We start from the raw sequence: 144,179 nt of genomic DNA, 5'->3' as shown, positions 1-144,179 counted from the left end.
CCCAGTTGACTGACGGCTAGCCAATGTGACGCCCATCTATAAGAAGGGCCGGAGGGCAGACCCGGGGAACTATAGGCCTGTCAGTTTGACCTCAGTGCCAGGAAAGCTCATGGAGCAGATTATCTTGAGGGTCATCATGCGGCACTTGCAGGGCAAGCAGGCGATCAGGCCCAGTCAGCATGGGTTTATGAAAGGCAGGTCCTGCTTGACGAACCTGATCTCCTTCTATGACAAAGTGACGCGCTTGGTGGATGAGGGAAGGGCTGTGGATGTGGTTTACCTTGACCTCAGTAAGGCTTTTGACACCGTTCCGCACAACATTCTCCTCAAGAAACTGGCTGCTCGGGGCTTGGACTGGCGTACGCTTCGCTGGGTTAGAAACTGGCTGGATAGCCGGGCCCAGAGAGTTGTGGTGAATGGAGTCAAATCTGGTTGGAGGCTGGTCACAAGTGGTGTCCCCCAGGGCTCGGTACTGGGGCCGGTCCTCTTTAATATCTTTATCGACGATCTGGATGAGGGCGTCCAGTGCACCCTCAGTAAGTTTGCAGATGACACCAAGCTAAGTGCGTGTGTCGATCTGCTCGAGGGCAGGAAGGCTCTGCAGGAGGATCTGGATAGGCTGGAGCGATGGGCTGAGGTCAACTGTATGAAGTTCAACAAGGCCAAGTGCCGGGTCCTGCACCTGGGGCGCAACAACCCCAAGCAGCGCTACAGGCTGGGAGATGAGTGGTTGGAAAGCTGCCTGGCCGAGAAGGACCTGGGAGTATTGGTTGATAGTCGGCTGAATATGAGCCAGCAGTGTGCTCAGGTGGCCAAGAAGGCCAACAGCATCCTGGCCTGTATAAGAAGCAGTGTGGCCAGCAGGTCTAGGGAAGTGATTGTCCCCCTGTACTCGGCTCTGGTGAGGCCGCACCTTGAGTACTGTGTTCAGTTTTGGGCCCCTCGCTACAGGAAGGACATGGACGTGCTCGAGCGAGTCCAGAGAAGGGCGACCAAGCTGGTGAGGGGTCTGGAGAACAAGTCTTACGAGGAGCGGCTGAGGGAGCTGGGCTTGTTCAGCCTGGAGAAGAGGAGGCTTAGGGGCAACCTTATCGCTCTCTACAGTTACCTTAAAGGAGGCTGTAGTGAGGTGGGCGTTGGTCTGTTCTCCCACGTGCCTGGTGACAGGATGAGGGGGAATGGGCGAAAGTTGCGACAGGGGAGTTTTAGGTTGGATATTAGGAAGTACTTCTTTACCGAAAGGGTTATTAAGCATTGGAACGGGCTGCCCAGGGAGGTGGTGGAGTCACCATCCCTGGAGGTCTTTAAAAGACGTTTAGATGTAGAGCTTAGCGATATGGTTTAGTGGAGTACTTAGTGTTAGGTCGGAGGTTGGACTCGATGATCTTGAGGTCTCTTCCAACCTAGAAATCTGTGTCTGTGTCTGTGTCTGACATTGAGGGATCTAATTAAACATAATATTGAGAATGGGTAACTTTACCTCCAGTGCACAAGGCAAATCCTGTTGTATGACAATATACGTTTCCATCTATCATGTATTTATTAAAAGATCAGTTCTAATAGTTTTAAGTCGTTTTTATAATGTGGTGCCTGATAGCAAAGCCTGTGAAGAGTGATAGCAAATGTTAAATCCCAAAGAAAAGCTGAGAAATTCAGTCTGGACAACTTTATTTTCTGCCATTACATCCTTGCAAAGGTTTTTAATCCATTAAATAGTCAACTGGGAAAACTCTTTTTGGGTTGTTCTTGGTTACTTCTTGATGGATGCTGTCACAGAGCAGTGTATCTATCCCACAACTAATCAAACCACACACAAATGTCTGACAAATGACCTGAGAAAAGCCTGACACGTGATCAACAGGTAACAGTTGCTGAGCAACTCTGAACAAGTAGACAAAACACTGCATCTGTTAGCTGGTTACCTACTTGGTCAGGAAAAAAATAAATAAAAGGTTAAATTCACGGGAGAATTTTCAAAATGATGTTTTGCCAACAGAAAGCAGTATACTATGTAGCTGTTACTTTGTCATTGAATTATGTTGATGTCATCAAGATCAAAAGAAAATGTTAAATTAATTCAAAACATAGCATACTGCTGTTTTCTTCTCATTAAATTTGCATTTCCTGTTTTATTCCAGAGTTCTGGTTTAATCTCTTATTAAACTGTATCACCAATGTTTCGTATTAAAGTGACTTAACAAAGCCAAAAATGTATAAAACAAGATATGTCATTGAAAACGTCTATTCCAATCTTTTTGAAATTTCTGTCCTGTTCCCTAATTTGCATTTGCCTTTTAGACCAAATGGATAATGATAATAATTTCTGAAATGCTAGAATTTACCACCGTGGTGAAGCTTGATTTCCACACCAGTTCTAATGAATTGAATCATTCAGTTCCTCTAGAATTATTATTATTTGTTGTTTTTTTTTAATTAACGTTGTCCAGAAGGGCCTCTAACTTCTCAGAATTCAAAAGTCAAGATGAGTTAGTTTTCATTGGTCAGAAATAATATGTAGTGGACATTTTGCTCCCTGATTTTGAAGGATATATATCTTACAATTATGCCCACAGATTCAAAATTATACCCTCATAAATGCTTCCTAAAATTTCTTCATTATTTTTGTTTTAAATCCTGTCATTTATGTCTTAAATGAATATCCACGACAAAATTAATATCCATCTAATAAAAAGAATGAAGAATTTTTTGAAAAATATTGTATTTTTTTCTCACTCTTTCTTCATATTTGTTGTAAGGGCAGTGCTCATTACAACTGTTTCTAATTATCTTAATACAAATGATTAATTAGAATGTAAAATTTAGAAAATATTCTGCTCCATGGAAAGCAACATTTTAAAACTAAGTATAAAAGTCCCCTCTATATTCTCCAGTTCAGCTCCAAAACTAGTTGTAAATTGTCTTTGGTGGGGATACTCTTCACATGGCCAGTGGGAGCAGAAGCCACCTGTTCCAGCTCTCCTGGCCCACTGAAAGTCTGTTCAGCTGCAGTGATTTATCCCAATCCATTGCTGTGGTGGTTTTCTACTTCCAGTAGAACATCCATCAAAAGAAGAGACATAATTTGCAAGCCTGTGTTTTACAGGATTTCCAATTTTTTTTCTTAAAGTTATCAATTTCACAGGGCAATCCTTTTCATCTATTCTGTGTTCTACAATAAAGAAAGAAAACTCACCCGGAGCAAAACACCACAGAACAAAGCAGAGTATGCCTCATCTCTCAATCTTTCCATAACTGGCAAGACAGGATTACTAGGCAGTTTCACCAAAGCAGACTACAAAGTCCCAAGTTTTAAAATTCTTACAATTTGCTTTACCTCAGAAGAGCCATGTCACCCCAGCCAGTTTGTTCTGCAGCAGGTCCTGGAAAGGAGAGAGCTTCATCCTCCAAGCACGCAGGTTCTAGTCATCACAGACTGCTCTATAGTTCTGCCCATCATTGTAATGGTAACAAAGGACAGAACGTTAGTGTCCAAAAAATGTATATAACATACACACTTTGTTCTTTCTCATTGTGCCCCTCCTCTGTTATATGAGAAGTTATGTCTGCAACTATGAAAGTAAATACAGAAACATATAGGGTTATGTCTAGACATAGCACTATGTCCAGTAAATGTAAGAACTTTCTGTCTTGTATATCCTCCTCGAATTTGTTTTCCAGTGTGTTCAAGTCTTTGTAAGCTTCAATGACAAGTGATTGATTTGATTCAAGGTGCTTAATTTGAGGCCAGAATGAGTCATCTGTCTCTCCCCATCCTACTCCTTTTGTTTTTTTATTTTTTAAGCCTTGCTGGGAAGAAAAAGAACATGGTTTAATTCTTCTCTGATCTAAGTAAAATGTTCAGAGATCTCTGGCAAACAATAAGTCATAAAGCAGGCACAGTAATTCAAACAGTAATCTATGGGCATATATATCATCCTGCAGCAGTACATTAATCATTACTCTTAAAGACAGCACAAGAGTGATGAAGTTTTTTCAATTGTGTCTGTTGCAACTCAGCTATACTTGTGTTTTTAATCTGTGCCATTACATCAAAAGGTAATAACTCTATTTTAATCTGGAAATCTTTCCTATCCCCTTCCCAAGTATGATTGGAAAGAATGATAAGCAAGGAGAGGTGACTTCTGAATTCAGCGAGTATGTGAAGGCACAAACACTGGCATGCACACAGGAAAGTTATCTACGGAATGTAATATTAACATTGCCTCTAAAAGAGAAATTCATTCGGGTCACTGAAGATAAAACTTTCTATAAAGAGAGAGAGAGAGAACAGACAGGTAAGGGGTGTTTTAGGCCAGTTGCAATCCTGAAATCGATTGCATCTTCTGTCACTGCACTGTACCTGGTTCAATATACTTCAGTAAGAAAAGGTTCAACTGTTAGGGAGGGATGTTAAAAAAGGAATAAAGAAAAAAGGAAAAAAAAAAAAAAGGATAGTAGCTGGGCTGATGAAACACCCTTCATATTCAGAGACATCCAAAAATGATTCAAAAATAATAATATTGTATTAATGCAAGCAAATATAAAACATGCCAGCCTTTCCATATTTATGGCAACTTATATATTGCTTTGAAAGCAGGATTCATCTCAAGAAAAAGTGTCAGCCCTGACAAAAAGATCTTCCCCAAATTTCTTTAAGAAGTTTATTTCAGAAAGTAGAACCTGTATTAAGGTTTTATTAGAAGGACACCATGTCTAATTAGAGTTACTTGTGGATATTTGATGCATTTTATGTACCGTCTTATTAGTTGCAGTCATGCCTCAGCCCAAGTCTGCAAGACACACAGATAGATATTTTTCTAGACCAAAGAAAGACAAAAATGTAATCCCTAAAGAATGTATGGAAGGACCAAGAGATACTTTAGTGTTTTTTGTTTGTTTGTTTGTTTGTTTGTTTGTTTTTCAGTGCAAACCTGGCTGAGCTTGAAGGAAAGAGAGAAAAATGGTACTTAGTATGATCAAGGAGATGCTTACTAATGCAAACAAGCCAGGAGAACCTGGTCCACATTAAGCACAAGTATGGACAGACTGCATACTACCCATCACACTATCCATCCCTAATACCCTCTGTGTAAGCCAGGATCTACACAGTGGTTCTAGATACAGATAATCCATCTTGCCACATGTAAAATTCCCCATACAGGTAAGTTCAACAAAGGCTCTTGGATATATTCCTCAAGAGATTTCCATCATGAGAGACTTGAGATGTTTGACAGTGCCACGTCCACAAGAGCAGCAACCACAGCGCGAGACCAGGCTGAAAGGCCAGCACATCTTTAGCCCAGGCTAAGGGGAAGATGAAGGTGCCCACCCAGCCACTCATTCTCTCTGGGGGACAAAACAGGATGAGAAATGTCATTAGTCAAAATTAGAGACAGTAGGATTGCTTACCAATTACCACCAAAGCAGGCATGACTTTTGGAAAAATAATTTAACTTACTGTCAATTAAATTAGGTTTGGGTAGTGAGAACCAAATATTGAAACACCTTTCCACCTCCCTCTCCCAGGCTCAATTTCTCTCCTTCAATTCCGACTCCTCTGCCCACCCTGAGCACGGGGTGGAGGCGGGGGGGATGGTCAGTACCTAGCAGCCTCTCTCTGCATCTCTTTTCCTCTTACGTTTTTGCTCTGCTTCAGCACTGGCTCTCCACAGGCTGCAGTGAATACCTGCTCTGGCACCTGGAGCACATCCTCATGTCTTCTTCGTCCTCCTCCTCCTCCATTTACAACTCCTCCTTCACCCTCTCATACTTTCATTTCCCCTTCTTTTTCCCCTTCCTCTTCCTCTTCTTCCCCTTCCCCCTCCCTTCTCTGACCTAGGGGTTCCCTCTGCTGTTTCTCACTATTTTAATTCCCTCCTCTGCCTCAGTGGCATTTTTTGCCATTTCTTAAATTCATTTTCACAGAGGCACCACCAGCCTTGCTGATGGGCTCACCTCTGACCTGAGCTGGAGCTAAAGCTGGCATGGGACAGCCATGGGTCTCTGCCCACAGGTCGCCCCCGTAGTCACCCCATTGCCAAAACCCTGCCACTAACATCCAATACAAAATTCCCCTCAGATCTCAGAAGACCTAATCTTTACCCTGAAGACTCTCTTTTGAAATAGGGTAAATATCTCTGAAGGGTTTGGAGGGTTTTGTTTGTTTGCCCGATTGTTTTAAAAGGGAGGAAGGAAATAGACAAGGTAAATGCAGAAGTCCCATTAAATCACAGGAAATCTCTCCTTTGTGGTTTACACTAGGGGCAGATATGGCTTGCCAAGGAATTTACCAATTACTGATGACAACCATCATCTTCTTATCACATCCTTCACAGTGGTTGGTGTCACCTCTTAGACTTCTTTGTTCCTCACAAGTACAGTTTTAGGGTTCAGAAGTTGCTCTCTCATCTCAACTGTATGGAGGTAAAGATTTACAGGCCTTAGTTGCAAAAGGTGTGGACAAACATAACTCCTTTGTTGTAAGCCAGTATTTGGTACAATCAAACACAACAAAATGTTGACCCTGGGGAATGCTGAGCTGGTTTTTACACCCTCCCAAGGCTTTTGTGGCAGGATAGAAACGAGGCCCATGTTGCAAGCACAGTCAGTATAGCAAATCACTTAGAGGTGTGCCGTGCTTCTAACTTACCGTGCAAACCCTTATACCCTGGCAGGTTTCACCTAAGCCACCTGCTATAGGTGACAAGCCAAGCCATTGCTCCTCAGCCCTCTGTTTCTGAAGAAAACATCCACAATGGAAAGCATAACAGGGAAATAGGCCAAAAGCTGTGGTGAGGGTATAACCAACACAGAAGGATTTTTTTTTCACTTTTTTTTAGGGAGGGGGTGCAAGACTAACAGGTCCTCACTCTTTGAAGGGCCTACAATCAAGCTAATCTTTTGGATTAGCACTACAACGTTGGAACTCTTGTTACTTGATTATATTTCTAAAATAAAATCTGAACTAGGGTTTAACTTGTTCTTAACAGTTCTTGCAGGTCTTTTCCAGTTCTAATGCTCATGAATCTAGAAGGGTAGTTAATCTTTAATTAAAAGAAATAATACTTTTAAAACTGTCAATAATGTGCTCTGCACTAGTGCAAGCTCAGCAGTCTCACAATAATTTAGAGTATGCTAAAGCTCACAGCTGTTAACTGACATCCACACCCAAAAAAAAAAAAAAATCATCTGCGTTTCATGTTCTCTATCAGTAAAATATTACAAGTATATAACTAGTACACTTCCTCTCCAGACTAGTAGCTAGGGGAACATAGCCAATTTTTCTATCACTCTTAGCTATGATCTCTGGCATTTCAGGGGGGTGATACTTTGCTGATTTGAGCAGCTGCTGTGCAGAGTACCTTGAGGCCATCAGTTGTCAATGGCCTGCACAGTGCAGCATCAATTCCTGCAAAGTGCATTGTCAGGAATCTACTTCATTACATGATCTCTTTGCAGGAAGGACTATGCTTCCCTAAATGAGTCAAGGCAGACTCTGTGATAAAAGGTAGATGGCTAATTATCCATAGAAATATTCCAGCTGGAGTCTGGAGTTTACTGGCATGCAGGACAGTTTCATGGGGACTTTATGTTGTGTATTTCTAACCAAAGTTTTTGTTTCTTGGTGGGGAATTTCCCGTCTGGAAGGAAATGCTTGTCTCCACTGCAGCCAGAAGTGTGACTGCCATGTAGAAATAGCTGTGACAGCAAAAGACAAGGTGAGGTACACAACACCAATGGCATAGACCTTGACAAAAGGCAGTCTCTTGAGTACTCATCCACATTCCCATCAGTTTTGTGATCATCCTGTGCTTCAAAGCTGTTCTGCAAGACTGATACTACAGGAAACAGATGAGCTGACAAGAAATCGCATCCCTCAGGCCATGTGAATGTGCACACTCCTGTTTCCTCAACCCCATGAAAAGGCAGGGCCCACAGAGATGGTAAGCATGGCAAAACACCATAGGGAAAAGACACTCTCTGAAGTAGGGAAGACCCAGGCTCTTTGTAAAGCACAGCTTTTTGGTGTCCATGGAAGAAATCCTGTACATTAATTAGCTAGCCAACAAATTCTGCACAAGCTGAAGCTTCTGAACAGATGCAGCTCCATACAGTGTTCAGTGCTGTTGGCGGATCTCAAGGTGACACTGCCAGATCCTGACAGTGAAATATCTCCACCAAATATCTCCACCAAATATCTGCACCAAATTTTCAGCTTTTTAATTATGCCACTTACTATTTTGAACCCTTCTTTAGTCAACTTTTTCCAATCCCCAGCAATATTCACACGCTTGCTGAGGTCACTGGAGAGTGTTGCAATTTCAAGTCAGGAGAAAAAAAGTATATATTTCTATAACCTCTCTTCAGAGCGAAGTCTCTTACAACCTAGGTTGTGCACCTCAGAGCTTTCTTCACAGTCTCTTCAACCTAAAACCATCTTCCCTCTGACGAGACAGCCTAAGCTTCATTTGGCACACTAGATTAGTTGTTCTGGTGGTACAGGGACAGAATACTAAAAAGCCTGAAATGTGTGCACTCCAGAGGCATTAAAAGGTATGTGCCACAAAACCAGCAATGATACAAAACTCGTGGGGTTTGGGGTTTTGTCGTAGGCACTGAGTTCCTACAGAAGCTTTGATCCTTCAAAAAGCTTGCTAAGGTGAAAATATCTTCTGGGCTACCTCTCATTTTATCTCAATAGAAAAATTCCCAGCTGTCTTTTGAAACTGGCAGAAATTCATTTACACGGGGGAAATAGTAGGTTTCTCACTGCTTTGATATTTGAAGTAAAAAAGCTGCCATTTTAGGGATAATTCAGGTAGCTTAAACTACAGAGAACACCAACACTGTCTACAATGCTTAACCTAGCATCATTCCAGTGGAAAATTCCCAGAGCCATACAGCCACTGGAGCAGGACAAAATGCATTTGAGTCTTTTACTGGCACGGAAATCAATTCTATTGTGAACCAGAAGTCTGTTCTAGAAAAGTTCAATTTAAGAAAAGCCTTTTAGGGTTTACTTCCTTTTTAACTGCAATAACAAGAAAAGACAGTTCAAAGATGTTTCATGTTCAGAAAGAACTAGCACTCTTTGGGTCATCAATAGCAGGTGATGGGAAAGTCAAAATTAAAAAAAAAAAAAAAAGAAACAAAAGAAACAATCAAGAAAAAAATTGGAATCAAGAAAAAAATTATAAAAATATTTGATGAGATCAGTTTCATAACATTTCTCAGAAATTAGAAAGCCTCAATGAGGCTTTATCAATTTCAGCTGGTAATTTCCGGGACAATTTCTATGTTCGAGTCATGTAAGCTTTATTCACTAATAAAACTACTGATAGTGATCTATCTTCTCACTTGAATAATCACTCAGATAATCACTCCTGCTAGCGCAAAACAAATGTAAAAATGCACCCAAACCAAAACAGCAGCAGAGAAATCTGAAGTTGCACTAGTGAGTATTGCTATAATTGGCAGTCTAAGAAAGGGAAAAATCAAGTTTTGCCTAGAGTCCTTACTGACACAAGTAGACCCTCAAAGCATCCTTATTTTCTCACATATAGAAGAGGTGTAATACATAGCTGGTTACAAATACATTATAACTCTCAGGAAATTCCTCTACTCTTGTTATTTATGCAAATGGCATTCAAATTTCTCTGTAAGCTCTTTTTTCTTTATTTGTTACAATGGAATTTCAAAAATTCTTTTTCCAATCACCTGCACATATCTGAACTAGATTAGAGACATTCGCTAAAATTTTGTCAATCAGATCTGCTTCATTGAAGCCCATAGAGCTAACCCATATTCCAGCAACATCCATCATACATGGAACTGCAACAAACTACTTTGCTGTCACATACAAATTATTTTTACGTGTTCTCCCTGAATAGGAAAATAGCACAAAAATGCAAAATAGCACAATATCACAAAGAAGAAAAGTGGAACACCACCACCCAGATTAGGTCAAGTCATTTATCCTCCCATTTTACTTCAGCAAATGTTTTCACATAAAGGAAAGAGGGTCAGATAAAATGTTATTCTAATTTCCCACCTGAGTCATTCCATCAGTAGTGTCCACAAACTCCCCTTGCCCCTATTCTTCTGCTTCATAATTTATAGTCTTGCAGTAAAACCCCAGATGGAACGATTTTATTGTAATCAATCATCTTCTACAATTACATCCTTAAACACTCTCCTTTAGTTCTGTTATTTTTGGTCTCCTCTGAATTATTGGCTAACAAGTCTGTAAGAATTATACTTTGTGAAGTTTAGATATGGAAATTATTTACACATGAATATAACAAATATATTACCAATTCTGTTGTCCCTTGAATGCTTAGTCATGCAGCCAAATGGAAATTTCACAGAAGTCTATCTGCTACCCCTTTACTATAGGGAAGAGGTCCTCAGGATATTAGCATTTATTGGTTAGAACCTCCTTTCAAGCACCTAGTCCCCCTTTGCAGAGCAGTCTGCTGCTTCCTGCCATCCACCCAAACACAAGAAAATTTTAGGTATACAGGTATATATATATATATATTTATTTATTTATTTATTTATAAGATTCCATTTGTAGGGCTAGATTAAATTTCACCCTCACAAGGCTGGCAGACAAGTGGACAGACTTGCTCAGGAGTGCAGTGTCTTTCCACCTTTTCCCTCCAAAGAGAATCCATTCTCTCATCTCAAGTACATGAAGCTAGAGACACCTTCTGCCTAGCCCAGCATTTATCCAAATCTTGGCCAACTGATGCCTTCACAGCCTGCTGAGCACAATGCGGTTTGCTGATGGAGAAGTACCCAATGCAAGTAACATCCTAAATTCTCCAGTAGCACGGGTGGGCATGGCGCATGGGCATGGGCTACAAAGTTTTGAGCTCAATGGACTCAAGAGCAGCTTGAAAGTGGTTTATTCCAGCAGATAGTATAGTTCAGTGCCTAGCAGGTACTGAGGATGCTCACCCTTAACCTTGAACATGTGCATGGGAATTCAGAGGCCCCTGGTGTCAGCTTGCTAGGAAGTGTCCAGGCAGAGAAAAGGGCCCTGCAGATCCTGTAGGGAGAACGCATGTACTTTGTCCACCCAGAGCCAAAAGATGGATACTGGTTTTCCTCTTGTTCCTTTTGCCTGTAGTCATTCACTGAACAAACTGGATGTTGTCTCTCTGTCTCTCTCCGATACTTCATTTAAATCAGTCTTTCAGCCTATCCAGCAGGAAAGAAGAGCAAAGGTGGATTAGAGTTAGAATCACATTCACAGTACTAATAATGAAAAAAACAAATATCTTTTTTTTCCCGGAGTAAAATTCATATAATTCAGAAAGCGTCCCCACTCACCACACCATGTTCACCATGTTGCAAAGCCTGTTTTAAAAAAATATAACAAAAATAAGGAAGTAAGCAAGCTAGCCAAAATTTTACTGATCTAGATTTATTACCTGATAACAAATCTAAGAATGTGCTTCTAGTAAACACCAAAACATGTGTCTAATTAAACCTGAACTAATTTATTTGAAACTTACTGCTGATCGAAGAATCTTGAAATATGAAAATTTTACCCCATTCAAACAAGAAAGGAATGCTGTATTCCCACAACAACGTGGCTAGTCCAGAAACTGGCCACATACATGCAAAATTAATCCAGGGAGTAATTCTGAAACTAAATCCTGCCAGGTGAATCTGATGTCAGAACTAGTATTTGTTTCAGCTTTTGTTTTGGTTTGTTTTGGTTTTTTTTTGAATACAATAACTTCTGCTAATAAGGTGAGTTATCATTCAAGCAAAATAAAAAATTTCTGGCGAACTATTTCTCAAGTGGGAAAAAAATCAACTACTAATCAATGTGGAAAACAGGTTTCTTGGAAAAAGTCTGGAATAAGGTTTTTGCTATGTCTGAGCTGTAAAATCTCAGTTCATTTTCTGAAGCTACTTTTTGTATTTATTTAAGAATACAAAATCTGATATGAAGAATGCTTTTGTTCCATAGAAAAGGAAACTTTTGACTGACTGAAATAAATAACAACAATAACACCAAACAAATGCTCAGCATCTTCAGTGGTGTGAAATTTTCATGTGTGATTACTCTGTTCTGAACCAGAATACTGTTCTGGGTTTTGCACAGAGGAAATACAGCATAACTTTATCCCATACCACATAATTTTAGATCAGTATTTTCCCTATGAGTTTGGCCAGCAGCTGAAGACGAAGTATGGAAGTTATATCAGGGCAAACACAATACTGGTGCCTCACTGATGTACACTCCCAGCAGCATAGATATGTGACCAAGGAGAACTCTGTAGGATAAACATTTCATGAATACATCCATTTTCAACAACTTGATATAAGAAGAGATATTTTCCTAACAAGGGTTAGATATACAGATACACCTCACATGCTTTGATTCACAGAGATGCATTTCACATCCAGAGCAACACAAAACAGTCAAAGGATATTGGTCCCGCTTATTTGAGTTATGGTCCCTGACGGTTGTGTAATATTTTTCACAGATAACTTGCTGCAAAACCATCAAAATGTTTTGGAACTACAACCATTTTCACCCATAGAAATAAATACTTTCTACTTTTTTCAAACACTGCCAAGTAGCAACCCAGAATTGAGATAGTAACCTGTCATATCCGTGCCAGTCCAACAGAGATTTTAGAGAAGCAACCTAAAGATCTAAAAAGAATGTGAAGTTTCATTTGCCATAGCAAATGAACAGAGCCTCTAAATGCAGCATAGGAAATGGAGATGGACTTCAGTCCTAACAGATTGTAGCGGTATGGAAACTATAGATGTGGGAGGCACCTTTTGTCCAGTGGCCAAATTCCTGGCTCACACCGGAGTGATGCCTGATGCTTGTGATGGATTGATGGCTTAATTTAGCTGCACCTAGCTAGGAGCATGCCCCTTCTCACAGCATAGGCTTTCCTTTTTTTCTGCACCAAATTATGCCTGGGGGGTTTCCCTCATTGTTTGCAAATTTGAGGGATACACTGCAGGGCATAATGATCACTCATATCACTAAATCACTCATGTCCACTTCACGATTTCCAGTCCAGGTTATCCAGACTCCATCTGATCCTTAGCTATAGTAAACCCTGGATTTTCACATAGTCTAATGTAATTAGACCAAATTTAAAACACGGTAATTACAGTAGAGGTCTGGCACAGACTTTGAGAAGATTGTTTAAAGATAGCTTTACATCTCCCTTGTCTCTTTTTAATCAAAGCTCCGCTGGAGCAGAAAATCTGTATTCCTAGCTGTAAGAAAGGCTGTGAAGGACCATGCTCCTTATCTTGCAAATGTCATTACTTAGGTGGCAAAGAAGGATGCCTGTTAAATCTCACAGGCTACAAGGGAACCAGGGAAGAAGTGTTTGGAATGACAAGCACATCCACCATTTCCTAGAGGCACAGCACTGTCATCAGAGACTGATTAGCTCCTATTCATAATATATTCCATCAGGACTTGAGGGAAAGTGTGCTTTCCAAGAGAGTACAGCACAGGAATACCACTATTTTAGTCTGCCACTAAAGACAGCTCAACACGCACCCCACCATTTCAGAAAACAAGCTGAACAAAAGGCTGAAGAAAGAAACACACCAGTAATTCTTTCTGGATGAATACATTGCTATTTTGCCTGGAAGAGGTACATGTATTCACAACACAGACTCTTCCTCTGCTGGGGTCACCCAGATCAAAGGGCCCGCAGGCTATACCAAGTGCTCTGTAGCTGGAGCTACAGGTCATCTGGCATGGTCACAGGAGGTGAGAACAGTCCAAGACACCGTGCAGTCCTCTTTCCCCAAAGCATGACCCAAGTGATTTGTTAATCCAGAGGCTGGGTAACAGTTTGTGACTTACAGGTTTACTATTCTTTAATAATAAGAAGGAAAGACCACAGATTAAAAAACTCCTTGGTCTCCACACTTACATTCCTGTGCTGAAGCTGCCAAATGCAGTGATGACTTCTGCAGTTTAGGAATTGGGTTTGCTGGGGGAGCAGAGTGGGATTACTTGCTTCAGTCCGTGAATCATAGCAAACACAGCACTGTCCTCAGGAACTGTGACCGAGCAGGGACAGAAATGTACCTGTGAGCCAGAAGATTCAATCCCAGTCTCACAGAAGTCAGCAGAGGGTTGGCAGTGACTTCAGCACAGCCAGGATTTCACCCAGGAGGAGCAGGAGTTTGTATCACAACTCCCTCCTGCCAAACCAGCCACACTCCCTGTGCACACCAACAGCCACCGATTTCTTGTACTGATCCAAGACAAAGTTGTTGTTCTCCTGAGCACAATCAGCACCATGTGGTAAAATGGCCCTGTGCCACAAAGCCAGTGCTGAACAGATACACGTCCCACTTGGTGGGGAGTGACACAACCTCACATTTCAATCGTAAGAACAGAGCCTTGTCAGCATAACAACAGCAATGCACAAGGTACAGAGGAGAGCAGAATAAGGAAGAAAGCTCAGAGATTAAAAGAATGGAGATGAGAACAGCCTCACAGTTAAACAGTTTACTTTTCAAAGGCAACACAAGGACAAAACGCTTTGTGCGAGGAGAAAATTAGTTTCCAAGGTGTGTGCTCTCCACAAAGAGTCAAGTTAATTATTCAGAGCAGAAGCCCATGAATTCTCACAATTTAGTCATTCTGTTCTGACACATTCAGGCCCAGTGAACCACTTCTTATCACCAAGACTTTGATAATTAGCTTAGACATTTCAAATAAACTTTCTGGAGAATTCAGTAGTAAGCAGGTATGACATCCTAATAGGGGTTTTATTAGGCATTTCTCTGCATGGTAATGTATTAGCAATCACTGTGACATTTTCTGCTCTGAGGGGTTTTGGCCTTGCTCATTTTTTACACTTGCCGGGAAATAAATTTATTCACGGCAAAGATCTAATCCACTACAAGACTCTGTTTACCCTGGTTTCTAAAGTAGCCGGTCTCTCAGAATTAATGAGAAGTGACATATACATCATAGAAGAAAACACAGTGTCTTCAGCCTGGCATGGCTGAATAGCAATGATCTCTGCTAGGTCTGCAAACAGAGGAAAAGCATTCCTTACTGTCTTGGTCCTCACATCACAGCTGACATCAGCACATGAGAGCAGAAGAGATTTCTGCTTCCTCCTTTCCAACCAAGACAAAACTCCAAAAGATGGAAGAACCATCTACTAACCTTTACAGATAGTGCATAGTGCTCCCTAACTTCAGAATAACACCCAACACACCTCCCCCCCACCAAAAAAAAAAAAAAAAGTAAAATGTTAGCTGTATGATGTGACTTTCAGGGCTTTACTTACTCTTCTGTCTGTGAATTACAGCAAAGTTAATTTTGTACTGGTTACAGAGCAACTTATGAAGAACCCAGAGGGTTTTTTTAGATGACCACAATCTGGAAGTGCACTGATGCAGAGTTTTTGCTTAGCATTTTGCAAAGTCTTTCTTACAACTGGACATAAAAAGAGTGAATGTGCCCCACAATTTTTGAAAAGACAGCTTTCTCTGGAATAGGAATTTCTCTTTGGAATTTGGAATGTCCTGAACAATACATCTTTATCTTCTCACTTCATGAAGGAGAGATTTTCTTCAAAAGATATAGTTGACTTGGCAGAATGACAATGCCCAAATATTATTGTCTAACACTTGTACATTGCCAGTGGGCAATCAGGAAGGTCTCGAGCATTTTTGTCCCTCGTTGTTCCTTCACTGTAGTTCATATGAAATGAAGCAAACTCATAGCCCTAATACCATTTTGCCATTCAAATAATACTGCTCACATGGAAGATTTTCAGATGTTCTTTTCTGAGGTTTTGACTGAAATTTCACTCATAAACTTGTACCTTGCAGAAAGATAATCCTAACAAAGTCATTATAAAGTCATTATAATGTTTTTGTCATTATAATGACAAACAACAATCAAAGTCATAATGGTTTTGGTATTCATTGCAATGACACCTTTTCCTAAATTTACAACACTAATGGTGTCTCTCAAGGCACTTCCATGTTAACTTTACAGAAGCTGTCCAAACTGGATGCCATATGTGTTCAACTGTGTTTTCATGAATGGTAAGGATTGAGTTAGTCTTATTGTACTCACCCTTCATGATAACCTTAATTGCTGTTGTGAACAGACCTGTTCTAGGAAACTTTAGATCACATTATTGTCAACCCCTACCATCTCATGTGCAAATTAATTTATTTCATCTTCTACTATTCATTTTGTCTTTCCCAGCTTCTTTCCTTGTTGCTCTGTTTGTTTAGAAACTGTCCCTTCCAGGTGAAGGGCAAGAAATGCACACTGTCAAGAGATTGCAACAAAAAGTGATCCAGAATTAACAACTGGAAAGTATTTGGAAATCTCACTGTGGAGAGAGACTGTCACAGAAAATATTCTTTCTCCTGTGCCTTGCAAAATGGAGGATACAGGTACAGCTTCTAGTTTTGGAGTATTTGCATTGAATAATGCCCTCAAAAACTTTTGACTTTTTTCCTCCAGTATTCTGGTCCCATACCATATATGAAGAATATTTAGAATGCAATTAATTTTATTAATTAGCTACTTTTGTTAAGGTGTTGTTGCACCTCCACTAAAAAAAAAAAAAAAAGCAGCTGTTAGTTCACACAAATACTTTGGAAGTTAAGCCATGGTTGTTCTAACTAGATATACTGCAACTCTGAACTCCTCGAAATTGCAAGACCCTTACTCATTTCTTTCTTATTCAAGCCAGATCCATAAACAAATTACTAGCAATGAATCTGCAGAAAAATATACTCTGGAAATTGTGGTGCAAGGAGAAATAGATCATGCTGATGTCTTAAATGTCTAAAATAAGTAACAGAAGATAAGTAATAAAATAAGTAAGAGAAGTACAGACTTGGAAATCAAAAAAAAAAAATGCTAAATTGCAATATATGAGAGAGAACACTGCATTTGCTTTACTAGTACTAAAGAAAGGCCATATTTTCCAACTTTTATGACAGGGAACAGTAGATTTCTCATGTTTTCTTCAAGAACTAGGGATGAAACTTCATTTTAATAATGGTCTTGATAGAACAATAGCTGACAACAATTAGGCTACGGAGGCCCTGAAAGTGGCAACTCTCTGCTATGCGAACTGATACAGCATTGTTTCCTTGGAAACTAGCAGTCAGGGAATACATCTGTCTTGGTTCTGCCTTTCTGTCTTGTCTGAAAGTTCCCTAGGAAAAGGGCCATCCTTTTAGTGTTAGTATATTCAGCAGCTCAGGAATAATGGGCACACAATTACAATTGTGATAGCAAAATAAATAACAGCAGCACTGTTAATCAGGTGCACAGTGCACTATTTCCATTTGTTAATGGCTGAAAATATTTAGTTCTATAGGTATTCTTACATGACCAAATACAAGGCTATCTCATCTTTTCTTTTTATGATTGCCTTTGTAGGATCACCTGCTCAGTACTCCTAGGTTACTAAGTGTCAGTTATTCTAAAATTCCAATACAAATAAATGTGGATCATTTCGGGTCAGATTGTGTTAATCTGTTGACCAGAATCATGCTGTGATCAAGATTTTCTTCCTTTAAAACAGGACTACCTATGATCTCTGTAATATAATCTGAATATCGGGCACTGAGGTCACCTTGATGCTTAGAGTTATCTTACTTTAAGTGAGCAGTCCCATATTGTATAGGTTCAACAGGGCAAAGTTAAAGCAATAATCCTGTATTTGAAAAGTGAGTGACAGAAAGTATAAAATGCTAATTAACTTGTCTATCTCTGCTGCTGACATGGCTTTGTTTAGCACTCAGTCTTAAGAAAAATATCAGACATCAGTGGGTACCCATCCAGGTGCTCTGCACTTAGAGAAAAAAATATAATATTTTTATAAATAATGATACTTTCAAGACAAAAAAAAAGCTTTCAAGTAGGTTGTACTGTGTGGGAACAGTCAAATTTATACATAAAACTCAAATTTCTAGTGGTTAGCACCAAATAATATTTATTAGATAACCTCATGTTAAAACTGGCAGTGGCAGTGCGTTTTGGCAGAGTGTGAGGCTAATGTCTGTAATTAGGGCTTAACAAGGCTCTGTGAAGTACTTAGTTTGACAATTTTCATGAAAGTAGATGTACTGGCTTGATTATTTGTTCCTGTTTGTTTATGTACTTACTTATTGCCATGTATTAAAGGTTATGGAGTGCCTTTCCCTCTCTTCTACTTGTATGGCATTTAAGAATGGGATGCAAGGCCATTTTTAACACAAAGCACTGCTTCACTTTGTGGAAGGTTTGTCAGGTCTTTGCTATGAAGGTTCTGACATTGATACAATTTAGTACATCTATTTTTACATAAATACCATTAAAAGTTTGTAAAGAGGCAAAAGGAGCAAGCTCTGTCTCATAAGGAACAAGGCAAGGTATATTGGCGACATTGAACTATGGCATGTCCAGAAAGTAAGTCCCCAGTCCTTCTCTGTCCTCCCTAAAATACAAAGTCTGGCTCCTCATTTCAAGTGCTCTGAGTCTCACCTCATTAAGTGTGTTATAGACTATACGTTTGTATGGCGTGCAGTACAGGACACCCTCCAGCAGTCTGATCCTGCAGTGCACCTAGAAGTGCCCTTGGAAAGAAGGCAGTCCATAGCTAGGCCATTTACCCTAGGAGGGCAATAAAAATACCTTTCATTTCAACCTGCCTGGCCTTATACTTATATGCTAAAAGAGATATTCAGTTCCTTTGCTCCTTGCTGCTATGTCCAACAAAAGCATGTGTTAAGGCATGATGCCAGGGAATATCTGCCAGTCTAAAGAAAAAAGGGTTATCTGGGATAATGAACAATACTTGTGGACGTACAACATATGGAGGTTGAGAAGAAAAGTGAAGGATCAGATCCATGCAGGTAGTGAAATAATAGATATCTTCAGAAATCTCACCGTACGTGATTTTCCCAAGGTAACACAGGAAGTTCGTAACACAGCAAGAACTGAATTTTGATTTCCCAAGTCCTGAATTATCACTCAGCCACTGAATTTTAATGATTTTTAAATGATCCTTACATAGACTAGATTCAAACCACTGACTCAAAAGTGAAAATTTCTTAATCACATTACTCTAGGGTTACCTCATGAGTGGTCTCCTGAGTCATCCAGTATATACAAAGCTATTTAGGAAAAGCAAATTACCTGTGGATATTGCTGTACAATAAAAGCCTTCTCATCTGCACCTACAAAATTGCATAGTAAAATCTATGTACTGTAACCTGGCAGGGTTTCTCTTGACCAATATATTTTCTGCTGCGGATGATAAAAGGAAGCTTTCTCAACAGAATAATTCTTCCTCTGGCACTGCAGTACTTGATAATGGAAGTGAGAGAATCTGTAAAAACACTCTGATCTTGGAGAGTCCAAAGTAAAAGCAGAAGCTTCTCTGAAACTGAAAAAAAATAAAAAATAAAAATAAAAATTGAAAGAGCAGAAGAGTATGAAAGGACAAATAAACAAAAAGAAAAAAAAAGTTCTTATTTGAGCATTTACTGTTCAAAGTAAATTACCCTGACTTATTCATAGCACAGCGAGACTGTAATATTATAAAACACTTGACTGTAATCAAAGGGCAACAGGATTAGCAGTTGTTTGTAATAATTTTATTTTACACTATAATAGTCATGACAAGTCTAGGATGTTTTTTATTCTGAGCATAAAATGAAATCTTATTACATTCTGCTACATACTGCAAACACAGAAGAATATATTATGGATCTTGAAAAGTGCTAATAAAAATGTTCTTTATTCTACAGAACTGATAAAAACAAAATAGGGAATCTAATCCTGTGTAATGAGTACACACACAAAATCTCTGTTAACATTGATTGGGGTTTTGCCTGAGTAAAGACAGAAAGTTAGAGTCACAATTTGCACTTTTCAAGCAGCTGACAGATCTATGGTTATAGAAGATATCCACTTTTCACCTAGAAAAGACTAAGATGTATTTTCTTCTGATGTGGTGACCAAACATCTGCTTAAAGCTCTACGTGCACCCTTTCTGTCTGTCAGCAGGTGAACTGATGAAATAAGACTTAGAATTTTCAGATATCTTGATGAGTGCTTACTTGCCATTATGTTTTTAGGAAATAATTAATCTCTTCTTGGGTTCAAGTACTGCTTCAAACAGTTCAAGGAAGCTCAAAAGCACAATCACCTTGGGAAAATAGTAGAAAACAGATATTCTGCACTATCCTTGCACAAGTTCAGCAGAAGACCTCTGTCTCCATCTTGGGGACTGCTGTCTTCAGCTAGGTTCTGGAATGTGCAATTTGTTTTATTAACAATCGCCACTTATTAGACTCATTAGAAATCACATAAATAATGGTGTCAACTTTCACTGCACTCCTTTACTCTGAGTAATCGCTGAGCAGCACCTGGTAGCAGGCATAAGGCAAATTTAAAAGACCACAATCAAAACAAAGCTAAAAGTCTTCCACAGCTGAAACTCTTGGGGAATGTGGAGTAAAATAATTTATAAGACAAGAAGGACTTTGTGAACGCATGCCACATGAGCAAGTGCAATTCAGACTAACTGTAAAGTAATCATAGAATCATAGAATGGTTTGGGTTGGAAGGGACCTTAAAGATCATCTAGTTCCAACCCCCCTGCCATGGGCAGGGACCCCTCCCACTAAATAAGGTTGGCCAAGGCCCCATCCAACCCGGCCTTGAACACCTCCAGGGAAGGGGCATCCACAGCTTCTCTTGGAAACATTTTCCAGGTCCTCACTACCCTTACTGTGAAGAATTTCTTTCTAATGTCTAATATAAATCCATCCTCTTTTAGTTTAAGACCATTCCCCCTTGTCCTATCACTATCTACCTGAGTAAAGACTCCCTCCCTTTTTATAAAACTCCTTTAGGTATTGAAAGCTCACAGTGAGGTCTCCCCAGAACCTTCTTTTCTCCAGGCCAAACATCCCTGGCTCTCTCAGTCTATCTTCATAGGAGAGGTGCTCCAGCCCTTTGATCATCTTTGTAGCCCTCCTCTGGACCATCTCTAACAGCCCCACATCTTTCTTGTGCTGGGGGCATCAAACCTGGACGCAGTACTCCAAATGGAGCCTCACAAGGGCACAGTAGAAGGGGACAATCACTTCTCTTGACCTTCTGGCCACCCCTCTGTTGATGCAGCCTAGGGCACAGTTGGCCTTCTGGGCTGCAGGCACCCACTTCTGGCTCATGTTAAGCCTTTTGTCCACCAGAACCCACAAGTCCTTCTCTGCAGGGCTTCTCTCAATGAGTTCTTCTCCCACTCTGTGCTCATGTCTGGGATTGCCCTGACCCAGGTGCAGCACCTTGCACTTGGATCTGTTGAACCTCATGCAGTTCACACAGGCCCATTTCTCCAGCCTGTCCAGGTCCTTTTGGATGGCATCTTTGCCTTCTTTGGTATCAACTGCACCACTCAGCTTGGTGTTGTCTGCAAACTTGCTGAGGGTGCACTCAATACCATCATCTATGTCATTGATGTATTGTAAAGCACCAGTCCCAAGACAGACCTGTGAGGGACACTGCTCGTCACCAGTCTCCTCCTGGACATAGAGCCATTGACCACAACTCTCTGGGTGCAGCCATCGAGCCAATTCCTTATCCACCAGATGGTCCACCCTTCAAATATATATGTTTCCAATTTAGAGATTAGGATGTCATGTGGAACTGTGTCAAAGGCCTTACAGAAGTCAAAGTAGATGACATCAGTCAGTCTTCACTTGTCAACTAATGTAGTCACTCCATCACAGAAGGCCACCAGATTGGTCAAGCATGATTTACCCTTGGGGAAGCCATGTTGGCTGTCTCGGATCACTGGCTTGTCTTGCCTTAACATTGCCTCCTGGAGGATCTGTTCCATGATCTTGCCAGGCACAAAGGTGAGGCTCACCAGTCTGTAGTTCCCTGGGTCCTCCTTTCTGCCCCTTTTAAAAATGGGAGTGATGTTTCCCTTTTTCCAGTCACCAGGGACTTCACCTGACTTTCATGATTTTTCAAATATGATGGAGAGTGGCTTGGCGACTACATCAGCCAGCTCCCTCAGGACCCTGGGATGCATGTCATCAGGGCCCTTGTAGTTGTTAGGTTGCATCAGGAGGTCCCAAACTTGCTCTTTGCTTACAGTGGGAGGGACTCTGCTCCCCCAGCCCCCACCTAGGGGTTTGGGGACTTGAGGGATATGGGAAGCCTGACCATTAGTGAAGACCAAGGAACGAAGTTGTTAAGTACCTCTGCCTTCTCCACATCTGTCATAACCAGTTCTCCGTCTTCATTTGTCAGAGGCACTACACTTTCCCTAGATTTTCTTTTGCAGCCAATGTACCTGTTGAACCCCTTCTTGTTATTCTTTGCATCCGTTGTCAACTTTAGTTCTGTCAGTGTCTTGGCTTTCCTGATTCCATCCCTGCATGTCCAGGTAGCATTTCTGTACTATTCCCAGGACACATGGCCCCATTTCCAATGTCTGTGCATTTTCTTCTTTTGTCTAAGTTTGACCAGCAGGTCCTTGTTCAGCCATGGAGTTTTCCTACCTTCCCTGCTTGATATTTTTATATATGGGGATAGAGAGCTCTTGTGCTTTAAGAAAAAATCTCCAACAAAAACAAATCTCCAAGAAAATGACTTTGACCACTGCATTCATGCATTCACACACAAAGACACTATCCAGCATTTGCAAAAGACATAGGAAAAAAGATAGAATGGATTGCATCCCAGTTGAGAAGGCGTTCAATCCCCAGTCGAACTGCATGCGTCATGGATGAGGCAAACAAGAACAACCAAATTCAGGTGAACATCTCAGAGAAAAAATGGACAGTGATGAAGCAGAAGAATTATGTAAATTAAGTGTTTATTTACTTGAAAATGGATAAAAGTACACTGGCCAGTGAGGTGCCAGAAGTGGGTGGTATCAGCACTGAAAGGAAAGCTACAACCCGTGGACAGTAAAATTGATGAAACTGAGGCTCCATGGTAGATCTATCGTGTTTACTAAAGGACTTAATTTATCTATCTTCAGATCGCATAATTATAGCATCAAGGTAGAAGGCACCTATCCTTCTTTCTACACTAAACATTAAAATACTAGCAATAGGGACTTTTTGGCCTTAAGAGGAGCAGAATCTTATTAGCATGTGACAAAAACAACTGATGATGACTTTGCCCAGTCTCAAAAGAGTACTGAAATGCACAAAAATAGACCTGGTCTGTTATCATTCACAATACGCAACACCATGAAGACTTCCCTTACTGTAAGGAAACTTTACATTAACTAACCAACATTTAATTAATTAATTTTATATTAATTGTATTTATAATATTAATTAAGAGATTAATTAATAAAAAGTGAGTTTGATTTGTTACACCTAGCAAGTAAAAAAGGCAACTAGCTCAGTGGGGGGAAAAAGTGAACTCTTTCCTCTGTACAGACACAACAGGAGCAAAATTAAGAGCACAATGAAGTTTTCCACTATCTACAGCAGAGAAGCCTGGGACAAGGTATCCAGTACAGGATGAGACACCCCAAGATCAGCACACAATAATGCAAGAATGAGTGTAGTTACAGATATCTGACAGCAAAAATGCTGGAGCCTCACAAGAGATCAGTGGTTTATATTTTAAGGATCTGGATTTCTGTTTTAGGTTCATTGCGTTCCCTATAGAGGATTTAAAGAAAAACAGATGCCACTTCCTTACAACTAGATGCTTCCCTATTTTAATATCAGGGCTAAAACTGTGAACTGGGTAAGAGTAAAATGAGCCCATTGTTTCACTAAGCAGAGCCTATCTGTGTTGTGAATCAGAGTCATTGGTCCATGTACTTTTATAGCGTGGCAGAAAAATAAAATCTGGAGGCAATACTTTCTTGTAGTGTAGTGTCAATAATGCAAATACAGAGAAAGTGTGCTGTGCTACTTATGTGCATAACACATGCCTAACCATCACAATCACTGGAGGAAACACTCCATGGAACAAATAAGCTGTGCAGTCTGCATGAAGGTTTTCTTTCTTACAGGAATATGTGCATGCTGGTATACTTGTTGCTCTGTCAATGACACTCTTCACATGTAATTTCTCACCCAGAAGAATATACTATATTTATGGAAAAGTAATAAGAAATGTGCAATACATTTGTGGATTATGTTATGAGGTCCATAAATACTTTTTTTCTTCTAACATTCTTTAGACCAATTTCTTTAATTTTAGAAGATTTTGGAAATATGAAAAAGACTGACTACAGTGCAGGAAAATATGGAGAACAGGTGCATTACCAAAACTAATTCCAATAGCACACAAGTAGTATTTTTGCAGTTTTTCCACCTGATGTAGTTAAAGTAGTGACGGCAATCACAAAGGTACAAATTAGCAGGTAAAGTCCATTAAAGAACACTTCAGTTGGTCTAGAGGTTGTAATAGTGCACAAAACCTCTAAGGATTAAAATCCAGTCTGATGGATGAAAATTTTGACAATACCACAGGATATCTGGGAGGGAGAACTGGTTAGGTAACAAGAAACTTTTTTTTTTTTTCACTAAAATAAACAGGTTTTTTTAGTCAGCAATAATCAAAATTACATTATGCAGCAAATATATTGTTGATCACTACCACCAACATTTTTCAGTGTTCAGGTATGGAATAAAGGTTAAATTCCTTATATTTTGAGTTGCAGTTTTGTTGCCAAATGTAAAATATTTAACTATTAAACCTGTCATTATTCTCCTGCTGTTCTGGTCTGATTAGTTCTTATAATATTAAACAGCAATTCATTTTATCCCTCCACATCACAAATCCAGCTGAAGGAGATAAGTGGCTGATAAAAGATCTCTGAGAACAGTTATAAATGATTCACTTTACAAGAATAATAAAGCAGATATGCAGAGCTGAGTAAACCCTCCATACATTGCATGTAACTAATTTAGTTAGAAACCTTCAGCAAATTACATTCAATAATCTTCACTGTCAACCTGCTGTTCCCCAAACTTTTAAGCAGAAACTTAACTCTGAAATGCAAATGTTTAATTAGTTTTTAATACTGAGGTTTATTTTTACTAAACTTGGTCATCTGTCTCTATTATTTTCTCCATTTTTTATAGTTAACAAGTAATTGCCATTTCAGGAGATCTCTTTCTCCTTCTTTCTGCTTTGCATTTATGCAGACTTCAGTAGAATTGATGTTCCTCTATTGTAAGCTTAGCCCTATGCCATGCTGATGTCCTCCCAGAGTCAGCACACTCCTCCTCTAGCAGGACCCACTACAGGGACACTTTTTAGGGACTCACCAACAGTCTTTTTCTCTTGGGACAGATGTGGAAAGCTTGAGGGCTGAGGTGTGAGGGAGGAAGCTGGTACTAAGCCGAATCTACAGGACATCATTTACATACGTATGTAAGTGAAAGGCAATGTATCATGCTTTGTTTTGATGTAAATAACTGATTGCAGGGAATAGGAACCATTGACGTAAGAATTTAGACATTTTACAGCTCTTATATCTCAGTTGTGATGCACATTCTGTCCTGGAGGGGAAAAAAAAATAGCAACACACAACTTTGGTAACTGAACAGCAACAGTCTCTGTGTTTGGTTCTTATGCCACGCTGAAAATAGGGCTCAAATTTAATAATAATATTAGAAACACTTTTCCATACTATATGTATTTTGCCTCCTTTCTGTATCTAAGGAATGTGATACATCTGAAAAGTTCAGAAAAAAAAATTGTTTCTTTTTCCCTAGGCCAGCAAGTAAATGAAAACATTTGAAGTAATTTCTTTCTTCCATTAAATTTGGTCTAAATAGTAAAAATATCACAGCATTACTTACTGAATTGTTTTATAACACAGTGTAGCTTATCATCAGGCAGATGATGTCATGGCCTGTGTCCAAGTAATTACACTTAGAAGATTTGATTTTTAATGATGCAAACATTATGCATGGTACATGGGACTTCACCTCCTAAACCTGGAGTCTGAGATCAGACAGCCACAAAGTTTTCTCTCATCTCTCCCTTGCCTTCTTGTTCTGTGACTGTCAGAGTGGATTTGTCTAAAACCCACTGGCTTCAGTAGCCTGGGCAGGCTAGTAGAAGAGCTCTCCATGCTATGAGATCACCCAAATGCTCCCGGGGCAATTTGGAGGACCGTAATTCAGTTATTTTGGATGAATGCAAGCAAAATCCTCCAGCAGCCCTTTCCACCTGCTTCTGACAACCAGAAGAAAGACCTTACAGTCTTTAAAACACATAAATCCTCCTCTTCAAATGCTCAGACACCACAGCAACCAGGACAGACAGGTAGACTCAGACAGTTGCGTATTGTTAGAGGGGAAATGTGGGAGATGGACAGGCTATGTCCCACCAAAGCTCTTGGCCCCACAATAGCCTTGTTCTGTTGCCATCAGATGTAGCTATTGCTGTGGTCACAGGAGCTGACCCAATTAAGAGAGCAAAGGATTTGCAGAGAGTGAATGGAATACAAAGCACTGGACTCCGCTGTCTCTGTCTTTAAGGGAATGTTATTACAGTGTCACAAGCAGCACCTGTTTTGGCTTAGCCCCTCAGTACACAATTGGAATATGTTGAAAGTAAAAGAAAAGTAACCATTAATAGGGAAATGCATCATAATGAGTAATTGTTTGCCAAGTGTGTAATTTAGATACCAAGTTGGAGCCATGAAAAATCTGTAGTAGAGTGATGATCTGACAGAGTTTAGCATAGGAATAGGTCATATGCTTTTTTTTTTCCATTAGGAAGGAAGAATTACTACCCCCTTTGTTCTGAACGTGCACCAAATATAAGATCACCTCCCTTTCAAACCAAGCTTGGTTAAGAGATGAAAAAGATTTATCTTCCACCATGTAAAAGTGATCCTCAGCACAGTAGCCAGTTGCCACAGGGATGGCATAGAAAAGAAACTGTATGCAAAAATGAGTTGGTGGCCTGAGTCCAGTTGCATTAGAAAGATGTCCTTCTGAGAACCAGGTGTGTTTGGCACTTGCTGTCAATCTCACTGGACAAGTTGACAAGGCCAGGGAGGGTGAATAACTGCACCACTCCCAGTAGCAATCCCTTCAGGTCTAAACAGAGCTTGCCCCACACTGACCACTCACCTTGTGTTGCGGTTCAATCAGTAACTTCAGCTTCAAATCATGTCAATTCAGCAGTGTCTCCAATAACAGCAATATGCACATGCTGGGCAGGGGAGCTTTATCATGCTTGATTTCAAGAAGTCAAACCCCTGTCATGTCTTAAAGGCAGCAAAGTCCACAGGCAAGTCCCCAGATGGGGGCTAAGGAAGGGACAGACCCCTCCCATTTCCTTGGGTGACAGAGCAACCACGTCTGTTCCCCAGCATCTCTTCCACAGGACCTGCAGAGGCAGAACTGAAAGGTGAGTTTTGAGATTTGTCATTCTTAAACAGAACAAATTAAATCACCTCTCAAGTGGTCATTTCTGGAGTCCTACACTCTGTTGAGTGACAAGCCCTCCTGCACTATAGTCATAATTATTAACCTTGAGGATCACGTACTCAAAAAGGAATTTTTAACTGATAGTATTTTTTGCAAAGAATGAGTGGGTGATGAAGCTGGATTTGCTGCTCTGAATACTGATTGTTTAAGAAGAAAATTGGAAGTTCACTCTTAGTACTGCTTATGAGAAACTGACTTAAAATGATATTTTTACAAAGAAGTTCTGTAATTTCTAGATTCCTGAACTGGTGGCACTTTTAAGCAGCCCTACTACCACAGGGTTGTTTCCCAGCTCCAACACTTTCAGCTTTCTCAGACTGTGCACTCCAAAAACAAAGATAGGAGGCAAATTCAATCCAAACTCAAGGCCATTATAATAGCAAAAGAAGCTGGCTTTTAAACACTTATCTTATACAAGGATGTCTGAGAAGACATTTGTTGTCCTTATAGTCATATAGTGCTGAATGGATTGAAGAAGAAACTTTCGCTCTTTGCCCTTTCAATCACTTCTCTTTTAATGCAACAATCATCATAAACACAGGGAACATTTTAAGGGGGTTCCTGATATATGACATTTAATATCCCACAAACATGTTATCACAAAGGAGTTTATGGAGCAATGCATTATGTTCCTGAACTGCACTGACTTGCAAGTATACATACCAGCCCTGTTGTGAAAAGAGCAAGGCTATCATGAATTTTTGTACTACTGGCATTTAATCTGCAGTGATTTACTGAGTGAAGGTATATTTGTCAGGACACTGAGCCCACGCTCCGTTCCTTTGTTGAGTTGCCTCATGGGACCTTTCAAATCCTTTGCTCGCACATGTCAATAAGAAAGGAGCAAGAAGATTAAACATCTGTCTTTACGCTTTTTCCTTTCAGGTATTCAGTTTTTCAGAAAAGGACAAGAAAAAAAGTCTCATACAGTACATATCTTGCAAAGGAAAGGTAAGATAATGGAATTCATTTGTCACAAGAGAAAAAAATATATATATAGATATATATATATTTTTTAACTGCTAAATATCCCTAGATGGCATTGAATTAATTTTTTTAGCAAGGATCCTCAGTGCTTTGCAGGAATTGGATCCTTGTTAGTGTCACACTAAAGTAGCACCACATAGAAACAAGATTATTTTATTATTATTATTATTGTTATTGTTATTGTTATTAGTATTAGTATTTTATTTTATTTTTTCCCAATGCAAAGGATGAAGCAGACAAAGTACGACCCTTTATGGAACATTAGGCCTCAATTTCTACCATGATCTCTGGTGTTGTAATTCAACTTTAGGCTATGAGTTTGCAGCTAGCCTTTATCTTTGCATACACTCATAGACACAAAAGATAAAAAGATTTCTAAAAATCTCCCAGAGATAGAGAACATTAAGGAACATTAACTATATGAATTTTGCACTACAGAACAGGCACTCTAAGAATAGCCCCACCCACCTGCCTACATTTCCTGCAAATACTCTACCAGACTAGTACTCATTCCCAGAAGTTAACTTACGTGATGTTGACTGTGTGTAGAGGGATACTGAAAGAAAGGTGGATAGGAGTCATGTAAAGAAGTTCAGATAAGCTGGCAAGATTTCCAACAATGATTTGAGGTCTCAAGGATTAGGCTTGGGTTGCTAAGCTAACTTTATAGACCTAACAGTAAAATTATTAGCTAAACTCACTGAAGTTCAACAGCAACTAGCAATGTAAGTTGATGGAGGAAAATTAACTTTGCTTTCGTGTTTAGACACAAATCTAACAACAGAGCTGCAACCAGATCCCTTGGTTGCAAGGAACAAATTCCAAGTACCAGATGGACACAAACCTCAGTGACCCAGGGGGATTTCCATATTCCCAGTTAATGCCCATATTTTTTGACCTGGGCCTGCCTCTGTTGTTGAATAGCCAACATGGTGAAGATGTGAAATGGAGAAGTGCTAAATTTGACCTTTTATGATAACGACTTCTGGTGATAAGAACCCTGCTTCTCTTCTCAGATTATTTCCAAAGGAAATGAACAGGTTCAAAGCCTTACATTATTGAACTTTAATTAGGAGACTAGTTTGCATACATTTTAAATGTTAATCACTGTTCAGTGAGCTGGTGAACTTTGATGGGTCACAACATGCTCACCACTGGAATAGTTTGTAGCTCTCACTGCCTATTGGCACTGATGCCAGAAGCCAAATAGGATAGGACATGCGTGGACAGCATAGCATCCTCTTCAGAAGTACGGAATCATTACAGAGGTAGAGGTATGAAGCAGATTTGAATTGAGCTGATTTGAAAATGACTTCTTTCTGAACTGTGCTCTGCTGTCTAGGTTTATTCACAGGTATTATCTGCTGGCTATAATTTCAGGCACTAGTTTTAAAATGGTAAATTGCAGCAGATAAACAGCACAGAAAATATATTTGCTATGTTATGCAAACAATGAGTAGAAATACAGATAATGCAACTCAAATTATGGAGTAAAAACTGAAGAAAATCTGTATCAGAATAATAATTTATAGACAGCTTCCATTGTTCTCACCTGTTTTTATTTTTAAAAAGCAAAATAGCATTTCAAGGGATATGTTTCTACATTCTAATTCAGCCAGGCTGATGAGGAAGGACAAACACTTGAAAAGTGCTGTTACACAAAGTGCTTGAAGATAGAAATTATTTCCTTAAAGTGTTTAATCATGCTTTCCAAAACCACTTCCTCTGGTGACCTAATCACATAAATCATAGTAAAAGGTTAAAGACGAAGTTCGATTGCACCAAATTATGTGTGATGGTTTCTCTGAAATTGATTACTTTCTATTAAAGAGTGAACTCATTCCAAATAACCATGTTCTTTCTACGGCCTCTGGACTGAAAGTTCATACTTTGTCACACACTTGTATGGATGGACTTTTTACCTCCTCAAAACTATGCTATGTGGGAAAATAACAACCACTCACATACCAACTTTGTTCTAGAAAGGAATTGCTTTACTACTGCCTTAGTCCATGCAGTGAAAATGTTAAGTGCGACTGATTTCTCCAGAATTTCCTTTAAACTCCACAAGTTTGGTAGCAAGGGAAAGTAAAGCATAGAGAGAAAACAGGAGAGCATGTAGATGGGAAATGACCGCACCCCTAGACCTGAGTGTTATTTTCTTCCTCTCATCCCCCAGAGATGTTTCTATTTAAACTTCTTATTCTGATGTATTATTTGGGTGACATCATGGTTTTTACTGGGTTCAAGTTTGAAAAGCCAAGGCCGCCATGTTTCCAAGAACTGGTGAAAGCCACCAAATTGTGCTGGCTGTATGTGGTACTGAAGAAATGTCAGTCCAACTGCCCTCTCTGAAAACTAATGAATTGCTCTGTCCGGGGAGCAAACATGGAAAAGATGCCATTCACTTTGATTTTGCCAACACAGTAAAAAACAAATGGCACAGTAAGACAGAGCTGTCAAAGGAGTTACACTGCCCCTACATTTAATGGCAGCAGCAACACAAGCTTGAAGAGTCTTTCATTGAAAACATCTTAAAAGATACTGAGTATGAGCCAAAGGTTTTGGCCACTGCAGAGTAGGTGGCAGGCAGTCAAAAATGTGGCAGAAATTGTGTGATACAATGGCAGAAATACATCATATACATGCATCTTCTATAAGATCACCCCTAAGAATGACTTAATAATCTTACTATTCAAAATATAATCTCTTGATTACAGGTCCATTCGGTCCAAGAACACTGGATAGGATTCAAATCTGTGAAAAAATCTCTAATTTCAGATTCTCCTCTCATCAGCTAATCAGCAGTTTATCAATTCAGATAATGGTGTACACTTTAAAAAAGGGTACCCCTTATATGTACTCTTTAAAGAAGTCCACATATCTTAATGTACACTTTAAACAACCAAGGCCAGTTTAAAACATTAAGTAGTACTTTTTGATAGCAAATTTCCCTGAATTTTGGGAAAATCAGTATCAGATATTTGCAATATATAGGAAAAGAAATACAGAATAACAAAATTGTCAGGCCCAATTTTAGCTGAAATTTTCTCCATTCAAACAACACAGAGGAGCTCCAGTACATGTGAAAATCAAGCCAACACACTGGCAGGCAACCAGATCTTTTCTGGTAGCCTCCTAATTACAAAGTAGTTTCAGTAGAACACTGTAATTATTAACAGTTAATTAGGACTTTATAATGTAGCTTTGATAGCACTACTTGAACTTAATTATGAAAGAGGTAACAGGCTTGTTCCCACAATAAAGAAAGTAAATACATCATTACAGAGGAAATCATATTAAGAAATACAATAAATCTAATTGTCATTCAGATGGTAAAATTAATACCAAAGGTAACAAAGGTCATACCAGATTAATAGTATTTTTAAAATCTATCACATCTAATACAATACTTGAACTGAAAAGGTGGTCACAAAATATGCCACTATTCCAGTTCTGCAACTCCAACCATGGTTTTGCTAATTCCTCAGAGGAAGCTATGGAGGTTGATTTGAATTGTTCAAGACAACCATGGCTACTCAACATTTCCTAGAAGTCTAAGTACTTTATGGTGACATACTTATTTGGACCTGTCTTTTCCCATGCAGAGGAAGAAATGTTGGCAGTATGACAGGCAGATGCATAATTCTACATTTCTACATTACTTTTACTTTTCTTTGGAGACATATGGGACGAAAACAACAACAAATACTCAGCTCCAAAGCAGGGAGAGCAATGATTTGAATCAGGTCTCCAAGGCAGTTCTTAGCCTTGAGCTGGCAGGTTCAAGTGCTGGAAAACAGACATTTTGATAAAATTCTATGCATTCAAAAGCTTTTAAGTCCTGTGTTTTGATTAATGCAGAAAGAAAACAAATGTAAAGATGCCTGCAATAGAGTTTTGCTGATGACCACTGTCATCATTTTAAAATTGAGTATCTCTTATCTGCTTTAAGAGATAATTAATTTACCAGACTTTTTAATCTAGCAAAAAGTAAAAGTCAGGATTTAATTCATCTTTGATGCACACCATGTCAAAGAAATGCTGGTGTAAGCATGCCTATGAGTGGTGTGGCAAATACGCCTTCGCCTTCTGTAGCCAATGACTTCCAGTGTAACTACAACAGGCAGAGTTAATGAATTACAAGTCCCATTTTCCTTTGATAGAGATCTTTTCTCTGAGATCTCTTGGCATTTTTGGTGTCATTTTCATGTTGTGTTACTTAAACACATGCACATCTTTTGCAAGACGAAGAAGTCAACATTCATTGTAAGCAGTTCTGCTGTTGTGGCTGGCAGGGCAGCTATCGTTGCATATTATGCTAGCTGCCTATAAACAGACCAACCTTCTAACATGTACTTTTATACCTTCAGTGATCCACATCATTTTCCAAGATGGTTCCTGACTATAACAAGCACTTCCGACATAAGTTCTACATGGACCTCTTTCAGTTATAGAGGTATTACACTGAGTGTCAAGAGATGTACTGAAGCATAAGAATGCATGTGGAAATTGGTAGTAGCATTGCTACAAAGCTTATTTCTGGAGATGAGGTTCTTAGAGCACTAGAAAAACTGCACACATAAGCCATGTTTCCTTGTTAGTTATGCCTTATGGCATGAATTTGACCTACCTGGAAGACAACATGCCATTCAAACAGATATCTGCAAAGGTGGGTAGCCAAGAGCTCACGACCAAGTAAAGTAGATGCTCCATAGGAAGTTAAAAGTAAAATTTATGTCCATCAATAGCCCAGCATTGGTCCCTAATTAAAAGATGTCCTCCTCACAAATACTGAAACTAGGTTGCATAGGCTTAAAAAACAAAGAACCTTTTCTATGCCCATTTGAGGAAATGTATATCCAACTTCAGTGAGGAAGGGTGACTTGAATACAGGCTTCTGTAGTAATATTCCTTCCAACATTTGTGTACATAGTAACCAAATCAAACCACTGTACCCTCTTTTCAGTTTGGCTGAGAAGGTGGCAGAATACCAAATTCAGTTTTGGCTTAGCACATGGAAAAAAGTGGGCAACATTTGTTCAGAGAGCACTCTTGTCTCATTGTTGGCATTAAAATTAAACATAGTGGCAACATTAATCAAGGTATGACAGTGAACGTTTCCAGTCCTCCTTGCCAAGAGTCTTGGACCTCAACTATTGAGTTTCAGGCCTCTGCAACAGAATAAGGAAGGTATGTCACTGACAGATGCACCAAATGCTAGATGTACTAAAACAATATAACACTGCGATCACCCAGTGAGCACTGGATTTCTCAGCTAAACTTAGGAATTCTAAAGTTAGGTTTGAATCTGGAATTTCACATTTTCACAGCCATTCCAGGTGCAGCTGAGCAGAGCAGAGATAACTTTTCAGAGAGAGACCTTTTCCTTCCTGGTTGATGACACAGCTTTATTTAGTGGCAGTATGACAGTGAAGAACCTTGGACAATAGGTCACTGATCAGATTGACAACTAATTCTGTAAAACAAGAAATAATACAGAAATCTTTAAATATTGCATTTGATCCAACACTAGCTACCTTCACATATGGGTTATGGTCCTGAATTTGCCCTGCATTTCAAGTAGAAAAATTGAAAGTATCTGTGCATACTGAGCAGCTAGGCTTTCCTATTGATGTGGTACATCTGATATGTTCATATAGACTATGCAGAGAAACCTGCGCTCATGTTTCTTTTTGCAAACAAATATGTGCTTGTTATGCTCCAGAATTGTTAGGCCCTGAAAACACTGTGCTTAAGGTAATGCAGCAAACCTTGCCAAGAACACCATGTCAGCCTAATGAAGTGACATTGCTTTCGAACTGGTGTTTTTTCCTGTTAGTTGGCTGTGAATGTAATCACAGAGAGTGCAAGAGAGACTGCAAATTCTGGTCAGGGAGGTTGCCAACAGCTCACAGTCAGCGTGACGAACAGGCACACCCCTCGCTATTGAAACAGGCCTTGAACAAGCTGATGGGACCAGCACTGGCCTTCCACACAGTATAAGCTCCCGTGACTACCACCAAGAATCAACTCATTGCATTCACAGCCTCCCTTCACAACCAAAAGCTTCTGAGTTTCCAGAACATTAAAGGAGACAAAATTTGGCTAAACATTCTTTCCAAACAGCCTCAGGTCGCTCTATTCCTAATCCAAAGTGAGGCAAGCAGACGGCAACAAGCACAATATGCAGTCTGTGCGCTTCTCTTAAGGCAATTATAATGCCAAGAAGGCATAAAACAAATGAAAGAATCTCATGAAAGAGGACTCAGAGATTAATGGACCGTGGATAGCTACCTACACTCTGTGCTACATTATACTGGCCTTTTTACGCTTTCAGTATAGGTTTCCTGCAGGTGTGGCTCAGGCAATAGCTTAAAGATGAGGGAATTTAAACTTTCTGTTCCTGCTGCTGGAAACCTTTTCATTGCAATTTCTTCTACTCCACTGACACATAAGTAAGTCTCTCTGAGTATTTGGAAAGTACTTCACCGCCTCACAAGATCCAAAGGAACAGCTCAAGGGTGCAGAACTCACAAGTGTTCAGGCTGAGGGATGCACTCAAATATCTCAGTCATGCAAAAGAAGAATGTGATTGCTCCATCTGTACACATCTATTCCTATATCATCGGGTCCTTCATTCTTACCTTCTAGTACAAATACAGGTTTCAGACATTCCAGTGACATCATATCCATGAGGAGCAGGACAGTTGGCTCAAAGTGGTTCATGTTCCCTTCAAACTGAAAAGAAGAAGAGGTTTTTCCTTTGCTCATCTCCTTGTTAAGTTCCTGCTTATCATTTTGGTCTGGAGGGGTATTTCTCCAGGCCCACTAGCTTTACTAGCACTGGCAGCAGGGTACCTTTTTGGTCATTTGGTCATTGTTTTGTTGCCACTTTAGTGGGGGGGGTGGACAGTAGAAGTGTTTTGCATGTCAGGTAGAGTGCCCAGAAATGGCCACAGCATGCATAAAGAGATCTTCTCTACACACAATACTATGCCTTAGCCTACTGCTGCTCCCTGCACATAACTGTATTCCCACAGAAGGGACAAGGTGCTCTGGGTGATCTGACCGAAAAAAAATGATTCTTAAAGGGACTGACTTGCACTGAAACTGATCTATCAGTCATATATGTGGGTATTTGGGAAGTCCAGTGATAGGAATATATGAAGCTTATTGCTTTCAAATTGGCTAGCTGGAAGTAACCTTTACACTTTCTGTACAAAATTGCGATGCACTAAAAACCTAAAAACACAAAGTCTACAAAAGTAGTATACAAAATCTGATGCAACAGAGAAGGGAGTTCTGGGGAGAACTGTTTGTGGTAAGAACTGCTTAAGGAGGCTTATTATATAACACTCCCAATGTTCTGTCAATCCCACTTTTCTAACCCAATGAGCATTTTTGTACTCCATCCTTTCTGCTGTTGTCTTATCTTATGCTTATCTGGCAAACCCTTCACCATAGAATTTCTTTGTTTTTTAGTTTTGAGTCAGTACAACACCTAATACAATGAGCACAGCAGTTGACTATGCTGGCAAGACACTAGTAGTTGTGATGATTTGTTATTCATTCTAATACATGCTCAGCCTCAAAACAAAGTCCATGCCTTTGTGATACTCTGGTTCTCCACCAGTTTATAGTAGCAAAAATCTAGACTGAACTTAAAAACACTGGACCCTTTTGTATCACCTCAGGATCTAGCTCAGGAGATCATAGAATCATAGAATCATTTAGGTCAGAAAATACCTTAAAGATCATCAAGTCCAACCAACAACCATCCCACCTCTAAATCATGTCCCTTAGTGCCGTTTCCATATATCTCTTGAATACCTCCAGGTACATGGACTCCACCACTTCCCTGGGCAGTCTGATCCAATGTTTGACTACTCTTTCCACGAAGAAATTCTTCCTAATGTCCAATCTAAACCTCTTCTGGTGCATCTTGAGGCTGTTTCCTCATGTCGTATCACTTGCCACCTGAGAAAAGAGACTGATACCTTCCTCGCTGCAACCTCCTTTCAGTTAGCTTTAGAGAGCAATGATGTTTCTCCTCTACTCCAGAATAAACAACCCCAGTTCCCTCAGCCATTCTTCATATGTCATGTTTTCTAGTCCCTTCACCACCTCCATTGCTCTTCTCTGCACATGCTTGAGAAACTACACATCTTTCTTGTAGTGAGGGGTCCAAAAGTGAATACAGTACTTGAGGTGCGATCTCACCAGTGCCACATACAAGGGGGCAATCACTTCTTCAGTCCTGCTGGCCACACCATTTCTGATACAGGCCAGGATGCCATTGGCCTTCTTGGCCACCTGGGCACACTGCTAGCTCACTGCTGGCTCATGAGGTCCAAGACAGTGTTTCATACCTCTCCCAGTGCTGTCCGGCTTGGCTGATCACCATATTTTGTAAGCTTTTTATTCCCATGCTTTTGCAGTGGTTACATCTGAAACATTTTTTTCTTCCTTATAGGTGTCTGTGAGCTCTACCTCTCATGCTACAATACAACTGAGAGGATATTCACTTCCATGCAGGGGAGCAGAAAAATGGTTATATGTCTTTTAAAACACTACAATAGGTCTTAATTATGTCACTATTACATTGAGCAAACACTCATCTTTAACTCTGATTGATTTTAATGGAGGCTAAGGCCACTTAGCAGTACTTTGAAGCACTCGATAGAAGGACTGGACCCTACAGACTTCATCCTGCTACGCAGGAGTCGAGGAGAGTTTATGTCATTAAATAAAGGGGGAGCTGAAGCAAACTCCAAACAACCCCCTGGGTTTATCAGGAACTGGAAATTAATTCTTCACATGTTCACCTCAAACTGTAACCAACCAACCAAGAAAAAAAAAAAAAAGTAGTGTGCAATCTATTGAAAGGAACCTTACATAACTGAATTCAAATCAAAGGTCTGTAACCACTGAAATCGATGGGGTCATTTCATAATGGTGGGTCAAAATATAACCCAGATAACACATCTTTCTTCCAGACTGTCCAGAGTATTTTTACAAAATGTTTGTCTTTTAGAAATACGTAGTTTTTAATAACTGAGTGGGTGTAATGTAAGTACCAACATCACTTTTAAAATCACTATGTGCTACTTCAGAAACAAGTACTTTCTACTCAGCTGAGGGTAACAATTTTATTACAAAAGAGGTGTGTGTGTTTCTGATTCCAAAATGTTACATTCTACTACATTTTTAAAAGAAGAAAAGTAAGAGATTACCCTATAGGTATACTCCAATTTTGGAAGAAAAATGTCATGCCAACTCAGTCTTCCTGGTGTTATTAGATTAGCAGATAGCTTCCAGGTGAAAGACATCCACCTGTAATGATCACATTAAGGCAGAGCTCATTAATTAAAAATGGAGTATGTTTTTATTCATTTGTGGTGTCTGTTGAATAACCCATGGCATTTCTTTAACATAGAAACACAAACAAATAAACAAAAAGATAATTCTGACCTATTCTAATGAAAGAAAAAATGTATGTGCTATATTCCTATATAAGTGTAAGTCAGAATAGCTCCACTGATATCCTATGGAGGGTAGCCATTCCTACCTAAGAAAAATCTGTTCCAAGATTTAGAATAGCCTTGTTTATCACAGAGTTTCTACTTTCTGCATAGAAAACTTAAGTAGTTCTTTTTCCAGATAAAACATAACTAATTTTCAACACATGATATTGGAAAAGATTTTCCCTAAACTATTTGTTTTTAAATGGAGGGACCAAATTGCAGATTTTCACAGGAACTGAGACTTTCAATTCTAGCAGACAAAGGGTTTTTACATGTTGACAGATAGATAATATTAATGGTCAAAATCAAAGCCAATTTCATGTTTAGTTTACTACGCTAAAGAGAAGAAGGACTTTTAATAAGAAATACTTTTAATAGACTTTTCAGGTGAGATCCCACTCTTATCAATGTAAATTCAACATAAAGCAATGAAAGCAATGGCATTTTTTGAATTTATAGCAGCATCCAAGGAATCAATATGTGACCCAAAGAGTTTTACTGCTGCACTTTGAATAAGACTAACTATGAATTTAAAACTAGATCAAAAATCCCACTGACTGTCTTCTAACCCAATTAAATAAGTCCACCTCCACAATATAAATTCTGTACCTTGAATTCTAGAGAAGTTTCATAATTTTGGTTTGATATCTGTGGCTTAACCTCATCTCTCATTTTAAATACAGACTGTATAACAGTCTCTCATTTTGCCACAGACAGTGGGCTCATTACTAAATCTGCTCACCATCTACTCACTTTATTTACAACAGCACACTGCTCCCTAGCTGCCTCCTCCAGTAGCAGTCAACTCAAGTACAGACAGATATAACCAATATTGCAGTGAGATGCATAAATTGAGCATTATCTTTTGCTGGCTTTGGTAAAATATGTTTCAGAACCAAATGCAAGGGACTTTTCTTGACTGCCTTCCCAGTCCTGCAATGGGATTACCCCAGTGAGGGTTTTCATTTCTTAATACTTAGTCATAGTGTCACTAACACATCATCAGTTTAAAAAATAAAAAATCCTTCAAATATTTGAAAAAAAATCCCATAGCAAAGTCCATTAACATCATTCCACCATTTGGTATACCAATAACAGCCATGTTAAGTGGATTTTTTCATATCTGTAGGTGATTAGGAAGGTAGATATATAGATAGACTGATAGACAGGTAAATATATATATATATTCATTCAACATTTTTATTTTGTATCAGATCAGCTGGGAATTGTCTGCATTTAACAGTTTAATGCAGCTTGTCATCATTCATGTAGGCAAATTAATGTAAATGAAAATAAATTACATATTATACCCAACAGAAAGAGCACCCCAGATGTAATTCACTAGTCCAAGGAAAGTGCAATGTTAGCAGTGTTCAAATCTCATAAAAACTTCGGAGAGGGGAAATGAGCTTTCCCCTCTGGTGCCTCCCAACTGGTGTCCACTGAATATGTTTGGAGTAGGACACCATTGCCTTAGAGAGTTACAGAAGAAAATATTTTAAGAAACTGCATGCTACTTTGTAATATTCAAGACATCATTTCCCATTAGCTTTCAGTCAGGCCCTGCACATCTTTCCTTTCTCTGCTGTTTTAGTGTGCTGAAAAGCTGATGCTAGTAGGGGGGAGGGTAACTGCCATTGTTCACTAGAGGAGAATATGAAGTTTTCTAACCTTGAAATTGGGATGCAGCTAAAATGGACTTCACTTTTACTTTCTCCCTTTTTTTTTAAACCCATTGTGCTCTCCCATCTAAAAGGACAAGTTCAATTTCCCTTCAATTCAGCACTGTTAGTATGGCCCTGAGCAGAATTAATAAATCCGCCTCTAATTTATTAACGTCTTTCACAGTTCTCCATTCAACCAGCTTGCATGGCACACTTTTAAAAAATGATTCTGTCATCTGGAATGAGAGGATACAAATAATGGACAAAACAGGATCAGAGTGACTGCATTTAATGACTGAACTCCCAAGAAGCTTTATGGCAGGCATCACAAATACCCTCATGTTTCACCACAGCTGAAATAAACCACTGACTTGCATGTGACAGCTGATCCTCACCTTAATTAGCAACACATTTAAATCAGAAAAGCTTCATCAAATGAGGGGTCTGCACTTCATTGGATTAAAATGTATATCTCTTGAGAGAAATCCATGGATCAGTATGAACTCAGATCTTTTACAGGGGTCAGAAGAGGGGCAGAAGCACAAACTATATCCTTTTACTATCTAATTTTGTATGACAGTCTATTATTGAGACTATTCCCAAGCCACACCTTTTTTCTTTGGCACTTTGCAGCAGCCGTGGTCTTCTCCGTGAAATTAGTCACTTGTCCATATAAGAAGTAAGAATCTGGCCTCCAGTTTACTCAGCTATTACACTGCCAAGAAGAAAGAGAGCTCAGGATGGAGTGAATGAAAAGATAAATATTAGTAAAATACCATGACATATGATTTTTATCCAGGATCAGATGTTTTTCCCATACAGTTTCATTCCCATTAAAGACGTGATAGCAAGCAACGACAGAAGGAAGAAGATTTTTGGAGAGCAATACAAGTCATAAATGAGCAGAATTACCTTGTATTCTAGCTAATTCACAGTGATGGTAAGGTTAATATATTGCTGGTTCAGCAGCTGCATTTTACGTTCTACATAATGGAACTGACTCCCTTTTTTCTGCATGCCCTAAAAACAAAAAGCCAGAGAGAAAGGTGTTACACTAAGTGTTTGAAAAGGTACAATACCCCTGTGGATAGAGCATGGAGTGGGCACTGTGTCTGCTAGAAGCATTTACTGAGAGATTCAGTAGCAAGAACATAAAACCCAAAGTCACTTTTTACATACAGATTGTCCACTCAGTCTACAAAACATAAGAAAATGATAGAGGTGCCCACTGTGTCTCTGCAGCCAAAGTGTATTGAAAACAGATCTCAGTGTTCAATTGGCTTTCAAAAGAACAGTATAGGTCCATTAGTCCTGCAATAAAAGCAGGGCATCAGTGTTAAATAGTGAACTTTTAAGTTTTCTTCTTAAATAACAAAATGAAATGACAAAATGACATGACGGCTACATCATGCCATTTGCTTATGATACCTAGAATGAAAGTCAAAATCATCTTTAACTTTGGGCTGTCTCTGAAATTTCTAGTTAAAGTAAATACAAGCCTCTTGCATTTTGTTAAAAATAGATGCTGTTCTGAACCTGTTCATTAAAGTGATTTATTTGCATATGTGCTTGATCTTTATTTATCTGGAAATTTCAGGATTAAATATATACATCACTTTTTATCACTTTTTTTTTTCTGTCAAAAGATTACTCTTCAGTTCTGAAACAACTTCTACTATTAGGATTTTTATAGTTCTTTAGACTATGAAGATTTGTGGAGTTTTGTTGTAGATGATTTCTTTTAATTTAAAAAAAAAAAAAATCAAGGTCCAATCATGTTTTTCTTTTCCTATTCAAGTAATGGATGGTACTATCCAAAATCACAGAATCACGGCAGGGCTGAGGTTGGAGGCACCTCTGGAGATCATCCAGTCCAAATCCTCCAGCTCAGAGCAGTGTCAGCTAGAGCACATCACCCAAGACGATGCGCAGTTGAGTTATGAATATTTCCAGGGGTGGAGAATCCACAGCCACTCTGAGAAATCCACTCCAGTATTTGAACACTCTCACAGTGAGAAAGTTTTCTATTAAGTTTACATGGATTTTCCTGTATTTCAGTCTTGACATCACAATATACATCTTGCTTAAGGAGTATTCAAGAGAAAAAAAAAATTGAGGAAGTTCTAAATTTCTAACCTTGATCTGAACCTCAGGTTCAGATCTCAATTTTTCTCAACCTTTCAAACTTTCTCAAACTTTCCTCAACCTCAGGTTCAGATCAAAAAGAGAATTAAAGAAACTTAGGTTTATGGTCCTGCAACAGAGTGCTTGGATTTAGTTCAGCATTCTTTATAGAGAAAAACTAGGGAATTATTTTGGAAGTTGATTCCATTGTCCTCTAGGGTTTAGAAGACAGAGAACAGAAAATTAAGATATAGTGCTTTGACTTCGACCCATGTCTTCTCTCTTTCTGCATCATGCTCTCTCCTGCATCATCCCAAACAAGGTTTACAGGTTTATAAACCCAAGTACTAATTTATACTACTCTCTGCTGCATGCTCAGCTGTGCCTATCAGACTATTAAGAAATTAATAGGGTCTCTGTATATGTCATTACTACTTTTAAACAGGAACAAGGACATGCCAAGCCATAATATTGATGCATTTGAAAATATGTTAATTGTCCTTCTCATCATTCAGCCTACATAGCTACTTTCCAATACTACTTCCCTAAATACAAATCATGAGATTTCAACAAAATTTTAACATTTTAAAAACCATATCTGAGCTCCTTTGAAATGCCAGTTTTCCCACTAATCGAAAAATAGGTCTTCTAAGGATATTTATAGAGAAATCAACAGAGATAGAAGTTAATGTACATTTGGTACACATTATCAGCTGCTTTTCAGCTTCAATTACTAATGAAAATTAGCTATCCGAGCTCAGCAGAAGTGCTAACTAGCTTTCAATACCAGTAGTTCTCATCCTGGGTCCAGAAGAGCTGCAAACAGCTCAGTCACACTTCTGCAAAATCTCTGGGGTAGATGTGAAATGGGAGGTAAGCAAGGGACTATTTTTCTCCCCAGCAAACCTGAGTAATTTTTGCTCATGCTAATATGGTCATGCCAGTGCAATAATGACTGTGTATTCCTCTCAGACTGCAAACAGACAGTCTTACAGCATATCAGTGTGTATAAGGAAGCACAGTGAATATTCACAGTGATTTAATGCATCATTTTCTCTATGGAAACCTGGAATACTGAATGGTCCAACTACATTTTAGCTTTGGGAGGGGCACTGAGTGGAATTTTGTAGATGTGTATGGAATAGTGACTCTTTTGACATTTAGATGTCAAGTTCCCTATGCTGATATTTGATTTGTAGGCTGAAATATCTTTTGGGCTGCCTGAGAAAATATTTTTCTTGAAGAGAGATGGCAGCCCTTCAAGTAATAAATCAGGAAATGTCCCCCAGTAGTGAATGCAAGCAAAGGAGGAGCACAGGTCGGGGCTGGGGAGGGGGAAATCTCTTTAAAATGAGTGATAATCATCACGGAGTCTATTACTCCTTTGTCTCTTCTCAAAACTTCTGTACCATTCTGTTCTCTGACACTGGAGGAGGTGATTCATCCAAGCTGCACAGACAAACCTCATTTCCTAGCATACCGAACCACATTAATTTTTCACGTATTCATATACATAATACTCCAGAAATTCTAGAAATTCTCCATGACCTAAGTATTTGAGCTGCAATTTTCAAAGAAACTTCAGGGGATCTGACACTCAGGCCACACCAAATTTCATGGAAGTTCAACCTCAGGTCAAGACAGATAGAGTTAATGAACTGATTGATACTTGCAGGGCAGCAGCGTTTTCAGGGGCACTTCCAAACCCAGCTGGCCAGTGCTTGTTACTTGTATCTGAAAAACTGCTGTATGATTATGTTGATTACTAGTTGCTGTGCTTTGTATTAGAAAAGATAATATTCTAGAGGTTCTCCCTCGATTCCCTTTCTATCCTTTAGGCAAAATATAGAGTGCAAGCCAGAACTCCTCAACTGTTAGAGATCAAAATATTTCCCTCCTCTCCCCCCATCTGAATGCAGGCATGAAGGTAAACCAAGAGGCAGGGTTGCAGGGACGGTCCTTGGACCACCTTTCTAAAGATATGGCACACTGACAGACAACGTTTTCCATAAAGCCTTGTCTCCAATGAAAAAGTGAAAGATTTGCCATTTGTCAGGGCTTCACAATCTTAATTTTGACAGCTTCTTGCAAACACATTTAGTGTTCTGGCTGCTATGTTCCTTAGTCAATTTTTGTGCAGCAACAGCACATACTCATGGCAAAGAACAGCACTGGTGTTATATTGGGTCCACCAAAACTGATTCAACTACCATCCAAGCCAGCTGTAATGTCATAATGAAGGCTGATGTGTGGAAGACAAAGTCATTGCAGCAGAACACTGCAGACTGAAGGAGCTGAATAGAGCCATGAAACGGGAATCACAAGCACTGAGAGGCGGAAGAAAAAAGAACAGGTCATATCTCATCTCTCTCTGTGCCACACATCTTGCTAATATGAAGAACTCATGACAAATCATCCCTCATTTATTTTCTTTGTACACGGTGAATGCCAAATATGTTTGGTTGCTGACCTCCAGCAGTAATGAAGCCATACAAGAAGATACACTAATAAGAAAGAAAACAATGGCAGGAGCACTTTCAGTCTCCTTTTTCTAGATTTAAGAACTCTTTTGCATTTTAAAAAGAAGAAAAAAAAATATAAATCCGTGTGCGTATGTTTCATAAAGTTTAAAAGTGTGACAGGAAGCAAGACTTGCATTTTAACGTTTTTAATTTGTTCTGCTCTTGGTTTGCTGTAACATTTTGGTCATGCCTTCCATGCCTTTATTTGCTTTCTTCCTTGGATGCTGCATGAATTTAGCTATAGTAAAAAGCTTTCTGGTGCTACAGTAAGTACAAGATATTGTGATGTAAAAATAAATAAATAAAAAGACAAAAAGACTTGGGTAACAACTAGTTCAAGAGTAAGCAGGCAGCTCCAAATATACTCTGGAGACGCAGTGTTTCAATTTGCAACACACAAAGTCCAAATGCAATCTCAGTAATCAGGAGCTAATGAACTCCCCACACCCAAGATGTTAGGTAAGGGGTATGTTTTCCATGAACAACATGACTTGGGACACCAAATCAGAAATTAGAGCAGCTCCTCGCCACCGATGCTTGCATTCACCAAGCTGCGCAAGGGAGAACTTGCAACAATATGCCACACAATCAGCACCCCTATCAGGAACAGAAGAGTTTGTCCAAATGAGAGGAGAATATGCCATAAAGAGGTCAGGGAGAAGGCAAGAGAGAGGGAAGGAGAGAGGAACACTCTCCTAACATCATTTTTGGGTGCTAATCCAGCACCTGCATTAACAGCCAAGCCTTGCTGTTGACATAGAAGTAACTAGAGAATGGGTGATGTCCCACCTACAGTTGTACAGTGGCATTGCTTGATTATTATAGCTTGTGCTACAGTAAGGCCAGGACACCCCAAAGGAGACGAGGGTCCTGTTGCATTCAGTAGCATGCATGCATGAAGTCTTCCATGTCCCAGTGACCCAGGGGCTGCCAGACACACACACAAAGGATTTCATATTTCCCCAGTTTTCCATTAACCAGGAGAGACACTGAAGCCCTGGCAGCAGCTGCAGAGCAGAGGATGCAGGCTGCTGCACAACTGCATGCCCTGCAAAAGAGCTGCCCGATGCAGTTCACTGCAACATCTGCGGGGAGCAGGGCTCGCTCCTCCGTGACGCAGCTCATCGTTGCCTGCTCACTGCGGGAGAAAGGGGGAGAAAAGCTAGTGCTTTTTCACTGAAACAGGCACAGCAACAGAAGAGTTAAAATAAGAAAGCCTGAATGTTTAATCTGCCAGAAACATATCAGAAGAGCAATCAAATCTGGGATAAGTAGCTCCGAATGAGGTATGCTTGATTGCTTTAGGCCATGCTGTTTGTCAGTCTTTTAAAATTCAAGTCATTACCAGATGCTGATCTGCTATAATATTGTGATATTTTATCTGATTACACTTATCTGATTGTGCTGTATCTGCTATTTGCCTTCCTATTTTTCCATGTATATTAAATGCAGGTGGTTTTATTATTCAGAGAGCTAGAAAGTGTTGACTGTTCTGAATATAAATGGGGATATTATATCATTACCTTGCTCTGAAAGCAGAGCCATTCAGTGTGTAAATCATATGCAAGGTACCTAGTGGAGACACAATAAACCATAATGTCTTGAGAGAGAAAGCAATGAGGAAGGGATAAGGAGATAAAAATTTAAGGCATTGTTAAAGAAGGATAATCTTCATAATCCTATTTAGTTCTTGCAAACCACCATTTGTTGATAGTATAACCTTTATATTCAAAACTTTTTTTAAGTTCATTAAGTGTCTCTTGGTGAAGTTATTGCCACATGGAACATCATCAATAATGGGACTGAATAAAATACAAGATCAGCAGCCAACCAAGCATTTTAGCAGCTTTCTAAAGGATGCAGAAGGGGCACACACATTGCTGCAAAAGCTCTGCAGACCCTTGCTCTCCCCACCACAGTGCTTACTCTGGGTACAGGGCTTCAGGTCTGCCTGGAGAAATATGCAGAATTCACTTACAGCAGGTCAGGGTGGCAGGGCAAAGGGACTTCCTCTTAGATCAGTATGCAGATATAATAAAGATAATCTGGGATCGCCTTTTACTTGCTAGCAGAATTTCTTGTGATAAATTTCACAGTGATAAGTTGAGAACATGATCTGCAAGGAGTCATAGAAATGTTACAAAATTACAGACTGTCTGAGGTTGGATGCACCTCTGGAGATCAGTCAGTCCATCTCCCTTGCTAGAGCACGTTGCTCAGGACAGTGTGCAGTTGGGTTCTGAGTATCTCCAAGGATGGAGACTCCACAGCCTATCTGGCAACATGTTTCTGTGTTCAAAAACCCGCACAGTAGAAATGTGTTTTCTTATGTTTAAATGGCCCTTCCTGTGTTCTAGTTTGTGCCCATTGGCCCTTGTACTGGCACTGTGCACCACTGAAAAGAGCCTGGCTCTGTCCTCTTTGCACCCTCCCTTCAGTTATTTACAGACATTGACAAGATCCCCCCTTAGCCTCCTCTTGTCCAGGCTGAAGAGTCCCAGCTCTCCCAGCCTCTACCATAGGAGAGGTGTTCCAGTCCCTTGATCACATTGGTGGCCTTGCTCTGGACTCTCTCCAGTGCATCCATATATCTCTTGTACTGGGAAGCACAGCACTGGACCTGACACCACAGATGTGGTCATCTCCAAATGTTATTCCTCCCCTTTGGCAGAAGTGATGTCAAGAACTCAAACAGGCTGCAGCAGAAAGCAGCCCAGCAGACCTGTCCACAGTTTAAAGAAAGAATGAAAGCTGCAATCCTCAGCCTGTGAGGAAGGACTCACCCTGAAAAAATCATCACTTACACGCTTTGCAGATGGCTGCCATTCTCTCACAGGGGAACAAGACTGCCACCCAAGGACAGCCAACAAAAAATACAAAGCAATCGCTAAATTCAAGATGTTCTGTGTTACTGAAAGGAGCATGTGGCCTCCCAGCTGGATGGATGCCCCTTGCATTCGTGGTGCAAGTGCCTCTGCCTTGTTGACCATCAGCTGGAGGTGTTCAGGGACAAAAGTTAAAAGTTCCTGCGCCAGCACCTTGTTTGCTGGATGCTATAAGAAAGCATGGGAGTGTGGCATCTGCACACAGTGTGGCACTGCTGCACCCAGAGACTGTTCTTCAGGAAATTAGAACAGCAGGTGCTGCAGAAGGCAGCTGGGAAAAGCCTACCAGGCCCTATAATTAAAACACAGCAGACTCCAGCTTCTTTGAAAAAGAAGAATGCAAAAGGAAACAACAACAACAACAAAAAGGTTCACAGAGAATTGGGTCTCAACATAACAGCTATGGATGAGATGCACAGACACCCGGAAAGTCAAGAGGAAAAAAAAGCTGAGCATGGGGAAAGAGCCACAGCTATTGAAGGTTAGTTTAAGCTTGCAAGGAAAAGCATAAGGGCAACAAAACAAATGCAGGGATTTAGTGTAAGGTGATAGATTTAATAAGAATAAAGATGGTTTGAAACTGAACTGAGAGAATGGTACACTATTATTCTAGGGCCATTACACACAGTGTGAAGCTCATAGGGGTGTCTGTTTTACGAGTAAGTGCACAGGCAGTCCGGCTCCACCAGAGGCAGAAGTAGCAGAAGTACTCCTTCTCTTTGTAAAATTGACCTTTAGAAAGCAGGAGCAAAGAAGGCTGTTGAGAAGGAGAAAGAAGATAGACATAGAAGATAGACATTATCCTCAGTGCATGGATAAGAGCTAGAGGGACAAACTACCATCTTAAATGCCACTTTCCCAAATACTCACTGATTTATCTGCCCATATGATTTTCAGCGTAGTGATATTGATAAACAAGTCTGGGCATCAAAGGAATGAACAGCCAGTTTGCTGGAATAAATGTGATTTTCTCATGAACGAGAAAAATCTTCTCATCATTAGTTTCTTCAATGAACTAAATATGTTCATGCAATTTCTGTGCCTGGAGCCATTTGACACAGGGAAATTCTTGTTTTGTGTTCATATTCCAAAAGCAAGCCTTTATCCTTCCCGTCTGTGGAGAAAAGTTTGAAGATGTTAGCCCAAAGTTAAAAGAACAGAAAGCAAATGAAAAGAACGTCATGTGTAAAACATATTTTTTAAAATCTTAGAGTGTCATTTTCTTGGAGATTTTTGTAGATCTTGACACACACATTTGAGCTCAGTTGCACTCCTTTTTAAAAGTACCTGGACAGAGAAGCTAACAAGCATCATACTGCTTTTCCAGGATACAAATCAGATTTCCCAGTCGCTAGCTGTATGTATACCTGTATTGGTTTTACACAGCACGGGTTTAGTAGCAGGGGGCTGCAGGGGTGACCTCTGTGAGCAGAGCCCAGCAGCTGCCCCATGTCAGAGCAGAGCCAGCTCCAGCTGCTCCAAAAGGGAGCCACTGCTGGCCAGAGCTGAGCCATGAGCAATGCTGGGTGGGCCTCTCATTAAAAAATAACTCTCAGGGTATCCAGGGCAGTAGGCAAGTCCATGGGGATGGGGATGGGGATGGACAGGGCCAGGACGGGCAGTCAGCTTGTGGGTAGGGGTCAGGAGCAGGTGGTGGGATCCAGAGTCAGACACAGCCCCAGCACCAGTTTGTAATTACTGGATTTGAAGAAATGTCATTAGAAGAACAACAGCTTGTGCTGGTTTTGTCTTTCTCGTCTTTCTTCTGTATTTGTTTATATGCTAATTACTGTAATATGTCTGCTAAAGATACAGCTTTGCTTTGATTGTTGGTGTTTCCGGAACATCACTCCGAACAGTGCCTGCAAAGCCACTCCATTTGCAAAAGCAGCCACAGAATGGGAAGCCCTTACCAAGCAGGCAGGCTCCCAGACAGGCTGCTCACAAGTTTGTCAGCTACAAGCTGAGAATTGCCTGAGCCTGGTGTCCCATTGCCGGTGCCAGGTCCATGTCACTCCAAGCATCCGTGTCCCACCAGCGCAGCTCTGCAGTGGGGGTCCCATGGCTGCCAGGCCCCTGAGTCCCAGTGATGGCAAACACCTGCTCATCGGCTGCGTTTTCCTCTTCTCTTGGCCTGTTAATGCTATGGCCAGGACTATCATTTTTCCAAAAACCTCAGCGGTTTCACCAAACATGACTTTGTGGCTTTATTGCTCAGGTCACCTTAGTAAGGAATAATTTCAAGAGCATTAGCCATAATTTAGCAACTTGATCTGTTAAAGAAAGTATACATTAAAAAAAAATAATAAATAAATAAATAAATAAAATAGGCTAACAGTTCCTCTATTAAAAGCTTTCATCTGGAAACTGGGCTTATATGGTAAATATTTGTTGGCATGGGGGCTGCAGGGGTGGTCTCTGTGAGCAAAGCCCAGCAGCTGCCCCATGTCAGAGCAGAGCCAGCTCCAGCTGCTCCAAAAGGGATCTGCTGCTGGCCAGAGCCAAGCCAACAAGCGATGGATGTCGTTTGTGCCTCTGGGAGAGTGGAGTTAAGGAAGGGAAAGAAGTGCTGCTCAACAGCAGCTGGGAGAGAGGGGTGAGAGCCAGCCCCGCAGCCCCCAAGGGCAGCGCAGCAGGAGGGCAGGAGGTGCTGCAGGCACCCAACAGCAGTTCCCCTGCAGCCCGTGGAGAGGCCCCTGGTGGAGCAGGCTGTCCCCCTGCAGCCCATGGGTCCCACATGGAGCAGATCTCCACGCTGCTGCCCGTGGAGGAGCCCCCGGTGGAGCAGGTGGATGTGGCCTGGAGGAGGCTGCGGCCCATGGAGAGCCCCTGCAGGAGCAGGCACCAGGCCAGAGCTGCAGCCTGTTAAGATAACTGTTGAGTGATCTCCCTGTCCTTATCTCAACCCTTGAGCCCATTCCCATTGTATTTTCTCCCCCACACACACTCCCACCCTGTTCCTCTGAAGAGGGGGAATAAGAGCACAGTGTGTGTAGTTTAGCTTTCCATCAGCGTGAAACCACCACAGACAGCTGCAAGTACATGTTCCACGTTAATAGTGCTTACGGACATTAGGACACAGTGTTACAGGCTTTTTCTCAGAGGGAAAAGCTGAAGGAGCTCCTGACCAAAATGTCTGTTCTCATTCTTCCCACATGCTGCCCCTCAGATATGCTGACACAACTGTTCGGTCAGGCTGTACAGCAAGCAGCTCTAGGTTAATGGCAACCCTGTCAAAGGGAAAATCTGGTATACTCTCAAAGCCCCCTTAGTTCACTGACCAGTTTAACACATGGGGATGCTTTAGGACAACAGCAGAACCTCAGCCACTGCTGTACCCAGGCTTTGTGGAGCTACCCAGGCTACATGGAGCACTGCTGCAGGAATATAGTGACCTAGGTCCCTATTCCCAAGGAGAAATTCATCTTCTCAGAAAGGCTTTGGCACTGTTCTGATCTTTCATTAACTCTTAAAAAGTTAAGCGTGAATTTGTGTGGTATAAAGCTGTTGCTAAAGAAGTACATTGTGCTTGATCATCTCCTCCTATCAAACACATATGAGCAGACTTCGTTCCTGTCCTTACGCTGAATTTTTCCACTCACAATCTGAGAAATAGAAGTGCCCACCAAGGTGTTTGTAATACCCTATTCTTCTCTCTCACCTCACTATTACAGTTATAGAAAGACTCACTTTTAAGCATACAGGGGAAAATTATCATCATGAAGTTCCAGCAATAGTTTTGTCCCCTACCCCATTATGCAACATCCACCTACGCTTTGATCAAAAGACAATGATTCAGAAATACTTCAGAGAACCCTTTTTTCCAAAGAGCCTTTAGCTCAGGCACTTCATTCTTTTGTCTTTTCTCAGTCTATTTAGTCTTCACATGCACAGTATTATATCATGGAATAATTTTGTTGAAGAAAATGTTGACAATCACTGGCTTTATCAATACTTACCACAATTTATCTGTCACTCCTCTTTCAAGAATTCCCATCCAGAGACCTCATCAATCCAGCCTCCTCTATTGTTTTCTAGTCATTCCTTTCCCAAGGAGGCCTTTGTTATCTCCATCTGCTGGTAAAAGTAAGAAACAGAGGCTTCTTATTTATGCACATAATAACATGCTTGTGCATATAAGCACGCACAGGAAACAATCATAGGGTGTTTTCATTTCTCTGTATTCACCTGTAAACACCCTATTATACTTGGCAAAACTTTCACAGCAAGCAAACAGTTTGCCGCATTTTTGAGTTACAGAAACTTGCAACCCTGCAATAACAGCAGGCCTAAACCTTGACAGAAGAAACTACCCCTCAGTCAAATTCTGCAGTGTGACTAGCATACAAATTTAGGCAGTCTAGTAAATTATTTAGAGAGCTGCTCCTCATTCTTTGCAGATGGATCCTGCAAATTTTATCCAGACATGACAACAGCACATTCATTAGCAGTGTTAGCAAAATAAATATTTTCAATAACAAAAACGCATCAAATGAAAAAGAAATATTGAGGCAGAACATTATATGGCATAAACAGGCACAACATTGTTCAGGCAAATTTTCTAGTTTTATTTAATAATATATAAATACAAGGTAACTTGCAAATCTACTTGTTAAACATACAGAATGAAGAGTGATATGCTAGTCATTTAGAAACATTTCATCTCCTGTGGAATAACAGATTATGCTACGGGCCCCAAAAAGTTATGAAAGTATATTTTTCCAAATGTAGTTGCATATTGGATTTTCTTAGTTTTGTTTTAAGGACAATATTATGTCAAAACACCAAGAAAATGCATTACGATCCTCACTGGATTTAATAACCCAGGTCAACAAATTCTCTGTATAAAATAACATAAAATAATATAACCTCCCTCTTTCTTTTTGTAATATATATAAAGCACCTGTTCAGTACTTTTTTCCCCACAGACCAAAAAGCATGTTAACAACCTCTAGTTGCTGCCAATAAAGTACATGTTGACTGTGAACAACACAAATCCTTTCTGTTCTCATTAACTGAGGAAAAGATTGGACTCATTAAAACTAGGCTGTGCTTCACAACCCGAGAAAGAAGAGAGAAAGGGTCTGAAAGGGACAGGGTCAGGAAAAGTAGCAGGTAAGGAGGTTATTTGTTGTTGTTTTCCTCCACATGAGCCTCAGGATTACCCCAAGAACTGTCAGCACTGCCAAAGACAAAAGAGAAACTTCTAGTTGTCTGGAAAGGTACATTGGGCAGACCAAGAGAAGAAAACACTGCTAGCAGAAGCCTTCATAGAGAGATGAACACATAACCTAAAACCAAAGAGATGGGAGCAAGGAGTCTGGATAAAGAAGTGCAGGAAAAGTAAAAAAGAAAAACTAATTTGAACTCGAGGGTGGAGACATCCACCCTGTGAAGATGCATGAACTCTGTCCTTAAGAAAACCTCATTAGTATTTCCTGTAACTGTTCTAGCCTTGGAGGCAAGTCTGTAGGATCAAAATCAATGCGCTGGACTAAGAAGCTTTATAGATTGTCAGTAGCCCAAAAGAGAGAACCATTTTTCTCCCATAGATGCAGAAGAGTTATGTCTATCACTACCAAACACTAGTCCGAGAGCAGAGCAAGAGATCACAGAAAGGATATCTGATGCCCATTTTGTTGGGAAAATAAAGAGTAAGATTGGGACCTTAGACATAACCCAGAGTAGCAGCTGAAAAAGCTAGTCTCTCTAATATTCAGCATCACATGCCCAACCAGCCTTGTGGATCAATTTCCAAATCTGTGTGCATCAGTTACTCACCTCAGTAACCTGCTCCAAAAGGCAGTTCATTAAGATTCTTGTTCATTCTAAAAGAAGAGGATGAAATGAGAAAAAAAAAAGGAAGATTTTCATCATAAATCGAGTTGATACATGGGCAAAGCAGAAGTAAAAACCTTTGTATCTCAGTGCACCCAAAAGTAAATTCAAAGCACTAATTAAAAGTGCTGGGAATCCCACATCCAAAATAACTGTAATTCAGAATGTGGGATGCTGCTGCAGCACATGCCTGAGTAGTAAAACCTAAAAATTATAAAGGAATGGAGAAAGATGTCCTGATGTCCCAGACAGAAGGACCATGTCTGACAGGAGGAAGGGGTCAAAGAGACCCCCACGCAATTCAGGCAGGATCAATGCGAAGACGTGCCCAGGGCAGGCAGAGCCCCAGTAGCGATGCCGGTGGGGCTGGGAACAGCCCTGGAGAGAAGGCCGTGGGCCTTGTGCAGCGAGTGAGCAGGGCCAGAGAGGCTGGAGAGAAGGGAAAGCTTTTTCTCCCTGTGGGGAGTAGGACACAGGGAGGTGGTGTCATCTCTCTGCTTGGAGGGTCTCCAGCCCCTGTGGGTTGAAGGCCTGACCCCATGGATGAGACTGCCCTGGGCAGGGGTCGAACTGGAGACCGCCTGAGGTCCCTCCTGGCCTGATGTATGATGATCCAATGTTCATAAGTCAAGGGGGCCAGTGGATGCATTGGTCACAGTCCTTAAGTACCACTGTGGAAGCACAAACCTGATACAGGGGACTCTTCAGTCTACTGAGAGAAGTTATGAGAGGATCCAATGGCAGAGACAAAGAAAGTCTCAGACAGAAAAAAAAAAAAAAAAAAAAGTCATTTTGCAGATTGAACATAAGTATTTAATTTGTGGAAATCCTGTAATTTCAACAGAGTGTAAGCAGGTTCGATCTAGTTGGCATTTGGGCTTTTTAATCTGGGAACATCAAGCAGTGAATAACTTTTTTTTTTTTTTTAAAGAATGAAAATAGGAAAAAATTTCTTCTGACCAAAAAAAAATGAAAGATGGATATTAGTCTTTGAATAAGATGTAAAAATAGAGAGTAGGAAGAAAATCTATGGAGCAAAAGAAACCTAAGTCAAAAGGAAACAAAAGTATGGAGGTTGCAAATAAAAGTTGACATGATACTAAAGATTTAAAGACAGAGAGATTGCATTAATGCAATTCTTTCTGGTTTCCTTCCAATAGCTCTGCAGAGTTAACAAAAACACAGACCATCAGCAAAGCAGGCCTTGGGTCTATAAGTTTGCAGCACATAACAAGAAATAAACTTATGCTGTTCAGAAACCATCTTCTGTGTTGGGAAGGTGCTCTGCCATTTCGACTGCAACTGGTCAGTGCCATTACAGGAATGCAATTTGTGTTTGTTGCCAACGCAGTGGTGCTGCATATCTGACTGAGTACACACACAGAGCAGTCCCTTATTGTGTCCCTGGCTTAAACCAACACTTTGCAGGGCAGAATTGCACTTCACAGCTCTGTGACAATTTGATAGAAAGGTGAATCAGAAGGTTAGATAAATGACAGAGTTAGATAACAGCATTTATACATTTAATGTTTAAGTGTTTCTAAGCACTACAAACACAACAGAAGAGAGCAATAATTAGCTGAAAATATGGTAACAATACCTTTAGGTATGACGTACAGTCATCTGAGAGTAACAGCATGATAAATGAGGAATTTCAATACTGCATGCTGTTCTGATGCTGCGCTAGAATCATAGAATCATAGAATGTCCCGAGTTGGAAGGGACCTATAAGTATCATCAAGTCCAACTCCTGGCTCCACACAGGTCTACCCAAAAATTCAGACCATATGACTAAGAGCACTGTCCAAATGCTTCTTGAACTCTGACAGGCTTGGTGCAGTGACTACTTCCCTGCAGAGCCTGTTCCAGTGTGTTACAACCCTCTCAGTGAAGAACCTCTTCCTGATATCCAGCCTGAACCTCCCCTGCCACAGCTTGACACCATTCCCACAGGTCCTATATCTTGCCACTAAAGAGAATAGGTCAGCACCTGCCCCTCCACTCCCCCTCGTGAGGAAGCTGTAGACTGTGGTGAGGTCTCCCCTCAGCCTCCTCTTTTCCAGGTTGAACAGGCCCAGTGACCTCAGCCGCTCCTCATACGTCTTCCCCTATAGGCCCTTCACCATCTTAGTAGCCCTTCTCTGGACACTCTCCAACAGTTTAATGTCCTTCTTGTACTGTGGTGCCCAGAACTGCACACAGTACTCAAGGTGAGGCTACAGCAGCGTAAAGCGGGACAATCACTTCCCTCGACCGACTAGCGATGTCATGCTTGATGCACCCCAGGATATGGCTGACCCTCCTGGCTGCCAGGGCACACTGCTGGCTCATATTCAACTTGCTGTCAACCACAACCCCCAGATCCCTCTCTGCAGGGCTGCTCTCCAGTGTCTTGTCACCCAGTCTGTTGCCCCGTCCCAGGTGCAGGACCCGGCACTTGCTCTTGTTAAACTTCATGCGGTTGGTGATTGCCCAGCTCTCCAGTATGTCCAAATCTCTCTGCAGGGCCTTTCCACCCTCAGCTGAGTCTACAACTCCTCCAAGTTTGGTGTCATCGGCAAATTTGCTCAGAACACCTTCTAGTCCTACATCCAAATCGTTTATAAAAACATTGAAGAGGACTAGCCCTAAAATGGAGCCTTGAGGGACCCCACTAGTGACCATCTGCCAGCCTGATGCAGACCCATTTACCACAACCCTTTGAGTCCTGCCGTCAGCCAATTGCTCACCCGTCATATGATGTTTCTGTTTAGCTGTATGCTGGACATTTTGTCCAGTAGGATCCTATGGGAAACCGTGTCAAAAGCTTTACTGAAATCCAAAAACATCACATCAGCTGGTTTCCCTTGATCAACTAGATGGGTGATCTTATCATAAAAGGAAATCAAGTTAGTCAAACAGGACCTACCCCTCATGAACCCATGCTGGCTGGGACCAGGGACTGCATTGTCCCTCAGGTGCACTTCCGTAACTTCAAGGATAATCTTCTCCATAATTTTATCAGGCACTGATGTGAGACTGACAGGCCTGTAGTTGCCAGGGTCTTCTTTTGCCCTTCTTGAAAATTGGCACAACATTTGCCAGCTTCCAGTCAAATGGGACCTCTCCAGATGTCCAAGACTGTTGAAAAATAATTGAGAGAGGTCCCACGATGATGTCAGCCAGCTCTCTAAGCACCCTGGGATGAATCCCATCCGGACCCATGGACTTGTATGGATCCAGGTGGAGCAGCAAATCCCACACACGGTCAGGGTCGGTTGGGAGTTTATCATTCCCACCATCATGGTCCTCCAGCTCAGGGCACTCTGGGTCCCAAAGCCCATCATCAGTGTTGAAGACAGAGGCGAAGAAGGCATTAAATGTCTCTGCTTTGCCTAAATCCTTGTCTGTGAGGTGACCTTCCCCATCAATTAGCAGACCTATGTTTTTTCTGATCCTCCTTTTTCTATTCACATATTTAAAAAATCACTTTTTATTGTTTCCCACAGACCTGGCCAGCTTCAACTCTAATTGGGCTTTGGCCACACGAATTTTCTCCCTATTTTTTTTTTCAGCAGATTTAATGTTCGCTTTAGTAAACTGAACACTTCGTTCATCCTGAACACTTCAGGAGGTCAGAGGGGGAAAGGTTAATTGCTGTGTTTTCAGGTGAAAAGTAATCACAACTGCCTTTTGCAAGGAGTTTGACCTCTCCCTGCAGGAGAGGCAGATACCATTCTGCCCCGGTTTTGGATCCCAGAGCACCCAGCGGAACGTGCTGGTCTATCGTTTGGGGTTTAGGCACCATGTGTATCCTTTTTCTGGAGATGGCCTGGTACACGCTTTGCTGACTCCAAATGATACTGTTAAAATAATGAACGAAGCTGACATTCTGATTCCCCCACCCTTTGTCTCAGGCAGTTGGAAGCTTTTCTCATAAAAAAGGATATTTTCCTGTCACCTCGGCTACATTCATTAGCAAGAGCACAAGCAACCAGTGTCTTTCCAGTTCCTGGTGAACCACAAAACAAACAGCCTCTTGGGGCTGAATATTGAATCTCTCAAAGACTTCTGGATAAAGCAGTGGAAAAATGACCATCTCTTTTAAAGCAGCAATGTGTTCAGAAAGACCACCCATGTTATCAAATCGTACCAGCCAGCATTGACAACCGCAGACACTCCACTCCCTTTCAGAGCCCCACAGCTGCCTCCATTACACGCCTTATCCAAGTAGTTGCCGATCTCCAGTGCTGCACATCATTGCTGCCACTGCTGCTCATGGCCCCACCACCATTTTGCATCTCCCTGAGTTGTGTGATCCCGGCGGGGTGGGCGATGAGCCACCAAATCCCAGCGCCACCAGCCGCCAGGGCCCTCGCCTCACCACCCACGGTGCCCATTCGCATTCTGGCACTTTTCAGCCCCCTGGGATGGTTGAGCGGGGAGGGCCAGGCAGCAGTGGCCACGGTGCCTCAGCCTCCCCTCGCAGAAGTAGACGCTACAGGCAGCACCAGTCCTAACACCAAAGAGGCATTAAGATTCAATCTTTTAAAATTCATGGAAAATAAGTAGCAAACATCTTTCTTCATAGCGTAGCCTATGTTGGATGTTGCTGTATTTACAGTGGAGGTGTTAGCATGGTGGAGAAAAGATCTCTGGCATAGGAAACTGTAGAGTTATTCTTATGGCAAAGAATCACAGAATCATAGAATATCCCAAGTTGGAGGGGACCCACAAGGATCACCAAGTTCCTGGCTCCACACAGAACCACCCAAAAATAAAGCTATATGTCTGAGCGCACTATCCAAATGTTTCTTGAGCTCCAGGCAGGCTCAGTGCCATGACCACTGCCCTGGGGAGCCTTTCCCAGTGCCCGACCACCCTCTGGGTGCAGAACCTTTCCCTCACACCCAGCCTGACCCTCCCCTGTCCCAGCTCCATGCCGTTCCCTCGGGTCCTGTCGCTGTCCCCAGAGAGCAGAGCTCAGCGCCTGCCCCTCCGCTCCCCTCATGAGGGAGCTTCAGGCCGCCATGAGGCCTCCCCTTGGCCTGCTCTGCTCTGGGCTCAACAAACCCAGGGACCTCAGCCACTCCTCATATGTCTTCCTCTCTAGACTCTTCACCATCTTTGTAGCCCTAAAAAATGAATTCCTCATAGGTATGGTGTCTGGTGCAAAAAATTCTGAGGATGCCTTCTGGGCATTTAAAATGTCTTTCATAACATTTATGCATCCAGCTGGCAAGATTGGTTGTATCTTTTAAAAAAATTTGAGCACCCTCCTTTTCATTAATGGTTCTTGTTTCCTAAGTGCCACTTGGATCTCTAACGGGTATGAGGCTGAGCTGCAGGGGCAGCCATGGGAGAGGTCAATTCATAGCTTTGGAAATGGTCAGGGTAAGCAAAGCCTTATGCAAGAAGGCTCCGGACACAAGGGCAACTCGTGAGCTGCCACCATCTCCTCTGCAAATGTACTACCGCAGCTGCTCGAATTATTTTTGATGAAAAAGTCTTTTGACCAGATAGGCTCTTCAGACCCAAAATCCTGAAATGAATCCACTTAAAGAAATGGGCAGAATATCAGCACAGTGAATGCAATAAATATTTCAGTCTGAATAACGTGCAAGTTACAGAAGCCCTATATAAATTTCATTCTGGCTCTATCCATTTAAAGCTGGTCTATTATTCTGCTATTGGACTATACGATGGAAAGTTCAGAAAAGCTGAGTTTTAGTTTTCCTGTTCAGTTTCTTGCTTGCCAGTCTCTGTGGCAATGACCCCCATTTAAAGTTGGTAAAGTACAAGATATATTAAGCTATTATGAAAACATTCTAAATGGTGCACTCAAAGAACTGACCAATTTATTTCATAAGTGGTTATAAGTCTGACAGAAAAGAATTTTAGTGAGAACTTGGTCTGTATTCATCCTGTTCTTGAATGATGAGTGCTAAGTAGAAGCCTACTAAAATCATGATTCAGTATTAACAATCTCTTTTTCTGAAAAAGTAAAAGAACCTTGCCTATCAGCAGTGTTTTCTTCCTATGAAGCACACTGAATCATGGTGAGATGCATTTTTGATAACTGATTCTGCAGGGATTTATTTATTTATTTATTTATTTATTTTTGTAAGCAAAGAGGAAGCTCAAGTTTTAATTGCTGCATTTTTATTTATATTAATTCCATGCATTTAAAAGGTTGCTGTGGCTGGAGTAGAAAAGGTTATTACACTATCAAGCATTTCTCCTGTAGGCTGACAAAAAGAAGCTGTCTCTTAACCTGATGGCAATGAAAGACAGCGAATGAATCATTGCTTGAGGAAACCAATTTATTTAGTCACTCTGTGTCACTGTTATTTATTACTTGTCAGCACATGCTGTTAGTTCAATTAAATATAAAAACCTGAAGTTCTCTTCCAGTCCTTCCCCCACCCCAATTTTTAAAAACACACAACAAACAAGAAAAATGACATGAATCTTTAGTGCTAAAGCAGAACCCTTTGGGTTTATTGTGCTTCTCTTGTTTTAATTAAGCTTTGTTTATTAAACTTCTGCAGCTAAGGTATGGGGATTATTAATCTTCTTCAGTAGCTAAAGATAAAAGTTAGCAGAGAGAGGACATTGTAAAAATACAGTTTAGAGTTCCCTACTGAGATATACATAAAAAATGAAATGAAGTAGTGAGACAAAGTGTAGATTGCAACATTTTGTCAATAAAAATAAAGGTAGCTGCAAACAGTAATTATTTTCTATCCTTTGCATATAAAGGAATAAGGAATGAAAACTCCTAATTTGTATATGTGGGCATATATGTCATTTATAAATAAGTAGTAAACATGCATGACATCTCACAATATAATCACCTCATGCATCTGCTGCCTTTAAGACATGATGGGGGTAGATCACATAACTTTGTTCCTGAGAGCATTGACTGTTCTTTGCTTAACTGCACATTTAACATGGAAAGCCTTCCTTAGGAAATACAAATATAAAACAAAATAAAATATAAAACTTATTGGTCCATAGAAAATTTGGCATTTGGAGATTTTCTTAATCTGTTTTCATTGCTAACAGTAAATTAAAGGTATTACGCCCTTACCAACATTAAAGTGAAAGTCTCAATTGCAATTCTGATCAGGTTGATATGTTTACTCTGTCTAGCACTGCCTACTGATTACTGACCCTGGTTACAGTTTTTGATGATAGGCATATATCATACCCCAACAGCTTTAGGAGCTGCCTTTCTTCATTGACCCCACTCTCATTTTTAAGTTTGTTTCCTTTGACCTACTGATATTTCATGAAAAATATTGACATCACCTTCCTCTGCAGCAAAAGGAGTGTGTACATATATATATACATACACATGTATATGCGTATGTACAAATATACATATATATATATATTCAGCCCAGAAAGCCAACTGTATCAGACTTACCTAAAAGCCAACAGTATCCTGGGCTGCATCAGAAGCAGTATGGCCAGCAGGTCGAGGGAGGTGATTCTGCCCTACTGCTCTGCTCTCGTCAGACCCCACCTGGAGTGCTGCATTCAGCTCTGGGACCCCCAGCACAAGAAAGACATGTATGTATTAGAACAAGTCCAGGGAAGGGCCACAAGATGGACCAAGGGCTGGAGCACCTCTCCTGTGAAGACAGGCTGAGGTAGTTTGGGTTGTTTAGTCTAAAGAAGAGAAGAGCAGATTCTGAGGAGACCTCAGTGTGGCATTCCAGTCCCTAAAAGGGGGCCTGCAAGAAAGCTGGGAAGGGACTCTTTGTCAGGGAATGTAGTGATAGGACAAGGAGTAATGGTTTTAAACTAAAAAAGGGCAGGTTTGGATTAGACATTAGGAGGAAGTTCTTTACTCTGAGGGTCATGAGGCCCTTGAACAGGTTGCCCAGAGAAGCTGTGGATGCCCCATCCCTGGAATTTTTTAATGCCAGGCTGGATGGGTCATTGAGCAACCTGGTCTATTGGGAGGTGTCCCTGCCCATGGCAGGGGGTTAGAATTAGATGATCTTTAAAGTCCCCTCCAACCCAAACCATTCTGTGATTCTATAACTAGTTGCCCAATAGCTGTTCTCCTCCTCTGTTGTTTATGGCTTGCCTTCCTGATAAGACTTTCAGTATTAATTTAGGCGTAACGCAATAAAGTCACATATTTTCAAAAATAGGTCCACTAAAAAGTATTTCAACCAGTATCATTTTTGACATGCTATACTGTCATGAAATAACAAAAATCTTAGGAAATTTCATTTCTTAGTTCATGTGCAGCCAGTGTTTTTATTAAGCATCCCAACATGGCAAGGATTAAAAGAACAGGATTCACCACACTAGAATGATCTGAGCTTGTGGACAGACATGGATGCATACACAGCTTCACTATTTTTGCTACAGGACCAAGATTCAGCAACTGAAGATTGTCTGTTATCTACCAACTTCTCTATTAGTTTATTTTGAAAAATGAACATCATCATGCCAATACATATATAAAGGCATACCCTTAAACGCTGAAAATGCAGAATTGCTGCAATGTTTACTAAACTTCTCCTGCAAAGCAGATACAATCACTGCATTTCTGAAAGGCATGTGCAGATTAGTTAATGAAACAACTGATTAAACTCTTGTATTGTGTTACCAGACACCAATATTTAGCAAGACGAGACTAATTTGAATGGCCTAAATACCTAATTTTAAATGGCCTAAAGGTGGAAAAGATATTACCTGCCTTTACAATGCTAAGTGGCCCATTCTGTTCATTTTTCCAATACTGCACCCTCCCTAGTTTCAGTATCTCTATACATCAACATCCTGATGAGGTCTGGCAAATAAATTGGAGAACATATTTAATCAAACAACTAATCTTAATTTTGGTTGGGAGATAAAGCAGACAGCTTCCTAAAAATATAGTTTAGGGAGTGCCTGTATTTGTAAGAGAGTAATCTCACTACACTGCAGCGATTCAGAAACTGGTGCAGGCCAGCCAAAGATGTAGGACACTACACCAGAAACAGTGGGACATGCAGTATGTAGAAATTCCCCTTTACGGAAGAGAAAATGCTAATGTCACTAAATGTTGACAAAGAGCAACCTACCTGTTCCCACTTCCACCAAACTGAGTTGTTTGTCCTTAGTCTCAAGTGCCACTTAAAGGTCTGAAGTAACCAGGATTCGCTCGTATCAAGTCAGGACAAAAAGTACACCTCTTCATCCTTAAATTTCAACATCTTATCTAAATATAAACATTACAAAATGTCCTTGCTCCTACCTTATATTTGTCTAAATTGCAAGTCATTCCCCTTTACTATTCTGTTCCCATCCCTTTTTATGCAGGGAAAAAATGTGCTTAGAACTTGTTTATACAGCTCTAGTTGTGCTCTTGGTATACAGCTCTCTGACACTGACATTGTTAAAGCAACACAGCCCCCTAGCGTGGACACGATTAAAAAGTTTTACTTCCATACCATTATGAGATGCTAGCTTTGTGCAGACTACATATGGTGCCAATTACAATGCCTCTACTTAAAAAAAATATCAATTATGAGTAGTACATAGACGGGAAATTTAATAACTAAAGTAGTTTTATTTTGGAGCAGTTTAACTAGCATTTTTGGGTGAAGATCTGTATTACCTCAACAAGCCAGAATTTAATTGCAGACATTAATTCTGATGCCTCAGATTTCAAGTGGAAGATGCCGGACTGGCTATTACATTTCTGTCATACAATCAGCGCCATTTTCAGCAGATGTATTTTCACCTAAGTAGAGCACTGTTGAATCCCCAAATACCAAGTCCGTATTTAATAAAAGTTTTTCAGCAGCAGGACCCATTATGCAGCCTCAACTCTCCTTCCACTTTCAAGCCACTTTTTCCCAAGTGTCAACATAGCAAACTGTATTAGCATGCTGATCTAGGTGGGGAGGAGCAAAAACCATGGGATATCCTGGTTCAATCAGCTTTCTGTGTACACATGCCAACACTAGTGGCATGTAGTGGTGTGGAAGTGAGGAGACATAAGGAGACAGCCAGAGAACAAGTAACTAAAATGCCTTCCTAGCCACCTCATAAGCATTCGTTCTTCACCAACATTCATATTCATTGTCTTTCCCAGTATTCTACTTCGGCCTGTCTTTATAGGCAGAAAAGATATTCCCTCAAAGCTTTAATATTTTTTGACTAAACTAACTTTTCTATTAATGTCTCTTGTCTTCTGTTCCTTTGATGACCTTTGAACTCTGCAGTTGTTCCACTTCCAGTAGATGTCTTCAAAGCAGACACGCAGAACTGCACACAGTATTCCAGGGAAATAAAGCTGGAATTTTGTAAATAAAATTAGATTGAGTGGAGTGAGAAAATGGAAGGTGGGAAACAAGATCAGAGATTCAACTGTTAAAATTCAAGAACAACATTCAGAACCATGAGACAAAAGACAAAAAATCACCTTTGAGCCTGACAGTGAAGACAGATCTCATGAAAAATGACATTTTTTCCATGTGTTTAAGAAAGCAATGGTGTACTTACTGTATGAGCATGCATTTTTAACAGAGATCATAACTTGTGCTCCACAATTTAACAACAGTGCAGTATTAACAGCTATGGTTTTGAGTCTTTTCCTCTCTAACTAGAGTCAGTGTGATTAACTGGTATATGGCTAAAACATTTTACAAGCTTCAAGTTTTTCTTAATCTTTTATCTATCCTGTTTGCATATTTTAATATTAATGACAAGAAAGGACCATAAAACAGGAGACAACAACAACAAAAAAAAACTGCAGCATTTTAACTTTTAAATTTTGTTGTAAAGAAGGTATACATTTTTTCTCTCCACAGATTGCAGACTGACTTAGCAATAAACATGAAGCTTTGTATTACTGAGAATAAATTGCAGGACTTCATAATCAGCTTCTGATCTGGCACTTTTGTTCCTAAAGTTGCGTTGTTCTTTATGTCAGTGCATGAATTAACCACCTCATCTCCCTGCCTTATTAAAGAATCTATATCACAATTCTTCTTTAACTGCCTTCTGTGAAAAGGGCATGTCTACCTACTTCAATGATCCCATAAAGCTAAATCAGTGCTTATAAATTTAAGATGGGCACATAAATTCCATATAACTTATTCACATGCACAAAGCCTTTCTTCATTTACTGTTTTACAGAAAACCCTTGATATGTTGTATCCACAGATGAAAATGAAGTAATTTAGTTAAGACAACCACTTTTTAAAAACTAATAGCAATAACCAAGCAAACACATATGGAACTTTGTAGATCTGAACGTGCAAGGATTCAGCTGGCAGAGATGTGTTGTCACATTAGAGGGTTCTTAAGTGGTGACTGCTTTTTCTAAAAACATCCATCCAGGATGTTTTCTAAAACATCCATCCAGGAATAATAGATACTTTGGGTTTTCTGGGGAGTCATGTGTTTTTATTTACCTAATACAATCAGCCCTCCTCCCCCAAAACACACAGTGTTTCATCTATTAGGACAGCCAAAACTAATTAGAAGATATTTATATTTGAAGCTGGAATATAATAAGGATCTTTCTCCTTATGCTGACCAATATCCAGTGTACAATATTTTTTGCCAACCAATTGATTTATCAAAATCCAGTAAAATTAATATTTCATTAATAATTAACGGCTACCTTTTACATACAAATTGCCTCTTCCTCCAAGTGGAGTAGATTTCTTTTTAAAGGAAAAAGAATCAGAGATATTTAGAAGAGAACAAAACAGCTGTGTTAAGATGTATCTTAAATATACTGTTGTGTTTTAACTGTGCATTGATGTTTGCTGTGTACATAATTAGTGCAGAAACCCACATAATTTAGCTGATCTGTTTTTAATCTAAGCAACAATAGTACAATATCCTAAAAATTAATTAGCACTTGTGCAATCACATGAAGTCTGTCTGAATATACACACACACACACATAATTTGTAAACAGCTTAATTTAATTTTCTTGGAATCCTTCTCTTTTAATTTCAAATTTAACTGAGCTGTAATTACACACCTCCATCATGTGCATAGCAAACCTGTTTCATCTTTGTCACACTACATATTAAAAAATTTAGCATATGCAATTTCTTGATACAGATCACATGTTGAAATAATAACCTTTGACAGTTCAACACACTACAAAGTGATCTTTTAAGATACCCTGGAAAAAAAAAAAAAGGCATGAAAAGGAAGCTCAATTCAGAAACAGTCACCTCCAACAAGTAGCCAGGAGAACTGTGTTCTAATTTATCATTACTTAAAAATTACAGCAGTACTTCCTTGCTTCCAAACAACTGCAAACGCATCATTCTGCAGCATCACTGTATGAAAGCCATACATTTGACTGCCTCAGCCCTTCTGGTGATGTGTGAAACCTAGTTCGACTTAAACTTGATCTACATTTCGCCTTCAAAAGAATTCTGCATGAAGTAAGCTTTAGCTGTTCGGTGATTGCCAGAAATACATTGGAGCCACGGGAGTTTGCAGGCAGCAAGGAATCAACTCTGCAGGTGAAAGGGTAAATTACTGATGAAGCCATAGGTGTTAAAGAGTTCCAATAAAAAGGGAAGGAAAGATATAAGTCTATAAACATTTGTTCTGTCAATCAACTGTATTGTCCATTTTTCTTCAATATTAAAAATTGATTTTTGTTTATCCACATAGCTTGGGATTTTATAAGCCTCATCAATGCAATGGCAGGTTGCAGAACTGGCAAATGAACCTTGAAATGAAAGAAGAGAGGCTAAAAATAAGTATCAAGTTTTGCTACTGATTGACATGTACAGGGTTGCATAGTGCAACTAGGATTCAAATGCCCTTGCAGGCGAGATTTTTCCGTTTCCACAGGAGGCAAACGGAGGAATTCAGTGCCTTAAGGACAGGGGTTATCTACATATAGCAGCAGTAAAACGTCTTGCCACAGTCTAACACAGTTCCATAAGCCTCTGTCTTTACAGTCAAAGAACAAGACAGCACACAGTCTTCCCAAATATCTTTCTCCCATTATCTGCTTTTGTTTCTCTGTCCTCAAATAAATCACAGGTTTCCCAAACAGCTAGATGACATCGTCTGAAGACAACGCACACATATTCTGAGCCAGTTATCTGTTGAACTGGGCATATATATATATATATTCTATATATATATATTCTAACTTACATCTTCTGATTGCTAAAAAAAAATAATAGAAAAATGTTGCTGTGAATCAGTGATTAGTCAGGTATAACTTACTCAGGTTACTGCCATCATTTACTGAATGCAACCATACTTCTCTCAGCTGTATTTAATAAGAGTTTTAGTTCATAATGAAATTTATGCTGCATTATGTTACTACCATTTTACTCTCTATACTGTTGATGCTAGAGGAAATCATTGTACTTTAAGAAATATATAAGAAACTTGCTAGTAAAGACAGTGTACTTGACCATCAACAAAAATGAGAAAAGAGTGGAAAAAGGGTAAAACAAAAGGGCGAAAGGAAAGGGGAAAAGGCAAAAATGAAAGGGGGGAGGGGAAAAAGGAAAAGAATTATAAACCTTGCAGGATAGTTAAGAACATACTCATTAGAACAACCTATGCTGTAATAATTTCCACAAACTACTCTTAAATATCTATGGCACTATTACAAAGTATCTACTTTGCTTTCCAAGTTACAATCAAAGGAAAATCACGTTACAACATCATTTTACTTACAAAGGACCACAACCACAAACCTCATACTGTAATAAAAATTGATTTGTGTTTATATGTAAACACACGCACATTGTAATAAGAATTTGATTAGCAGTCAAGTAGGAAAATAGCACTACTCAACAGAATCAGAATTTTTGTAATTATTTCAGGAAATGATAAGAGGAAAAGTTTTCATTCTATAATACAAATTACTTAAAAATAAATACCTTCAAAATGAAAAAATGTAGAATTATGATTTTGAAACTGTATATAAAATTATACATAAGTGCCTTTTCTAACAAGCATTTACTCTGAAATTAGGTCGATAATACTATTTACAGGGGACATGAAATGACAAGCAGTTACATACTAAACATTCAGGGACTTCTAAGTAATCTAATCTACCACATTGTACTAAATGTTATACCAAATATTCAACAAAAAAAAAGCTTCACAATCAAGAAAAAACTCCATTTTCTTTATTTCAGTTGTGACACAGAAGACAAACAGTGGAGGAGAGTAACAATTAGACAACCAGCAATATAAAAACCCTGGTATTTGTCACTTTCAGGCACTTTCTCTGAAAATAACAGCTTAACTGTTTATTAAAACAAAAAAAACACTCTAACAAATTAGCTTTTTTAAAATTAACCATGCCTTTAACTTTCTCAAAATAAATCATCATTCAACTTAACTAGAACATTTACATTGCTATGAGCTGGGCCTCAAGGAGAAATAAGCATCTCAGAGCACCTTGCAGAATGCTGAAGGCTGTCACACCACAAAAAATTCTTCAAAATGGCATTTTTAAAGAAGCGTATATAAATCAAGTTTCTCAAGTAGTTAAGAAGTTGCTAATAAATAAAATAACTGGTTAATTTCTAACCATGGGGTTATAACGAGCTTGATTTTTCTAACCTGTCCTGAAGGCACCAGGTTCACAGCATAGCTCTGTACATTGTACCTCCTCGAGGAGATAACACAGCAAAGACACTGCTCAGTGCAGCATCGAACCAGCCCATCTGTGCCAGCGATGGAAGCAGCACACCAAAGGCAATGAAAACAATCACTGGCTTAAGCTGCAGGTCGGGATACACGGTAGGAGTCTGAATGAGGAATGTCATACCCAACCCAAACATACTTTAGCACTGAAGAGAAAAGATATAACGTTCTTCAAAACATACTGAAGCTTTAATCTAAGCAACCTTAGGGTTGTTTTTTTACATCACCAGCTTTCATCAGAGCCTTAATAGCTCTGGCCCTCATCTCGAGCTCCAGGAGCTCCAGCTGCTGTGCTGATGGCTGAACACCTTCCGATGGAGGAACAGCTACGCTTGCCGTTTTGGACTCCTTTGGGCTAGATTCTGCCAACCCCAGTATCTCATTCACGCTTTTCTCAATGTCCTTCTGAAGGTCATCTATCTGACCGGTTCCACTTCTGATGGTGTTTTCTTGCACATCTGAGCCGTCCTCTTCATTGCACGGGCCTTCTATATCACTATCATATGCATCTGCATTTATGCTGAGGACATCGCTATCTTCTCCTTTGCCTGTAACACAAATGTAACAATCATATAGCGACCTAACAGAACAATTTTTCTTTCAACTTACAAATTCGCTTCTGCTTAAAGCACTTCTCTGTAGATTAAGGGTGGCAAAAAGATCTGTGAATTTGAGACAACTAATTCCTCCTCTTTTTCTTCTCCATCTTTTAAGGCTGATCTAATTTAGACAAGTGTTAATGCATTTTTATGCCAATTTAGAAGAACATATAGTATTGCAAAGCTGTAGTACCAGGAAAATTTATTCCATCATATGGAGTTACATGATCTATTTTCCCCAATTAAAAAGCCATAAGGTTTTATATCACAAGGAAGTTTCTGCAGTACAGAATTGATTACTGTTATCTTTAAAGTAAGCTTAGTTTTCAAAATGCAATTTTAAAAACACTTTAAAACTATTTTACTTATTTTAAAAGAAGTGGGACACTATGTCAAGCAGAATACTGAAGATTAATAGAAAATCCTACTACAGTATAACTATTCAGAATCTATCACACAACTATTTCAGACATCTTTTAACTCATGTCAGTAAAAACAGCGAAAGTTACGGTATTGGCTTTTAATGCTGGCAAAAAGTTGGGAGTTTATGAAGAAGAACAATTAAATAAGGCAGTGCTATAAGATAAAAGCCAAACTCTGTCAGAGCTCAAGTAACCAATCTTATATTTTGGCTATAGGGAGACTATTGCTTTTGACACCTTGGCCTCGGAAATTATTAGTGCATTCCCAACCTTTGTACCTTTGGAAACTTACCATTCATTGCTTCAAATGAAGAATTTATAACCAAATGATGATAAAGTTACTGACTTTAAAGGCTTTATAATTGCTTTTGGTTGCACCACTGTGCAGAAGTACCGCTATGTTCCTTGTTAATTAACATTGAGAGCTTACCGTTAAAGACCTGTATTTTTGAAATAAGTATAATTACCATAAGTATTTGAAGAAAGTTTCCATTCCTATGTAAGCTACTGTAAGCCATAATGATCCTCTATATACAAAAAAAATATTTAATAAATATCAAGACAGTACTGCAAACCTGTTTTTTGTTTTTAATTTATCTAATTCCCCTTTAACACTATGGAAAACCATGAAGACAAACAAGCCAGGCTCAGCAGTGCACTCTGTTACCAACAATGGAAAAAAATTAAAACATGAAATTCCATCTGAAAATAGGAAAATACTTTTTTTTAAAAAAAAAAAAAAAAAACACACCATGAGGGTTGTCAAACACTGGCACAGATTGTCCAGAAAGGTAGTGGAGTCTCGATCCTTGGAGACGCTCAAGATGCAGCTGCATAGGATCCTTAGCAGCCTGCTCTTGCTGCCCCTGCTTGAGTATGGGGATTGGGTTAGATGACATCAAAGGTCCTTTCTAACTTAAACCATTCTGCAACTCTGTGATTATCAAAATTAATATTTTCATGTCTGGCTTTAAAAGGTTCTCTTTCACTGAACTGTATTTTGTTGTTTTTTGTTTGTTTGTTTGTTTCGGGGGGTGGGGGTGCAATTGCTAGTTTCATCTATTGACAGTTTTAGTTCCTGAATCACTGATCTGCAGGGCTAGAAGCATCACTGATTTGCAAGTACTGCTTTCAACAACTAAACACCTGATATACTGGAAACCTAAGCACTTCCTCTGTGACTGCTGTCTTTGAACATCAGGCACTGCGAAGCCTACTAAGGTTCAGATTATTAAAAAGCACGGATAATGTAGTCTAACAAAGCACGGACCTGTGACTTTAGCTATCTTTAATTAATTATCTTCCTGTCATTGGCTTTTTTACTCAAGATGCTCACATTTACTGTTTTATTGTTACAAAAATTCTGGAAATAACTTTGTTGATAGTTCTCCATGCTCCTTTGAGGACTTGGGTTTTAATTCCAATATGAACAATTATCTCCTCTTTCAAAAAAGGGTAAAGAATCTTTGAAAGGATATTTTTAGAAGTCTTTGTTTTGTGCTGTTAATGTTTCAGTGTCTTTTACTGTATAGAAAATATTTTAAAATACAGCAAAGAAAACATGAGACTGTTCTTGAAAACACAGGGATGAAGCAGAGAAGAAAAACCTTAGGAAAAGCTATTTTTCTTGGCTTTTATGACATTCCTGCTATCCTGAGGGCATGAAAAAAAATCAATACTGAACACTAAGGAAGGAATAAATGCATTTTCCATGCTTTAAAAAAAATGGGGGGGAAAGAAGCAGAGAAACCTTTTTTTCATGTAACTTGAAAGGTTTTATTTATTCAGTACTGAAGATTTTTTTTTAAATATCTGTATATTTTAAAAAATATACTCAGTTCTTTACTCCTGATAGACTATGACTTAGGATAACGTTTAAGTCCCTGTTTTGGAATATAGCATATTACCCTGCCTGAGAATTCACTCCTGATTCAGGGTGTTGCACCATCATCAGCCACGACCCTCCAGCACCTCATAACGCTGTTTACAGTACACAACTGCAAAAACTGCCCACCATGTTTCTGAATACATCAGATGTGGGAAATACACAGCTAATGTATGCAGCATCTCCAACATCCTCATCAAAGCTGTTAAGAAAGTATCCAGCTCTGGAAAATGCAGGAGTAGCCACATAAATAAAGTTTACATAGAATTTTTGGTCTTCAATTTTTGTAAAATAAACTACAATTTAGAAGCCTAAAGCACAAATGATTCTGAAGCTATACAAAATCCTCACAGCAGTGTGTAAAAAGTACTCATATGAGATGTGCGTACCACAGCCTTCTTCAATCCTAAGTGGTTTTGCCATGTTTCTACTGTAACAGTAGCTTCAAGGTTAGTATTTCAATTTCAGATGCAGTCTGCCCCGTTTCTTATACTAAAAAATCAACTTTGTACACTATCTTCTCAACTCTACCCTGCAAGATACAAAATACGTGAAAGATCAGAAGTAATGAGAATCAACAGGATAAGGAAATGGAAATTCTTCTGTCTTGCATCAGTCAGTATTTACCTGACATGCTGCTCAACTGAACAGCATTTCCATGGATCAAAAACCAGCTGCATCATGGATCCTAATTCAATACCTGAAAGTTACCTCCTGAATATATTCATATTACCTAATTCACTGCCAAACGTAAACTGACTATGTACTGGGCCTGGCTGAACAGGTATCAATTTTCTTCACAGATGCCCCAATGGTGTTATGTTCTGGATTTGATATCAGAAGTATGTTGATAACACACCGTTGTCTTGACTACTGCTGAAAAGTGCTTGCTAAGCCTTGAGGCTTTCTCTGCTTCTCACTCCGACCCCACAGCAAGTAGGTTAGGGATAGGCAAGAGGCTGGGAGATAAATAGAGCCAAGGCAGCTGACCCAAATTGACCAAAGGGATATTCCGTATTATATGACGTCATGCTCAGCAATAGAAGTTGGAGAAAAGAAGGAGGAAAGGGTGATCTGCACGGTTATAGACAAATGGTTTTGTTTTCTCCAGTAGCTGAGGCTCTGCTTTCTAGTACTTGGCTAAAAATCCACCTGCCAATGGGAAGTAGTGAATAAATTCCTTATTTTGCATTCCTTGAGCATGCAGCTTTCCTTTACATATTAAAATGTCTTTATCTTGACCCAAGAGTTTTTCTTGCTTTTGCTCTTCCAATTCTGTCCCCTGCGCCACTGGGGGAGGAGTAATTGAGCTGCTCTGCGGTGTTTAGCTGATAGCTGGAATCAACCCATCGCAAAACTCTGTGAGGTCAGATATTAAACAAATAAGTCATTTAAAGCAGCCTTGGGTTCCATTCAGAATTTGGGCCTTCCAAAAGTGCATAATACACAATATTCATACATGCCTATTTGCCTACGAATGTTGTTTAACTAACTGGTGGGCTACATTTCCCTCTTTTTTTTACTTTTGATTTTACCCAGTAATAAAGCTCATGTTTGGCATTTCTCATTACCTTTTTTGATTTGATAACTTTTACTTTTTCCTTCAGCTATATTTGTGAAATTCATTCTAACATGTTTTATTTGTTTGTTTTTTTTTTTTAGGCCCTTTTGTTTAACCCCTCAATCTGTTTTTTCCCACAGCATCATAAGCTGAAGAAGAAGAATGATTAGAATTACATTTTATGATTTATATTGATATTCTCATAAACTCTTTAAAGCTAATATCTGGAGTGAAGTCACTGTTGTAGCCCTAAGCCATCATGATACTCTGGTTGATAAAGTCATAAAAAACAACAGTGAAGGAATCACCTGCAACAGTCATCAATTCCCATTGATGATACAAAAGTGGAAGAGATCTGCAGGAAATCTGTCTGGTCTACGGTTACTCTATATAGTACAGCAGGGAACACTTACAGCATTCCTCACAAGTCACAGCAATCTGCTCCTAAAAGTTATCATGTTATCATAATTCCCTTCTCCGTTTAATTCCCTTCACTAATTACCCCTAAAAAAAAAAAAAAAAAAACACCCTTCACAGAGTTCTTACAGGGGATATCTTTAAAGACAGCATTCTGAATTGTAAAACAGGAGCTGCAGGAAGCCCATAATGCTAGATCTTCACAGAAGAGAAATACAGCTTATAAGAAACTGTAACATTCTCTGATTGGAAAAGCTATTTCTGATGTTACTAAATAGACATAGTCCAAATGAAAATAAACAGACAGACAGAAACACCTACAATTTGGTGCTTCATCTACAAAATAATACTGACAGTCATTATATGGTGTTGTTTTAATGACTGGAATAAAACAAATAGTGCTGCTGGTAAAGCAGCACAACAGTTACTCCCTTACACAACAGTTACTCAAATGAGTACCATTAACTTGCCAACTTTTGTATTTTCTATTCTTCCAGTCATTTTAGTACCTGAATATCTCACCTATTGCACTTTGCATTTAAAACAAAAAAATACACAAGACAAAACTTTCCCTCTCAGAGATCCAAAGAGTTGAGTACTTCTACTCTACTTTTACACTGTAAAATGCACCAGTCATCAGGAGTAGTGGGTGTTAAGCACCATTTCCAGAGACCTCAGCTCTGCACAATCAAAACAACCTATCATATATCAAGACTGAATACAAAGATTAAATTACAAGCAGTTCTTTGGCAAACAGTTATTATAGTGGATTTCCATGAATGTCAAAACAGAGTACTCTTATGATCATTTCAACACAAAGACTCTCAGAGCAAACGGCAATGGCAGTTCTAGCAATCACCTACAGATCAAGATACTGAAATAACTGAAGTTCCTCTTCAGCTGATAAACTAGAAGAGAAAAGCCAAATGAACCTTGCAAGATCATTCGGTCATGTTCTGGAAGCTAAATTACCAAACTCTGAAGAGCTACAGTTTGCTTCTAGCCACAAAAGCCTCCAGACTTAAAGTGCTGAGAAGCAAAATTTCCTACAATGTCTTCTTCAGTGTTCCTTTCTGCTTTTGTGGAATTAGGCCCAAGGGAGCGGTTGAAACCGTTCACCAAGTGATTTCTCTGAGGATGTATCTCTGTGATTACAGATACGGCTCAAGAGTTAGTAGTTATCTTGAACGAGTCACTGTTCAATATCACTCTAGTGGGAGGTGTCCTTGCTCATGGCAAGGGGGTCAGAATTAGATGATCTTTAAGGTCCTTTCCAACCCAAACCATTCCATGTTTCTATGATCAAGAGAGCAAAGTTTCAGCTTTCTCCACTTACATACCTTGTTTTGATTCCTGACCTTCCAGTTTGTTGTCATCTCTTAAGGAAGAAGTAGAGTCTATACTGTTGTCCTGCCTGGAAACAAATGACACCACATTTTAATCTACATCTTTTACAACTTAAGAGGATTTTTCAAAGAAACATTAACTAAAAAGAAACCATGTGGTGGTAGGGCAATAGGAACGTGCTATCTCTTAGCATTTGAGAACAAGCTTTTCTTTGCTTTCCCTCGTAACCTGCAAGGATGAAGTAATTATTTCAATACACCCCTCAGAATACCAGTACTCACTGATATGCTCCCCCTTGAAGTGCTCCCTAGAAGCTTGTCTCTAAAGCTCAGAATAAATTGTCACAGAGTTAAATATTTTAAAAAACTACTGTTTCGGTTGCATTCAAATACTATTTACTCTTTCCTTTTGAAATTAAGAAGCTATTTTCATGAAGTTATTGTCACCCTACCACCATTCACCTTTTCTACATCACAATCATTTTCACTAAGGGCTGCTTTTTAAAAGGAAATGTAACTTAACCTTTAAGTTGTATTCAATATCCATGTTTATTTCTTCAATTTAAAGATTTCTACCCTTGACCTCTAAGGTTTCACCTGCTTTATGCAAGGGATAAGGAAAAGATACTTCTGTGAAATGTTCATGTCCTTCACACATTTTCTGCACACTACTTGGACAAATTGTGAAAATACTGTGAAATATACAAGGCAAATAAAGGATAGCCCTCACAGAAGGACCTAGAATCACAGAAAAACTTCAATTACCATGTTTAGCAAGCATTTTGACAGTAGAATAGCCAATTTCCTACCCAGAATGTTATTGTGGCATTGATTTCTTACGAGTTAACATGCAACCACCCTGCCCATTGGAGCTAAACAGAACTATAAAAACGATAGCAAGATTCTGGTATCACAGATTTAAATGTAATCATTTTAACAACTTGTTTTTCAGTAATGGCCTGAAGGGCTTTTCTGTAATTGAATACAGATCTGTTTTCTCTAGGCTCTCAAAGATGTTTGGTGTGTGTTTTTTTTCCAGGTGTCCAATGATCATGTCAGGAGAGAGAACACCATAATACTTCTTGACAACTTGGTCTGAGAGATGGAGTTATTTTGATGCCTATTTCCTTTCCTATGGTAGTAGAGGTTACAAATCAATTGACTCTGTGTTTCTCCCATGTTTGCATCCAATGCAACATAAATGTGTATGGAATAGTGCAATAATTGAGGAGAATGTGCCCACAGAAAACAGTTATACAACACATGAAAGATTTTAAGTGTTCACTTTAAGTAAGGAACCCCCAAAATAAATTTACTGCTCAACATTATTATACTAAAATATGAATAGATTATTTACCGTGATGCATTTTTCTCAAAACATCTCAGTAGTGTGTATCCTTAAAGTTTGCTTTCCTGCTTAGTCAACTCAAGAAGTATTTTCCCAATCCTTTCATTTCTGATAGACTTTCCATTCCCAGGCAGGACTGAATGCAAACTAGATGTTCACATAGGTATGCTGAACAGGAAGTTGTGTATACTCGCTAACCCCTTCACAAAATCATTTAAACTTTGCCTCTTCACAAATAGTTGCTCATTTATTTTCTATTTGAGTCATCAATCTTGTACCACAAAGGCCACAGGTGTTGCAAGATTGATTACAGCCCTCACATGCTAGATGTAAAATAAGCCGAGGAATTCTACAATAAATTAGTTTTGCTCTATGTGACAGTTTAGACATGTTAACCAGAGTCTCAAACTTCTCAGTGTAACAACATGACATTACCATTTATTAAGTGGAGCAGCAAAGGGTAGGCAGCAAGGAAAAGTTTTGCACACACGCACACATACAGTTAGAGATAACTGAGACCCATCACAATTACCAGTTCCGTGAGCCTGTGGAGCCTAGTGTGGGGGAAATCACAGAATGGTTTGGGTTGGAAGGGACCTGAAAGATCATCTAGCCCCAACCATCCTCCCTGTCACCACCCAGTGTCAGGTCCAGGCAGCAGCTCAGAACCAAAGCTTGTATGGTCCTACACTTCGAAGCAGTGTCACAACTCCTGGCGAGAAGCATTTCCCCTCCCATCTTCACTCCATTGTTGAGAGGGGTTAGGCCTGACGTCAGCACAGAACACCAGTTAAACCTGCCCACAATGCTATCACAGCAGACTTTCCCAGAAATTTCAGGTTTTGTTCTCCTGTCACCTGCTGAGCCGAAGTTGAGGCTCACCATACTCAGTTGTTGGTTGTGTTCTCCTGTCTGTACTTTTAAAGATCTGGGGAAGAGAAGGAAGTTATTAACCGGATCAGCACAGGGGGATCACCCTGCCCAAGTTGCTCCAAGGGCTGTCAAAGGAAAGCAGCAGCCTGTTTGCCTGGAGAGAAACTGACTAAGGGCAGTCAGCTAGAGAAGTCACCTTACAGACTGAAGGAAGTTACTGACAACAACAGCACAGGGCTCCTTATGGGATGCTGGGGAAGAACACTTCAGGATTGTGTATAACTTACTTGGGGATATGTTTAAGGGGACTGTGGGACTATGCAGGGCATTATCAGATGTTTAGAGGAAGGACCAAGGATGGTAAAAGGCATAGACCTACGCAGATTGGTGAAGAACAAGCATAGGGAAAATAGAGAGAAAATAAGATAAAATCAGTCAGATGAACATAAACAGGTTGCTGGTCAGTACACTTGCCTTGCAAAGCCCTGCACCTGGTCACCAGTCTGCCCTGCCTTCTTGTGGAACTCCATAGCTAACCATTCTTCCAAATGAGAGGTCTGCGTGTGTCTAAGAGCCAGCAGCTGCAGAGAGGACCACGGGTGACAGGGGCCTGCAATACTGTGCTGCCAGAAAATAAACAGAATGGGAAATGTGCACACCTCCTCAGGAAAGTTCAGTGTCATGCATCAGTTCTACAGCAAACATCAGGCGAGTCTAGCTATTAAGTAGGATGAGATGTTTGAGAGTCAGGTACCAAAGAGACTGCAAAATTAGAGGCCAAATTCCAGAGAGACCAGGGTCTACAAGTACTTGAATCAAGGGACCACGGCTCTGCTAGTTCCCCAGCAGATAAGGAGTCTAGGAGTCAGCTACTGGGGACACCACAGGTCTGGACCAGCTACTGGAAAGGTCTGTGTGTACACAAGGAGGTCAGAGCAAGCAGCTGGAGTGGGGCTGCAAACCTTGCAGACTTGCACACCTTAGCGTCTCCAGCTACAGAGACATGGGGACCATGGACCAGCTACTGGCCAAACAACTGCCACAGGCCAGCCACTGGAGGCATCTTTTTTTTTCAGCATTTTTTCTTTTATTTAGTCACTGAACTCTTGACCAAAATAAGGTTGTGACACCCCCATATCACCTGCTTATCACCAAGCGCAAAAGCTGCTTAGGCTCCTCACACCCCATCCTCCCCCCACACAAATTCTTCATCCTTTTCAACTGAGTAGTCACCTCTGCACTGGACAGCAACATGTCTTTCAGCAACATGTTACTGTCTGACCTTGCACAAGAATTTTCATGAGGAAAGAAGACAAGAAGTTTCACATCCTCGATACCACAAGGAGCTCTGAAGCCATATTTCATCAAGGATTAAAATCACTCATTTGACAGAAAACTCATCCACTTCTGTGGTTCAAAGAAATGGCTGTGAAGTTACATATATCCGTTTTAACAGCTACATAAAAATAAACTCTGAATGGGAATTCACACATCAAAAGTTATTGTAAAGTTTCTTCATGTTGTCTTGACAGTATCACTGATTATGGTAGAAACATTCTTATAAAGACTACCTACTGTCAAAAAAAAAAATTTATTGGATCCCTGAAGTACTTTTACATCACATTTTATATTTTGCTGTTGCTTTTTTCAGAATTGGCTGGATTGGACTGTATTACCGGTGACCTATCACCATTTCATTTAACAGGCAGGCTTTCTGCACCATCTTGTGGCCAAGCAGATGCAGTTCAGTTCACAATTCAATTTCATTCTCAGTTTGTTAACCTTCATTTTTTTACAGGAAATATTTTTACAAATTATCTATACTGAGGTACAGGTTTAAGAAAGGGCAGCACAAAATCATGTCTCCAAATAATGGGAGCAGAAGATATGTTAATCTAAAAGTAAGGCAATTTAAATGTAAATATAAATTTAAAATCCCTTTCTTTCATGCATATTAAATTTTCAAAGCAAGAAGTCATTTGCTCGCGTTATACATGCGAATATATGATCACTGTAAATTATAACAGCATGTTTCTTCTTTTAATATATGTTTTATTACTACTGCAGGGAACATGAAAGAAATAGCTTAAGAACCTGTTGATAGCTTATCAATGAGATGAGAATGCCCACCTGTTTTTTCAGGACATTAATTGGCTAAATCCTTTCAATTAAATGTCTACCATTTAGTTGGAAAACTTAATATACATCAATTTTCTTATTTTAATGGTATTCCATTGCAGACTAACACAAACAGGTATCTGAAAATTGCAGTAAAATATCTATACAGAGCTCACAAATAATCAAGCCCATCTATTATAGAAGCCTTTTCCAGTTTTTGTTGAACATAGGCCCTGATCCTGCATGCTTATTTCAGAATTTATAGCATTTAACTCTGAAGAAGCTGGCGACAAAATAAAGGAGCACATTAAGTGGTAATGGAAACAGCTGAAAATTTTTCAGAGCTGAACTTTTAGAAAAAAAAACTCAGGACTTCTGTTTTCAGTTAAAAAACATGTATAAACTGTAGCTCTTAAACACCCTGAACTCATAGAATTGCCTTCCTGAAATCTAGCAGCATTGAAACTCCCATACCTCTTTAAGATGTGAAATATTACATGTATTTTGCAATAGTACATATCTTTTGAATTAGATCTTCAAAAAAATCATAAAATTCCTCTAGACAAAGTCCTGGGACATTTTTGATGGTTTCCTTAGCAAACAAGGCTTTCTTCTCATTTAATTCAGAAGTTCACTTGCAAACCATCAATCATCAAAGGGACTCATTTATATGAAGAGTATTTTATATTGTTATTTTATATTTTAAATAGCCAGCAGAGGGTAAAGATCAAAAGATAAAATTAGTTTACATAAAGGTGTGTACTGACACCATTCACAGACCATGAAAAGAAAGCAAAGGGGGGAATACAGTCACAAACCAGTTCCAAATAGAACCCAAGAAAAAAAAGTGTCACAGGGCATCAAACCTGTATCACGTGAGAAAAACTGAAACAGAATCACAGAATCATCTAGGTTGGAAGAGACCTCCACGATCATGAGTCCAACCTCTGACCTAACACTAACAAGTCCTCCACTAAACCATATCACTAAGCCCTACATCTAAACGTCTTTTAAAGACCTCCAGGGATGGTGCCTGAACCATTTCCCTGGGCAGTCCATTCCAATGCCTCACAACCCTTTCAGTAAAGTTCTTCCTAATATCCAACCTAAACCTCCCCTGGCGCAACTTGAGCCCATTCCCCCTCATCCTGTCACCAGGCACGTGGGAGAACAGACCAACCACCACCTCTCTACAGCCTCCTTTAAGGTACCTGTAGAGAGCAATGAGGTCTCCCCTGAGCCTCCTCTTCTCCAGGCTGAACAACCCCAGCTCCCTCAGCCGCTCCTTGTAAGACTTGTTCTCCAGACCCCTCACCAGCTTCGTTGTGACCTCAGCCGCTCCTCATAGGTCTTCCCCTATAGGCCTTTCACCATCTTAGTAGCCCTTCTCTGGACACTCTCCCACAGTTTAATGTCCTTCTTGTAGTGAGGGGCCCAAAACTGAACACAGTACTTAAGGTGCAGCCTCACCAGAGCCGAGTACAGGGGGACAATCACTTCCCTAGCCCTGCTGGCCACACTGTTTCTGATACAAGCCAGGATGCTGTTGGCCTTCTTGGCCACCTGAGCACACTGCTGGCTCATAGTCAGCCAACTATCAACCAGTATTCCCAGGTCCTTCTCAGCCAGGCAGCTTTCCAACCACTCATCTCCCAGCCTGTAGCGCTGCTTGGGATTGTTGTGCCCCAGGTGCAGGACCTGGCACTTGGTCTTGTTGAACTTCATACAGTTGGCCTCAGCCCATCGCTCCAGCCTATCCAGATCCTCCTGCAGAGCCTTCTTACTCTCAAGCAGAAACAGTATCACTCCACTTTCTAGAATATTTGTGTTTTCACAAACCTGGTATATGACGAGATGTGATCAAAGAAAATTACTTCATTCAATAACTTCATAATTTGTTCTGAGCCAAAGAAATGAGGTCTCCGTTAAATCAAAGATACTGACCAGCACACAAAATTTGGATTACCGTCATTATCTTTCCCACCTCTCTCTTCCTGTTTAGTAAATCTAGATGAACTTGCCAAACTAGCAGCTAACAGATACCTTGATCAGCCCAACACTCGTGTAAAGCCACTATGTCTCAAAAGGCTTGTTAAGTTTATGCACTGAATCTGTGGGCCAGCTGCAGATGGGTCAGCAACCAAACCAGAAAAGCTTTTGGCTTTCCTACATGCCTTTTGTTTACTACAAATACATTTAGACTCAAAATTTGACACATTTTGGGTGATAACTATTAACATTCTTTTCCCTCTCAACTACTTCTGTAGAGACTGTCTTTATTAAAGGAGTGACTTAATAATACACTACACGAAAATTGTCTTTTTTTTTAAAGAAAGTATTTTAAGAAAAGGTTAAAAATGTTGGCCTTTGCAAAACTGACAGATGTCAGCCTAATAATGAGCAACTAGAAACCTCTGTACTTCAAACTCTAGACATTAAAATAACATCACCAGTAGGGAAGATGGGAATAGGCAAGCGTCAGCGCTGCTTCAGCTGGGACAGGAATGATGGACCAGAAACAAGGATGCAAGGAACACGATACATCTCAGATGAACTCAAAACACTCCTTACCAAGTTCATAGATTACACTGGGAAGGGTTTTATTCAACCTGCTCTAGTTCAACTGAAGAGGATTAACCTAAATCACATTACCTCACTTTTGGCTGCAGGTTAGGACTGGGCATATGTTCAATTATCACAAGTTAACTGATGGGCAATAATGCCAGTGTAAATCTCAGTGATGTGCTTATGAAACATCTGATGTTATCAAATAACTAGGCCATGTCTATAAGTGCAATGCTTCCTAGCAGTAACAGCTCACTGTCATTCTACCAAAAAAAAAAAAAACATATAATTAAGGATATAGCAGTTGGGTCTTTCAATGCTACAGTTGATCATTTCTCGTGAAAAATTCCAGTATCATTCAATATTTTAAAATTAAGCTTTGAACTGTTTTCTTTTACTCACTGACTGACTGATTCACCTCCAGTCTTGTCTCCTCCATCTCCATCCTCGTCAGTATCAGAATCAGCTCCACTCTTGCCTAGATATACACATTTCAAACGTGCAAATTTAGGCACCTAGTACAATTAATGCTACATAGTTAGCCTTACTTTTAATGATTAACTCTACTGAGATCAGAAAAGGGTTTTCTCCCCAGCTGAAACAGACATTCTAAAAATCAGACTTACACAGAAACAAAAAGCTTATTCATGAGATGCCTGCTAGCCACATGGTTGCCATTTTTCAATTACACTGTATTATGGAAAAACAGAAAATAAATAGTGCTACTACAATATTACAGGCACTAAAAATAAAGCACAGGAGACAAGTAATAGAAGGTACTCTCTACCAGTCAAGATTCAAAGGGCTCCACTTAATTGAGAAGACAGCAATTTGTTCACAAAAAATTCTATGGCCCTTAAATACCAAGTGGAAGTTCATTAAGATACTGATATGCTGGAATATCACATCCTTAATCAAAGTATATGTATTGTGTGTCTCAGCAGAGCAAAGGCATGCACTAAGAATCCTTTAACTACACTGAATGTTCCAGTGCAATTGTTAATACAATTGAACTGGTATTGCAGTATATCTGGTTTCCCCTCCAGAGAACCAGGAGGCAACTTAACGCCAATTTAACTAAAGCAATGGACTTCAAACAATGCTTCTAAATTCCTGCTTTTGTTTTACCACCCCTCAAGTCAAAAGCTTTGTTCTTAGTTGGAGTACTAGGGAAAGGAAGCTAATACGACTGTAATCTGAATGTATCCCTAATACCTTCAGGATTACTGGATGATTTCACCCAAGATTAAAAGATCAAGACCAGCATATATACACATATACGTGTCAGTACCTGGAAACACAGGCGCAGTTTAATGCAGACTACTTTTGTTTTCCTTATTCTCTCTGTGTACAGTGGTGCCTAAAAGTTGCATTCATACCTTCAAGTATCTTCAAAAGTTTTTTTTCAGATAACAGCTCCAACTGCTCCAAGCAAAGCCTTTTGATTTCATCCATGGAACAGTTCTAAGAAGACAGATAAGACAGACCACAAGCCACTAAGATTTCTGAGGACAGAATAATTATGAAAGCTAAGTAGTTCTCCAGCCCTAATGAGAAACTCAGATTGCAAGTCCTTTCTCTGTTCTGATCTGCATTGATGCAACTATCAAAGAACATTAGGTAGGCATGCCAACCACCAAAAATATTTTTGTTTGTTTTGGTGTTGTTGTTTTCAAAATTAAGCAATACACAGTATCAGTTACTTGATCTTTGCCTGAGAGCTTTCACTGCTGTTGTGACACTGAGCTGTAGAAATAACAGAGTGCAGGTGTAAAGCATGAAACAGTAAAACAACAGCAGCCCAGATCACTCCTAATTTTCCATCACTCAGGAGCAGGTGAATTACATAATTAAGTCTGCAAAGACCAAAGCCAATTGTTGAACCCAAGTTCATGAAATAAAGTGAACAAAAGTATCAAAAAAGCACAAACAGGAATCATACATCATATTGCATGCCCTAATAAAGAAACTGTAAGAAACATGTAATTTGTGATCCACTTCTCATGTTTGATACATACCACACACTGAGTCCAGCTAGTTTCACATCTCTTGTGCTTCTGGTTATGCTCTTGGTGAAACAGTGATAATTTCACACTCATAAATAAGCTATGTACACTTACATGTACCAAAATTATTAAGTGTTGAGCATACTGTAATATTGACCATCCTACTGCAGGCTTGGTTCTACACCACTAGAGAACTGACTTTCCAATTCAGTTATGCCTTTGCCTCCGGCCATTCTAGACCTCTTTTCTTCTTCCAGAGGTGAGAAATGGGTGAGACTGTAAGCAATTCAATAAGAGTTTAAAATGAGTAAGTCCCACCTCAGTTGTAACCTGTCTCGGAGATCTGGATAAAATTTAAGACAGAAATTGAAAAACTACTAATTAACAAACACTACACAAATGGCATTTCACCGGAAGCCTCTTCCCCTGCATAGACCGTTCACCTACTTTCACCAAGTCCTGCTGTTCGCAACACTCAAAAAGCGTATGTTTTAAGTCAGCAAAACTCTAGAGGCACTAGGATTAAATTCCAGAGCAATAACAGCTTCCAGAAGCTGTTTACCAAGAAGGGGCTTTATGGCCTCATCTCAGACATTAATAACTTATAAAGAAATTTAGATAACGCATAAATAGAACTCAGACTTTTATGAACAAATCAGCAAACTTGTTACTGAACAACACTACTGAATTCACTCCATGCAATTAGAAACTCCTTTTACATTAAGAATAACCAGTACAGACAGACAGCACAAAAATAATCAGCCTGCATTCAGCTGCAGCTGAGCTGTGGAAAATGGAGTAGGATGAAATAACTGTATCAAATCTTAAGTGTCTCACTTTCAGAGACTTTACATAATCTTCATTTAAGAAAAACACAGGCAGTTTTTAGGATGGGAGGTCCACTAGACTTGAGGGATGTGCTTTGTTATGCAAGCATTCAAGCTCGTAAAAAGCATACAACAAGTAACTGTATTTCAGTACCTTTAAAATATCAGGCAGCATCTTCTGTAGTTTCTTCTCCCCTATGACACAGAAACACTGTTGAAGCATTTCTTTTTTGTCCGCAATGTAGAAACTAACCGGTTTGAGTGACACACTGAGATCTAATCCTCCTTCCTCTACATCACTGGGTTGTTCAGCTTCTTCCACTTTTTCTCCAGATGGCACATTGCATTTTTCTTCCTAAACATCAAGAAGGCAAGTAGAATTTTCATTTTCTATTGAACTACAAAAGAAGGAAACTTAACACCTCATCTGTGATAGCAATAGTTTTTCCCTCACAATTGCAAGGGACATCTTAAAGTAGATTTCTGAACTTCCAAATACTGTTTTAGCTTACAGGGTAACTGCATCACAAAAATTATGTTTTTGGTTACTGAAATCATTTTTATGCTAAGAGAAATTTTAAAACTTTCAAGAGACAAAAAGTATTTTTCAATATTAACTAGAAAGTATTATCTTAAGATACCTTGCTGTTGCTTCTACGTCAAAGCATGCTTTAAGGCAGAATAAATCCATTTATATGATTTCCTCTGCAATTAAATGACCAAGTCGATAATCTACAACTACCTTGCTAAGAAAGAAATTCACACACAATTCCATGTGGCACAGTTTTCTGAGAGAAAAAAAAAAGTGAGTTTCGTATGAGAAAATATATCTTCCATATCAGAAAAAAACTGAACCATTAAAAATCAGATATATTTTGAAGACACAGACCTTCATTCATGATCATGTATCACGCAGTCATCTTTGTATTTGAGCACATTTGAGCACCACAACTGGCTAGGACACAGAATGACTGAGATTTGGGTCATCTCTGAGCTTGTGCCTCACACCACTTTGGACTGGGTCTGGCCAGGATGGAGTAAATTTTCTTCACAGCAGCTCGCGTGGTGCCATATTTTAGATTTGTGACTAAAACAGATGCAGGTAACACCCCACTGCTTTAGCTGTGGACAAGGAGCATTTGTGCAGCACCAAGGCTGCCTTTTTGCCCCACCAGCGAGTACGCTGCAGTGAGCTGGGGGGCCCGCCACCAGGCAGAGACCCGAAGTAACCATGGGGTATTCTGTGCCTATAACACCATGCTCAGCAACACAAAGGGCAGACAGGTGAAATAAGAGGTGAACCACCTTTTCTGCTCAGGAACCGGCTGCGAATCTGAATGCTCCTAGGAGGGGAGCACGCAAGTATCATTGCATTACCTGTTTTGTTTCACTTCTCTCTTCCTCAGCTCCCTCCTCACCTGTTAAGACGTTTTTACCTCAGCCCAGGAGTCCTCCCCTGCTTTTTCTCTTCCTTTCTTCTCCCCTGTCCCACCGGGGCAGGAGGTAAAAGGGGCACAGGGCCGCAGCAATCCTTCCCAACCACTCCCAACACACCCGGGGCGCAGAACACCGCCACCGCACCTCGGGGGCGCCGCGGGCGGACTCCGCGCTCCGCCGCTTCCTCTCGCCGCCGTCCGGCCCCGCGGCCCCCTCGGGGCAGCACGAACGGGACCGGCGCCTCTTCTTCTCCTTCGACGACTTTCGACCCGCCATCGCCGCCGCCAGCGGGCCCGGAAGGGCTGTGAGGGGCCGCGGCCCCGCCTGCTTCCCGCCGGGGGCGGCCGCCCCTTCCGGGCCGCCGACAGACCGCCCAGGCGTCGGCAAAATGGCGGGCGGTGGCGGCGGTCTCGTTCTGTAACCCACGGAGGCATTCTGTGCACTGCCCCCGACTGACTGGATCTAGGTGGATCCCAGGCACGGCCCCCTGACTGACTGGATCTAGTGGGAAGCTATTAACCCCCGGCAGAAGGCAAAAACTCTCTTGCAAGAGCTCTCAAAAAATCCCAACCGTGCTTTTCCCCTGGTGAATTTAGACAAAGCAAGCTCAAATCAGGAGCACTGTTTTGAGTGCACAAGTTATTTGAGGGTTACCGATGTAGATAGAAGGCCAGCTTTGAGTTTTCTGCTAGGCATACACCTGTTGCCAGCATCCTCTGGTCTCAAGAGGTTGCACAGTGTGGTCCTGTCTTGCTCTTTTCCTGGGCATAGATTTAACATCCTTTCACTGACGTGAAGCCTTAAAACAAAGCAAAACAAAGCGCTGGGGGGTATTGTAACTTTTCTATTTTCACTTTACCTCCACTGGCAGCTACCACTGCATGTCTCTATAGAGACACCCTCCAAAGAAGATTCCTGTGGAGATGGAATCAAATGTTCCCAATTTCTTTGTTGCCTCACACAGTGCAAAATTACAGAACTGTCAGATATCACAATATGCTGTAGCAGAAGCTGGCCTTCTATCCAAACTTTTTCATGCAGCTTGATTTATCTTGATATGTACTGCTGCAGCCCCCAATGAAGGATTTTTTGCTATGCCAAATCATTTCCCTGCAAATTAAATCTAAGTGCATTTTGTATCATCTTTTAATATACCAATTGCTGGAGTTGCCAGAGTTTGTTTATTAACATAAACATCATTTTTGGTCTGGGAAATTCATGACAATTTTCACACAGAGGTAATCAGTAACAGAGTAATCCCACAATAACAGAACCAAAAAGTTAGATGAGTATAGGTTTCTTAGAATAGCACAAGTACAAACACAGTTAAAGAGCACACACTATGTCAAAACTAGTTTCAAGAACAATTGTATACTAGGCAACCAAAATTCAACAGACAGGCACATCATTTCACAGAAATATTTCCTGAAGATAGTTTCTTAGGATAGTTTCCTAGGAAGGTCATGTGGTTTTTTTTTTTTGTTTGTTTTTCTATTATTTCTATTTCACTGTAAATCCTGAATAATGTCATGGAGTGCCTCACGCTTGAGCCCACAATGGATCAAACATGAAAAATGGTGGTTAAGGCCATGATCAAGGCTGTTGACAAGGATACGTATCTGAAAATCCATCAGAACTGTAATGACACAAGAGTGCAACTACGGAGCTGAGTATGTATATGTATAGATCTGGCAAACAAGGTTTGCTGGAAGTAACATACTAATTCACATACTTTAGTGGAGATTGAGGAAAAAAAAGCTCTTGGTCACAATACCTTTCATGTCTGGCACAGCTGATGCAGACAAGTATTGTGATGAAGAGCTCATATGCCAGATAAACTTATCCATTTTTCCATGTTTCCCATCCATTAGTCTAACTAAAAATGCAACTTAAGACTTTTTTTTTTGTTAGAAGACATGTGGAACATTGACCATCCGAGCTTTATCTTAACCCTAAACAAAAGTGTAACATAAGCAGTTTTGCAGTTTTTCAATCATTCAGGCACAAAAATATGCATAGGAAAACAGAAATTGTCACTAGTAATCTTACTAAAATTTAAGCAGATAGAGTTGGAATGACTAGTAAAAAATAATATCCCCTTTTTGAAGTGAACATCTTAGATCTGCTGGAAGACCCGTAAAATATTCCCCCTTTTCAAATTCACCACAGGTATTGTGTTAAAGCTACTTCATAAAATTTAATTTCATATTTCTAGTTTCTGCAGTTGTCTGTACTCTACACCTAAGTTTCCCCTCCCACTCTCTATGTAACCCATTTTTTATTGTCTAAATATATTCTGCCATACTTTAAAATAAGACTGTTGCTATACTAATAAGATGTTCCTGTGCATTAAAAGCTGAAGTCGTGTAAAAGACTTGTAGAGGTTTAGGAAATTTTGCAAACAAGATATTCACTTATCACTGAAGCACTATGTCTATACATCAGTTCAATGTTCTACCCCTCAAAAAGCCACCTATTTCTAGGTTTAAAAAAAAAAAAGATACAGGAAGAGCCATATTAGGTTTTATAAGGAAGTAGAAAAAAGCTGATGGAAAATTACATGAATGCCACTTCCTTACTAGCATATTTGACCAGAGTTAATACAGCCAGTGATAACTAGTAAAGCGATGAAGAGCACCATTGAACTTAACAGCTCTCAGGGCTCCTTCTCTGCTGCCAAACACCATGGTCAAGAAACAGTCCTTACACTGAAATGGAGAAACTTGGCTTGGGTGCAGGTGAGACGGTATCACTGGATCACAGCCATTTCCTAGATTTCCATCTAGATGACCTTTAAGCACTTGCAGATCTATTTCAATCTGAGCTACAACAGAAGGGCTTCCTGCAAAGATCCTGTGCACTGCAGACTTCAGAAAAGCAGTCAAATGAAAAACAGTGTAAAAAGTTTTATTTGCTCTGTAACTCACAACAAATCAAGTTTAAGTCATCCACAGTATTTTCTCAGTTATATTCTGTCACAAAATATGAACAAAAGCATCTTTTCTTCTGCATACACTGTATTTCCCAAGTGCTAATTAAAACAATTACAGCAGATTAAGAACAAACCTACAGCATTCCTTTACTTTAGCCGGTTCTGATACAGAGGCATATTTTTTTATTTGGGAGTCAACTCCAAGAGACTTAGCTAATTGCACAGCATTTGTATCATCACTGATTAGCGTCCCCAGAGCCACAAGCAGTCTAAAAACAGCTTCAAGATCTTGAACAACTTCCATAACTGTGTTGATTACTGATAAACATTGAGCTTTGCCCTCAATGTTGTTGACTTTATGTAAACACACAGCATAGTTCAATGTCAGTGTGGCAAGTGCAATGTGGATATTCTTATTATTGCCTGACTTCACTTCTATTGCTTGTGTCATTATTTCATCCCTTTGTTCCATCAAGAGCTTCTGGCCTGCCTGGTTGACAAAGCAATTGCAAAGAGCTCTAAGTGCCAACAGCTGGTTTGCTTGCTTTCCTTTAGGGTTCAGAAATTTGAGGAGAAGGTGGATAAATTGCACATGATCCTTTTCACCACAGAAGTTCGCATTCACAGTGGGATGCCTGACAGACAATCTAAGAATGTCTAGGGCTGGAAAGACAATATCTAAGAAACAAAAAAAATGTTTTAGTATTAGAATTGCATTATGTGCAAACATGCTGGTGAGTTTATTTCTGTTGGAGATACTCTTAAGTCCCTAGCTTTCAGAACAGACAGTAACAGTTTCATGCAGAGTCAGATAAATCACAAATTATCAAAAAATCATAAAAGACAGCACTGACAAACCCATACTAATACTTCCATTAATGACAGAAAAAAATATGCTCCTTCAGACTGACAAAGTTCTTTTTCAAACAAGTCTTAGAAATTCTTCCTAAAAGCTAATCGCTAACACTGAAGGCAAGCACTGAACACAAAATACGCATAGTAACTAATCCAAAGAAGTTTCTCAAAACTTCTCAGTTACTGAACACTCCTGTACAGGCAGCGTATCAATTTGTCCTTGCTCTGTATCTTACGGTTTAGTGTAACTACAGAACTGCCTGCAGGAAAATAATGCTTTTAGGCTATCTTCAGCTTTTAGACATAATTTAGAAGAAAAATAAAAGATATTCTCAACTGATCAGCTGGGTATCATTAAGGAACCCAAATTTATAGTTTGTTCAGTAGTTCCTCTCAACTTCCCTGAATTTCAAATATATTTGGCTCTTCAAGGCTACCACCAGTATCCCAAGCTTACAAACACAGCAAGGAAGCTGAACCTGCTGAGCTACCCATTGAGCAGTTTTTCCTGCCGATATGAAGCATGTTGAGAATTAAGACTTTGTACAATATGGTCTGATATGAAGACATTAGCCACCACCAGTTCCCAGCTCTACAGAATATAGCTTAAGTAATGTTATCTGATGAACAGCAATTTTTAATAAAAACAGTATTCTTCCTGTTAATAAACTTTTAACCACAATTTTAAGAAAGCAGTTCATTTTAAACTGCATATTTAGCTATCTGAACATGCAACATATCCTGTTTTTCCAGAATGTATATTTACAAACAAAATAGTCTTTCCAACTGGTCCATCAGTACTGATAATGTTATGTTATTAAATCAAATTAAATTGCCTCCACTTGCATTCATCCCAAAATGTTATTTCAATAATCCAGACCACATAAACTAACTTCAGTAACTTCCACCATACTAAACAAGATATAAATCTGAGATTTTTCTTTCCTATAACTTACCTCTGTAATTTAATCTCTCATTTGATAGCAAGTTAGGACTCCAACTTTACCCTTCTTTGCTCTATTTCCTAACAAGTTTCACAGCTCTGTCTTGAGGAAGCTCCTACTAATGAAATAACTGCAACCGATGTTTAGATCAGGTGTCTCTTATCTTTACTGTTGTGCCAACAACAGCAAACTGACTGCTAACTACCAATTCTGAATTCTGTTAGTATCTGTATGTCCTCTTCTGGGTTCTGTTTGGGTTACAGACTATGAGACAGACTGTAACAGCCAGCAACAGTGTTCTGGTTCATGTTGAAGTACCGATGAGACAACAATATAAAAAAATAATTTCAAGTGTCTACCTTCTGGCCAGTTAACTGCTCTCCATAACGTTTGAAGTTGTTGTGCAGTAGGCATTTCTGCAGAGGTATTACATGTTGCAGACAATAACTTTTCTAGCATTATCAAGTCATCTTCTGTAAGCTTTTGTTCTTCAGTTGCAGTACCATTAAGTTCCTTTAGTTTGCCTGTAAGACCAATAGAAAGGTACAGTTTTCTGACATTACAACTTAAATCCAGATCTTCAATAAAATACTGCACTACAAAACACTTTAAAAAGAAGTTACAACTATTAAGATTGTTTAAATATCTTTAAGGAAACATTACTTCTCACTGTTTCATCATGTTTCTAATTTTAAGTTTAATCATCACAACAGATGCTACTATAAAGCTTCTTCAATATTGAAGCATAACGATTCAACATTCGCATCTTAGCCTATGTGCAGGCACAGACGCAGAAAAGAATCCTAAGACCAATAGTTGTCAAAACTGAAATGTGATTCCTCTTTACTATTAGGGAGTAGAAACAAACTATTGAAACAAATGTATCAGGATAGTATGATCAGTATTTGTAGTTTCATTTGCTTAAGTGCCATACGCAAAATATAATTGCACCTTGTCATGTATTCAAACTTCAATCTAACTTAAAATCCAAGTCTTGGAAGTGGTATTATAATGTACACCATTGAGCACCTGGCAATCATGGTTCTTCCAGAATTGATGAGGGCCATGTCAATAAACATGCCAGCAGGCAGCATTACATTAGTACACCTTTATGTAATGAGTTTTAAAGCATGCACAAAAGTGAACTGTCTGTCCATTATGAAAAAAGCATACAGCTATTAAATGTATTTAACCATGCACTGTTACAGGACTGCAGGAAACTCAGTAAATGTAGTTGTCAGATTTCAGGCCTAAAAAGTAGACATATTAGGCCTGTATTTAATTATCCCTGAAGAACACCAGACAGAAAGAAACAATTGCAGTATGTTTTGGGGATTAAATAAAAGTCATTGCTTTGCTGCAACAGAATATGAAAGTCAACCATTCTTGAAGTTCTCCTTCTTATTAAGTTCTGGACAAAGTTTTACTGCAAAATGTAAGCAAAACTAGGAGGTGGCTAGATATATTTATTAGTGACAACCTCATAAAAAAAAAAAAATCAAGTTTGTGAATCTCTTATCTCCCTGAACAAGCAAATACCAGCCCACCGTAAAGAATTCAGGGAAAGAGGGCATGGCCAACTGAAGACTGACCAAAACTTTTAAATAGAAAATGAATCCTGAACAATATGTAGAACAATAGAAAAAAGGTAGCAGCCTGTCCTCTTCAAGAAGTTGGATAAAGGTGAAGGTATATGTTTTCTAAAAAGCAGAAGTTCTTAAGTTTCCTCATCAGACTACCTATAATGTTTTCAAGTTCTGTATATAAAGGGGAGGGAAGGAAGGAAGAAATGGAAAAAAATGAGTAAAAGAATTTTAATGTGGAGATTCAAGGCAGGTACTGTATTTTCCTGCACTGTGAACACAAACTAGTATACATAACCATACTAAAGCACTCCACAGAAACACAGTGAAACAAACTGAAGACAAATGGTACAGATTCTGTGGAATAGCTATGGGAAGTACAGAAGAGACTGTGGAATAGCAATAAAGATGGGAAAGAGGGAGAAATAGAAGGCAACAGCAACATTCATCAAAAGTGCGTAGTATTACTAAATATTATACACTATTTTCTTTTTCTGTAATGCTGAATGATCTGCTTAAATATAGAAGAGACCATGTGAACCTGTGAAACTGCAGAATGCCTCACTTTAACACAGCTTAGATTACACTGTATGGCAACCTAGTGAACTGAAACTTTCATGTGCAAAACCAGAAACGGACTGCATATTGCGCACATATCCAGAAGCTGGGAAAAAAATGCTCAGTGTTCAAATGTACCAGCTTGGTAAACAAAACATGGAATAGCAGACATAAGCTAAGGGGGGGGGGGGAAGAAGTTATATTCTGCATTAGATAGGAGTTCTTCTGAAAATTAATTGTATTCCTAAGCCTTCAAATCATTAAAGTAATTAATGTAATTTTAAAAGGTCAAAACTGAGAATGAGTAGGAAAGCTATGGGAAATAATTTAGCTTTTTGTAAAGATCAAAAATTAAGTCACTTCAAACAAAATGGAAAAGCCATCCTTGAAATTAAATTACTGACCCAATATCTGTGTAGGATTGGCCTGGTCAAAGGTGACAGCATCTTTCTTCGGGAAATAAATATTTTCAGCTTTTGCTGCAGAAGATTGGTAAGCGTCCATGCCTACATAAAGGAAATATAAGAAGTTCAGCATATCAAAGTGTTTGACATAGAACAATACCCTACCAGTAAGTCTTTCCTGTTGTCCATTACTCAGGCTGGGTTTCCTAAACCTAGAGTAATGCCTCCACAAATTGTTCATCCCCCATTTACAAGTCTATTATGCAAGTGTGAATTATTACATGATTTCTGAATTACAGTGAAACGTAATACAGTCATAGGAATTGACACCGCAATTAAGATATGAAAGTGTTCTAAAATTAGAATACTTCTTATGCCCCTTTTTTTTCATAATAAATAGGAAAAGATTTAGTTCTGCAGATATGACTAACTTATGTCACATGCAATAGTATCCTAATATCTCTTTAGAGAAATAATAAAAAGCTTTAATTTATGATTTTCTAGAATAACAGGTGAATTGGTAGCCTATACTATGTAATTTCCATTTAAACCGCATATATTAATTTCTTTGATCAACAACAGTAACTACTGGCACACCAGAAATCAACTCAAGAAAACAGGTTACTATCATACATGCTAAAGCTCGTGGTGCCACAGTATAAGAAGGACATAAAACCATTAGAGGGTGTCCAAAGGAGAGTAACAACGATGGTGAAGGGCATTGGAGGGGAAGATGCACGAGGACCTCTGGAGTCACTTGCTTTCAGCTCAGAGACAAGGAGACTGAGTCTGCAGCTCCCTCACGAGGGGAGCGGAGGGGCAGGCGCTGAGCTCTGCTCTCTGGGGACACCGACAGGACCCGAGGGGACGGCATGGAGCTGGGACAGGGGAGGGTCAGGCTGGGTGTTAGGGAAAGGTTCTGCACCCAGAGGGTGGCCAGACACTGGGACAGGCTCCCCAGGGCAGTGGTCACAGCACCAAGCTGCTGGAGCTCAAGAAGCATTTGGACAACGCTCTCAGACACATGGTTTTATTTTTGGATGAGATGGGAGGTGGATACGATGATCCTTGTGGGTCCTTCTGACTCAGGATGTTCTGATTCTCTGATTCCTACATGTAAAAGGCTTTGTTCCCCCTATTTTCTCAGTAATTTCTAAAATATAAGTGGTTTCAATCTGCTCATTACACTTAATTAAATATAAATTTGCAACAGCATAGAACTCATGTCAAAAGAAAAAAAAACAAAAAGATCAGTGATGCTTTTTATAAAGCAGGCCTCATTTCTTACCTGTGTATGGATCAATCCCACCCACTGGAGCTACTGCATTTGATGCGGAACCAGGAACATAGCGCCCAGCACCTGAATGGGGAAGTTAGACTTTTTAAACACCACCATTGATAAAGAGCTAACATACCTACTTTCAGCCACTAGTCTTGAAATATCACCACTAAGGGTGTTATTTTGCTCTAAAATAATTAAAAAGAAGTCCTTCAACTCTTCCTGAAATTTACGGATTTTATCTAAATGCATGTGTGAGGGTGGTGCTGGTGGCAGCGGCAGCACTCACAAGCTAAGTGACCCACTGCTGAGAGACATTCTGTCATGCTCCCTGGCACCACTGGTGCCAAAACCCTTGGTGCAGGCAGAGGGTGCTGCTGCCCAGGCCTGGCCTTTCCCTCTGCCTGGGGTACTGTTAGCACCTCCTGAAGGAGCTGGGCTTTGGATGTGGTGCTGAGCCCTCAGGTGAAGGAGCTGCAGGGACAGGTGACAAGGCTGTGAACCATCAGTTCAGAGGAGACTGGCAAGGTCTTTGTATCTGCAGACACCAGAGCCTGAGTCACAAAATGCAAGGGAGAAGACAGCTGGAGATCATGGTAGAAGAGGTATGGAAAAAGACTGTCAAGATGGGGAATACTGTGGCTTTTGGCAACACCAGGAAAGCTCCATATGTAGATATGCACCTGCAGAGCAGACACTGTGCCCTGGCAGTGCTGAGGACAAACACCCAAGAGGGTGTTTGAGATCAGAGCCAGCTGAGACTGCACCTAGCATCTGCAGAAAGGGGAAAGGCAAGCAGTGGTAGGTGGCCTCCTCCTGCAGGGTATGGAGGCACCTATCTACTGATGTAAACTGGTATCTTGAGAGGTTTGTTGTTTGCTAGGAACCAGGATCCAGAAAGTCACAGAGAGACTGCCACAGCTTGCCAGGCCTTCAAACTTTTACCCCTGCTACTCTTCCACCCAGGCATCAATTATAATGCCATGAAAGACCTGGAGAGTATCAAGTGGCTAAAGAGCCCCAATGGCAAGTCTATGACTACAGGACCCTCTCCAAGGAGCAAAAACTATTAAGAAAGATGGGATGTCTTTGTAAACAAGCTCTCCACTATGAGAAGGGCTTTAAACTAGCTATGGCAAGAAGGGTTGGAATCTGAAATTTAGTATGGAAAGTACCAATAATGGCCACATAAGATAAAAAGAATAATAGGATAAAAAGAAAACTAATTCTACGAAAATAACCAATCCCAAGCTGGTTACACATATAAGAGATGACAAAACATAAGGTTTAAGAATTTAGTCCTCTACTGTAAAGGACAGAGTGACACGAGGCAGACCAGACAAGCAGAGAGCTCTCTCCTCTACTAAACAGGTCTGGACAGGCTTTGACGTTTTCCACAGCAGTGGAGACCACCTAACCAGTCTGTCCCACATAGCTGCCCCAAATGGAGCACTGCAATAAACAGGGCTCTGGAGCCGAACACACTGCAACTGAACACGGTAACATACCTTAAATGCTGGCAAGACAAATTTCAATAAGGAGTATGAATTTTACACTACCTGTAAATGGATCTGCCCCGGGTACCGTACTTGATCCAGATGAAGAGCCTGGAACATAACGTCCAGCACCTGGTGAAACATACACAGCTTGATGTTACTAAAGTACTAATATTTTCAGACAGGTGCAACTCAAAAATGAAGCCAAAAACATCGAGTATGTCTCATGTCTTATTGTGGCATTATGACAAATTTAATCCTCTCCACATACAGTTCTGCCAACACTGAACAAATTCTTCCTAATAACTTCAAGGCCCAAACTTTGTTTTCTAGGATATAACCACTATGCATTTGGACACAGACAAATCAAAGGTATATGCATAAGTTTATACAACTGCAGTTCCATGAGATACATTTGAACCTGACTAACGGCCTGTATTCTCATTTGTAGTTCAATGCAAGAGTAAGATCTAGAATTATTTTCACACTTTGTTCCAACCTTCAACTTTGTAAAACTGGTTGCAATGTGGTTTATTTTGTAATGCAATAGACAGGACGTAATCAATTAGCACATTTCAACTGGTGAGTAATTAACTTTTTACAGTTCTCATTCACTCTCTGAAAAAGGGTCATTTATGTATTTCATTCAGTTTCATCCTTTGTCTAGTTAAATTTTTGTATTTCTTTCATTGCCTTAACAGCATCTGGCTACCTGTTACCCTAATATAAAAGGTTGGATTTTCTTACATTAGAAAATTAAGCCTAGGCTGAAAAATACAACCAGCTTGATTAGCATTTTGTTGAAAGATTTGATCTGACAAATATCTCACAGAGTTGACCAGTTTTTGCATTTTTGTCACATCTATCTGTGCCATGCCCTCCATGATTTGAGGACATGAAAGTCCTATACAGGAAGCTGAAGTTGAGGAACTGGGACACTGAAGTCTGGATAATCAGACTGAGTTGGACTGAAAACTGGCTGAATAGATGGGCCCAGAGGTTGGTATTCAGTGGCAGGACATCTAGCTGGTAACCAGTAACTAGCACTGTACCCCAAGTGCCAGTACTGGACCCGATCCTGTTTCACATCTTCATTAATGATGGATGATGTGGTGGAGCGTATCCTCAGCAAGTTTGCACATGACACAAAAATGGGCGGATTGGCTGATTCTCCAGGGGACTATCTTACCATCCAGAGAGATCTGGACAGTCTGGATACATGGGCTAACAGAAACCTCTTAAGTTTGACAAGAAGAAGTCCTGTACCCGGGGAGGAACAACCACCAAGCACCAGTATATGCTAGGGACTACTGAAAGCAGGTTGGCAGAAAATGGACACCAAGTTGAACATGAGCCTGTAATCTGACCATGCTGCAAAGAAGGCTAATGGTATCCCAGGCTGCATTAGGCAAAGTACTACCAGCAGGAGGAGGCAGGTAATTCTTCCCCCTTCTACTCAGCACTGAGAAGGCCACGTTCGAAGTGTTGTATCCAGTTCTGGGCTCCCTGCTATAAGAGAGACATGGACATAACGGAGAGTATAACGAAGGGCCACAAATATGATGAAGTGAATCATGGCTGAAACATCTCTCTTATGAGGAAAGATTTGAGAGCTGGAACTGTTCAGCCTGGAGGAGGCTCAGGTGGAGTCTTAGCAATGTATATTAATAGCTGGAGAGAGGGTGCAAAGACGACAAAGTTGGTCTCTTTTCAGTGGTGCCCACTGACAGAACAAGGGGCAATGGGCATGAAATGAAACACAGGAGGTTCTGTCTGAACGTCAGGAAATACTTCCTCATTGTTCAGGTAACTGAGCACTGAAAGAGGTTGCCCAGAGAAGCTGTGGACTCTCCCATGCTGGAGGTACTGAGTAGTCACCTAGACAACTGACTCCAGGTGGCCCTGCGTGAGCTTGGGGGTTAGACCAGGTGACCTCCAGAAGGTGGCTTTCCAACCTCAGCCATCCTGTGACTTGAAGTCTGCTTGTGAAGTAACCCAAGCTGCTAGTCAAGCACTCGATAATAGGTTTCAAGTTGCACTACAGTGTACAAAATACTCTAAGCCATTCTGCCAGGTTCATTTCCTACCCTTGTGAAGAAATATACTTACAGGGAAACTCAGTGCATAATATAACACGTTACAGTACACACTGTTATCCCTTTGTTACTTAACTTTTTAGTTGTGCACCATGAAGTTTAAATTTTTACCTGTAAAGGGATCTGAAAATTGTGTATTTGTATTCAACAGTGTTTGTCCCTTAGTGTTGTCCGTAATAAACTTGGCCACCTGATCCAGAAACATTGGATTTAGATCATTCTTTTGCAGGAAGTTGTATGCAGTCAGCCAAGGATCATCAGTTATGTTATACGGCAGTTTGTAGGAAGGTCCATTTTCGTTTACATCAATAGTGAAAACATAATCATACTCCTTTAAGTAGAACAAAAACAAGAACAAATGAGAAATTTGTCAGCACATTTGGCATAGAGATGTACCACATGCAGACTAATAGAGACCCAGTGCTAAGCCTGAAAACATTAATAATGCTACTTGCAGACTGTATCAACAGCAGTCTCCTACAGAGGCTGCAAATAAAAACCATTGAAGCTGTACCTTACACTTTCCAGAATTTTGTATCTCAAGAAAAGCAGGCTAGAACAATAGATCATGACAATTTATGTATAGATATATTACAAAGTAACAGAATGCATCAGGTAACACTCACGGTCAGCTGTGGCTGCCTACAGAGGTACAGGGTAGTCAGATGCCTCAAAAAACATCAGGCCAGAAAGCACATTTCTACTACTAAAAAAGAACCAAGTCCTAAGGCTTCTTTCTTTAAAGCATACGAGAGAAAATGAGTATCTGAAAGGCATTTTTTTTAAGTGGTGGCACAAGACAGATTTTTCTGTGTACATGTCACTAAAGGAAACATTTACTTTTTGGATTATCTGTCTTTACACTCAAAAGACAAAAGAAAAGGGACACATGAAGTCTGGTACCTAATATTTCAGGTGACCCTTGCACCTCTCATTGTACATTGTAGGGTTCTCTCCCTTTGGAAAGGCAGTTAAAACTAACTTTACAATGTATTAGCAATAAATACTAGAGATCTTGACCCTTTCTTTAATAGCTGGCAGTTGACCTTTCTGCAACGTAATTTGTCTCTGCTGGCTTGCTGGTTTTACAAAACGCATTTCAAAGGTAAAACAGAAAATACTTATAATTCTACCTCTTGGTTTTAATAGATCAAAGACGTACGAAAGAGTATCAACAAATCCCTGTTTCCTAATTTATATTTTAGCTAAGTAAAGACCGGGATTTTTTTTTTTTTTCAAATGTGAAATTAAGCATTTAACTTGAAAGGAGTAAAGCCTATTAAAGGTTGTATATACCTTTCCTTCAAATAAAACCTTTCCAGATGTTTGTTGCGTGGCTCCAGAAGAACCAACGACATCACCAATCTTTATCCATCTTCCTTCACTAACACTCCACTGATATGCTTCAACTTTCCCATCGTCTTTAATGAGCCGTGTCTGTCCATCTCTTGTTCCTGCAGACAGAAATATTTAACAGTTTTAAGAAATCTAATAGTATGATTTACTGTAGGAGAGAAAAAGAATGTCTTAAATAGCACTCAAATTTAAGAATGAAAAGATAGTTCACCAAGATTTGAGGTCACAGTGCAGAAAACTACATACTACATGTTGCAACAAGAATAGTGGAAATTCTGAGAATAGCATTTTACAGTTACAGTAATGGTATATGCCACCAGACTAAGTTGTGAAAGCAGTCCTTAAGTATTTCAAAAGTTCACCATTTTCCCAGGGAGGTGACAATCAAGAAAGGTGATACCCTCCCATGGTCTAACAAGATGGGAAGCTTCATAGAATTGTAAGATTTATACCACTTGCTAATCAGAGCCAAGGGGTGAGGTTACTTCACCTGGGGAAAAATATTTGTGTATTTAAGAGTAATCCTAACTACCAATGCTTCCAACTGTATCCTCAGTAACCTCCTGAGTACCTGGAAACCGTAAACTGAGTTGATCAAGACAAACTGTTTTTCAAGTTGAAAGCTAAAGCAGAGTATTTGTCTACTTTTCCTTCGGAAAAAAATTCTAGTCCTTTTGCAAAGTACATGACTGTCTCTTATTATTGACACAGCTGGCATAATAGATACAAAACATCTTGAATACACTGCAGTGTCCTGTAACCGAGATTTTTCTAAGTTATTTTGTAAGAGAAGTATTTTAGCCACTTTAGTCTAGAAAACACACATGTATATGTTAGGATGTATACATGCAGACACACACACCTAAATATTTAAACTACAGTCTTGCCTCCAAAAGAGGAGATGAAAGGAAAGCAGAGCAAAATTGAGCTGTTTTCTTTAGTAATTCTGTTGAACATGGTCAACCCCCCCCCCAGCCCCGAACTTACGGAAAGTTTCGGTACCTCAGAACTAAGATCCAGAGGCAACTCTAACATCACAGAGGTAACATAACTTACCAGGTTCCTTAAGATGTTCTTTTCCAGGAAGGTCTTCAGCATTAATATCCCCTAAATCACCAGTTTTAGGGTCAATGGATGCTTGGGAAAGTTCATTTTCAAAAGCTTGAATCTCCTCAGCACTTGCTGTTCTTTCCAAAGACTCTGTAAACACCCTTACAAATCCATCACTGAACAGAGACAAAAATATTCAAAGTGAAATATTATTTTAAATGTCAAAATGATTACATACATTCTAATAGTGACTTCCATGTCATGAGAAACCACCACTACTTCTAATAACCCTCTCCATTTTTTTTTATAAAAAGAATTTGCCCTCATGCTAAAAAAAGCCCATAGGAAGACTTACATGGGTAACTTGAAACCCAATCTGTAGTACAGCTTTAAAGTCAAATTAGGATACGCCTATCAAATGTGTTCTTTATACAGTATCTGTAAGTCTATTCTCATTCTACTCATAGTTTACCACATTACCAAAGAACTTACTCTTTAACTGTGTAATTCAATACACAAAGAACGACTTTTTGGCTGAATTATAGCACATACTTAAATTTAATCCCCACACACACTTTCATGACTATATTTTCAAATATAATCAGAAATGAAAATCAAAGTGATGCATAAAATTTCACCAAGAGTTTTGCAAATTTAGATTTGAAAATGTACTGAGAATAAAACCTGGATACCTTGCACCAACTACAATGTCACCATTATCCAACACGCAGCAGCACCACACAGACTGAGCTGGGAGTCTGATTGTTTGAGCACATTCCCCTCGTTTCCATATTCTAAGAGATCTGTCCTCTCCAGTAGTTACAAAATCTGCAAAGGAAAAAATAAAAAAGCTTTTAAAGCATATTTTCGTGTACTGTGATACTAGATGCCTTTTTACAACTCAGTATCTAAAAATTAAAATAGCAAAAGAACTTTTCTACAATTTAATATTTCTCTCAATCACAAGAAGAGAGCTAAAAGAAAGCCACTGCAGAGCTATCTTCTCAAAAAAAAAAAAGTGCATAACTTGCAGACTGAGCAGCCAGACAGGGAACAAAACTGTTTGTGACAAAAGATTACCTCCTCCTTCAAACAGTTTAAACAAAGAACTTGGGAACTATCACTGTTTTGTCTTAACACTGCACTTCCAGAGTACCACAGTTCAGGAAACACGCATAAAGCATTCTCAAAAGCAGACACCTAACTTCAGGCATCTCCTCTACGAGGGGTTTCAAGGCAGAAGAGATTTATGATGTACACGTCATACCTTTTGCATACCATACATCCACTTTACCCTCCGAACAAATGTGCAAGTCCATTTGTACACATACACCACACAAAGGTCACTGACTTAGAATTTCTTCTGCAACCATCTGCAAGTTAGTTCTGAACCTCCAAGCCTCTAGCTCTAAAAACAAATGCATAAGCCATATAAAGAAAATCGCTGAACTAAACTATTTATAAGCTACTTTCAAAACTTTCTGTGCAAGTATCGAAGTTTGTATTACTTCAAACTGCTAAGCCACGCATACCATTTTAACACTCTGAAACAGTGCTCAAATACAAGTGGCAACCCAGATGGTAGTTTTGTCCATTTGTTTGCCAAAGTTTCACTTGAGCTTTATAATTAGGTTTAATCTAGGACCTTTCATCTCACCTCAAAGAGCAATTCTGCCAGAAACATGATTTTCTGTCAAGCACAAAAATTTCTTATTACTTACACAAAAGAAAAAAGAAAAAAAGTGAATGAAATGCTACCCGAGTTCTTTGGTTACGGCAGCTCCACTGAACTACTGAATGCCTCATCTGCCATTTTATTTTGGAACTATATGGGCTAAATCTCAAAAAATAAACTTACCTTTACAATGAGGGAAAACAGATATGCTGTATATATAATTTGTATGTCCATAATACACCTGCAGACACTCGCCAGAGATCTGCCATCTTCGAACACTAGCATCATTAGCACAGGAAAGGAATTCCATTTCACTGAGAATGGCTAAACCTCTCACACAATCTTCATGTCCTTTGTAAAAGAAAGGAAAACTTTTAATGCAGCTTTTCTTTCCATTACCAGCAGCATACCATTTTACACATCTATATCCTGGTAACCAATTTTCATTATGGAAGCACTCAAAAAAAGGCAATTTATTGCTCAATATCCTGTGGAAAAATATATAATGCTTATAGAAGGGATGTGATTTCCAGGCAACTTGAGATACTTTAGAAATTCTGCTTAAAAATTGTTCAATTCGTGGTTTCTGATTTATTTTTTTTACTGTTTTTAATAGAGCACATGATCTTGACGAAACTACTAACTGCAACAATATTTACCAGTGAATGTTCTTTCACATCTGCCTGCCTTCCACAGCTTTATTGTTTTGTCAGCTGAACCGGTCAACATTAATCCCTGTTCCGGCAGTATTTTTACTGCCCATATTGCAGCTGTGTGACCCTGAAAAAAAAAAAGGACAACAATATTGTTAGACTTGTAAAAGTCAGTATGTATTTTATATTCATGCAGAAGAACTTCATACCTGTAATGTCATCATACATCTGTCATGCAACCAGACTTTTGCTGTTGTATCCCATGATCCACTTAATAATGTGCCAAATTTTCCAGATGAAAGGCTGCAAACTGGAATAAATGTTCAGATCAACAATGACACGTTTCTTTCACCGTAGCAAATCTTACGCTAGCAATTTTAAATTAATTATTTAAGGACTTCTGCTTGGTATTAAAAGCATATCTAGTGTTGAGGAGTTCAGGGAAAAATTAAGTAGAAGTGTAGATGTACAGCAACCTAGAAAGGAACCACTTAAGAATCTCCTCACTTCAGATGACAAACTTGCAAATCTTTTTACCATTCATATTTTACAATTTCTTTCAGTACCTGATCTCTTCTCAAGCTAAAATATGTTGACAAGCAGCACAGATAGTCAAGAAAAAATATTAATACAAAGATTTAGATTTAAGATTACAAAGTCAAGATTTCATCAACATTATTGGGTTATGTCCTCACAAAACAAGACTTCATACCAAAAATACTTTGCTCTTCTTCTTGGATGGCAAAATAATACCACCGAGAAATTGTACTAACATTCAAAGATTTATTTAAGATGGATATAATTTGCAAATGCTCCACTAATACACAGCTATAAAACTGAAAAGGCATAGTGCTAATAAAGCACAACAAAAACTATACAAAGTATCAACAACTATATAAGCCACAAACAGAATGCACCCTCCACCTGAAAATTCATAAACGAAAGCACAGCCTTTCGTTTCTTGACTCTGTGATTCCACAGTGGGAACTGGATAGTATTCTGCTGCTATGAATTGTTACTCAGGAACTAGTTTTCCCACTTCTAAAACATATTTTATAATTAATCTGATTTTCCATTTTTTAATGTTCGGCATTACTGTAAGAATTGCCACAAATACTTTTTTGTAATGGAATCCATAACACACCTCATATAATGCCTCATCCTTTTTTGCACCTCTGGAGGGAACATGCCAAATGTTCTTTTATCTACTCAATCATCCTAGGATTCCTTTTATACACTGTAAATTATTCCATACCTTCTGACACACTGACATTATTCTGGCATCATTTTACCCGTTTCTCAGAGCAGACCAAGAGGCTTATAATGCAAAGACAGAAATTTTTGGTGCTGTGTAGCAATCCATGTTATTTTCAAGATGGTCTCGAGAGCCCTTCTTTAATATAGTAAAAGAGACCCAAAACCTTCAAGTCTTGAAATGATTAATTCTGACATCCCATAATTACAAGATGAGGCTTTTCAAAGGTCTTTTAAATACTAGATCAGCTCACAAAAAAATAAACTTAGCATGCTAATATGAAAATTGCTCAACCTTTTATTTTATGGCTCAAGAAAAGTTATCGGTTTAATATGTCACACGCTGCACTGACCTGATTAAAGAGATGAAGTTTCTGCAATGACCTTTTAGACTTCACCACATATTTAAAGTACCAATTAATATTAGATCCCCATCTAGGTAACAAAATGAGCAGTGAACATTTGTTTATTTAGGAAACTCGCTTTTTCTATTTCTATGAAGTTAGATAAAAAAATACATGGAAGATGAAGTTAACTGCTTCAACCCTTGGCAAAAGGGCCACCATTCTGTGAATTGCCATGTGATCACTTATGCAGCAAATGCTCAAACACTGATCAGTGTTAACTCAGAAGTCATCGTGACAAGCTGTCACTGTGTGAAATGAAATTATAAAAAAGCTATTTTACAGAGGCCATAATCAAAAAGTTAGGTGCATTAAGTATCAAAGAAATTAAAATTGAGTTTTATAACTTAATTTCCTGTCTAATAAATCACATTTATGCAATAAACTCAAAAAAATTACTACATACCTGCGTTCTTATGACCCTTAAGGACATAAAGAGGAGCTGTGTTGTCAACTGTGAAAATGCAAATATTACGATCATTGCCACCAGTTGCAATCAGCCCACGAGGATAGAGGTCACTTGGAGGTATGATGCACACACAAGATACAAAATTTGAGTGGCCACGCATACAGTGCATTTCAGTAAAACCCCTGTTAAGACTAAACACATGCAATAATCAGTTGAGAGTCACGACAGAAACAGTACTTTGAGGCACTGAACTACAACGGGCATTTTACATTCCAGCTCTTGAATTAGTAACTATCCTTGCAGTGTGCTTACTATGGATGACCTAGAAAGAACGAAAACTTGGAGAAAAACTACACTCCACCATTCCAGACCAGTAAGCAGTATTTAAAGCTCTCCACGTATTTTTTTCCAGCCACAGAATCCTGGTATAGCTTAGTTTTGTCGTCTACTGCTCAGCTGCAAACACTATGCCCAATTTCACAGAACCACAGACCAGTTTGGGTTGGAAGGGACCTTAAAAATCACCCAGTTTCAAACCCCTACCATGGGTAGGGACACCTCCCACCAGACCAGGTTGCCCAAAGCCCCATCCAGCCTGGCCTTGAGCACTTCCATGGATGGGGCATCCACAGCTTCTCTGGGTGTTCTGGTGCCTCACCACCCCCATGGTGAAGAATTTCTTCATTATATCTAGTCTAAACCTACCCTCTTTCGGTTCAGAGCTGTTACCCCTTGCCTTGTCACTCCTTGATAAAGAGTCCTTTCCCGTCTTTAGGCACATGAAGGAATTTAATCAGAATTTAATCACAAGTAGCTGCAGCTTGCATTTGTGAGATCTTTTGCTGTCCCAAAGCTCGAACATGTTACTCCAGCACAACGCAAAATATCAGGGCACATAAACAAAGAAAGTTTACTGCTTACAAAATCTATACTCACGAGCACTGTAGAGATTTAAGAATTAATAATTATGTCTGATTCAAGCAGCACCTTTACTTTTTCGTCATGACCCAGCCTCAACAGTGAGCGCACTCACTGGAAAAAAATGCTACTTATATTAAAGGTATTGTTTTTGTTTTCGTCAAAAACTGTATTTTGGTCAAAAACTGTATTATAGAACACTGCTATTCATACTTTGTACTGTAATACTTGGAGTATGTAGGGAAATCATGATATTCTTGTAAATTTTAAAACATTTTCTCTGCTGAAGGCACAGAGAACAAGGCAACACCTTCCTATGAAACTTAATAACGAAAATAACACACCGCAGCTTGCTTAACCCCAAACCCTCCGTACGGCGACCCCATTGCCGATGCTGTGACTAATTTACTAATGCCTAACGCTTTCCCATCACCGGGCCCTTCGGGGGAAGGCAGCTCACCCGTCGGGAGCCCAGAGCCGCGCGGTGCGGTCCCGGGACACGGAGACGAAGCCGCCGTCGGGGAAGAGGCCTCGGGCGAGGCCGCGCACGTCCTGCTGGTGGCCTGGCAGCGAGCAGCGCAGCCGGTAGACGCCGCCGGCGTCGCCCGCCATGGCCGGAGGCCGGCGGAGGCCCTGACGCAGCAGCTCCCTGCCCGCCGCCGCTGCCGGAACGCGCCGCGCTCCGCGCCGGAAGAGGAGCCACCCGATGTGCCGGCGGTGGGGAGGAGCCGAGACTATAAGTCCCAGCAGGCAAAGCGGCGCGCGGAGGGTGTAAGAGGCCGCGCCGCCGTCCCGAGGCATTATGGGAGTTGTAGTTTGAGGGGTGTAAGCAGTGTTGCTGGGATACCCGTGGCGGTGCGCGACATGGCGGTGTCGGCGGGCTGCTGAGGGGCCCGGGGCCAGCGGGTGCGAGGGGCCCGGCCGTCACCAAGGCGTCCCACAAGGTGTTGTTCACCCAGGGAAGGGAGGCAGCTGAAACAAGGGGTGTCCCGAGGGGTAACGGGTTAATAAACCAAGGGGTAGCGAGCAGAGCGCTGCGGGGACCGCTGTGCCTGCGTGCTACCCCGTCAGGGCGCTGTCCTGGGGAGGAGTTCCCCATCAATCCCTCACAGACCCGTGCTGTGGCTCAGGTGGAAGAGGCATTAAAGATCAGTGTCAGCTGTTGGAAGGGGGGGGGAATTAATCTCTAACGAGTTGGCCTCTGGTCACTTCAAGCCATCTTTCCACGTGAAAGGACTGTTATCCTTCTCTCCTGTTTTCCTTCTTTCCAGGGAGGGATTCAAAAGGAAACAAATATGGCCAGTGGTCACAGACCTCCCATAGCTCGGCCCTCTTCAAGAGCAGGAATGGGGCTGACAGCAAGGCCAACCTCTTCAGCACGGACTCCATCAGCAACCAGGATAGGAACAGCGGTATGTTAACAAAAGCTGAACATCAGCTTTCTTATCTTTAATTGTTATTCAGGTTTTTGTACTTTTTAGTACCATGACTAGAGAGAGATTTTCTCAGGAAAAGTTGAAAGATTTTCAGTCATAGAGAGTTTTACTTTGTGATTTTGGCTGAAAGAGGCTGAAAATTCTTCCATCAAGACTTCACCTGGGAGATCTTGATAATGTCACATACGGTGAACAAGGAACACAGTAATCTTTTACCTCAAGATGTAATCTTGTACCTTTCTACAGCAGACATTTCTCTGAAGCTTTGTTTACCTGAACAGGTGTAAATCTAAAAGTTTGTCACATTAAGAGTTTAGAGAGTGATTCAAGCTTTGGCAATTACATAACGATAAAAAAATCATAATTCAGCGTTGGGATTTTTGGTTTGTTTTTGTGTGTGTGTGTGTGTGTCTGTCTGTCTTCTAGATGCCTCCTAGTACATCAAGACCTGGTTCTCGTGGTGGTTCTGCGACTGCTAGCGGAATCTTGTCATCTCAGATTAAAGTTGCAGACCGCCCAGTGACACAGCAAGGATTAAGTGGAATGAAAACTGGAATGAAAGGTATTTTTTGTTGAAAATAGCTATCAAAGTGTCTGAAAAAGTTCTGGAGAAATATTTATGGTTTAAAAGAAAACTGTTCATAGTTGTATAAATTGCAGGGTGCATAGCCATGACTACAAAGAGTAAGAGAAGGGAAAGAAAGATTAATGCATCCTCCCTCCTTTGCTTTTGGCCATTAGAGAAGACAAAGGCTTTTCTATGCCTAAGCTTGCTATATGATTTTTATGTCTATTTAAAAATCATTAGAATATATTAGAATACAACAGGATACACTGTATCTTCTTCCAGAACCACAGAATAATTAAAATACTTTGTTGCATTGTAAATATTCATACAGCTAAAAAAAGTTGTGTGTTTTCACGACAGTCCACAATGAATTTCTCCCTTCATTTGTTTTAATGAAGTAAAATCTATTGTCTCTGCTTGTAAAATCTGCATGTTGTTTTCCTAATTTACAGTTAATCAGAATGTTGCTTTCTAATGAACTGTCGTCATGCTCTCCTTTGTCAGGTCCTCAGAGACAGATAATGGATAAAACGTATTATCTGGGACTGCTGAGGTATGTCTTAAAAATACATTCAAACTTTGGAAGGCTTCATGCTCTGTTCCCTTTCTGGCATAAAGGTAGAGCTATGCTTAATAATAACATGGGATGAGTGGTGTTCTCTGTTTATGAAATCTGGTCTGTTATTACACATAAGAAGGTCATTTTACAGGGAGCTTGTAGGAGAAGAGGAATTTTATGCTTATGTCCAAGTACAAGATTTCTTTGAAGTTTTGTTATTAGGCTTGCTAAGTTAAATGCGCTCCCACAGCATTAGTTCCAGAAGCATCAGTGATTTTGAACTTCCATCTGTAATAGGTCTGATATCTCCAATTGTAAGAAGTAGCATCTCAAACTAAGTACTTTTTTAGTGTATGCCTCAGGTGGTTTACTTGAATTATGCATTCAGATGGCAATGACAAAGACGTGTGCTCCTTTGTCAGCTGGCCATATTGCAGTATTGAATAATCAATCCTAAAAGATGTTGTTCTATACAGGGATGACACAGCATCCTTCCACAGATTGTGGATGATATTTTTTTTCCGGTCCATCTGAGAAGGTTTCACGTATCTTTCACCAGAAGGAACAAAAAAATAATTAAAACATTTTATTTCACGTCCAGGTTTTCTAATAATTGCTTACAATTTTATCCGATAGAACCACTTTATTTTTCCCCTCATTTCTCTACCTTTTCTTAGAAATAGTTGGTTAGAAATATGGTACTGTGTGAAAAAGAGATACCGATTGCACATCGCTTAGAGTAAAATGCTGTTTCCGTTTTATCTGTGTTTTAGCTGTATATTTAAGTTTGAGTAACTCTTTTGTTTATTTTTTGCAGGAGCAAAACAAATGAACTCACAACAGAAATTAACAAGCTGCAGGAAGAAGTAGAAATGTACAAGCAAGAGAAATCTGTCTACTTGTCATATGAAAAAAGGTGAGCTGTGCCGTAGCTAATACAAGGTTAACTTTCTCAGTCACAAGACTTTGTTCTAGGCTTCAAGGAATCATTAAATAATTTTTTTTCTCATTAGTTCATTTTTATTATATGATGCTTCCTGTCTTAAGTTTGGCTTCTTGTTTTGTATTTAGGGCAGAGGCTTTAGCTGGTGAAATCAAAGAATTTCAAGGTCAGCTAGCAGACTACAACATGGTATGCTGCTATCAGCTTCTGATACTGAACACTCCCTTTTCTCCTTTGCTTCATGCTGTTTTTGCTTAACTTCAACATCTTTTTTATTGATGTTCCTGTTTAAAAGTTTACTGGTTAGTACTGTGTTTATTCAGTTACTGGGAAAGAAAAAAATGGGAACTAAGGAAAACAAGAAAGTTAGGAGAAGCAGTCGCATTTAAGAAATTACTGCTGCGTATTATTTGTGGGTTTGTACACCTACATATGATGAGAATTACTTCTGAAAACTATGTGTAATCTATTCAGATTCCCAAATCACATTTTTTTCCATTTGCAATAATAGATATCTGTGGTGTTTTCATGAGCGTTTTGCAAGTTGCTCCTTTTCTCTGTGTGTATAATTACAAAAAAAAAAAAAAAAAAAAAAGAGTGCCAACAGGTTGGAATTCTATCTCATTTCAGGTTGTGGATATACTTAACACCAATACAGACGTTGCAGAAGTGATTCATGATTACAATATGGTAAGAATTAGGATGCTTGCTATATTTGAACAATGAAATTGTGTATATTACATTTTTGGTACTTTGAACATGACATATATAAAAAAGCAAAGCACTAATTTAAAACTTATACATTTTTTTCCAGTTAAATTGGCTATACTACTTGACGGTGTTCTTTGTTTGTAGTGAGACAGCTGTCTGAAGCATTGTCTTCAAAACCACATGACAGTGCTTCTGTGTTTTAGATTTGAGAAGGCTGTGTTCCCAATTCAAATTTCAAGTGTTAAAATAAATTATTTATTTGACTAAGAAGCATAGAATGCTAGTCTTATGAAAGGCAAGTTCACTGGATTGCACTGCCTTTAAAGCTGCCTGATCCTCTAGAAATTTATTTACTTCTCTTTTGCCTTCTGCCTTTTAAATGCCTCCAGCATAATAAATATGAACTAGGTCTGAAACATGGACAACCACAAAATCAATCAGCTTTGTTCTTTAATTTTCTTTATTTTCCAAGATAGAGTTTTTATGCAAGTATTAAGGCTACACAGGTATTAAGCACTTTCTATTTCTTGTGATCACTTTGTCCTTTAGCAAAAGCAGCTAGTCTTAGAAAAGGTTATTTTGGTAGCTTGAAAAAACACCTGAGTATTTCTTGGCCATTTATTTTTCTCCACATTTCATTGAAAAATAAAGTCACATTGTCCGCATCATAAAGAATGCTCTTTAAACTATTATATTTGCATTCTGTCTGTAGGCTTAAGCAGTATTTGCTGATAGATAGTAATACTAATTGAATTGATTTGTTACAAACTTGATAGCATTTCTTTTTCAAACACAGAGAGAGATGTCTTCTTACTTCTTTTGGTTTCTAGTGGAAGACTGCAATTTTAGAAGCTGTTTCTGCAGTACAGCCTGGGAACATCTCTGGAGTAGGAGACATCTGCTCCTCCTTTCTGTACTGCATTCTGAGCAGCTTCTTGCTCCCTTAAAGCAAACTTTGCACTTGTGTATAAGTTTTTTTTTATTATATATTATATCAAAATACTTTTTTTTTTTTTTAAAGTTAAAGGTTCAGAATGACCGAGATGCTCAGAGTGTGGATAAAATTTTCACAGAAAGACAAGCGTGAGTACATAAAGTATATGCTTCTCAAAAGCTGTTAAAATCATACCTGAACTTGGTAAAATTGAGAGATTATCTAATTAAGAAATTGGTAACAGTACAATCCATACAACAAGGGACATCCCCAAACAATTTCAAGATCCTATACCAGTATCAGGATGGAGCTGGGGTTCCTGGCTAAACTATTCTGAGCAACTGCTGTGGAGATACTTACCATTTCATCCAGGAGGAGCTAGGTGGCAGTGAAGACTCGTGGCTTGTGAGGACCTACTTTTAAGGTCCTGGATTTTGGAGACTGTGTTTCAGTAGCAGAGTGGAGAAAGTAAGCAGAAGTGGGGGCTAGAACTGAGATTCCTGTCTGGTAAAGTAAGGATGTGTGGAAAGGAAGACGAGATCAGTGAGATGCTTGCAGTAAGAATTTGAAAGCCATGAGAACGGCTTGTGTACTGTTAAGCTGAGAGGGTGAGTTTGCGATGTTTAATTTAGGGACAGGAGATGTAAGGAGAAGTGAGTCTGATCCTACTGGGCGCCAGAAAGAACAATAAGATTTTATGCATAAATAAATACTTTTTAAAATAATGATTTGCCATTTAATACGCACTTTTCATTAATACTGTAGTTTTCAACAGCTTGTAAATATGTCTGTTCTACCCCTAAATGCATTTTTAAGCGTTAACAAAATGTGCAGAGAAGAGACTTGGTTCAGTATCAAACTAAGGCATAAAGGCATGGTTTGGTGGATAATATTGGTGCTAGCAGGATGGTTGGACCAGATGATCTTGGAGGTCTTTTCCAACCTTAATGATTCTATGATTCTATATGCAATAATGATATTTATCATTTTACTGTACGTAGACACATTTAAGTGAGTGGAGAAGTTGGTCTTTGTTACTCTGCTAATGCTGTGACATTGTTGATTCCGATTAGTCCCCAGTCTGACTGTGGTCTGCTTCTTCAGTGCTTTAAATAAATATTTTTTCATCTCTGGCTTCTTCACCTCTTGAGCATCGGTAATTATGGCAGCTTCACAAGCTGCTTTTTGAAGATATGGTCATGTTAAGCAGTGTACGGTATGCTTTTTATCCCCCATAAATAATAACATGATCAGTGTTCTTTCATGTTTTGAACTACTTATTTCATGATTCATGAAGCAATAGCTTGTTTCAGACTTGATGAGATGAAAGCAGATGGACTGCTTAGGTTCAGTTGGTGTTGTACATAAGTAGCAAAACGTGGAAGGCTAAGTAGACGGAGCAAGTATACTACAGTTTTGAAAAGTCAGTTCATCATCCATTGTGTAGGACATTAGCTCTCCTCGGTTATATATGAATCTATGTATTTATCCTCAATAAATCCATCTTCGCCAGGCTCAAACTCAGTAGTTTTCTCAAATATTACTATGGGATCTTCATTGCTTGTGTCTGATACTGCAGGAAAAGAATTCATGTCAGCTGAGAACTCCTGTTTAGTTATCTCTGGGTCATTTTCTTCCAGACGACGGTGACTGTAGCTGATCAAATAGTGATACCATGTTGGGCATTTTATGGCAGTAAAAATCAGGAATGTAGTGCTTAGGACAAACCCTAGGACTCCCACTAGGAACGTCCAACTTTTGCCAAGGAGTGGAAGCTCTTGAAAACAGATAGGGGGGAAAAAAAAAAAAAACAAAAAACAGTCATCTTTATGTATAATATCTGAAAGAACTCTGGTATTAATTTTTGAATAGATTGAGAACTCAGAAAATAGAAGATTATACGGGAATAAATAAGTGTCTCCGAAGTGTTAGTTTCTGCTGTTATTGGAGAGCTAGTAAAATCAAAAATGCACGTACATCTCATATTTCATAGCAATGTAAACTCACCATGCATATTTATTAAAATTAAAAAATTGTTTAAAAGTCATCTGAAGTTCTGGAGGCACAGATAAAATAACCCTTTTTTTTTTTTTTTTTTTTTTTTCAAAAAAAAATTCCAGGACTGGTTTTGAGAATGGAAAAAATAAAAATCAGTAATTGACATTAAATTCTATTTTCCAGGCTTAAATTTCTACATGGTGATGAAGTCTGCATCCTGAAATACCACATTGTTTGGTTGTAATCCTTTTAGTTACATTACTTTTATAATAAAAATTTCAATAGACTGTAGGTATCAGTAGTCTTTGTTTACAGGTTGGTTTTATGTGCTGGCCACTGTCACGTGATACATTATAGATGCTGGCTACAGCAAAAGAAGTCAGTGGCAGTGGTGGCTTACGATTTGTGTGTGTACCAGAAGATGGGTATTCCTGCTTTAGCCAAAAGCAGGAAGTGGAGTATTTCATTATGGGAAAGTGGAGAACATTAATTCAGTTAATGTTGGAATTAGCATCAAAAAACGATGTAAGGAGGCTATTACTGATCCTTTTTTTTTTTTTTAAAGAATATGGGGTGTGCACAGCTGTGTCCCTTCCACTGAACACAGTTGAGAGCAGGACAAAAATTAATATACTCAATCTTTTACTTTTTAAGAAGACTACATCTTGTGAGCAGTTAGTTTGGAAGATTTTTTTTTTTTTTATGCAGACATCTGGAGAATTATCTGAATTTCAAGCCTTAGAAATTTTCACACCATCAGTTTTTAGTGTTGTTTAAGGTGTGGTTTATCTGTTTTGTAGCCTTACTTAGTAGAGCCTAACATTCACCGCAGTATCTAATATGGTCTAACAAAATCTGGAAATACACTTGTTCCATAGCCCTGACTCTTATGGAAGAATTACAGTGTACTAGGAATGCAAAACCATATGAAATCATGGATCAGCAAATAAATCATTGCAAGCAGTAACGGGAAACGTCATTGTATTACCTGCATGTGTTCCGTTGTTTTCAGTGATGTTGTTTGGAGTCGGAGCTGTTAGGAAGGCCGTGCTTCTGCGCTTAATGGCAGAATTGGAAGTTATACTGGTTTCCAGAGAAGCTTCTTCAGTTTCACAGTCAGCTGGTTGTATAGCTGCAGCCCTGATGGACAATTTTTCCTTTGTTTTGGGGAATGCACAAATAGTGTTGTTTTCATTTTCTGTGAATATGAGCAATGGAGAGCCTATTAGATACTGTTAATTAATCTGTACTCTGATCTAAAAAAATCACCGATAATTAATATATTACTGCAAAATACAGAATACATGGTGGATATTATTCACATCAGGGATAGCTAAGATAGGATGCAAACAGGTATGAAATGCTGCTCTTAGCAGAACTCACCCATCGTCACGTTGGAAGCAGTTAGCCATATCTGTAAATCAAGGAGGGCACAGGAGCAGTTCCATGGGTTTCCAGCTAAGGTAATTGTAGCCAATTTAAAAGATGATTTTATATGAAAAGATTTCAAAAAGTTATTTTGTAGATTCAAAACTCTGAGACTTTTTAGAGAAGAAAATACATCTGAATCTAATTGAGTAATCCTGTTATAGGACAGATTCAACACTGACAGTTGATTTAGTCCTGCAAATGCTGCTGGATGAACTATGCTAATATGATTGTTGCTGATATCCAGAATTAAAAGTTTTGTCAAGTTGTAGAAGCTGTTATTATACAGTACAGTAATCATGTTTTCATTCAGATGAAGTACAGTGAGGTTAGTAAGCCTTGGAAGAATATCTTTGCCGTTGTCTTTTAAAGTGATTTTATTATTTTTGAGGCTTAATATAGTAACGTTTGGCAAAAGATCAGTGGGGATACGAGAGAGGTTCTTTCCAGACTTCTCACAAATGACCTGTTGAAAAAAGATAATGTTAACAATTAAAATACTGTAGGAACGTCTTGTGATGGAGTCCCAGTGATGACATTTAAGGGAATAAAAAATCCATTTAATGTCAGCCCTTTACAAGAAAAATTCTGCTGGTCTTCCTGCCTTTTTGTTTATGCTTTTCTTAATATGCTTGTCAATTAATGATACAGGGGAATGAATCATCCCAGTGTGTAGAGACTTGAAGTGCCAAGAAACTTAGTGCTTAAATTCTTAAAGTTGCAATGCTTATGTGAATAATATCCAAAGTATAACCAGTCTGACATGTTATTTTGGAGGTAATAGGGCTGTCTGTTTTGGAATTCTAATGTGAAGTCTGGCTGGGTAGGAAAAGGATTCCTATGTCACAAAATAGAGAAGCCACCAAGTGAAGTTGTCAGAGAAAGTAGACTCAAGCCTGACAATTAATTTATATGTGTTTTTTCAAATGGATTGACTTGTTTTAAAATAGCTGTGTTTACTGTTGAAAACATCTTTGGAGCAGACCTTCAACCAGATTGACTACATATTTTTATTATAAATATGGCATTTAAATTCATTTTGGTTTTCTGAGTTGAAGTTTAGTATAGCTGTAGACTTTTCAGGTTTGAGAGCATTTATATTCTTAATGCCTAGAAACATTTTTCCTTTCTGAAAAGATTAGATTTCCTTATAGGTATGTGTATGCAGCACCGCAGCTTGCACTGGAAACAGGTTGGTTTATTGTTCCTCTTGATAGGGAAGTAGCCTGTGTTCAAGTCGTTACTGCTGTTACCAGGCTGAGTCTAGATAGCTTATTTAAAAACAAATTAGGTGTAGTGTCTGCATATGCATTTTTTCTTCATGTTTGTCCCAGCAATGAACAAACAGTAGAAACAGTACTGAAGCAGCAGACAGTGAGTAAGAGCAAACTGTTCAATAACGGTTGTTTTGTGTTTTTTTTTCTGCCAGACTCTTAATTCTGCTATATATAGATACGATACAAAATCCATTAAACTATTCTCTAAAAGAATCCTTCAAAATATCTTGTACACATTTGGACCTGACTTGGGCAAGTGCTAACTCAAAAAATCTCTCAAAACAATCTCTCAAGAAGTAGTTGGCCTTGTCCAAATAGCTGTTGTGATTTAGGCCTGTTGGAAAATGGTGTAGATATAAAGGAGGCACTCCTGTTGTCTGCAGAGATTTGACTGAAATATAAAACCATCTCAAATATGTTTTATTGTTACTCCCCCACTTAGAATGATTGGTAGCAGCAAATTCCCTTTTCGCAGGAAAATGTGTCATTTTATTTGTCTCTGTCTGCTTCTATACTCAGGAATTTCATGTTCGCAGGCTTTTAAAAGTCTTTAATTTCTACCGTATCTCAAAAATAAGGGTAATTTACATGCACATAGAACTTACAGTTTGAGATGTAATGTTGCAGTCAGCAGTGACTGGATTCAAAAACAGTGTTCCAGCCCAGATCATGAGCCAAGAGAACTTCATGTTCACTGCCTAGCAATAAGCAAATAACACTTTAAAATATCAAGAGTACCAGTGTCTTTTGTAGCAGCAGTTTAACAAATTAATAAATAGTTATTTCCATCATAATGTAAAAAAAAAATGGTTCTGCACAGATATTGTAAAATGTAAAGTTAAGAGAAAAATCACGTTATCAGCCTTAATGCATTGAGCTTTCACTGGATCGAGACAAACCTAAAATCCAGTGGACAGTATCAGAAGATAGAAAAGGGATTGATTAGACAAGTTAGTAGACAAGAGTTTCACAAATGGATAAAATCAATAGGCAGAGGTATCTACATTAATACCCTATTAAAGCAGTTTGGGGAACTGGAAGTCTACGATAGGAATCAACTGAAAAAAGTATCTGGGCTTGGTTACTGTCCCTGTTTTCTTGCCACTGGTAGAGGCAGAATACTGTACTAGATTGTTGGTTTATTTGGCCAGGTATCTCGTATATTCTTATGTGAATACACAGGTTTTGTGAACATTTAATGAGTAGAATGATCTTCTAATCTCTTTGTTATCCATACTATAATATATGCTATAAGCAATGTACCTCTGTGTTAGGAAGGTGCAGTGGTTGCTCTGATGATCTTTGGAACTAAGTAAGCACGGTTCAGTCCCTTGTGCTAGTGTTTTTGAACAGGTTTGTACCTTGTTTTCTGCGAGTCAGGAAGGCTTTTTTGGCAAACGGTATTGACTGCAATATTAACTTCTCTGAGAGAAACTGGGCATTATTTGCAAGATCTACTGAGAAGGAATGCTAAATCTTGTCTTTCAGATGTTAAATTGGTCCATGTTTATGCCAGATTTGAATTAAAATGTTATGCAAAAGGTAGATTATTCCTTTTGTAACATTTTTCCAGTTTTGCTTAAGCCTCTGAAGTCTCACAGAGAAAAGGTAGTAGACTAAATGAACCTCAATATCTTGTTTCTAGATTGCGATCTTCCAGATTAAAGAAGGCAAAAAAGATAAGGTTTAAACTGATTATTGTATTTTGAACAGTAGAGAATTCACTGAATTTAACAGAAAACGGAGTGGGGACAGAATTACATAAGGAAGCTCAATTGTACCAACAAGGAGCAATGCTAAATATAGACAGCCAGTTAGATAAAAGAAAAAAAAAATCTGCTTGCTTCTATGCATTTGTGTCTCTATGGACTGACCTTATTCACCTCAGTGAATCAGTATCTAAACTTTATAACTTCCTGGAAAGAGTTTGTATGTATCCTGATCTACTACTCTGACCCACTGTGTATGTTTAGTGCTATTGGAAATTTACATTAAACAAAAAAAGACAGTATCGGGGACAAGGGGATGCTAGCCTCAGTGGTATTAAGTTCCTGTATTAGGTACTGTTCTTGTCAGTAATAGTATTGGTGGCTGCATGGTTTTTGGAGGCAATTTGCATATTGCTAGTGGAAAACATGCGGTAGTTTGTGAACTCCCAATATCAACTATGGTATTGGGACGCACTTGGACTTCAGAGAGATCTCTTCCAAGATGTTCAGAAACAGAGCAGACCTTAACCATGCTATCTAGAAATGCAGATTAACAGCATTATTGTAGTTTGCAGGTTTCAGGGAAAAAACATGCTGTCATTAGGAGAGTCGGAAAATATATTAAGATTTTTTTAAAAAGTTTCTCAGTCTGTAAGTTGGTCAATAACAATCAAATTAAAAATGAAAGTTATTTTTTTTTCAGAAGTTCAAAGAAACCATTAGCATATTCAAGTAACAGGGATGCCGTTAACTGGAAAAATCTTTTTTCTGTCTAAAAAAGCACTGCACATATGTCTAAGTCAAAAACACAGTTTCTTCTTTTTTACTTTACTACTGTTGAAAAATTAGGGTAGTTCTTACAATGTTGATTTCTTGCATTGTGTATGGGGGAACCCAAGTAATCAATGGAAAAACAGGAAAGCATCTGTAATTTTAATAACACTGTAGCTTCTTAGTAAAACCAGATTTTAAGAATTGCTGCTTAAAGTTTTGGAAAGAAACTGAGCCTGGCAATACATTGATAATACTTTGACATTTGTCATTTCAACTCAGAAGTGTTTCTTTAAAAGGTTTTCCTTAGAAGAGTTTTGGAGACTTTTACCATTTAATAGTAATGTAACTTCAGTTGCTTTTGTTGCATTTGTAAAGAAAATGGCAAATTTGGGGAGGTTATTGAGTTTGTATAATCAAGTACTCTGGTTTCCAGAAAAGAATCAGACTGTTCCCTGGCTTTTAACTGAAGCACAATTTACTTCCTTTGCATGTCAAAGGTTCACAGTAATTCCTGAACTTTTAACTTATCTCAAGATATACTTGTTTCCAGTCTAGCAGAAAAGTTATACTAATGAATCTTCGCCTACATTTTGAAAAAGGTATTCCAAGTGTCTTACCTTTCTGTTGCTTCTTAGAGGCAGCATGTACACTTTTCAGTGCACTGACAAGAAATAATATCATGTAACAGCACTTTGTTTTTGTCCAACCTTTGTACCTAATGAATAAGCAGGCAGTGTAAAAAAATAAGGAAGCTAGAACATCTTTAGCAAACGATTGACTAGGTTGAGCAATTTCTTATAATCATCTAAGATTTAATTGGTTCCGCAGCCAATAGGGAAGGGTAATGGAAGTATGCCCAAGTGTCAAGTTCCAGATCACATAGGAAGCACTGAGTTAAAATGCCACAGGGTATTTAGAAGCAAGCTGTGTTTTATTGTCAGTTAAAGAAATGTTGGAGACAGATAAAGACTTGGATTTATTTTTTTTATAAGACCTATCTTCAAATGAAGAAAGTTTCATGAGATTTGCATACTGAAGTAAAGATCTCTAGTAGAGATCTCTAGTAGATCCCCAGTCTAGTAGATCTCTAGTAAAAATCTCTAGTAGAGATCTTTACTCTTAGCATAAGAAAAGCTATGGAGTATGTTGAAAATAAAGCTCATGGTTTACAAAGGATTACAAGCATTTAAGGACATCTGTTATATGTGCTATACTTCAGGAAGAAATTCTAAAAAAGGAAAGAAAAAAAAAAGGTATTTGATCTGAGAGCATGTCTTTACGCAGATTGACAAAGGGATTATATTGATACACAAACACTATGTCCACTATTTTTTTTCTTCTGATGATGCTCATTCTCTCAACTTCACTCTACCCAATGCACAGCATGAATCTACAGAAGGATTCACCTTCCTCTTCTTCATTCTTCTCAGATATGGGGCTGAGCAGAAACCTTTCTACTTCAGTAGCTGTCTTTGATGTTACTGCCACTTTGATTTTTGTGTAATATCTCAGAATGTTCTGTGACTTCCAAGTCTCAACCTTGTTTCAGCTTCCCCAGTAGTCTTTAAGTGTTGCACTACCTGTGGTAGTGAACTATCCTCCTGTTACAGCCACTGCTGATCATTTTAGTGCCTGTTAGAAAAGCACTGTGCTTTAATTTTCTGTCAAAACACTGCTATCAGAAATGATGCATCACATCTAAATCAGTCATTTCTAGTCTTGTGAAGATACTGGTGTATCTAGCCAGAAGTCCACATCACATCAAAAATAGACTTGCTGCCGGTAAAGAGACTACTCAGTTATGTGGCTGCACCTACTTTTACATCAGTGGGGCTGGAAAAGTAGACTGTCTTTCCATATTCTATCAGTCAGATTTGCAATCTCAGACATAGATGAGAAAAATTCAGTAGAGCATGGAGATGCCACTGCCCTCAACAGTGACAGCTGCTTCCATGTGCTGTTTTGGAACGTGGGAGGAATGTATCAAGCTGTATTCTTCTCTTCCTCCATAAATGCCCCAGTGATCTGCAGGAAAAGCCACCTGTTGTATGTAGAGACAAGTTCCCTATGATCAGTACTAATTATGATCAGTCTCTCCAGAGAAGGCGCATCTGGTGCGGAGATTTGTTCTGGAAATTAGCAACCTTAAGATTTTCTTGAATTCTTCCTTGGAATGTTTCTTTTTTCATTCAACCATGCCTTCAGTTGGGCTTGATTTGTTAGAAATGGTCACTGCTGAGACCTTGCAACAGTTTTCATAGGCATGAGGAGCCTCCAATAACAAAGAAACATGAAAGCTCTCTGCCAATTCTAGTTCCATGCCTTCCAGAGAATCTTGGATAGTTTACTACTTGCATAGTTTAAAAGCATGCTTCACTTAACAAATTACACCTTTCCCAAGCATAACATAATAATCAATTCATATACTGGTGTACTTACAGAAAGGGCCTCATTCTTTGGACTAGGTTTGAACAAACTATTGTTACTCTCAAGAGGATGTTCCATTTACCTTCATGTTAAAACCATCCAATACATCAAGTAAAGTCCCACTGCACTGCAAATTTGCCAGGGGATGTAGAATATCATCACTTTCACTTACTTCTTCATCATCAGGTTCCAAAACATCTTTGCAACACAGGTTGTTATCCTTACAATTTATGCTTAACATCATCAGATTCCTGGAGATTATAGGTCTTTCCTGAAATCAGTTGCAAGATTGGTTACACTTCTGAATCTTTCCTCAGTAATCCTCAGAAACGGTGGAAATTCTGAGGAATGGCTGAGAGAGATGGAATTGTTTAATCTTCAGAAGAGAAAGGTTAGGGGGTGTCTTATCTGATGTGCAGAAATAAAGAAGATGGAGCCAATCTCTTCTCAGTGATGCCCAAGGGCAAGATAAGAGGCAATGAGCACAAATTGAAGTACAAGAAATTTAATTTAAACAGAAAAAACTCTTATACGGTAAAGGTGGCCATATCTTGAAACATTTCCCAGACAAGTTATGGAGTCTACATTGTTCAATGTAATCAAAAGCTGCCTGAACGAGACGCTGACAACCTGTTCTAGCTGATTGTGCTTTGAGTAATGGGGCTGCACAAGCTGACCATCAGAAGTCCATTCCAAAATCAACTGTATGTGCTTCAATGAAATGTTCATTATTCTCTTATCCCAAGGTTATCCTTGAGCAGTTCCGTTATTTTGCACCATGTTTGAAGCCTGAGGGCATTCTTGTCTACTGTCATGGATCTAATAGCACCAGTCACACAATTTTAAATTTTTGGTGTCTTGCAACTCAGGAAGAGTTAATGAAAAATGGATAAAAATAAAGCTAATTTTGCAAGAAGCACTCTGAAAGCCAGCAGTGTAAACAATATTTTATGAACTGTAAAGGAAGGCCTTTTGAGGAAAAAGACTTACTGTTCAGTGTCTCAGGACTTTTAGTTCTTTTCCTTTATCTTCAGCTATGCTCTCAAAGTACTTGACTCACTAGCTTTCAGGAGTTTCATAGAAATCAGAAGACTTTACATTAAGCAGTGAGAACAACCCTTTATGCCTTTCTTAACTGCTAATACATCTAGCTGCAGCTTATTGCAGTTGCAGTGGTAGAGATTTTTTTCTGGTTGCAGTTACTTGATTTTCTAACAGGTTTACAGTCATTAATCAAGAATATCAGGAATGGCTAATTGCTTAGTTCTTGCATGGTTAAAAATCTCCACGCTCCTTAAGGCTACCAAGCCACTTTCTGTTCTTAAGGAATCCAGCAATTCATTGCTAAAGCAAAGTCTTCTTATCATCATTATCCAGCACCTGGTAACTGTATAGTATGTTCTCTTCATGTGCATTCACATATTATATTCCAGGTTCTTTATTTCAGACTGCCAGTTCTCATTCCAAGAATTCACTGATACAGACCAAAGAGGGGAAGAAATACACTTCTGCCAGTTTTGGGGACTATGCAGGTAGACAGTGTTGTCACATTGGGAAGTACTACATGGGTACAGTAAGGGCAAAGAATTGTTTATCTTCTGCATTCCACAATATGAATGTTTATATAGCTAATGCAACTCCAAGGAGATAGATATAAGTAGGTAACTTGTTTTCTTGAATTCTGTGAAGTTTTTGTGTTAGAGAATCACTTTAGGGAGGCTGAAGGAATAGCAGAGTTTTAAATGTGTGTTTAAAGTAAACATGGACTAGTAAAAATAGCACCATTTTGTAACTTTTACAGCACAGAAAAGTTAATTCAAGCTGTGGAAGAAGATATTGAACGTGAAAAAGTCGTAGCAGATGACATAATAAAAGACATGTCTCCAGAAAATCAAGCTAAATATATGGAGATGAAGACTGCAAATGAAAAACTCTCCCAGGTTGGTTTGTTTCATTGTACTTAACCTAAAATGTTTCTAAACCTGGCCCTATTAGTTCCAGATACAATTTAAATATTAAAGTGAGAACTGAGCAATATAATAAAAGAACTTGCTGGTATCGTAAGCAATTGTAAGAGTGCCTGAAAAATAAACAGAACAATGGACTGAAAACAAATATTTTGTATTTTTGTATTTTTTAAGAACAAATTATGTTCGTCATTTTCCTTTCTTGTTTGGGGATTGACATGCATATTTTAAAAGGCTCTGTAATCGTTAGGTGTTTGATCACATGTAAAAAGCAAGCAAAAGGGAAAAGACAATCCCAGTGGTTTTTTCACTCACTTCAGTAGAAATTTTTCTTCCCGTGCCTAAAAATGAATCTGACTGGGATTTTTTGTGCTTCTTGTATGTTTGCATGTATGAGAAAAGTAAGCTGGGCCTTTTAAAATGTTTGTGGCTTCACTACTTATAATGTTAACAAAAGCAGTAAAATCTTTAGGGTTAGAATAACCTCATCTATGTTCAGGCATGCAGTCTTAGAATGCTTCCCTGTAAAGTCTATACAGAGAGATAGATATCTTTTAAATCTAGTGCTTCCTAGCTATCATAGGATGAACTGAATCACTAGTCAGGGCGTATCTGTCCCTTTATTGACTGAAGAAACTGTAGTGACTATTTCAGATTTTAAAATTTGACTTTAAACTTCTAAAGCAGAAATGATAAATTCCACCCTCAGTACTGATTTTAAGAAAAAAAAAAAAAAAGTGTAGAAAAGGCAAGCAATTCTTGGTTATTGCCCAACAGCAAGTAAGAGTAATAAGTGTTTATTGGAGAATTTGTTTTCTGAAAGTAAGTGGATATTATGTGTGAGCTCTTTGGAGAAGCTGGACACAGTCTTGATTTTTAAATCTTTAAGAAGACCAATGGGATATTTTACAGCATCTTCTGGATGCTAGAATGCAGAATAAAAAAGCAATCTAATCACGTAGTTTTTTTTTATCTAAATCTTGCATTTTTTTCCTCTTTAGGAGTTGATTGTTCAACAGCAGGAATTGGATGCACTAAACATGAAGGAGGAGTCTCTAAGAGCTGTATGTATGATAAAAGCTGTTTCTGTACTAACTCTACTGTAATAAATAATACCTTTCTCATTAAATTTTCATGTACTGTAGAATTGTGCTCTAGAATGAGAAGGCAAAGCTGCCTCTCTGTTTTCCACCAATAATTTATAATTAGCTGTGGGTTAAAATGCTTTTGTTAGATGCCAAGTACAAAGCTTCCTAGCTTTAGTTAGCCATATGGTTATCAAATGTTTTGTGTGATGTGTGGAATTTGGAATTACTCTCTGAAGATAAATGTGAAATTACCACTCACGTTTTTCTAAAGGATTTGTGATACCTAATTTTTCAACATGATGTGGGAGCATGATTTTCTTGTTTCAAATGCAAATGTCGTTTGAAGCACAAAGTGGTACCAGCTGAGATATTTTTTCTCCCACAAACACATAAACACACACTTCTAATACACTGTTTCTCATTACTAGAATGAGAAGCTTCTCACATTGGGTCTCTCATGGATCTACAAGGATCCATAAGCTGAAACATACAGTCATGTATGTCTTCAGAAAATACCACTTTTGAATACTTGTAGACATTTTTCTATTCTTTTGGAATATCGTATATGGTTTGTGTTTCCCTAGAAATGATAAAATAGCAGTAAATCTACTCAGAAAGTTGGCCTGAGAATGAACTCATAGAGCAAGAAATGCTGACTGGGATATTCTGTTCCAGAAAATGTGTTTTTTAGATTACAGATTATATTCATTCTTTATACTGCCTCTGTACCGTTTGTAACAAGTGAGCTTCACTTTCAATGTATGGTTAAGTGTCATTCAATTAAAACAATTTCTACAATGTTCTCTTGCAGTCTGGAAGTTGGTAGTAGGTGTTTTGTTTCTCCCAACAGGAAATAGCACACTCCCTGGTGAAACAGGAGGCTGTGCAGCTGTATGAAAAGCTCCATGAGCTTGAGGAACGTCGAAATCAAATGATTGCTGAGGACAGGAACATGGAATCTCCGCAGGAGGAAAGAGAGAGATTACTAAAGCAGGCAAGAACATAAAATGGTATCATTTAAAGGATTCTCTAAGTCAATCCGTATATTAAGGGATGATGGAGAAAGAAAAGTACTTGGTTTTCAATCTTGCCATTATTTAGTCTTTAACCAGCACAAACAATCTGGAATTAAGTTCAGGTAATGAATGGGCTGGAGGGGATGCTTCAGGTTCAGCCATAACAAAATTGTCACGGTCAGCTGCTCAGCTTGTTCAAATTCATCAGTCCTGTTGGGATGGGAAAAATGATCCTATTGAACAGTATTGTAGCATAACTCTAAACTGCATCATTTTGGAATAGTGTGCAGATGTAGTAATCAAGAAACAATTTTATTACTTTGCAAGGGACTGTGCCATGTTATACAGTTATCCGTGCATACATACTATGTGGATTATTGTACTGAACAGCACTGATGAGTATATCTGATTTTTAAATGTGTATGGAGAAAGCAGGGGAGCATTTGGAAGAGATCAAATATAAATGATAACACTTCTCTCAGTGAAGAGCTGTTGTTGGACAACGTGACAACAAGTTTGTGATCTCATATGTTGAGTTTCTATTCCTCATGTACTGAATTAAGAAATATTTTTTGGATTTCTCCTTTCTTCATTTGTAGATTTTATTTCATATGTTAAAGTTGTTATACTTTTCTTTAGGTTAAAGAAGATAGTCAAGAAATAGCAAGTATGGAAAGACAGTGAGTAATCCCATTTTATTGTTGTTACATATTATGTTTAGCCCCTACAGAGAGATAGGTTAATCCTATCACATTTTCACCACATGTTGCATCCTCTACTGATTTTAACCTTACACAATGAACAAGATATATCCTTCTGCTGCAGCTAAATGATTTTTGTAGTACTGGACCATTTAGGTCGGCATAAGATACTTCCTATCTTTATGAATGTGCCTTAATAATAGCACTGACATAATTTCTTTAGGGTTGCAGAACACATTCGAAGAGCTGTTCCTTGCAAGTCCATTTTGAAGAGTTTGTTAGTTTGTTTCAGTGTCTTAAGCCTGTAGAGTTACAAAGTTGCTTACAGAAATTTCAATTCTGAAGAATAACTGGGCATTGCTTCTTACTTTTTGGATACTACACCTTTCTGTAGATGTGCCAGAAGTTCTGTTAATGTTATAATATATAGTAATATGTTACGGGGGACAGATAGAGTAGTATATTTCCGTGATCTTGTCTTTTGATTTTTCTTCCTTTACAGAAGATTTTAAATAATTCTTGTATTCTCCTAGTTTTTTAACTAAAATTTTAACTTAAAAAATACAATTTAATTAAAATTTAAACAATTTTAAATTTTTCTGACAAGTACTTTCAGTTTTAATCATTGGTTAATTTTTAATGCATTGTCACCTTTTGATTGGCTAATAAGTTACTTAACAGAATTCTTGGTAAGAAGCAGTAATGGAGAACTGTTTGAGAATTTACAGAAAAATGTTTCTAAGGTAGTTTTCTTCCTCATTTCAATTGATTATCTATAGATACAGTGTTTTATTTGGCGATTTCTTAACAGATTGTAGTGAGCACATAGGTAATTTTTACATAATACAGTCACTTGATGGAGTTTGCCAATTATGTTGTACTTCTGCAGAGCTGTATAGCAACCAGCAGAGGGGCCAGCTGAGTAAGGTAATAGCTACTGATGACTCAAAAAAAGGTTTTAATGAAAAAGAGCAGCAGTACTTATACTTACTAAGAGGGACTATCTAAATCTAATATAGATTGTGACTAAAGTGAAAGGTACTTTGCATGTGTGTTTTATAATAACAGTAATCCTAGTGTTATCTTGTTTTTGAGAAACTTGGGTTTGTTATTTTGATTCTGATTCTTCTCTCCATTTTTCTTTTAAAAAAATAAGTATTTTACAAAGCAGTTTTAACCATGGATTTCATAATCTGTTTATTAGGCTGGCAGAAGTAAAAGAAAAAACAAACCACTTTAAAAAGGTTATTCAACAACTTGATATGGATTTGGAGAATCATCAAGGTAATATCACTTCAGTTGTGGTAGGCCATGCAGGGCTTTACCTGGAAAAGATTTCACGCCTGTGTTACAATGTGGACATTAAGTGCTTGAAAACTTTTGAGTTTATGCAAATACCCATTGTTCACTATCAGAAGAAAGGTTTGTGTCTAGGGGTGCAGACTTTTCAGAGAAGCTGAAAAATGAGAAGCTGAGAAAGTGAAAAATGGCAAGTACCCACTTGATACTGGAGCATTCATCAACTTTGTTGTGATTGGTAAAACTACCATATAAAGAAATAGTACAGCTGTCTGGCTTTCTGTCCTAATATCTGTCCACAAGTGTGAGAATGTTTAAACTAATAACGATGTGTAAAGCAGCTGGAAGGCAGTTTAATTTTTTATCTGTCTTGGACACTCCTTATGTTGATCTCTGCAAGAAGAGTTCGAGAATTGCCTAAAAATTGTGCTAGCTTAGAAACTTAATTCCTGCAAACACCCAGTGTAGTTATATTAGTCTATGTGAGGTTGGGATTTGTTTTAGCACTGGAAGTTACAGTTCTGGAGAAATACCTTAGTTTGAGTATAGGCCCTCAACAGCTCTGGCAGATTCTCCTTAAAATGGAAATTCATACCATGGGAAACCTATTGTTTTATTATAGTGGATTCTGGTTAGGTAGGAGTTAGATAAAGTTATTTAACTTCTATAGGACTGAAAAATTAATGTTTTTGACCTTTTTACTTTATACATTTTCATGAGTAAACAGTGTTAAATTTAGCTGTGCATTTATTCAAAGTGAACAGATATTCCAAAAAATGACCCTGAATGATCCCTCTCATCTTTTGCATTATGAAATATTTCATATTTTTCCTGATATTTCATTATTTTTATGCAAATAATTTATTAATTTTTTTTATTAGCTTTTCTATTTCCAGACAAAATAAATTTCAGTTTTACTCTCTTGCTTTTATTTTTCCTTTTTTTTTTTAACTCTTTCTTTTTTTGTTGTATCTTTGGAGAAATGCAGAAGGTAAGAAGTGAGTTGCTTTTCACATTTTATAGTTAGATTTGCACATACAGTAATTCATTGCTGGTCTGTACTTCTTCTGGCATTCTAGAAGTTTTATTGACAAAGAGGATTTATCTTATCAGTAGCAGAAAGCACATGCTCTCCTTCAACACATGAGTAACAGTCAGGATATGCAGAATAAAGCTACCTTTTGATCCTACCTTGACCTGAAAGTCTGTATTGAGCCAGAGTTTGTTTTGCCACAGTGTCGTAGAAGAAAATAAGTTTAAGGCTCATCAGTTGCAACCTGCAAATAGCTACAGTTTAAAAGTGGGTTCTGCCTGGTCTTTTTCGATATAAGAGATGTGGCATGGTCAAACACCTTATATTTAAGTCTACAAAAGGGGCAATATGCTGAGTGGGAAAGCATCTGCTTTCAAAGTCTGGTTGTCCTAGTGCTTGAGACTGCTGCTGATACGGTCATATCTGACAGTGCTGACACTGTGCTACCCTGCATTAGTTGTATTCATCTGCATTGTTTTACCCCATTTAGGTAGAAAGAATGTGTGCCTATAACATATTTGTGGAAGTGGTTAACATGTATAACTTGATTGTGTATATGAATGCTGTGTGTAGCAACAAAAAGAATAACTAACTCATAAAAACCTTTCTTAAATTGTCAGTTGAATCAATAATTCTTTTATGTGCTAAAGCACTTATGATTCTCTCATCTACTTCTTTGTCTTTGAGATTCCTGTCCTCCCTCCTTCCCCAGTCAACTTACTCCTGGCTCAGTATTTAAATTGCATATTTCAAAGCATTCACAAAACTTCAGGTGTTAAAGTTTTCGAGTAAAATTTAAGGTAAATTAACCAGTAAAAAAAAAAAAAGGAAGTTACAACTAGGAAGTGTTGGAATATTTTGGGATGAATATTTCAGTGCTTGGAACATTTTTGAAAGTGGGAAAAACAAAATAAGTAAACTATAAGTAGGGTGTTTTTTTTCAGTTTTCACTTAATTGGGTAAGTTTTTTAGTTGTTTATATTGTTTTATTATATCTTTAATTATGTGCTGCATATATTAGCAGCTAGTTTTAGTGATTAGTCAAAGTCAGCATTAACTGATAATGGAATAGACATAGTATTTCATAAATTGAATGAAAGGCTAAAACATTGATGGGATAATGCCAACTTTTAAAGAAAAATTCTCTGTAAAGGCATTTTAAAGATAAAGGTCTTTAATTCAAATAGCTTTTTATTTAAAACTTTGGATGATTGCATAGCTCTGTTTCATGGCTGAGTGTCACTAGTCTTTTTGAAGACTACAACAGACTTTAAGTTATCAAGTATTGGAGACTGGCCTTGCAAAATGAAAGAGAGAATCTAGCAAGGAACAAAGCCACGGCTACAAGGAAGCTGAAGCAGAATTACTGTCCCTTAGGGGTTTGGGGTGTTTGTATATACTAGATAAAAAGGAAAGCAGGGGAGTATACAAGTAAAAAGACCTCGATAAATTTGCTTGCTCTGTTATATCTATCTCTACTGTTATTCTTTTTCTTTGTATTTTTTAAAGTCACAACCTCAAGCTGAAAATTAATCAATGAACAAAACTCAAACAGTCAAAAATTTAGATGTGTGCAACTTAAGGTTGTTGTTAGGAGCTGAATTTTCTCAGCTTCTTGAAAGTTGTGGCAAATACAGCAACTCTGCCACTTTACTAGTTCATTTTAATTAAGAGCTGTTTATAGTCAATTGTTACATATAAAGATGGACTGATTATATTTTGTATGATATTCATTACTCCTAATAGCACTACAAAGAACATGTTAGAAAGGGTCTTTTAAACATTACTGTAGAAAACTTTCTGTGCGTTTCATTTTCCTATACCAGTTTTCTTGTTTATTTCCTGAGATTATCACACTAGTTTACAAGCTGCATGTCCTTACGAAAGTCCATTTTAATATGTGAAAGTGCCATTGAATTGTCTTCATGTCTTAAATGAAGACACACAAACTTTAACTAACCATGGTGCCCAAAAACATGAAAGCATTCTTTCTCTCTTGTTGAAATTCATCTGACTTAAGAAAAATCCTGCCAACTTCCTTTGTTCAAACCAAGTACTTATTCTACTCTTACTTATCAAAAATCCTAACCTCTAAAAGGTTCTAAAAATTGCATTGAGACTGGTTTATTAAGATAATTATCTTATTTTTTTAATGTAAAGCTGTGTATGACATATTGAATTGAATGATGATAGTAAATGACATGGAATGAGTTCTCTACTTTTTACACATGCTTCATTTTTATTTTTTTAAATTTGAGGACTGAGATAATAGAAAGTTGAATCAATGTTGCATCTCTTGCAGGAGAGGAAAATTGGAAATACAAGGAGCTGAAGAAGAGAGAAGAAAGCATGGACAGTAAGTTGTCTAATATACTTTAATTCCACCAAAAAACAGGTTTTTTTGCACCATTTTCACTTAGTTAATTTAGAGCTGAAAAGAACTGATCTCCTGATCTTTGCATAAAAGTTTCTGTGTTCTGTCTCAGGACAAGATAATTGATAACTTAAGATTTACAGGACATTCACAAATATTTGAAGTGTCTTTCAAGGCTTTTCATCAAACGTTAAATGTCTTAGGAACACAGCTTTATTTTGTGAAATAGTGCTGAATTTCATTTTAAAGTGAATTTAAATGAGATACATAAAACCAGCTGGTCAGGTCTGATTAATAGAAGCAAAACTTAAAAATTGGGATGCATAAATATCACATAAACCTTTAAAATTAAGGCTTTTCATATTTGTTTATTCAAGATGAATAAGATGAAGAACTAAAGCTCTGCTCCATATTAAAAAGTTCTTATGTTATGAAGATCTCAGCAGCATCTCGCAAAAGAATAAAAACAGAACTATTTTTAAAGTATATTCTATAGCTACTATATTGTAGTAGGAAATTTACAAAAACTGTTGGTTTGCTCCTCAGCAAAAGGGGAGAATGATCAATAAATATGCCACGAAGACCAAAGTGTCTAATACTTCTGTGTAACAGTGTTCTCTAACACTGTTCAGTGTGACTTAAGGCTAGCACGATTGAAAACAAGGTCTCAGATGCCAATGAGGAAATATGGGGGGGAGCATACGTACAGAGACACTGGATTTTCAAATTACCTGAACTTAATCAGAGGATACTGATGCAGCTCTAGAGCTGTTTGAGATTAACTGAGAGATTTGGGGTAACATATACGAATCTGGGAATAGAGCAAGTATTGTAACCGTCTTGAAGAAGAGTAGCCAGAGAAATACAGACCAGACACCTTAGCATCAATTTCCAGAAAGATTGTGGAAAAAATAATCAAGCAAACAACGTTAATGTTACAGAATATGATTATGAGTAACGATAACATTGATTAGTCAAGAACAAACAACTGATTTCCTTTTTTGACTGAAAAATACAGCAGACTAAGGGAGGAGAAGCAGGTGATGTATACATATATCAGTACATCTTCTGTCTCATGTAATTTTCTTAGAAGCAAGGAATGTAAATATGGTCCAATTTTTAGCCTATATTGTGAATTTCATTAACAAATTATTGATTATTAAGGATTCACTGTCAAGATGGAAGGATGTGTTGAGTAGACTTTTGCAGCATGTTGGATGTTTAGGTTTGTCAATCTTTTTTTAGTCAGTTGGATAACAGGAGATAGAGTAAATAAATATTTTCACAGAAAAAGCTACATTGGGAAAACTGAAATCATGATGGAGAATAACGTTAGAATTTAAAATAAGGCAGATTTAAAGTGATGTAGAAAAAATTTGACAAGGGTAAGTGTAAGCTCATACACTTGGGCAGAGGTAATCAACCACAAAGAGCAAGGAGCAGTTCCTCAGGCACAACTCTGTAATAACGAAGTGATCTTGTTCTTTGTGCATTAAGGAAGGCTTCAGCTGGAGTACTGTTTTTAGGTCTGCTCAATGCACAGGAAGGTAGAGGTTGTCCGTCCTGAGGTGTGACTGACCAAGGATACAGAAAACATGACCCGTGAGGAAATTTTAAAGAACTAGTCTTTTATTTTAGAGAATTTAGGAAAGTCATCAAATACATGAAAAGGCTGTTTCAGAGAATAAGTGAATAATATATCTGTACATATACATGGGGGATAGAAAAGGAGAAAAGGAGTAATACACAAATAGTCATGGAAGGATTTCAGGTTGCATATTAGGAAACACTTTATAAGGTTAAAACTAACCAAGCATTGGAATAGGTTGATGAGGAGGATTAGAGAATGTCTTTCATGAACTCTCTGTTAAGATGAGTGTATACAAACATCTGAGACGTTTTTTTGTGAATCTGTAGAACATGTAGCAAAACATGTAGCAGAGCATGAAGCAAAGTCAATCAGACATGTATGATAAAAAGGAAGGAGGTTTGCTTGCAGGAAGACAACGAGATGAGAGATAAATATGGACCCTACAGAAAGTCTTTGAATAAATGCAAAGAAGGTTTAAAAACAACCTAAAAAGGTCCAGAATGGCAAAGGAAAGAAATGCTAATGAAATCATATAGGTACAATGCCTAGGACCTAATTCCACAGTTTCAGACTCTGTTTTATAAAATGGTTCATTTGTGGATATAAAGTGCTTTAGTTCCAGTCTCTAGAGATTACTAGCTAATAAAGTCTGCTGTGTGTATCTTTATTTCACATTCTTGAATATCTATTAAAAAAAACTTTTTTTTCATGGAGTTGCTTTAATATCAGGCTATTAGGTTTTGGCTTTAACAATGTCTCTAGTTACAAGTTCACAGCAGTGCTGGCAAAAGGTAAACCTTCTTATATTCTTGCCAAGTACTGTTTGTTACAGGTGTTTTTCAGTGTGTCAAGAGGACCAAAGCTTTATCTCAACTTTTTGAGCTAATTAAATTTGCATCAGAACTAGTAATTATTTTTAGCAATTAGCTGTGCACATTACAGATGTGCTGTCTAATTGGCCTCTAAGAATTCCAAGTATCTTCTGCCTCTGAGATAGACTTTGTAGTATGTAAGTATTGTCCCCTTGCTCCAATAATATAAATTATTGAAGCACACTCTCTTAAAGTTTTACAAGCTGTGATCTGTGAAGCTTTTGTATTAATTCTTTGATGGAAAGCATTGCAGATCATGTTCAGCTATTACAACAGCTCTCTTACTTATAAATCTTTCATTAGTTGATAATTTAAAAGATATTCTTGAAAAATACTGGTTGCTCCGTGATCCACATTGCTCTAGTCAGTCCTCATCCCATCAAGATTTGTTAGTATTTCCATTTAGTAGTCCCTCCTGTCATATATCTCTCTTCCCAAATGATCCATCTTGCATTTACTATCATCTAATCCCCCTTGTTCAAATAAGCACTTCTCCCCTTTTTTGTCCAACTAGAAATTTAGCAAGCTCTTAAGTTTCCTCTATGCTCCTGTGTATTTAAAACGTATTTCAGGAGGAGAGCCATCAGGTGACGGATGATTATTAAGGTACAGACCTGGGTGGCATCTTGCTGTCCATGTGATGCGTCCAGCACGTTTTATCATTATGTCTGTCACCAGGAATACAATTTCATATGCCTGGGACACAAATACAGACTGCACAGCAACATTACAGCTGTCTTGTCAGATTCAGTTGGACGCTTACAGGAATGATGATAAAAGGTAGATGTTAGCAAAGGGACATTACAGAGCAAGGAGGAGATAGTACCAAGTGGATAAGAGTCTCAGGTGCTTAGCAGTGTTTGTTATTTAGTCCAAGCCTTTAGAGATAGTGAAGTTACCTGTTTCCATTAGTTGGTAGCACGTTTTGCTATTACTCACAAAAATGAAGACCAACAGCTGTTGGGACAAGCATTCGGAAAGGTGTCAGAAACGATGGTGATGAAACTCCTTTCCCATTGAATGGCAAACCTCATCTAAACAATTTCAAAGAATTTAGTGACCTCATGTCATTAATTAGTCAAATATGTGTATATGTGAAATACAAGTATGTGTATATGTATGTGTGTGTTTTTCTTTCCAGCCTCTTAAGTTGACAAATTTCAAGGATTGTATCACCTGCTTTTTAAGTAAATTATTAATCTCAAAGTCTGAAAATATACAGTTTATCAATTTAATACAAAGATTTTACTGAAAATTACAAGGGCTTGTGCTACACCTCTGTCAGCAGCAGCCTTCTTTATCATGTTTTTTGATCTCTAGATTTTCTTGAGAGTTTTGAAGACGTGAAGAATCAAGAGCTAGAACGAAAGGCCCAAATAGAAGCCAATATTATTGCACTCCTGGAGCACTCAAGCAGGGTAAGTGCATTTCCATCCTCTTGTGGCAACCTAAGCATTTAGAAGCACAGAACAGGAGAATGAATGGATAAAGCAAGACTATGTTTTTTATATTTTTTTTCCAGAAAATATCTGCATAATAATCTCTTAGGAGGATCAAACAAGTACCTTACATCATTGTAGTAAAAAGATGTAATTAATTTCTCTGTATCCCTGGGGAAAGTCTTTTGAATGTTACATTATGCATGTGACTGGAGTAAAAGAAATTCAAATATCATTCCTGTAACATATCATCATTGTTATAATGAATATCATTTTATTTATGATAAACATTTCAGAATGTTGCAAATAAAACTACTGCAACATTTTGTTTATCTAAAGTCTGCAAATCTCAGTTCATGGATATTTTGTCATCACTAATAGGTAAAACTGACAATATTTCAATTGTTTCTCCTCTCTATTTGAATTATGCCTGAAATACCCTGCCATGTATATTTAATGTAAACACTTCAGAAATTGTTCCCATTTGCAGTCTGCCATTTTTTGAACTTTCAAAACATTTCTCCTGTTAACATTTTTGGTTCCTGCAGATTTTTTGTTATTGTGGTTGTTGTTACAGAAATCTTTTAGCTGAGTAATATTTTGATTATGTCATCGCTTTGATTGTGTCTTGTTTCAATATAGTATACTGTTAAGGTATGTGTAAAGCAATAACAGTTTAGAAGAGATTTATGTGGCAACACAGTTTATCCTTACTGCATTTCTCTTTCATATTCATTGGTCTATCAGTACATTTTTTTATCAAAAGCTGACAGAATGAAAAGTCATTAAATTTAAATTATTTCAGACTTTTTCCAGTATTTTCAATCCTTGTGATAGAAAAGCCAAATAACAGACTATGAACTTAGAGAAGAGGGTTTTGTAATTGTCCAGTTACCGCTTGTGGATTCAAAGATACAGCATGTTCTTGTTATTTATACCACACAGAATGTGAATTGTATGAAACAAATTTCATCTGTTACCAATCAAGAGTTGAAGATTATGCAGGAAGACCTCACTTTCAAATCAAATGAAATGCAGAAGTCACAGAGTACTGCAAAGAATCTGATTACAGGTGAGACCAACAACGAATTTTCAAATTAATTCCTTTAAAAAGTTAAAATTACCTAAGTACAAGTAAAATTACACTAAGTACAAGATCTGTGTTCTGTACTGACCTTGAAATGCTGTTATAAGTTGACAAATGTAAATTTGTATAAGTAATAAGTTGTTTATATTCCTCAAAAGTATTTTGCTTACTATTAGCAATAAAAGATGAGCTTGCTTGCAGAAATACATGTTCAACAGATGTATTTTAGTATATATGCACAACATTCCATGAGACAGAAACTTGATTTTATTAATATTCACCTTGAAGGAAACATTCTTCACAATGTTAAAACAGTTTTTCAGAAATACAAGTAGGGACTTGCAGTTACCTAACCACGTATTATTTGTAAATGTCATTCTTAGTATCACTCACAGTTTGTGTCTTTCTAAAGGGAAGCATCCCATGGGAGAATTAACTGGCAACAATGGTGAATAGCTCTCAAATTCATATTCTCAGGCTTTGATTCTTTGATTCTGAATTTTCATTTTGTCTTAATTTTGGAAATACTCAAGCATTCAATTTTCAGCGTAGGATTTTGCAGGACCTGTAGTTTCAGAAAGCAGACAGTACTTTTCTTTCATTTCCGCAACAGGTATCTATTTAGTTCTTTATTTGTACTGTTTATAGTGGAATTGTTCTCCTAATTCTAAACCTTTGCCAATATCATTATTGGTTCAGCAAGCCTTTCCTTGTTTGTTTGGCTGAAAGGAAGGGGCAGGAATGAAGAACCATAAATCTTTTTGTTAGAAGGCTATTACGTGCAGTACTTGGTAGTAATTTTCAAAATAGGGGCTTGTATTGTAACTTAAAGCAGGTATGTGAAAATGAAAAGTTGTTATTCACAAAATACTGCAGAAATTGATTGTTTTGTTGTACATTTGAACATTTACTGTTCATTTGTCTGCAAATAAGCATTTCGCAGTTCTAGTTTAGTTTTAAGAACTGAACCAGGTTCAGATACGACTTTGTTCTTTCATGTTAGCAGCAATTCTTGTATTTTACAATATAAGGATGTTCCAGAAACGCAAAGCACTATAGAAGACGTTATTGAAATATGTAGTTCTCTCTTTGCAAGGGGATAGAAAGAAGTCACAGTATATAATTTTCAGCAGGTAATTTAAATTATTTAGAAATACACTTTTGAAAGGAAGGAGTCACAGATACTGTAATAAATATCAGATTATTTCAAAAACGGAGTGAACGTTCCATTCACGCAGTTGAAGTTCTTCGTAGCCCCTGAATTATAGCATGGTCATCTTCAGGACTCTTTTGTTGTTACTAAAATCTGAATTTCCATATATTCGTGCCATAACAAAGATATAAAAAGTCCATCGGCAAGCCCTTTTTTTTTTAAAAAAAAAAAAAAAAAAAAAAAAAAGGAAGAAAGGAAACCATGAAGAGTAAACAAAAGTGCTGATGGCATAGTTTCCCAAATACATTTCCCTGGGTCACAGTAGTTTGGTCTCAGAGTTTGCTACTGTGTACACACTGCCTGCGAGACGCTGCAACTTCATGGCGTATCAGTAGGAACTGGGCTGCATCCTCTTCCTGTCTCTTCCCCTAGAGGAGTTTGGAGTTTTTTTTAGGTTTTTTTTGTTTGTTTGTTTTTGTTTGTTTTTTTTTCATTGAGGTTGTTGTTAGATAAGGATAAAATTCATCCCTTCCAGTTTATTCCCTTTTCTCCAAAAAGCGTGAATGGGTAGGAATAGCCCACTGCTGTCTCACCATAGAATACCAGTTTATAAACAGAGCAGTCTAAAAATCCTTCCAGGTATTTTGGCTTGTATGTTGTTATTATTCATTGCATGTAAAATAAATCCTATTTAGTCAACTAAATATTATTTTGAAGTAATAGAATATTAATATTAGACTAATTATATTAAAAGCAAAAATGTTTTCATTAGGTCTAAGTAAGTCTTTAAAATCTAAAGTTGTTTTGCAGCTGTTTCCCTCTGATTAGTGCCATAGGAACAGGAGTAGTTCGGTGGTCTGTTAGTTTTGTTTTAGGATCTGACATTGCCCAATAACAGCCACTGCAAAGTGAAGCTATGGTCAGTTATTCTAGATGCAAGCAACTTGTTTTCTTAAACCCTTTACAGTGGAAGAAGGCATAAACGTTGCATCACAGACAAGCATTTCGGTTCCAATACTTTTATTTTTAAATCCTTCTTTTTGCCAGTATAGAAATGTTTAGAGTCTATATAAATGCTCTTTTCACATATAGGAACTTTTCAGTCTTACCTTATTGAACCATGCTACTCAGGATGTGCAACACAAAAATCTTGGCTTCCCTTTTTGTTTGTTTATTTTGAGGTTCCTGAAGATACCACAAATGTACTCTATTGTAGGCAAAAAAAAAAAAAAAAAAGTTGACTAAAGCCAACATTTCACTCTAAGAAATGAATATATGGCATAAATACAGAGGAGGAGAAATGAGTACCAAAATCTTGCTATATTAGGATTTTGATCAGGTGAGATTTTCCCAAATACTTCCAATAGTGAAACCATACCCACAGTTTTCAGAAAGGTGAGCTCTTCCTCTGTCACATATGCACATCCATTTCCTTCTGCTGTAAAGATCTCTATTGCCTTGGTGAAGTTGGGAGAAACAAATTTCTACTGTTTTTCCAGGGAATCTGCATATACCTGAGCGTGTAAGCATAATGTTCAATGTATGCCAAGCGCAGTTTCTGTGTGTTGTCTCATCCCTTCCAATAGCTCACTTAAGTATTTTAGAATTTAGAAGAAAAATGCATTATTTCTATCATTATTCTGAGTTAAACACAGCTCTGAATCATAGGACTACGTAGCCATGTCTTTAAAAATTCAGGAAAATATAAGAATGAGAAGGCAGACACCCATCCAAAACAATTCTACCCCTATCTAGACCTTCCACACTTCTAATTCCTTTCATTACCTATCTCTCTATTGTTTCTTTTCAGAGGATTGTCAGAAGTAAATGCTGAATATTGTAGCACATGCACAGTTTGTAAATTATGACAACTCATATTACTGTGGAAATATGGAAGAATTTTCCTTTACAAAGCTCAAGGAAAAGCTGGCAATTTAATCTCATAAAACTGGGGCTTACCATATACAAACAACAGAAATAAAGGCAGTATGATACTAAAAAGCTAACAAAAATAAATTTAAAAATCTGTCTGCATTTTAAGTCAACTTCTGGTAAGGTATTACCACTGCCTTAAAACTTGAAATTGACTGAAGTTATATGCAACTTTAACAATATAAATACCACGCTGTGATGTAGAAAATCACCACATTTCCATTATTGTTCACTTATGGAGTATAATACCATAACTGTAATTTAACAATTTGAAATACAGGATGATTGTGAAGATTGGATTTTGTGCTTTCATTCATGTTAACATTCCTATGTATGTGAAAATCAGGAAGATAGCAATAGCTGTTTGTATTGCTCAAGTATAGCATAAACCTTTATATCTGGATAATGTATTATGAAAAAAAAAAGTCCTGTTATTTAGTGATTGTGCATTTGTTGGTCTAGAGAGTCAAAAATTGCAGATGGACCTGCAGAAGATGGAACTCCTGGAGGGAAAGATGACTGATGAACTGGCTTCTCTTAAAGAGAAAATAGAACAAACAACAGCAGAGTTGGAAGTCTATAATAATTTGCCAGCTCTGAAAGCATCAGGAGAAGAGAAGAAAAAGGTAATAATAGGAGTGAAGCATGGAAGTACATGAAATACATGGGGATTTGTGTGTTTTTGAGCACCTGGAAGAGAGGAATCCAGGCCTGTGACTGGGAATCCTGACAGAAACAGGGCTTGCACAGCAGTGTAAATGAATCCAGATGCTTCTTAGCTTATATATGTGACTTACTAACTGGGTACATGTGGCAGGCTATCAGCTGGATACCTTCTGATAACTTCCTTCCCACAAAATTTCCCATTTGTTTTACCGATTTATCTGATCTTTCTGCTGTAATTTATGACTACCCGTAAGATTGAATGTAGCAATCTAGCCACAGAACCCAAACAAACAAAAAAAATCATCTCATCCTTTCTTTGCTCTAATATAAACTCCATCTAGAGCAGTTCCCATTTCACTTGTGATAAATTTTCTATAAATTCTTAACATCAGCATTCACACTTGCACTGCTATAGTACATTCTAAGCTCACAGCTTGTTCACCATAACTGTGGAATGTTTTCATTGTGATCGAGCATGCGTTGTTAGAGAAAAGCTTTATGCATATGGGGTTGGAACTGGATGATCGTTGAGGTCCCTTCCAACCTGAACCATTCTATGATATATCTTGTTCTGAAAGGAATTAAAACCAGCATCTTGAAAGTTGAATAAAAATAATCTGTCTTTAGCCCACAGCAAATGAACTCATCCATTAATCTGTTTGTGTTTCTTTTTCAAATAGAGACTACAGGATGACAAAGAAAAATTAACAAAACGTAGTAATGCTTTCAAGAAAATAATGGAACTCTTGAATGCAGAGTACGAGACCCTAAAAAGAGAGCTTCAAGAGAATGAGACACATTCTCAGGTATACGTCAAGCAATGTATCATCACTTCGGTGGTTTCTGTCCTAGCGTTGTTTCCTCATATGCACAGTATGGAATGAAATCAGCTTACTCCTTCTCAGGATTTGAAAGTATGTGTTGTTCTGTTTTTAAACAGAAATTAGTATCATGCCAATAAATTTATTACAAGCTTTGGATTTCAAAGTTACTAAGAGCAGATCCTTCTGAGCTTAAGAATTTTGTGAAACTTTTGTTTAAGTGTTTGCATTAATTTTTCTCAGAACTCTCCCTTCCATTACTTAAGAAGTTTTGAGAACTTAGAAAGCAACTAAAGAAAAAAAAAGTCCCTATTAATTAGATCAGATCAGTTTCCTTTTTAAAGGTATGCTCTTAACTTTTTTCTTTGCAACCTGTGCTATTATTTTCTTTTCTTTTTCCCATTCCTTCTGGTCCTGGTCCTGGTAGACCACTAAAATTTTAGGGTTTGTTTGGGCTTCCTTAACCCCTAACAACTTTTGTATATATTTACATTTACATTTCAAAAGTGAATCAGAAAGGAAGATGTTTACCAACTTGTGATCAGCTTTGAATCTTCTATTATACACTGTAATTAATTCTTATCATTTTGGCAACAGAACTTTACTAGGTGTGGATGCACAGAAGTAAAATGCATAACCTCAAAATAAGTGGAGAATGGGAATTGAATATTTTCTGCGTTTCACTCATTTTTACTGTTTTAGGTTATTGAGAGCTTTGCCATTGTCAGAAGGGCAAATAAAGTATATTCTTAAAACAGCTGATTGCTCAACATGCATCAAACATTTTGAAGCACAAATAGAGTTCACGTATCTTGAGGGTTTGGGTGATTTTGCAAGCAATCAAATGTATAAGTTTTGGCCTTCAAGGAATTACTATAAAAATGCACTGATTATTTCCTTTGATGTGTATCACATATTTTAAACCTAGGCCCAATTACTGGCTGTATTGCAAGTAGCTGCATCTACAAAGGATACAAGAAAAATTTTTAGTCAGAAATATCTCACAAATATCTCATGCTGTGAACCAGTGCACTTAGATAACTGATTCTTTGCTATAAAATTTATTTGGAGTAAGATAGCAAGATTTCATATCTTCTAGTTTAAGAATAAGCTTTTAAATAAAATGTAGCAATAGCCTCCTAAATTGCTGCAGTAGTTCTCAAAGTTTAGTCTCAGAATGATTTTCAGATTTTCTATTTAAAAATAACGTCTGCATATCTTGAAAAGTCGAATCTTGAACAGTAGCATCAGAAAAACAAACATTATAAAATTGTATTGTAAGGAAGCAGCCATCGATATAATGTCCACATTAGTTTCCTGTTGATGCTGAAATTATTGAAGAAGTGCCAGCAGTTAACCCACACTCTTACAATCTTCTCACTGCAGCTCTGTTCTTATCACAGCTTCTGGCATCAGACAGGAAACTTAACTATGGAAGAAAGGAAATTTCTTCTGTATAGCTCAAAGTCCAAGACATTGTCAGGAAATATTGTATCTTTGGTGATTTTGGATCTTACTGATTTTAGGAAGAGATCTCTTTAATGATATGAAATATAATGAGAATTAATATCTTTCTACCATGTCCATCTTTCTCCCTCAGAGTTGCATACGCATTTCCCTGTATGTACCATTGTAGTTATATGCAGTGCTTTTATATAAATAGAGAAAAAGTAAATGTATGAAGTGCTAAATTATGTACAGATCATTGTATCATTGGCAGCTTAAAAATCATTCTGCCATTGGTTATCTTTGTTTGTTTGTTTGTGAAGTAACCTTGATCTTACCAGGTGACAGAATGCAGGGTATTGAAGCATTTGGGGGGAGATTATGTGTAATTATTTTCATTTTTGGCTCTTTTTTGTTTTCAGCTTACAAATTTGGAGAGGAAGTGGCAGCACCATGAGCAAAATAACTTTATGATGAAGGAATGTATCCTTTTATTTAAGAAATACAGTAAAATTCACATACTGTAGTAATTGAGGAAGAAGGCTGTTTCCTCCATCAGAATAAGACAGGACGGAATGGGGAGCAGGAGACAGAGGAGGGCGGGAAAGGCCGTGCTTTGCAAGTATCTGGTTAAACACTAGGTATTATATATAGCAAAACTTGCATCTGTTGTCTGAAACAATTTTAAGCTGTCTTAAAGTACAAGATTTGTCTTGCAGACTGCATTTTTCCTGTTGGGTCAGTTTTGTAATAAGATTTCAAATTAAGATCAACTTTGTATCTGTACAATCTTACCTGAATTTATCCAGCAAGTGTTGAATTATTTGAAAATTTATATGGAATGCTGAATGATGAAAAAGTAAATGATGTGTTTTATGCATTTAGGGATTTCTTATTACATAAAAGAGGAAGTTCATATCAGAGGGAAAAAAATCAGATAAACACACTAAGATCTGACAAGGAGATGCTTTAGCTAGGAAAAAAAAAATGGGCTGGGATGGTAAACTGTGTTGTTGCTCTCTCATTACATGGTGCTAATTAGAGGTACATTACACTGTCTCCCTGACTAATCCTTCTCTGTGTAAGACCTTCCAAAACACCAGCAAAAACTTGCTGCAAGTCATTTTCATAAGATAGTTTTTTTAACTATCAAAAGAAGTGAAGTTTTTTAGAGTTGAAAGTTCTTATCTTTTACTATTTTCCATGACTATTGTAGAGATCTGAATATGGCATGGTTGCACATTTATTTTATTTATTTATATTCAAAGTTAGGGGCTTTGAATTCTGTGTAGCAAAATCCTTTCTTTAAAATTATTTAGAAATCAAAAAATCTGAAATCTCAATGATGAATAGAATCATTATATGTTTATAGTACAAATACTGTAGTAAAAGTGAAAGCAGAACTAGACTGTATCATCCAACACTGTGTGTTTGACAATGGATATTACTATACACCTGAGAAAACATCCAAAAAACATATTTCAGGCAATTCTATAATAGTCTAGCCATCAGGATGAGAAAAAAATGGAATGTAGGATCTGCATATAACTTTATTTTTTCATATAACAAATATCCCATTTCTTATATGTGATAAGTGCTCTAATTCTTAGGAAAAAAAAAAAAACACATAATACATCTTGGACAAAGATGTATTTTATTGTCTTTCTCTTTGCTAGTAGTGAATTCCTTTTGTTATGTGTTTATATATTGTTGTTTTTTAATTATTTCAGAATATTATGTGGAAAAAATATATTTTTAATAATTGCTACTGCATTTAAAGGCTAGTAGAATTATTTATTTCAAGTGAAGTAATTTTTTTCCTTTTTTACTTGAAAAACAGTAATAGGCAGTTTAGTGCAGGTTGGATTGTTCTTTGCACAAAGCAATGAGGAACAAATGTTAATGACTTTGCTTTTTCAGGTTCATAGGAGAAAATACAACTATCTTAGGATATTATGTACTTTTGACCTGTGGGCATCCTGCTGTTCTTTGAGATAGGATTAGGTGAGTGTATGCAGACAGACCTTTTCTAGGCTTGTAGAAAAAGGGTCTTCCTTTGTCAGTGATTTGAAGCCTTCTGATGAGCTGTGGCTCACCACCTCATGGCCCCGGTCATTCCTTGACAGATAACAGGGCTCACCAGCAACTACCAGAAGAGACTGCTGACATTAACAGAATAGAACTGCAGCCGTCTCCCTCTGTGGAGAAGGCTATGCAGGAATATTTTATTAAGGCAAGAATTTTAGATCTTATGATAATCTAAAAAGAAGAAAAACTTAAGAAGAAACAAGAGAAAAAATGTTCAGGATATTAAAAGTTCCTCCTAACGTGGTACAATGTATCACCTACCTATGCAAGTGCAGATGCTTACTTACATCTGCTTTGGCTACTGGAAAGAAGGGTCCTGTTTTTTTGGACTGGGATATTTCTGGCTAGAGACCTGAAGTGCCAGAACATATAGCTTTAAATAGCTGAGTGCCTTGGAATGGTTTTGTTTGCAGTGTAACAATGGTCAGAGTCTTCCACAAGGGACCTATTGCCTATATATATGAAAACAAAATTGACTCGAGTATGTAAGCTCTTTTTTATCATGTTTGGCATGGGATGGTAGCTAGTAAATTGCTGTAAATCTTTTACATCCATTCAGAGTTTTTTCCATTATTTGCAACTCTTGATAGTTTTTGCAGAAGGAAACTTACTGTATTATGTTTCCCTTATGATCTCTAATTATGCTAATATTTATACTGGCAGTTTGTTTCCTTAATTCTTTTAATCAGTCATAGCAACAAAGAGTCAGGAGAGTGACTACCAGCCAGTAATGAAGAACGTGAGAAAGCTGGTCACGGAATACAACAAAGCTCTCATAGAAGCTTTACAGAACACCAAGAGCTGAACCCAGGCACTTCCTTCCTGCCCCCATGGACCAACAATGAGGGATGTGCATAGGCAGCATGGAAAGCTGAGCCACTGAGCTCATGTGCTCACCACAGCTGTGACAGATGTTCTTAAAACTATTTTTCCAAGTTTACAGAAATCACAGATTTTAGTAGTACTCCTTTTTTTGCAATGTTTGAAAATATTTAGAAAAAAAATTACAAATTGTAGAAACATGTAGAACCACAAATACTGCATAATAAGTGTAAAATCATCAGAATGTTTTACTGAGGTGCACTGCTGGATTGTGAAGATGAAGCTTCAGTATGCTTTACACAATGAATATCTAATTGTCTTTTAGTCCTACCCCTGACGAACAGAATGGGATTTTTCCCTGAATAAGGACTGCCCGATGGACTCTCAGATGCATTATCTTAAATGAAAGCATGTAAAATAAGTAGTAATATCAGCATACCTTCCCTATTTAAATAGCAATTCATAACAAGTAAAGGAAATATGTAAGGACAACAAGCAGCCTCTTGACAGAATTCTTCTGTATTATAAAGTCTTAAAATAAAAGCAAATTTATTTTAAGGATCTGTTAGCAAATTTTCATTTCCCAAGGGAAAACTGATTAACTTGTAGAGCATGTCCTTATTTCATCTTTTTAATATAAGGACAGAACTATGATAAAATGTAGTGAAATACAGCTAATACTGACCTTGTGCAGAGCATTTTAATTCTGTGGTATTCACCAATAAAGGAAGTGAAAGGGAAAATTATTTGTATTTTCTGCAATTTTTTTTCCAAGTTTTTTCTTTTTTCTCAAGCTGCAGTGTCATATGTAAACTCAACTTCGAGATTAAAACATTGAATAGAGATTCAACATAGAACAAAAATAGGACTGGTCCAGAAATAATGTGCATTATGATATATGCATGTCAGAAAACATTAAACAAAATTACCAAGTATGTATTTCCCTCACATTGTACCTGTAATGTAATTATAAACTACCTATTGGTAATTTCCTCTACCTTCCACATTGTAAACTAGTCCTGATCGAGGAAAAAAAAAAAATTGACTCTAGGTACAAAGCCTAGA

At 38.5% G+C, this 144,179-nt stretch overlaps 3 protein-coding genes across 8 annotated transcripts; 1 reads left to right on the top strand and 2 right to left on the bottom strand.

Annotated features, from left to right (window-relative positions):
- Positions 1-67,140: 67,140 nt before the first annotated feature.
- Positions 67,141-85,425, bottom strand: CAAP1 (caspase activity and apoptosis inhibitor 1). 6 transcript variants are annotated; one of them, XM_050716434.1, is made up of 8 exons: positions 85,234-85,425; positions 83,923-84,007; positions 83,807-83,847; positions 82,199-82,283; positions 81,222-81,297; positions 76,607-76,754; positions 73,910-73,979; positions 67,141-68,233 (listed from the first exon to the last, which is right to left on the bottom strand). In XM_050716434.1, exons 1-8 carry the CDS (start codon positions 85,363-85,365, stop codon positions 67,890-67,892), a joined length of 981 nt encoding a protein of 326 aa, XP_050572391.1. In that variant the 5' UTR covers positions 85,366-85,425; the 3' UTR covers positions 67,141-67,889. The 6 variants fall into 6 exon arrangements, with proteins under 6 accessions (XP_050572391.1, XP_050572390.1, XP_050572392.1 ...); XM_050716433.1 differs by having other exon boundaries at positions 83,807-84,007; XM_050716435.1 differs by lacking the exon at positions 83,807-83,847 and having other exon boundaries at positions 83,906-84,007.
- Positions 85,426-86,251: 826 nt separating this feature from the next.
- PLAA (phospholipase A2 activating protein) lies at positions 86,252-105,693 on the bottom strand. The gene is made up of 14 exons (XM_035562968.2): positions 105,416-105,693; positions 104,035-104,228; positions 102,180-102,280; positions 101,977-102,097; positions 101,501-101,668; positions 100,335-100,470; positions 99,649-99,818; positions 98,533-98,690; positions 97,348-97,567; positions 95,204-95,272; positions 93,654-93,725; positions 92,366-92,467; positions 90,180-90,344; positions 86,252-88,699 (listed from the first exon to the last, which is right to left on the bottom strand). Exons 1-14 carry the CDS (start codon positions 105,565-105,567, stop codon positions 88,134-88,136), a joined length of 2,394 nt encoding a protein of 797 aa, XP_035418861.1. The 5' UTR covers positions 105,568-105,693; the 3' UTR covers positions 86,252-88,133.
- A 79-nt stretch (positions 105,694-105,772) lies between these two features.
- On the top strand, positions 105,773-143,844 carry IFT74 (intraflagellar transport 74). The gene is made up of 20 exons (XM_035562969.2): positions 105,773-105,899; positions 106,227-106,367; positions 106,818-106,953; positions 107,464-107,512; positions 108,336-108,434; positions 108,590-108,650; positions 109,092-109,151; positions 110,194-110,255; positions 121,521-121,659; positions 122,688-122,750; positions 123,625-123,768; positions 124,430-124,470; positions 125,696-125,775; positions 129,126-129,179; positions 132,981-133,078; positions 134,045-134,171; positions 137,734-137,897; positions 138,618-138,743; positions 140,627-140,687; positions 142,982-143,844. Exons 2-20 carry the CDS (start codon positions 106,251-106,253, stop codon positions 143,095-143,097), a joined length of 1,797 nt encoding a protein of 598 aa, XP_035418862.1. The 5' UTR covers positions 105,773-105,899; positions 106,227-106,250; the 3' UTR covers positions 143,098-143,844.
- Positions 143,845-144,179: the final 335 nt, after the last annotated feature.

The sequence above is a fragment of the Cygnus atratus genome, chromosome Z, assembly GCF_013377495.2.
Source record: "Cygnus atratus isolate AKBS03 ecotype Queensland, Australia chromosome Z, CAtr_DNAZoo_HiC_assembly, whole genome shotgun sequence".
Classification (NCBI taxonomy): domain Eukaryota; kingdom Metazoa; phylum Chordata; class Aves; order Anseriformes; family Anatidae; genus Cygnus; species Cygnus atratus.
This window is presented reverse-complemented; position numbering and strand designations above follow the sequence as displayed.

What these genes read in the sequence shown, in the direction of transcription:
- CAAP1 (XM_050716433.1), bottom strand. Translation starts at nt 85,365, where the DNA reads ATGGCGGGTCGAAAGTCGTCGAAGGAGAAGAAGAGGCGCCGGTCCCGT. An exon ending in TGCAGGGCTTTGCAAGGCAA is followed by an intron (nt 73,980 to 76,606) that starts GTGTACTGACCA and finishes GTTTCCAGGCAG; the next exon opens with GACAACAGTATAGACTCTAC. An exon ending in AGGTCAGGAATCAAAACAAG is followed by an intron (nt 68,234 to 73,909) that starts GTATGTAAGTGG and finishes TTTGTGTTACAG; the next exon opens with GCAAAGGAGAAGATAGCGAT.
- PLAA (XM_035562968.2), bottom strand. Translation starts at nt 105,567, where the DNA reads ATGGCGGGCGACGCCGGCGGCGTCTACCGGCTGCGCTGCTCGCTGCCA. An exon ending in TGTTTTCCCTCATTGTAAAG is followed by an intron (nt 100,471 to 101,500) that starts GTAAGTTTATTT and finishes TTTCCTTTGCAG; the next exon opens with ATTTTGTAACTACTGGAGAG. An exon ending in TGGGATTGATCCATACACAG is followed by an intron (nt 92,468 to 93,653) that starts GTAAGAAATGAG and finishes TCCTTTATGTAG; the next exon opens with GCATGGACGCTTACCAATCT.
- IFT74 (XM_035562969.2), top strand. Translation starts at nt 106,251, where the DNA reads ATGGCCAGTGGTCACAGACCTCCCATAGCTCGGCCCTCTTCAAGAGCA. An exon ending in CAACCAGGATAGGAACAGCG is followed by an intron (nt 106,368 to 106,817) that starts GTATGTTAACAA and finishes TCTGTCTTCTAG; the next exon opens with ATGCCTCCTAGTACATCAAG. An exon ending in AATGAAAACTGGAATGAAAG is followed by an intron (nt 106,954 to 107,463) that starts GTATTTTTTGTT and finishes CTCCTTTGTCAG; the next exon opens with GTCCTCAGAGACAGATAATG.